The sequence below is a fragment of the Vitis vinifera genome, chromosome 14, assembly GCF_030704535.1.
Source record: "Vitis vinifera cultivar Pinot Noir 40024 chromosome 14, ASM3070453v1".
Taxonomy (NCBI): Eukaryota; Viridiplantae; Streptophyta; class Magnoliopsida; order Vitales; family Vitaceae; genus Vitis; species Vitis vinifera.
Genome location: NC_081818.1, coordinates 5,718,827 through 5,821,331, shown reverse-complemented (window position 1 = coordinate 5,821,331; position 102,505 = coordinate 5,718,827). Strand labels below are relative to the sequence as shown.

General features: G+C 36.1%; 6 protein-coding genes across 14 annotated transcripts; 5 read left to right on the top strand and 1 right to left on the bottom strand.

The window, feature by feature from the left end:
• Nucleotides 1-1,074: 1,074 nt before the first annotated feature.
• LOC100245249 (double-stranded RNA-binding protein 2) lies at nucleotides 1,075-11,147 on the top strand. 2 transcript variants are annotated; one of them, XM_010661657.3, is made up of 4 exons: nucleotides 1,075-1,222; nucleotides 2,525-2,772; nucleotides 8,069-8,288; nucleotides 9,616-11,147. In XM_010661657.3, exons 2-4 carry the CDS (start codon nucleotides 2,527-2,529, stop codon nucleotides 10,779-10,781), a joined length of 1,632 nt encoding a protein of 543 aa, XP_010659959.1. In that variant the 5' UTR covers nucleotides 1,075-1,222; nucleotides 2,525-2,526; the 3' UTR covers nucleotides 10,782-11,147. The 2 variants fall into 2 exon arrangements, with proteins under 2 accessions (XP_010659959.1, XP_010659960.1); XM_010661658.3 differs by having other exon boundaries at nucleotides 1,075-1,701.
• Nucleotides 11,148-11,244: 97 nt separating this feature from the next.
• LOC100255557 (pentatricopeptide repeat-containing protein At3g12770-like) lies at nucleotides 11,245-16,427 on the top strand. 2 transcript variants are annotated; one of them, XM_059742523.1, is made up of 2 exons: nucleotides 11,245-15,700; nucleotides 16,156-16,427. In XM_059742523.1, exon 1 carries the CDS (start codon nucleotides 13,099-13,101, stop codon nucleotides 15,514-15,516), a length of 2,418 nt encoding a protein of 805 aa, XP_059598506.1. In that variant the 5' UTR covers nucleotides 11,245-13,098; the 3' UTR covers nucleotides 15,517-15,700; nucleotides 16,156-16,427. The 2 variants fall into 2 exon arrangements, with proteins under 2 accessions (XP_059598506.1, XP_059598505.1); XM_059742522.1 differs by having other exon boundaries at nucleotides 16,013-16,427.
• Nucleotides 16,428-20,766: 4,339 nt separating this feature from the next.
• Nucleotides 20,767-26,856, top strand: LOC100248675 (probable nucleolar protein 5-2). Of its 2 annotated transcripts, none has more exons than XM_010661659.3 (9): nucleotides 20,767-20,979; nucleotides 21,102-21,197; nucleotides 21,467-21,508; nucleotides 22,433-22,612; nucleotides 22,729-22,893; nucleotides 24,526-24,726; nucleotides 25,304-25,801; nucleotides 25,890-26,024; nucleotides 26,115-26,856. In XM_010661659.3, exons 2-9 carry the CDS (start codon nucleotides 21,120-21,122, stop codon nucleotides 26,535-26,537), a joined length of 1,722 nt encoding a protein of 573 aa, XP_010659961.1. In that variant the 5' UTR covers nucleotides 20,767-20,979; nucleotides 21,102-21,119; the 3' UTR covers nucleotides 26,538-26,856. The 2 variants fall into 2 exon arrangements, with proteins under 2 accessions (XP_010659961.1, XP_002273273.2); XM_002273237.5 differs by having other exon boundaries at nucleotides 20,771-20,914.
• Nucleotides 26,857-29,707: 2,851 nt separating this feature from the next.
• Nucleotides 29,708-36,997, top strand: LOC100253772 (probable serine/threonine-protein kinase At1g54610). 2 transcript variants are annotated; one of them, XM_059742525.1, is made up of 10 exons: nucleotides 29,708-29,973; nucleotides 30,087-30,120; nucleotides 30,226-30,270; nucleotides 30,431-30,879; nucleotides 31,188-31,472; nucleotides 31,586-31,903; nucleotides 33,404-33,631; nucleotides 34,760-34,860; nucleotides 35,956-36,064; nucleotides 36,327-36,997. In XM_059742525.1, exons 4-10 carry the CDS (start codon nucleotides 30,499-30,501, stop codon nucleotides 36,651-36,653), a joined length of 1,749 nt encoding a protein of 582 aa, XP_059598508.1. In that variant the 5' UTR covers nucleotides 29,708-29,973; nucleotides 30,087-30,120; nucleotides 30,226-30,270; nucleotides 30,431-30,498; the 3' UTR covers nucleotides 36,654-36,997. The 2 variants fall into 2 exon arrangements, with proteins under 2 accessions (XP_059598508.1, XP_019080821.1); XM_019225276.2 differs by having other exon boundaries at nucleotides 29,708-30,120.
• A 5,392-nt stretch (nucleotides 36,998-42,389) lies between these two features.
• On the top strand, nucleotides 42,390-77,275 carry LOC100258918 (protein HASTY 1). 3 transcript variants are annotated; one of them, XR_787469.3, is made up of 23 exons: nucleotides 42,390-42,771; nucleotides 44,148-44,249; nucleotides 51,871-52,014; nucleotides 52,119-52,199; nucleotides 52,288-52,357; nucleotides 52,562-52,632; nucleotides 52,705-52,868; nucleotides 52,969-53,040; nucleotides 53,147-53,384; nucleotides 58,125-58,187; nucleotides 58,283-58,573; nucleotides 59,257-59,370; nucleotides 59,527-59,653; nucleotides 59,744-59,913; nucleotides 60,002-60,103; nucleotides 70,236-70,339; nucleotides 70,437-70,731; nucleotides 70,894-71,135; nucleotides 71,987-72,490; nucleotides 72,614-72,908; nucleotides 73,033-73,216; nucleotides 74,232-74,419; nucleotides 76,953-77,275. XR_787469.3 is itself a non-coding variant. In XM_002272891.4 (22 exons), the coding sequence occupies exons 1-22, from the start codon at nucleotides 42,664-42,666 to the stop codon at nucleotides 74,309-74,311; spliced, it is 3,621 nt and encodes a 1,206-aa protein (XP_002272927.1). In that variant the 5' UTR covers nucleotides 42,390-42,663; the 3' UTR covers nucleotides 74,312-74,655. The 3 variants fall into 3 exon arrangements, 1 of the variants encoding a protein (XP_002272927.1); XR_787468.3 differs by having other exon boundaries at nucleotides 74,232-74,494; XM_002272891.4 differs by lacking the exon at nucleotides 76,953-77,275 and having other exon boundaries at nucleotides 74,232-74,655.
• A 3,022-nt stretch (nucleotides 77,276-80,297) lies between these two features.
• Nucleotides 80,298-85,949, bottom strand: LOC100264085 (protein TRANSPORT INHIBITOR RESPONSE 1). Of its 3 annotated transcripts, none has more exons than XR_009467576.1 (4): nucleotides 84,772-85,737; nucleotides 83,012-83,504; nucleotides 82,019-82,874; nucleotides 80,298-80,574 (listed from the first exon to the last, which is right to left on the bottom strand). XR_009467576.1 is itself a non-coding variant. In XM_002272814.5 (3 exons), the coding sequence occupies exons 1-3, from the start codon at nucleotides 85,224-85,226 to the stop codon at nucleotides 82,077-82,079; spliced, it is 1,746 nt and encodes a 581-aa protein (XP_002272850.1). In that variant the 5' UTR covers nucleotides 85,227-85,949; the 3' UTR covers nucleotides 81,814-82,076. The 3 variants fall into 3 exon arrangements, 1 of the variants encoding a protein (XP_002272850.1); XR_787470.3 differs by having other exon boundaries at nucleotides 80,372-81,248; XM_002272814.5 differs by lacking the exon at nucleotides 80,298-80,574 and having other exon boundaries at nucleotides 81,814-82,874; nucleotides 84,772-85,949.
• Nucleotides 85,950-102,505: the final 16,556 nt, after the last annotated feature.

The window sequence follows — 102,505 nt, the reverse complement described above, 5'->3', positions numbered from 1 at the left end:
TTGTTTCCAAGTATTAGAAAATCCAAAAATATTTCCTAAAATTACCACCAAATGTATTCTTGGCCAGTGAATGCATGTACACATCTCACACTACTTTCATAATATCTCAGTCACTTCAATATGCCTTGAGGTTAAATACCAATGTTAGGGTGTTAATTGGTTTAATAAGCTAGTGATTTGTGTGCCTTGTATTGGGCCACATAGGCTAGAAGAACCTCTTCATTGTGTTCTAGGATTGGATTTAATATCGGGTACAATTAAGTTAGTGACTAATTCTACATATTACGAGATAATTGAAAGGAAAGAAGACCTTTTACGATCTATTTTCTTTACCTTTATCATTTCAACATCTTTTAAATTAAAACGTTATACTAATTTATTAAATTAATTTTGAAATTAATATCATGCTTATTTACTAATTTTCTATAAAATAAAGTACTTAACACTAAATTTTTAAAAACATTATTCACTTCATATCTTTTGTATTAATATTTATGTTATTATGTTTTAAATTCTTTTTACCTATATACTTTCAAACAAGGAAAGTTCACTAAATATGTCTTTACTCGGGTTTCATAGATAGTCTCGGTTATTAATAATATTTTTAAATTTACTATTTTAAAAATATTCTACCAAATGGGTCAAAGATACAATTATTTATTTTATGTATAATTTTAGATTATTATCTAAATTTATTATAAGATCTTTTATGATATTTATTTCAATAAGATCATATTTCATGGCTCTTGTCATTATTATTTAACAAATTAATAATCATTGATTAATAATTAATAAATAGTAATTTCCATTTATATATTTTTAATACCTTTTGCAAATTAAACTATAATTATTTATTTTGTGTGCCTAATAATTAACATCTTTACAAATAAAATAATATATTCATTAAAATAATAATAATATTAATATTAATATTAATATTTTAAAATTAAAAAAAAATAAAAAATAAAAATAAAAAAAAAGACCCAAAATGATTGAAAAACACAATCATTTTCTTTTGGAAGTCTATAGTTTGGACACATGGTAAATATTAGATGTAAGTGGTTACATTACGTCGGCACTCAAATAAAGAGAGTTTGGAGTGGCGTGAAAATTTTTAGTTTGTTACTCAACTTCATTTTCTCAGCAAAACATTTTCCGTCTTTTTCCTGAGAAAATTTTTCTGACACTCCCTAATAATCACACAATTTCAAGGACCACAGAGGTCAGTCTCTTTCTCCAGAGTTTCAAACGCTTGTCACTTTTGTTATTGGGCTACTTTTTTCATTTTGTTAGGGTTTTCTTTTTTAGTGGGTTTGGGGTTGTGCTCTGTTTGGTTGCTGAGAAAAGGAAGTAAAGCTTTGGGAGTGACGTAATGCAATTATTTGACTTAGTTTGGAGTGTGCTATTCACTTTGAAAAATGGATAATGTGAGGATCGAGTTTTCTTCTCTTTTCCTTTATTTTCTCCGCGACCAACGGTGGGCGGCTTACGGTATATTCAGTCATTGTTGGATCTTAATGAGGTGGGGTTTAGAGGGTTCATGCGGATTGATTCTATCTTAAGCTCTGTTTGGTTGCTGAGAAAATGCGGAAAAGGAAAGAATGTAAATTTTTTTAGTCTTAGATTTTTCACTATTTGTGATCCGACAAGGCAAGATTCCACTGAATTGAGGGCAATTCAACTATTTGGTTAAGTTGGAAGGTGAATTTTTAAGCTTTTGGAAACCGAATCATTGAGATGAGATTTCAACTTCTGTGTTCGTCTTAGTTTTCCTTGGTAACCAAACAGGAAAAGGAATTATTTATCTGTCTATTGAATTCTTCTTTATGAATTGATGTTATGTTGATTTTCAATGTCTTTTTTATGATACTGTGTTTGTTTGCTGAGAAAATGCATGAAAAGAAAGACTTGAAATTATGGAGACGAGAAATTAGAATCTTCATCAGGCTGAGCCTCATACAATCATTTGGTTTGGTTTACTGAAATTTTCCTCTTTTTAATGGAAATTCGGAACAATGACTATGCAAGATTCAGAAATTCATTTTTCTTCTTTTCCCTGCTGTCTCAGGAACCAAATAGATGGTTACTGAATTTCTTTAAAGGGATAGAAGACAATTTCATATGATATTTTTCCCTCTTTGAACCACCTTTTGCAGAGAATTTTTATAAATTTAGTACTTATGCATGACTTCCTTCTAAGTCATTGTAGTTTTCCCATCAATTTTTTTTTTACCTTTTCTCCTCTTCTCGGTTTTCCCTTTTTCTTTTTGTGTAGCTGGTATGCTTCCTGTATGGCTGCTATACATTTGTAGCAGAAAACACAGTGGTGTAAGTTGGGATTGGGTTCTCCTTCCATTTTACATTGAATTTTAAGTTGCATTTTTGTCAACATAGTGTTGTTCAGTTGGAGGATTTTTGTCAACACACTGAGATTTGGGGATACTTGTGGTTGTTGTTATGTCTTCTTTTAAAAGTGGGAAAATCTAATTTCATTTGTTTTATATGTACATTGGCATGTATACAGGCATGTATAAAAACCAATTGCAAGAGTTGGCTCAGAGAAGTTGCTTCAATTTGCCATCTTATTCATGCATCCGGGAAGGACCAGATCATGCCCCAAGATTTAAAGCAACTGTTAACTTCAATGGAGAGACATTTGAAAGCCCTAGCTTTTGCTCTACTCTGAGACAGGCAGAACATGCTGCAGCTGAAGTTGCTCTGAACACACTTGCAAACAGAGGCCCTTCTAAAGCTCTGGCTGCCAGAGTTTTGGTAAGCATTCAGCTGAAATACTTTCCTTCTCTTGCTAGTCTCAGAGATCTTTTTCTAGCCTATTGTTGGATTATGTGTGTATTTCATGCTATCAGGCATACCAAAGGCCTAGTTAATTCAAGTTTGAGGGCCATTCTATCCTCAGAATGCTCTATTAGAGTCTCACATTAATATTTCTATAAAAAGAAATTGCAGATTTTGGATCTGATGGCTTTTTACATCCAATCAATGAGATATTTACCATGCATTACCCTCATGAAAGAGAAGAACTTTGCAAAGCATGAGCCCCTCCCACATGAAGTCATGAATGGTGTAATTTGTAAAGTATCACTGTGTTACACTAGGTGGAATTTGATTCCCTACATGTGTGTGTTTTCTCGCATTAAAACACTGAATGATTGATTATTGAGTTCAGATTTCTAATTTGAACGCAAAGTAAGTATTTATATCTCTCAGATAATGGCTCAAAAGCAGATCCATATTTGAATTTAAATCCTAGTAATCTTGCAATGAAACTAACAACTCTTTGTACTTCAGAGGCTTCAAGCCTTCTTCCTTCTCCAACAAATCTTGATCACGGCAGTTCAACTTCCATGGAAACCTTGTTAACCTATGGATTGAGAAGATATTGCTTCCTTTTTAGGATCCATTGAGAACATGGTGTTATCCCTATCTTCCTCAGTGAGAGATGTTCTATAGCCATATCAGGTTCTTTTTCTTTAAAATCTTTCTTTCTCTTCATCTCTAAGAAGAATATCTTGACTTGTTTTATCCAGACAAATTAGCTTGTAACTCTAAATTGCACCACTTCCAACCAAATCTCCTCCCCTCCCCCCCACCCTCTCGTCTTCTTGAAGTCTTCACATGGGCAATGTCACATGAAAGTGGATATTAACAATATTGTCCCATTGAGTAGAATTCAAAGGGCAATCACCCCTGACAAGTGTGTTCTCTGAAAACAAAGTGGCCAAATGGTTATAGTCTCATAAAGGTAGATATTAACAATATGCTTCAATTTGGGAGAACTCAAAGAGCTATTGACCTTGACAATTGCATTCTTTGTCAACAGAATGGGGAATCTATTAATTACATGTTCCTCCATTGACCATTTTCTGATAGCTTGCGGCAATGCATTTTCATTTTTGGAGGTAATTTATGAGCCATTCAAGAGCAACTCCAAACATGCTGGTCATTGCTTATCCAAAACCCAGGAGGGTGGTATGAGCATTCTTTAGCATTGTGCATTTCTTGCTATTATGTGGATGATTTAGACTAAGCGGGGGATTATGATTTTTTAGGACAGATAAAACATCTCTAGAAGAGTTGAAAAATCAAATTTAATTTTTGAGGTTTCTGTGAGCTTACCAAGGAATTTGAGACTATATGTCTTAATTTGATTCTGTCAGACTAGGGACCTGTCATTCTACCTTTTCAGGGAGTAGGTTTATTTTTGGTCTTGAGCTTTTTGCTTTTAGTTGGGTTCTACTCAGGGGTAGGATTTAGTTGCTTGTTGGGAAGGGTATCTCATGCTCTTTTGTGTCAAGATTTCCTTTGTGAATAACATTTCTCCACTTCTATATTTGGGGGAAAATTCTTCTAGAAAGAGTTGTTAAACAAATGGTGGATGAATTAGCTGTTTGGGTTCAAGATGAGGTTCCTTATAGGATGACAATCATAGGTGGCATTTTGATTGATGAGACTAAGAAAAGAAATGGTAAAGGAATGTCCTAAAATTAGGAGAATTTAGAATGGCTTGTTAGATAAATATAACTTTGATACAACTAAATTTATATACAAGGCATGGTCTACGATTGATTACAAGGAATGCTCCACAATGGGAATTTGGTATGCTGTTTCTGATTAAAGGAAAAAAAAATAGTGATGATTGATAATGATAAAATGGAGAAAAATGGAAATGTTGGCTAAAAATTTGCGAGATGATGGTTGGTGGTGGTGTTTTTCCATGGTGTTAGGTGGTTATTGAATTGCAATCAAATTGATAAATATTAAGTAGTCTGTAACTTGAGTTGCCGTGGTTTGAACTGATCTGATATCCTTCTCAACCCAAACCTGAACCAATATGTATATGTGCTGAATACAAGAAGTGGGGTTGAGATTTTATTGATCTGGAGGTTTCACCACCAATTCATTGTTATTTTTCCTTTTTAGTTTTAATTATAGTAAAATGACTTGAAATATGAAATTCAAATGGGGTTTGCATTATAAACATATAAAACCTATATTAAGTTGATGTTAATTTTAGACGTTTGACATTTGTGCCTGCCAAATATCATGTCAATCAGAAACTGTACCAAGCTTGAGCTAAATGTGCATATAAAATGAAACCAAACTGACTGAAGGTGGAGTTGGCAGTCAGTTCTCAGGTTGTACTGACACAAATTGCAGCCCAAGTGAAAGGTGCTAAAGCTGATAAATTGAAGTAAAAAAATAAAATTGTCTTGGGAAGTGGCTATTGAGATTTCCTAGGAAAGTGATGCTCTATGAAACAGATCTATTATGATCATTATGGTTTGAATTCGAACAGCTGAGATGCTAACCATAATTAGGTGGTTGCACCATTGTACTTGGAAAGCTATTACCCATATTTTCTCTTCGCATTTTTTATCCAGTTGGTGATGGATCAAGAAAACCTTTTCTGGGAAGATTTGTTGGGGGAACAAATCTCTTCAATCTCAATTGCCCCACCTTTATTCAATTTCAAGGCCTATGAAGTCCACCATTGGTTCTACCCTTGAACAGTTCTCCCCTTCATTGTCTTTGAATTTTAACTTCTGTTTAATTTACCCAATCATGAAATCATTGGGTTCTTTGTGCTTTTTTCATCTTTACGACATGTGTATATATTGTCTTCTTTCTCCTGAGGAGAGGTTATAGTTTTTTATTTCCTTGGGTTCCTTCTCAAGTTGGTCGTTCTATTGTTCCTGTGGAATCCAACATGCTCTAACCCAGCCAGTCTTACTCAGTTAGCCAAAGACCTATAGTCAAAGTCTTCCTTAGTCGATGACAGGTAAAAAGGTTAACACCATTGGCATGATGTAGTTTAAGGGACGAAGTAAGGCCCTCAACCCTGATTAACATGTTATGTGTTTGAGTTGGGGCAAAGTGGGTGATCATCTCTCTCTTTACTGTTAAGTGTTTAGGCTTTGGCACAGGGTTTTTAGATTTGTTAGGATTGATTGGATTACACCTAGGAGTGTGGTTGGCATGATCATAGTGTTTTGGAGCTTTGTGGTTGATCCATGGGCAGAGTTTTATGGCAAGTGGTGCAGCAAGTGATCTAGCTCACTACCATTTGGGTGATCTGGCTTTAGAGGAATGCCAAAATTTTGAAAAATAGTTTGAAGATTTTGGAAGCCATGTGCAATAAGTTCACTTTCTTTCTTCCTCTTTGCATATGCTTTGGATGCTTTCTTAGGTCAACCAATGAGTTTTGATCTTGCTACATTGAAGCCTTGGCTGCAACACCAAGAGAAGCTTTTGGAGGTTCAAGCTTAGTGGGGATCTCTGGTGGGCATCCTCCGGTTGAAATTTGATGGTTGCTCTATGTAAATACAGGACAACTGGGGATAAGGGTTGTATTTAGATATCACAGTGATAATAAGCTGAGATTCTTCTTTTATCCATTGGATGACACTTTTTCCCTTTTGGAAGGCTTCCTATAGGCAAAACCTTTATGAATGTTAAATTTCTGGTGGAGGATGATTCTGCTACTATCATCTCTTGGGTATCAAAGGAGAAAAAGGATTTGGGAGTTTGAAAATGTAGTTACACCCCGTAAACGATATTGATATGAGAATTGGGTTTTCTTTCTGTTGTGTCCCTTGTTCAGCAAACTATATAACGGATCTCCTGGCTAAATTGGTGGCCTTGCAGTTACTATCCTTTGAAGGGGATGGTATTTCTAATTGCTTAATCTATTCCTTTTTAGTGGAGTTGAGTTCTCAGATTTTTTTCCCTTCACTTCCCTTGTTGGTTAGATTGCATATTTAGGAAGAATATCTCATCCTTTTGTCTACTTTTCACTTCGACTCAATAAATTGATCGTTGAACAAAAATATAGAGTGGATCAGTAAAAGGGTTGAGAAAGCTCAGACTTCCAATGACGTTTACTGCAAGAATTTTCATGAAATTCATGTTACAGGAATGGCTATGAGAGGTAATCTTTGTTGGTTGATGAGGCTAAACCATGGAGGAATGCCTTCAAATAGTAGGGTTTTACACTAAGTTAAATTTATGTCAGCCACGTGGAAATTGCTAAAGAAACAAAAAATAGTAATCTAATTTCTTGGATCTTTAAATTCCCCAAAACTTTCTTTTCCAGTATTTGGTCATAACCTTTAGAAGATGTAGATTTCTCCTGAGCTTAAACTTTCCCTTTTATGACTCCATATTTTGACATCCATTTCTCAAACTCAGGCTTGAAGGAATGTGTTTGAGCTACATATTTTCAAAATATGATTGATTATGGTCCCATTTAGGCACAAAAGCCGATGGGTTGATGGCCATGGGTAGGGATTTCTATTTACCCTTGTTGGAAAAAGAGGAAATGTTTTCATCCTTCTCTTGTATCTCTTCCTTCTCTTGTATCTCATCCTTCTCTCCTATCTTTTCTTCTATTAATACATTCTCTTCATTTCTGATCAAAAAAAAAAGAAAAAGAAAAAGAGGAAATAATCCTACCTATGACTGGGAATGGTTGCTATTAGGAATGTAAAGAGATGTTTCTTGAATTTTTCATTTTAGATGTAAATGTTCCTTGTATTTGCTTCCTCGATTCTCCTTCTAGTATGTGATGGCATTAAAATCTCCATCTGAGGACCATATCAAGAACTAAGGCCCGATATTCCTGCTAGCAAACCCACAATCTTTGGTCATTCGAACCATAAACTATGGTGAGCCTTCATTTATGATTTCTGGACCCAGCTTGTACGTGGTTGAACCAGAAAAGATTCTCAACTTGATATTTGCCAACTTGTGTTTGTTTGATACTAGAAAGGATTCTCAACTTAATTTTCCACAGCTTGTATTTAGTTGAAACCAGAAAGGAATCTCAACTTAATTTTTCTTACAATAAGGCACTGGAGAAAGAAAAAGAGAAAGCATAGCGAAGATGATAACAATCTTTTTTCACCTCCCTGGTCATAATGGACATAAATTATCCTCTTTAAGATGGGCCCTTTCATGATGTGTTATTCTTTAATATGATGCACCAGATGAAATTGGAAAATGGATTTTACTTAGCAAATCAAATGTTTTGTATTTTTCTGCTGCATAGGATGAAACTGGAGTCTACAAGAATTTGCTTCAAGAGACTGCCCACAGAGCTGGGTTGAACCTTCCAGTTTATACCACTATTCGATCTGGACCAGGCCATGTTCCTGTCTTCTCATGCACGGTTGAGATAGCAGGAATGAGCTTTACGGGGGAAGCAGCTAAAACCAAGAAACAAGCTCAGAAGAATGCAGCCATGACTGCTTGGTCTGCCTTGAGAAAATGTATGCATCATCACTTTCTCTATAACTTTTCTTCAGAGTGTTCTGGTTTTATATAATAAAGCAGGCATTGCTTGGTCTGGGTGAAACAATGCATGCATTTTCTCCATAGTCAATGTGTCTTTATATGATCAGGGCACTCTTGCAGCTTTGAGTTTGATGTTGACTATTATTAGGTCAGTTAAAGAACAAGGAATAGGAGAAGAGAATGTGTTTTCTCCCTTCTTTCATTTTTGCTATTAATTAGAAAATAATAAACTGTAGTAGCAAATATATATATATATATATTGCACCATTATAATAACCCTAATATACACTCATAAATAATCTTTAACAAGGTAAATGGTGGATTTGCTTCTCAGTATGTCAAGGTATGTTGGATGTTTGAGGTCAACATTATTATGTTAGAAATTTGTAAGTATTTCATTTCTTTGCAATTAGTAATCATGAACTATATCTAGAATGTGAGCTTAACTGAACCTTAACCTAGCTATTTGGATTTGGCTACCTGAATTCCATATTCCATTCCACTTCTCTCCTAGATCATGTTTTCTGTTGTGCTAGTGCATCCTAATAATTTCCATTGTTTGTTTCCCATGATGTCCGACCAGATAGCTTCACCTTAGCAATCAGGGATGTCCCTCTGAGGCTTTCATACACAATCCCATAAAATTTAAGGTGTGAACTCGATTCAGATCAACTACTTAGAGTCTTGAAACTTGAATATTGATTCTGCACAAACCAATGAGGAACCAATTTTCTTGGTTCTCCAAATTCCCATTCATGTTAATGTAAATCCATAAGTAGCCTTTCTTTTGTTATCCTACGTTCAGAGCAACCTACCCTATTCTCTTGCTCTTCACTTGATTGAGTCACGGAGGACCACCCCAATGGATAGCATATCAACCCCTGTTTGATGAGGAGGCACCCCTACCCCCTGTCTGTAAACATGATACTAAACATGCACACACACACAGCAGAAAGTCATTCAAGTCACTGGACTGTCCTGTTCCTATGCCTCTGTAGACAGTCTAACTGGTGAGCCTGCTAATTTGAATTCCTAATTTTCTTTCCAGTAGACTATCGTATGTTCTCCTTATGTACTATATTTTTTATGTCCATGTCCTTTTATCAACTACTGTTATCAAATTTAACTCTAAAACTACCAACATGATGTATATTATTTATAGTTAATTGTTTCACTGTTTCTTATTTGAAATATTTTCACTATTCTAGATTTTCTTCTCCTAGATTTATTTCTTATGCATTGCGGGCCTTTTATACCTATATTCTTTCTTCCAGTTCTGAGTTATTTACATTTTTCAATTAGTGTCTCAACGGGGCTCACCTTCCTCTCCTTCAGTAGAGTCTGAATGCAATGAAGAACAGGAGCAGGTCATTATTGCTCGCGTTCTTGCAAGTTTAAGACCAAGTAAGTCGAACAACAAGCAAAATGATCGGCAACATGGACAGCAGAGGTCTGGTTCCATCTGCAGGGACTCAACTCCACAAACACCAATCTCATGTTCAATGCAGTACCAAAGTACGGTCGATCCTAGTTTCTTCCCTGAAATGGCCATGTACCAAATGTGGCAGCAAGAACAGTTAGCACAGCTGCAGAACCGTCTGTTGGCACTTCCCGTCCCACTGGCTCCTCAACCCAGTCCTCACTTTTTTCCATTTATGCAGTCTATGTTCCGGCCAGATCACTGTCTATACTTTCCAACAGAGGTGCAACAACCCATTACAATGGGACCCAGATTTTCAATTGCTGCTTCTGGATCATCATTCTATCTCTCAAACCATTTGGTTCCTGAACCAATGAGGGGCAGGTCCATGGTGACTATTCAAGAGATAGAGGAGAAAACTGAAGAACGATCCGAGTTTTCTCCATCTGAGGTTTCAGTTTCTCCTGCTCTTGGTGACAATAATACTGAAGCAATAAACCAGGAACCAATTCAGGAGGATAACAAACAGAATACTGAAGAGCTGGGAGGAAAGATTGCAACTTCTGTTCAACTCGAAAGGAACCAACCTGGACAATTTGGTTGGACCTCACGTAGGAGTGTGGATTCCAGATTAGGGCCCATTGAGTTCCAGTTGCAAAGGCCACATGGTTTTGACTCATCTCAATCTAACCCCAGACCCTATCATCCTCCAGGATTGAGTTCCTACAGAAGTTCTAGACCACCTTCAACTGTGGCAGCTCCTGTGATGACCAGAACTGGGGACCCTGTTTCTTCAGTAGGGCTTAGACCACAGAATTTGGCTAATCAGATGCCTGCCCCACCAAGAATGAGGACTGGAATTCCTCCATATTCATTCAGACCTAGGCCTGAAAGAATGGACTTTGGAAGAGGGCCTCCTAGAGCCATGGCGCCTGCAGTTCAAATCAGAACAGTAGTACCAGTTTGCTCTGCTCCACCTGCAAGAAAAATTCCAAGTTCCAGCCAGGAGGGACTGCCACCCTATAGGGAGAACAAAAATGCAGAATAAGAAGACATGCCAGCTAGTTCAGACCTTGGTAAGCTTCAAATATGATCCACAAGCAGCCTATGAAATACTAAATGCATCTTTGTTTCTTTTTAAGCTTTTGGTAGTATCCATGCTGAGGGACTATCGCTACTATGGCTGTGGCTCAGGAGCCGCCGGCGCTTCAAATAATTCCATATTCTATATATAATAAAATGAATGGTTCATCAATATATGTTTGAAAATCTGAGTTAGACCATTTCCGCCTAACTCAGATTGAATTGAGTTTCTACTTAAGATAAAGAGGCTCAAACCTGTTATGCCCTACTGTAAGAAAGTACATTTTTGTAAAATGTGTTAAATTTATAAAGGTGTTTATTATTAGTTTTATTTTTGTTCATGTTTTTAAGGGGACTGGCAACTTGCAGGCTTGTGCCCCATGATACGGTGCAAATGCAACACCATGTAGCTTCTGTTATTACATTTGCCATCAGAACCATGCTTTCCGTCAGTAGTACTAATGTTGCTTGGAATTTGTAAAGCTCTTCACTCATGGTCAGAGATGATGATCAATGAAGAATTATAGAAGAGCAAGCTTTTCTTATTTGGACATTGATCTCCTCAAGTGACACAGAATTACATAATCTTTTCAATTCTCTGGGACAAATGACACTGAGGATTCTCCAAGATCGAACAGGAACCTATGATTTGCCTGCTGAAATGACCCTAGAGGTTTGGCCCTGATTCATCCTTGGAGCTCATAACCATGCAGAAAGAATTGCCAAATACTTGAAAAAAGGGTCCGAAAATCCAGCACATGATCAGCTCCTTATCAGAACCATTATCTCCCAGCATGCACACCATAGCAAATTTCATATAGAGTTGGTACTTGATACTCCCCTCAGAGGAACCCAACCATACTTCCGTTGAAGATACTGTTCCATTGCTCCTTCCTGTCTCGATATATATCCACTGCCCGTCCAAAACCAAATAGGCCGGAAATGGGGTGTGCCAATGGCCAAGTTCACTACAATGACTACATAGAAGTCACCTGAAGGGCAATCTTGGTAGGACTTAACCTTGTTACTGGAGTTGATAGCTGCTACGGAAGAGATTGATCCGAGTCCATGAGCGTGCTTTACAGACAGTTTAGCAATTCTCTGGTGCCTTTCTTCTAGAGTGAGATTTTTCGATAGCTCAGGTGAGTATGTGGGGAGGAGCTTGAGGCTGAAGCCGGGGGTTTGGCTGCTGGGCATGGTGGTTGCAAGAATGAGAAGAGCTACCGTGGTCCAAGACAGGATGTGGACTTCATAACTGGCAATTGCAGCCAATTTTTAACTCCTGATTCGGTAGGTAATATGTATGAAAGGCCATTATGGGAGGCATTTTTTATACCAGTTGATAAACTGTTCTTCCAGTTTTCCCTTAACCCCAAAATCCACACTCATTTAATATAGTCGATGCAATAGCTTTAGTTAGAGCAAAGCCTAAAATGGTATAACCAACCGAGTGTTTAGCCAATGATGGATTTCACGCTATGGAATGGATCAAAGAACTAAATACGTTTCCAATACCAACTTCAGCTCCCGCTAAAGCAATTGTAGCAACTTCGGCACCATTGATTTTGCACCTTCTAACATCTCGAGTTCAGAATTCTCGTGACGCTATTTTTTCCTTGACAATTGTGGGGAACTTCAAATGATAATCCGTCTGTTGCATTGGAAAGAAGATATAAAAGAGCTTTTAAAAGGAATTTTTGGGAGAACAATCAGATTTAGGCTAAAACGGTATACATGGTTCCACTGTATGAAGAAAATAATATGGAAGTAATGCACAATAAGAAATGGAGGAAAGATCATTCGTGGCGACTTAAGCAAAATCTCCTATGATCGTGTGTAATCGTATGTGGTATCTTCCATCCTCAGAGTTATCAATCTTATGAATGTTGCCAAGATTGTTGCCAACGATTGCTCTGTCAGGGTGTGCTTCTGCTTTTGGAAAAACGGATAAATGTGGGGATCGAGGTCTCTTTTCCTTTGTGTTCTCACCAACCAAACGAAAGTTGGCTGTCGTATGTGCAGTGTTTGTTGGATCTAAATGAGGTGGGTTCTTGGAGAGTTCATGTGGGTGATTCAATGTTGAGCTCTGTTTGGTCGCGGACAATGTGCAGAAAAGAAAATAAATGAACTTTTTTAATCTTTAAGGCAAAATGCGACTCGATTGAGTAGAATTCAACTACTTGGGCTTAGTTGGGGGTGAGTTTTTAAGCTATGGAAACCAAACATTCGGCACAAGAAACTGCTTAAAATCGAATTTGCCTTCAATCTGATCTCATGTTTTCATGCCTTCTCCATTTCATTTTATAGCCAACAAACCCTTTTCGACCTGCAATCCTCTCAAAGATGGCCAATTCAACCAACTGCCAACCATTATCCACAACTTTCTATCACTATTGCGAGAATCATCGAAAAATCTTATATGGGTCAAGTCAACTCACGCCCAAATCATCACCAATTCTTTGTCCACTGATCAATTTGTGGCTACAAAACTTGTTAAGGCATACTCTGATTTGCGTAGTTTGGAAGCTGCACGATACGTGTTTGATCAATTTTTTCAACCAAAAGGTTTGCTATGCAATGCTATGCTTTGTGGGTATTTGCAGAGTGGGCGGTACAGGGAGACCCTTGAGTTGTTTGGGCTGATGAGATCTCGCAATTTAGAAGTTGATAGTTGCTCATGTACATTTGCACTCAAGGCGTGTGCGAGCTCATTGGATTATGAAATGGGTATGGAGATTATTAGTAGTGCAGTAGAAAAAGGGATGGAAAAGAACCGGTTCGTGGGGAGTTCAATGATTAGTTTTTTGGTGAAGTTTGGTAAAATTGGTGAAGCACAAAGGGTATTTGATGGAATGCCCAATAAAGATGTTGTTTGTTGGAATTCAATCATCGGTGGTTATGTGCAGGCAGGTTGTTTTGATGTGGCTTTTCAGCTGTTCTTTGAGATGCATGGTTCTGGAATTAAGCCAAGTCCTATAACAATGACCAGCTTGATTCAAGCTTGTGGAGGGATTGGGAATTTGAAACTAGGGAAATGTATGCATGGGTATGTGCTTGGATTAGGACTGGGCAATGACATTTTGGTGCTTACTTCATTTGTTGATATGTACAGCAAAATGGGAGACATCGAAAGTGCTCGTTGGGTATTTTATAAGATGCCTACTAGAAATTTGGTTTCATGGAATGCCATGATCTCAGGGTGTGTTCGAAATGGTCTGGTGGGGGAATCATTTGACCTATTTCATAGATTGGTAAGAAGCAGTGGAGGTTTTGACTTGACAACCATAGTTAGCCTCCTTCAGGGCTGCTCTCAAACAGCAAGCTTGGCAACTGGAAAGATCCTCCATGGTTGCGCTATTAGGAGTTTTGAATCCAACCTCATCTTGTCCACCGCAATAGTTGATTTGTATTCTAAGTGTGGTTCCCTCAAGCAGGCAACTTTTGTCTTCAACAGGATGAAAGACAGGAATGTCATTACATGGACTGCTATGCTGGTCGGGTTAGCACAAAATGGGCACGCAGAGGATGCTCTTAGACTATTCGCTCAGATGCAAGAAGAGGGGATTGCTGCCAATTCTGTTACTTTCGTTAGTTTAGTTCATTCTTGCGCCCACTTGGGCTCTCTGAAGAGAGGAAGAAGTATCCATGGTCATTTATTTCGGTTGGGCTTTGCTTTTGATATAGTGAACATGACAGCTCTGGTAGATATGTATGCTAAATGTGGAAAGATAAACTTAGCTGAGAGGATATTCAGCCATGGATCCATCTCTAAAGATGTTGTTTTATGGAATTCTATGATCACAGGTTATGGTATGCACGGTCATGGGTATCAAGCTGTTGGCATCTATCATAAAATGATTGAGGAGGGGCTCAAGCCAAATCAAACTACCTTTCTTTCTCTTTTATCTGCTTGTAGTCACTCGAGGCTAGTTGAACAAGGGATCAGTCTGTTCAATAGCATGGAGAGAGACCATAACATTAGACCTATAGAGAAGCACTATGCTTGCTTGGTGGATCTTCTTAGCCGAGCAGGCCGTTTCGAAGAAGCCCAGGCATTGATTGAAAAAATGCCTTTTCAACCAGGTACTGCTGTTCTCGAAGCATTGCTGAGTGGCTGCCGAACTCACAAAAACATCAATTTGGGGATACAAACTTCTGATAAGCTGCTTGCTTTAGACGCCATGAACCCAGGAATTTACATCATGTTATCAAACATATATGCTGAAGCAAGGAGATGGGACAAGGTGGACTACATCCGAGGCCTAATGAGGAATCGTGGGCTGAAGAAAACACCAGGGTATAGCCTGGTTGAAACAGGAAACTGGGTCCATACCTTTTTCGCTGGAGACAATTCACATCCAAATTGGGAAGAAATTTACCACTTCTTGGAGAGTTTAAGATCAGCAGTGGAGACTTCTGGGTATGTGCCTGATACCAGTTGTGTGCTCCGTGATGTGGATGAGGAAATGAAAGTGAGAATGCTGTGGGGGCACAGCGAAAGACTGGCAATTGCCTTCGGACTTTTAACTACACCAGCTGGAAGCTTGATTAGAATCACTAAGAATCTTCGTGTATGTGGAGACTGCCACACTGTGACCAAATACATATCGAAGATAGTTAAGAGAGAAATTATAGTGAGAGATGCTAATCGATTCCACCACTTCAGCAATGGGGAATGCTCCTGTGGTGATTATTGGTGACAAGGGCCTTCTTCAAAAGAAATGACTTCAATTAATTTTTATTCTCATGTTGTATTGGTTCTTGATAATATTTATCTCTAACTAAATTTCTCAGAGACATACTAACATGCTTGCACTCACAGACAGACAGGAAAGGCAAGTCAGTAGACTGTCTTGCTTCTGTCTTTGGAGGCCACCCTTATTGGTATGTTTACTAATTTGTTTTAGTCTCTTCTTTAACAGTAAATCAACAAAAATTCTGCCAATGAACTGTTCTTTTCATGTATAATTAAATCTGATTCTACGACGAATAACATGATTAGTTTTACTATTTTTATGGTTATAATCTTTCAAGTAATCCAGATTCTGTTTTTCTCGATTGATTTCATCTGAATTGTGGACTTCTTACATGAACACATTGTTTCTGCCATTCTAGTTTATTTCATATGTATGAACACCTCCTCTCCTCCATTAGAACTCTAAAGTAATGAAGAACAGGAACATGTCCTTATTGCAGGTGTTCTTGCTAGTTTAAGACCAACAAAGTCGATTAACTCCAAGCCAAATGATAACAAGGACGGACAGTAGAGATCTATCTGCTAGGTCTGCCTCCATCTTTAGGGGCTCAACCTCACTAACACCAATCTTGTGTCATTGCAGAACCAAAGCTCTATTGATCCAAGTTTCTGCCCTGAAATGGCTGTGTACCAGATGTGATGACAAGAACAGTTGACAGAGCTCCCCACCCACTAAGACACTTTGAAATCCGTCTCTCCAATTATTAAAAGGGGCTCATTTCAAGGAGGGCATCTTGTAATTTTGTAACTATCATTCTTCATATTTAAGAAAGGGTTTCTTTTTTTAAACTCATCAACCAGTTTGAGATAACCAACATATGCGTAGCCTAATAGTTATGATTGTGCTCCTTGGAATTAAATAAGCTCACATCAAAAGTTCCATGCAACATATATTTGGTACCATTCCAATATTTTTGAGAGTACGTAAAGTTATATCTTGCTAGCAAATTAATAGAGAATGCAATATCTAGTTTGTGTATAGTTTGCAAGAGACACGTTTACCTCAATTGTACTACGAAATGATAATTCAAAACCGCATAAATCTTTATTATTTTCACTAGAATGAAATAGGTTCCTCTTCTTTATTGGGGAGCTTAATAGATATGTTTTATCTATATAAAAGTGCTTCAAGATTTTCTTTATATATGTTGAGTGATGAACTAATACTCCATTTGGGAAGTGTTCAATATGCAGGTTGAAACAAAATTGTCTTTTCAAGATCATTGATTTCAAATTCCTTTTTTCACATTGTCAATTGTCTTTGTGAGTTCTCCAAAAGTTTCAACAAGATTCAAATTATCCATAAACCATACAATTGTAAATTCGATTGCATTGACAAATAGTAGTATTCATATATTCTTCCCTTAGTAGATATTCATTGAGGGAGTTCTACCATATGCGTCTAAACTGCTTTAATCCATACAAGGATTGTTATAGTTCAATTGTATTCATGCTATAAGGTCTTAAATTATTTGCTTCAAGTATTTCAAATTCTTCAAGAATTTCATACATATGAAATTTTAAATTGTTTACTTCAAACATATATATATATATATATATATATATATAACAATGTTTATGGATCAATATTAACAAGTCGTAGCTACAATTAAAAAGACTTGTATCAAGTCCTTCCTAGACTACTATATAATTGAGTTATTTATGGGAAATTTCATGTTATAAATAAGGCTTAATATCTCATGATTTTTTTTTGGGTATACAATGAGTACATCACCTGTCACATTCATATCAATCACCCTCATAATTCTAAGGAAGCTATAAAACTTTCTCCTATCGTTTCACTTTTAGTTATATTTCATGCCATTGACATGGATTTCAATATTAAGGGCTTATGATAGGTATGATTGATATAACTTAATACTTCTACCAATAAAATTTCTACATAATCCATCATATGAACATTGTATTTTGATTGTAAATTAAGGAATATATACAAGAACTTAATAGTTTTCTAAAGCTAATCCATGCTTTGAGAATAAATAAAATTATTTTTAGATTGTGACAATAAAATGGTTTTCACATAACTTTGAGCTATGAATATATTTTTCTTCTATAACTTTATTTTATTAATAAGATAAATGCTATAAAAAAAAAAAGAATAATATGTAATATTTATGATATACCTTTACACAAATACTCATAAACTCATAATAAAAATAATCAAGTAATGTTAGTAGGTTTTGTGTAACTTCTATGACAAAATGTTGAATAATACCTTTCATATGACTTTAGGTTGTTTTAGCTGATGGGGTGGTTTTTTAATTGGGTAATTTTCTTATAGTGTATCAGTTCTACATCTGTGGCATCAACTCTATCTTAGAGATATAGAGTATCCGCAACTACAAGCCCTCGAGTGGGAATGGGATCTACTGCTACTGATAGGTTGAAGAATCTGGATCTGTGAGATATGAATATGAAATAATATATGCTCTCTTTTAAGGTGTCCTTAGTGGACCTGACAGTTCATATGAAGTAGCTTTAAGGGAGCCCTTTGTTCAAAATATTATGTGTAAAATTTCTACATAATTTCTCCTCATATAAAGTATGCATAGCTTTGGTTATATTTTTATAGCTTCTAATTATAAGAAAAGTATAATATAATTTCTCGGATAACTTCAAGTTACAAGGATTTTACATATCTACAAAACTTCTAGTTATGAGAATTTGACATTAGTTATAAGTATAACAAGGTATGATGGTAACGACCTGCTCTTAACCATGTGGATATTGTCCACTCTGGAGCTAAAGAGGTTCTTACGGCTTTAAAACGCATCTATATGGTTAAAAGGGACTCATACTTATATGATGTGAGGAGCTTTCTCCTTTATCTGATGTGTGATATCACAAACACCCCCTCTCCTACTTCATGCAGACACAATGTCCTCATTATGTCTCATGAAATTATTAAGCCAAACAAATAAACACTCATCACAAAATTAAACAAACTCCCACACTGAAGTCGTAGATCAGCTTTGATACCATTTATAACAATTTGCTCACAACCATATAGATATTGTCTGCTCTAAACCTAAAGAGACCCTCACAATTTTAAAATGCGTCTACATGGTTGAGGACTAATACTTATGTAATATCAGGAATTTTTTCCCATATCACAATGACAATTTTACATAGTTTTTGAATATAAAATTCCACATAACTCTCATGGCTAAAAACTATATAAATATTCAAACCATAGATTTTAGCTACAAGAATATAAGAAAACAAAATTCTCACAATTTATGAAGTAATTGTTGGTGTTGTTCCCAACTGGAGTCAGGTCCATCCAGCTTCACTAGAGTCAAACAAACTTCTTCCCTTGTTCGTGCTTCTTAAGGAGTCCGCCCAGCTTCACTGGAGTCAAATGAACTTCTTCCCTACACAAAAGAATGTCCGGACGGGTGGTCCAGACACGCTCCTTCGAAACTTAAGTCAGATGAAGGATAACTCTAACTATTTTTTAGGAAAGAATGAGCATATATGTGTGCATACCTTGTTCGTGCTTTTTGAAGGGTTTATATAGAGTTGATGGTACCATCTTTGATCTTCTAGTGATGATTGCGTAGACTGTCAACGTCGTTATTACGGTGCGGACTGAGCAATCACATCAAGTAAGGCGCGCTGATAGGTGTCATTTGCTGACTATTGTGCCAAAATCTCGGACCATGTAACTCAGATGTCAAGCGACTAGTCCGACACTCAAATATCAAGCGTGGTTAACCACGCATGCCAAAAATCCTGAGGACTTGACTAGATGGATTTGCCCGTCTGATAGGTCTAGCCGACTCGGCTTGTCCATTCCATCTAACATTGTAGGCCCGTTTGAAAGGTCATCCGACTTAGTTTGTTAATTCCGTTTGACATTGTGGAAAAATGGAAGCTTCTCACTTTTGGTATCAGACAAAGGATGGAGTGATCCCAGACGGGTTATTTGTTTATCTTGGATGGCCAAAGGGTCTTGAATTTGGAAAAGACACATGGAGGGAAGCCCCCCACAGTAATGCACACATATGTTTTTATATTCAAATAAGATAAGTCAAATAAAAAATTTTAAAGTACAATTTTTCCTATACCTTTTATGTGAAAAAGAAGGTAGTTTTTGGAAACACTTTATATATTTATCTTTTCAATGTTTTGATACTTTAAAAAATAATAATAAGAGTATTCTTTTATAGAAAAGTGATGCTTATAATGTATTATGAAATAAGTGAATTATAATAGAATTGATATCCCATTTCATTAATGTAAATCTCCTTTTATATGGAAGTCTCAAGTGGAGATTTGCATAGATTATCATTCACAAGTTTTCATAATAAGATAATTCTCATTTTTTTAAATAATATTTATTTTTTATAAATTATATATTTTTAGACATAATTTAAAATTTTTGAAAAATAAAATTTGAAAAATAACTATAATACCTAAATCGGAAAGGTTAGGGTATGGGAAATTTCATTGTCACTTTGTTTAAATTTTTCTTTGGGAGGAAATACTTTTTTGCCGTTCTTGATTTTACTCGTAATAGTTGTTAAGAATCATTCTCCAAAACTTTTTTTTAAAGCTATTTTCAATGGCTTACCTAACAGGCCTTAAATTTGGAAAGTTTTTTATTGAGTAATTTTTTAATAAGTTTTTGTATTTGATTTAAACTTAAGATTATTTGATAGTGATTTAAAAAAATATTTTTAGCTTAAAAAATGTTTTTGAAAAAAAGTTAGACGTTTGGTAAAATTTAGGAAATAGTTTTAAAAATATAAAAAATCACTTAAAATGAATTTGGTAATAATTATAGGAAGTATTTATAATATTTTTAGTGTTTGATAAATAAAAATTTTTAAATATTAAAAAGATTAAAAATACTTTTTTAATATCTTAGAAAACCTAAAAATACTTTTTAAAAGCATTCTTATAATGTTGAAAAATTACTTTAATATTTAAAAAAAAAATATATTTTTTAAAAATACTTTGAAAGAAAACATTCGAGTAAGAACACTTCCCAGCACTCTGGATTTTTTTTTTTTTTTTCCCATTTAACTAAACATCCCTGATTTTGGGTTATTTGGTGGGCATCTCTTGATCCACCGTCAACACAACTCAATCAAATCTCAACCGTCCATACACCTAAAACCCTAGACATTTATTTTTATATATGTTACGTTCCCAACCCCCACTATTGTGCAACAGCTTAAATTCCCAAAATACCCCTCTATTTTAACACAATCGGCGAGTACAAACAAGTGACTACTCTCTCTCTCCTATAAAACCCTCGCTTTAAACCCTAAGCCCCTCTCTCATTCCTCTCTCTAAAACGGTGAAGAGAAGAGGTAACCAGCTAGGGTTTTGGCCTCTAAACCCTAGAACTGATCAGAAGTTTTCACTTCCTATTTATGTGTGTGGTTGTGTGTGATTTTTGTCATGAATCTCAGTTTTTCTTTTTATTTTTTATTTTTTATTTGACAGTTTTCGGATATTGGTGTGGTGAATAACGAGTTGTTTGCGTTTGATTATCAGGTAATTTAGGGTTTCAAAATGCTTGTGTTGTTTGAAACTCCGGCGGGTTTTGCCCTATTCAAGGTATTGGATGAAGGGAAGCTCTCCAAAGTCGAGGTAAAGCGCATTCTTTTTTAGGTTTTATGAATTTGTGGTGTGTACAGTGTTGCTTTGGGTTTCAAATAACGACAAGGATGTGGGATCAGTTAAGCCAAATAGTTTGTTTAGGCCGACTTCAGTAATGGCTTCTGATTCTGAAGAAACCCAAATAATGGGAAGTTCAAGATTCTAAATTTTTTAGTATATTTCTTCCTTGCATTTTCTCATTCTCAATGAGAGCACCTTTAAGAAGTTCTTTTCCTTATAATTTTGGGTTTATGTTTCAGGACTTGTGGAAGGAGTTCTCCAGTTCAGAATCGGCCAGACAGGTGATTTTTAACTTCTTTGCTCTCAATTTGTTGCAATTTGGGATGCATGATTTGCTTTGGCATATGGTTCATCAGATCAGCATGGTGAATGTGCATGTATATCCATTTGTTTATCTGGATTTTATAGACTGTCATGATGGATTCTAACTTTTAGGTTTTGAGGCACTTGCATTGCACTTTCAGCTTGTACAGTTGCCAGATTCTCAATGAAATGTTAAATGACAGCATAAAAAGTAAACAACTCAGGCCTCCCTATGAGTTTCATTTTATATATCAAGAGTTCCTAAATCAACTCAGTTTGATCTTTTTATTTATTTACTTTCTACCAAGAAAGAATTTTCTAATTGGATGTTGAAAACCTTTGAGAGTGTTTTGATTCAAAAAAACATAGACATTGGCTGTGATCTGAATTTTGAAACAACTTGATCTAATAAATCAGGGCCATCAATGGTGCTTCCAAATCTTCTTTTTATTTGATAGTGCTTCGTCTGAGTTGTAATAACTGCCCTCAACAATTGAGTTTGTTAATGATTCATGATTTATTTGATGGTACTGTGACAGTTGTTTTCTTATTTTGTTTCAAATGACATGACTGGCATGCCAAAATAACCTTTTACATGTTATATGGATTGTCACTATATGGATTAACATAACTTGTACTGTTCTCTTGCCTATCACATATTTGGTACTGTTCTCTTGCCTATAAAAAAAAAGGGCTTTGTGTTCTTTTATTTTGCTCTGAAACTCTGTGATTTGATACGTTAAAATTTTTTATATGTGATCACAGATGTTCTCATTATGGCTTAACAAAAACCCTTTGGGTAGACTAGTATAATTTTTTCGAGTCCTTGGCAATTATGTTTGCTTTAAATTATGACATTCAATTGCAAAGCTAACAATTTGTTGGTTTTATATCAACATTAGGTGGTGAAGCTGAAAGCTTTTTCAAAGTTTGAGAACACAACAGAGGCTCTATCAGCAGCTACCTTGCTGATTGATAGCAAACCCAGCAAAGGTCTGCGCAAGTTCTTGCGTGTTCATTGTGATGGAGAAACATTAGCTGTGGCTGATTCTAAACTTGGAAATGCGATTAAGGAGAAACTGGTCTGTTATAACCCTGATTTGTATAAGCCTTTTAGTGGCTACTCTTTTCTTAGCTGGCTGGCTTCTTCTTCTTCTTCTTCTTTTTTGCTTAAGTTGGATCCATTATTGTCTTGCAGCAAATTGAATGTGTTCACAACAATGCTGTTATGGAGCTAATGAGGGGAGTGAGAAGTCAGTTGACTGAACTCATATCTGGTCTTGCTGTTCAAGATTTGGCTCCAATGAGCCTAGGTTTATCTCACAGCCTATCTAGATACAAGCTAAAATTCAGTCCTGACAAGGTTAGTTCATCTGTTTGACTGTCTGTTCTCATTTATAATCTGGAAAAGTGGCAAATTTCCACAAGGCCCAAGGCAAGCACTTGCTGCTCTTACCTCAAAGTTCTTTTGGGCCTTGGAAGAAAGCTCCCTCTCAATGGATTAACCTGTAAAAGTCCCATCTAACTTTAAGAAAAAGGGTTTTGAAGTGTACAGTAATAATCTGATAAAATTATTTAAAAAATAAAAATAAAATAATTAAAAAACCTTAAAAATTGAAGTTTCTTGCAATGTTCCTTCAAAATAATATGTTACTTTTTAACTTGAAAATTTATTATTTTTCATCCTTTATTCCACTTTTGACTTTTATTTGTGGAAGAGATTTTTCATTTTTTACTTTTCTTTTTTATTATTTTTATACAAAAATTTCCAACATTCCTTACTTGATATGGTTGTTCTCTCTCTCTCTCTCTCTCTATATATATATATATATATATTTATGAGACACTATTTTGAATTCTCTTATCAAATATTTTCAATGAAATTATTGATTCTTTTAGTGATTGAATTTTTTCCATAAAAAATTATTGAAACTATTGAGATATTATTTGGTGAAATTTTTGAAAATTTTTAATTACTAAAGTTACTAAAACTCATATTGGTAACTTTTTATTATTTTTTCTTTGTTAAAATGGTTTCCTAGAAAAAAAAATTCCTCCTTTCCAAAATGTTTTGGCAATGTCTGCAAATTGTGTGTGACAATGGATACAAATTAACAACTTTTGACTTATTAAAAAAATACCCATTAATATTGAAGTTTTTACATTTATAACATAACTTAGAAGACTCTTATATCTTATTTGTTATTATTATAAAAAATTGCCCCCCTCATGCAAATTTCTGGCTCAGCCATCATTCTGGAACATCCAAACTTATGCTTTTCAGAAGTCCTTTTTGCATAACATCTCTTAGATTAATTCTTTTAACTCTGTACCTTCAGAGCCTTGTTTAGTGGCAATATTAAGTAACTATCTGTTTCATCCTCCATAAAAATGAAAAATCAATGGGATTATTTTCATGAATTAATTAGGGTCATTGCACAGGTGGTTTTTAAATTTATTGTACAATATGACAGCCTTATATTTTATCATATTATTTTTTTATGTTTTATATAACAGTGATTCACAGCAGATGATTCACTTTCTTTGCAATCAAATCTTTGGAACTAATATACACTATATATGTTAGTTGATGTGTCTGTTGTTTTTTTCAAGTGCATGTGGTTCTCTTTCTACAATTGATTACATGCATTTTTCCAATTAGCAATTGCAGTCCTGACTAATGGATTAAGGTTCATCTCATCCACTGCTGGAGAGGTTTATACTCTGGCCTTAGATGGGATATCAGGTTCATGGTTCTGTATGTACAAAAATTATAATTTTATTTTTTCATTAACTATTGCTAGATGATCCCTCCTCCTTCCTTGCCTATCAATGCCCACACTGAGTACTCTTGGGATTATGAACTGTGGCTGGTGGGAAATAGGAATTCTTTGATTGCATCAATCTTTATTACTGTTTTTGTATAATCTTTTGACTAACAGATAGATTTCTTTGGGAATGCTGTAACTCGGAATTGCAATTCTTCTGTTTTTAGGTTGACACCATGATCATCCAAGCTATTGGCTTGCTGGATGATCTTGATAAAGAACTTAACACATATGCTATGAGGGTTCGAGAATGGTACGGTTGGCATTTTCCGGAGCTTGCAAAGATTGTGCAAGATAACATCCTCTACGCCAAAGCAGTGAAGCTGATGGGTAACCGCACAAATGCTGCAAAACTTGATTTCTCTGAGGTAGAGATTTTGTCTCTTTACTTGTATTTTAAAAATACTCATGTAGTTCTGTTCTAGGTTGATGAGGAACACTGTCTGATGGTATGATATAGAGTTTCTAGTGTCAAAATCCAATGGATAATGTCATTGGTTATTCCATATGCACTCCTGAGCAAAATCAGTGGAGGTTGGTCACGGATCGGAGGGTGTAAGGTGACCACATGCCTAACTTCCCTAAATAGGGGCACTGTGGGTATCCCCAGAGCACAAGGTTGATGTTGATACGATATCCTAGTAGTACTTGATTGTTAGAAATTAGAAGTGCAAGTGTTTCAAAGGCCATGTACTGATAGGATAAGTTCTTGAGTCTGTCTTTGTCCAAATTATTGTAATAAGGCATCTAAAACTCTGGTGTACTGATAGGATAAGTTCTTGAGTCTGTCTTTGTCCAAATTATTGTAATAAGGCATCTAAAACTCTGGTTGAACCACTGGTTCAGTGAATCCTTTTATCTCATATTAGCAATTTAATTCATCCTATATGGATGATAGACGGCATCATAAATGTGCATCACATTTTATGTTTAAATTTTTTGCAGATATTGCCAGAAGAAGTTGAGACAGAATTGAAAGAGGCAGCCATGATATCAATGGGAACTGAAGTTAGTGACTTGGATTTGATGAATATCAAAGAGTTGTGCGACCAAGTTTTGTCTCTTTCCGAGTACAGGGCTCAACTGTATGATTATTTAAAAAGCAGGATGAACACCATTGCTCCAAATTTAACTGCTCTTGTTGGAGAGCTTGTTGGTGCTCGGCTTATTGCTCATGGGGGCAGCTTATTAAATCTTGCAAAACAGCCTGGAAGCACGGTCCAGATTCTTGGTGCAGAAAAGGCTCTGTTCAGAGCTCTGAAGACAAAGCACGCAACTCCCAAGTATGGGCTTATCTATCATGCATCCTTGATTGGCCAGGCAGCCCCGAAGCTCAAGGGAAAAATTTCTCGATCACTTGCTGCCAAAACTGCATTGGCAATTCGATATGATGCTCTTGGAGATGGTCAAGATAACTCTATGGGACTGGAGAATCGAGCCAAGGTACCTTGGTTTGTTTGGCACATTATTTTAATCCTTTCCCTGCCTTCAGGTTTTTTACAAGTCTTTGTAATGCTCAATTCTTGTGTAGCTTGAAGCACGGTTAAGGAATCTTGAAGGCAGAGAATTAGGTCACTCTGCTGGGTCAGCCAAAGGCAAACCAAAGATAGAAGTCTATGACAAGGATAGGAAGAAGGGCTCAGGGGCATTGATAACTGCTGCCAAGGTCTGCAGTTCATTTCATATTATTCACTATTTTTCATAAATTTATTTTCCATTTGGTACAAGTGGGTTTTAATTGCTTTGTTATATGCAGACTTACAATCCAGCGGCAGACTCTGTTCTTGGAAGGATAGAAGATTCAGCAGCCAGGGAAGAGGAAGAAATGATCCCAAAAAAGAGGAAGAAGGAAGTAGAGCCATCTCAACCCGAGGACACCCTTGTTGTGGTTGAAGAGAAGAAAGAAAAGAAAGAAAAGAAAAAAAAGAAAAAGGCCGATGTAGAGGATGCCAGCTTGCCAAATGATGTAGTTGGTGATGCAGAACCAGAAAGTGAAGAGGTGGTGAAAAAGGAAAAGAAGAAAAAGAAGAAGCACTCAGCCGAGAATGATGAATTGCAAAATGAAGGTGAAGCAGGAGAAAAAAAGAAGAAAAAGAGAAAGCATGCTGAACCCGAAGAGGAAACCAAAGAGCCTAGCAAGAAGAAAGAGAAAAAGAAGAAGAAGAAGAGTGAAGACTGAGGACTTTGATGGGCGTAGTCATCAATCCATGAGTTGCAAACCTAACAATTTTGAGCATCCTAGGCATCGTTCAGTACGTTGTAAAATTTGCTTGTAGTTGATTTCTTCTTCCTCTGGTAGTGTGGTTTCTTAAGTCAATTTCTCCAATTTCTTTGTCGTTGAGGGGAACATATGGTCTCAAACATCTGTATTACCATCTATTCAGGAGCCCCAAAAGCTTCTAAATACGGCCCATGTAGGGGTGATAAAGATGAGATATTGGCGTATGCACAGACAATTATGGTTGAAAGTGGATATATATTAAATGCTTTTTGTCCAATATATTGCTGTTATTGTCAAATTTGTGGACACCTTAAGGGTACCACCCTCTTTGTTTTTATTTCTAAGTGTGAAGAAGCTACTGTCCTTTTGGTTGAGAGAACTACAAAACCTGTGATGGGAGAGTTGGAAAGAGTCCTGTGATGAAAATGACAGCCTAGCCTCTTATCTCTTGGCCTTTTGTGTTTGGAATTATTTCCTGGATTGCATATCCCCAATCCTAGATGTGGTTCATGTTGTCAATATTCTCTATATCTTCTCTACAGACTACCTTGATTGCCCATTAATCTATCTTGAAAGCGATGTAGGAGTATGTGTTTCAGAAAGTTCTAAAATTTGGTTCATGTTTTGCTTTTACCCCAAGGTGTGATAGGACTTCTGAGACATGAATTTGTTATCATGATGGTATATTTTGGTGGGTAGGTAAATATCGATAAGTACTTTTTCGGTAGATATTGAAAAGACATCAGTAATCAATTTCATATCGTTGTGTGGTTTTGTACTCGAGTTTAATTCATTTAGAATAAGAAGAAAATTTTATCAGTAAAATAAGAAGAAAAATTTATGATATCGAAGATATAATATACTAAAGTTTTAATAATAATATTGAATTTTAATATATGAGATTTTATATTTGGACTATATTATTATGATCATATTTATAATAATTTTAATCACATATTTTAAATCATGGTCACATTATCATTTTTTATGTCATCAAGTGGGGTTGGACGATGGATTTGGTGGGATAATGAAAGGTTTTAATCAGACACTTAAAACAAAAGGTGTGCAACAAAAATTGGGTCTTCTTTCCTCTACACATTGTATTCCTTTGTGTTTGTCTCTCTCTTACCTATAATTTTTATTATTATTATTATCTTGACAACAATGGTTGATGATTTTATAGTTGTTTTTATTATAAAATAAATCGTGATGTGTTCGCCACAAGCCATAAAATACAACAACAAAGTGTGAAATTTTGTCATAAGAGCAAGAAGAATGATAATAATTTGCAACATGGAAAGGAAGTGTGGAATTGGAGCATGTTGGCCACTACTACAAATAATGATTATGGTATTAGGTTTGTGCTAGGATTTTTGTGCTTGTAATAGTTACTAGTAATTATGAATTAATTGATTGAAAATTTTCTTATAATTCAAGTGATGATACTGATAAGAGTCGGTAAAGTTTAATATGATTACCCAATACGTTTTTTTTGTAGATTCTGATAAAGTATAATCATGTTCAGATCAAATTTAAGTAAATAGCTTTTTTAGGTCCGTTTGTTTGATACAAATTTAACTTGAATTGATTTATTTAATAATCATGTTGATTAATATGATCATATCCATAACCCATTTAATCTATATTTGATTCATTTGAAATTTGATTTTGAATAAATAAGATGATTAAGGCATAAATATATCTTATAGGAAGGTATATCAAATTAACTCAAATAAAATCTAATTCAATCTGATTATTAAATGGGTTATATGACAAGTTATCTGTTTAATAATTAGATAGTATTTAAGTTTTTTCTTTTGACTTAATTGTTATTCATATTGTGTTTAAGTTAACCTATTTAGTTTAGTGGTTGAATGGAGACATAATTATTGTTGGTTATTTTAGATTCAAAAACAATCTTGAATTATAGATTTCACTTTTGATACAATTTATGAAGTTAGGTATTCGCAATTTGGTTATGTCTTATATTAGGTTAATCAATAATTGTTGCGCAATTTAAATTAATACCTAAGCGTGATAAAAATTTAATAATTATAATGGAATAAACCTGTTTGATAGAGTTTTTATTTTTTGTTTTTACAAAATAGAAAACAATTTTTTAAAATTCAAAACACCGTTTAGTTATTATTCTCTATTTCCTATTTTTAAAAATAAAATAAAATAGATAACAACTTTTAGAAAATAAGTAAAAGTAGTTTTCACCCATTTTTAAAAACAATGGAAAAACACTCTCTTAATTTTTGTTTTAGCTTCTCCAAAATTTTTTGCTCCAATTTGGCTATATGGTTAAATAATATTATAATTATTAATATTAAATTTTTAGGGAAAAGGGCAATTATAAGTAAGGAAAAAAAATTAAAATTTTACAAAAATTTTCAAATATTAATTATTGTTTATTCTACCACTAATTTCATCATCCTTTAAAAATACTGAAAATTCACAAATACAATTGTTAAAAATTTCACAACTTATTCAAAATTATTGTTTAAAATTTATTAAGATAATGTTTGTTTTTTTGGATAAATAAATAAAATTAAAATATTTGACTTTTTCTAGTAAAAATAAGTCGTTGATATCAACTAACATAACTAAATTTAACATATTAAATTTGCTTACTTTTAAGGTAATAGAAAAAATCAAATATTTTTTTATCTTTCATCCAATCAAAAAATAAACACTACCTAAAACTATGTTTGGTTCTCAAAAAAATTGAGAGAAAATATGAAGGAAAAAAAAAAATTAAGAGATGAAAAGTAGAAGAAAAATAAAAATAAGTGTCAACTTAATAAATTATTTTATATATTTTTAAAAATTTATTATACTTATTTTTTGTTACGTAAGGATTAAATAATTTAAAAATCTATAAATTTTTTTTTGTATATTTTAATTATATTTGATTCTTTTTTTTCTTTTTTTTTGTATTTTCTACAATGAAACTAAATAAGAAAAAAAAAAATCGTTTTTTTTAACAGTTTTTTTTTATACTTTCAGAAAATCAAACATACCCTGAAAACAATTTTTAAAAATAAAAAAATAAAAAATAAAAAATAAAAAATGGGCATCAAAAGATCCTCTTCAAGATACCCCATGTCCATAGCCCACCAAGAAAAAGAAAGGAAGAGAAACAATCTTCAATCAAATCAGCAATTAAGAGAGAAAAGGAAATGGCAATCTGTTTGACTTGAAGAAATTCGAACCCGATACTTTAATATAATTTTTTTTTCTGTTTTTATATATTTAATAATTTATTGTATGCTGATTCCTCCGTCATTGTCTGAAAGAGAGCTCAGACCAGAGAATATATAAATATTTAGAAAGAGAAGGTGGGGGAGAGATTTTGTTTCTCTCTCTAGAATTCCTCAGATTCAATCAAGTAGTAACTCTACTTTCTCTCTCTCTTTTTTTTTTCTCTCTCTCATATCTCACTTTCTCTCTCGGTTAACTTTTTTCTGTATCTTTCTGTGTCGATTTTGTTTTTGACTTCAGGGGAGCCTTGCCCGCTCAGAATCTTGAAGCTAGGGTTTGTGATTTTGCATCTGTTGTTTTTTCTTTGTTTGCTAAGATTCAGTGGAATTTACAGTTTTCTGTTTATATGCTGATGAATTTTGTTGATTTTTTTTTTAAGGTGCTTGTGCTGGGGAGTTGCTTGATTTGTAGTGGTTAATTGATGGTGAGGGTTTATTGAAGTGTTATTTTGGTTTCTGTTTCAGTAGAGTGGTTTTTCAGTTTTGTGAATTTAGGGTTTGTTTCTTTTGTTTTGTGGGTCAGGCGTTTGATCTATTTGTTGTTTCTATGCGGGTTTTTATTCTTGAAAATTTCTTGATTTGTAGTGATTAATTGATGATTGAAGAGCATGCATATTGAACATGGTGCTGAGAAATGAGGTTTAGGTTCAAGAATGGGGTGTGTACTTGGTCGTGAAGTGTTGTCGAACGTGGTGGTTTCGGAGGCTAATGGGGCGGAGAAGAGTATCAAGGAGAAGAGGAGTAATTCGAGTGTCAATTCGAATAGGAAGTTGGATGATGTGACGAAGAAAAGTGATAGTAAGGTTGAGGTTGGTAACGGAGAGACCCAAAAGGAGGAGAAGACTGATGGTAGTCAACGGCCCCGAGGTGATAAGAAAAAATTGAGGTCAAATCCGAGGTTGAGTAATCTGCCCAATCATGTGCGTGGAGAGCAAGTTGCAGCTGGGTGGCCGTCTTGGTTATCGGATGTTGCAGGGCCAGCACTTAATGGCTGGATACCTCGGCGAGCAGACACTTTCCAGAAACTTGATAAGGTGGGTCATTTTGTTGAATGGAAAATGATATTCTTTGCCTCTCGGATGATGTGATAATGTGGTATTTGAGACTAATGGTAGAACAATGGTTCATTTTTTCTAATTGAAAGAGAAAAGTGATGCATCGTATCATTTAAGATGGGAATGTCTACCTTGAATGATGTAGCTGACACTTTCGAAATTAGTGACATATTGATGGTTATTATGTTTTGCAATGAAATAAAAAGTGCTGGACTTGATGGTTTATGGAAGTGCTCTTGATCATGCATTTGGACTAATGTCTTTCCTTTCGTTTCTTGTATTGATAGATTGGACAAGGAACATATAGCAATGTGTATAAAGCTAGAGATATGTTAACGGGCAAAATTGTTGCACTAAAGAAAGTTCGATTTGATAATTTGGAACCTGAGAGTGTGAAATTTATGGCTAGAGAGATTGTCATTTTGCGGCGCTTGGATCATCCCAATGTTGTAAAATTGGAGGGTTTGGTGACTTCAAGGCTGTCCTGCAGTTTGTATCTTGTATTTGAGTATATGGAGCATGATTTGGCTGGACTTGCTGCAAGCCCGGGTATCAAATTCACTGAACCTCAGGTTAGACTGAATTGTCTTGGCATTTGAAACAAATATGCATTGGCAAACATTCTTTGCAAAATAATGATCGTGGATGTATGTTGCCTTTATTTAACATATGTTTCATATTATAGGTCAAATGTTACATGAAACAACTACTATCTGGCCTAGAGCATTGTCACAACCGCGGTGTGCTTCACCGTGACATCAAAGGATCAAATCTCCTTCTTGATAATGGAGGAGTACTTAAGATTGCTGATTTTGGCTTGGCTGCTATATTTGATCCTAATTACAAGCACCCAATGACGAGTCGGGTGGTAACCTTATGGTATCGACCTCCAGAGCTTCTGCTTGGGGCTAATGACTATGGCGTCGGTGTGGACTTGTGGAGTGCAGGCTGCATTTTAGCTGAGTTATTGGCTGGGAAGCCCATCATGCCTGGTCGTACAGAGGTAACCGTTGTACTTTCTTATCTTAATTTGTAAATTTTGTCTTTGCACCACATACGACTATCTGTAACAACTTTCCTTTATATCTGTTTTATTATTTTCTTGCTTATACTTAAGTTGGTACCTTAGTTTATTTTGTGGTCTCCAAAACTTGAAAATAGATTCTAATTTAGAAGTTGGCATAGGCAAAGGAATAATTGCTAGCTTTTCATTAAGTCATGCAAAAAATAGAATCTAGAGAGTGAGAGACAGCTATTTGCTTTCTTTGGCATATGTATTATCTGGGATTTTTAGTTGCTTATCTGGGATTTTAGTTCATTTGTTGGGTTCTCATCTAAACATAAGATGTGAGTTGAAAAAACTGACTGCGGCTTTTCTTGTTAAAAACATGTGACGCTAGCAAGTTTTAGTGGTTTATCTTTGATGGTGCTAATACAGTAATGCATCCTTTCCCTTTTTCTTAATAATAACTTGCATTTCTAAAATTATTTCATTTAAACTATGTAGATCGCTATTGTCTCTAGTGTATTTGTTTCCATTTGCTTGGATTTTTATCAAAGGTATGTATTCTGTCAATGTGATGTGTAGTAGCCCCTTTATATGTTTTTAACAATGATCTGATGGATTATTTTGGCAACATAGTGTTGGAAATTATAATGCCAATTTCATGCAGGAACATATTTTTGGTACCAATGCCACTGTTTCTGTATGTATTTTTCATTAATCTAAGATTTGTTTACTATTTTTGTTTCTTTGGATATCAATGCAACATATTTTTTCAATTTTATTTATTTTGTACATCTTGGCGATTTTTCAACTGCATTTTCTATATTGATACACCAACATCTTCTGGTACCATTGCTCAAACCCTAAAGTTGCCTAGATGATGATAAAGTTTCAAATTTTGTATTTTAACCTTTTCTTCCTGCAAGAGGCTGAGTAAGGTAAAAATGATATCAACTGTTGGGTCTTGGGCTTGATTGAGACGTGTCCTCTGGTTCATGTAGCCAACTTTCTTTATTTCAACAGCAGGAATGCATTTCTTTGTTGGATGTATTGTAGCCTCTTTTTTAGGCTTACATGCAGGCTTAATAAATAGGGGAAATAAACATATCATGGTGACGTTCGAAGACATGACCTCCCACTAAATGAGACTTGGGTATCATGTTGAACAACCAAATTTCCCAAAAGCTTAAACATGTAGAATTTGGGTTCACAATGTATATAATGCTCTCCAACAGGTTTCTCGTTGTTAATGTTGCATTATGAAATTAATTTGTTTTTTCATTTCATTTTTAGCTTTCTTGAAGCCTTCAAAGAGCATGTTTCTCATTTAGTTAACATCAAGTGTTTGAAACTTTGGAATATTAATACATAGCATATCTTCAGTCATGTCTGGTATTCTATGTCATTGCTGCTGCATTGGAAATATATGCAACTGTTTAATTTAGAGCACAACCTAATACTCTACTGCTATTAACAATAATCTTTTCTGTCACTTAGGTAGAGCAATTACATAAGATATACAAGCTATGTGGCTCACCTTCTGATGAATACTGGAAAAAATATAGATTGCCAAATGCAACCTTATTCAAGCCTCGAGAGCCTTACAAACGATGCATAGCAGAGACATTCAAAGACTTCCCACCATCTTCACTGCCACTTATTGAAACTCTTCTTGCAATTGATCCAGTGGAACGTCGGACAGCCACAGCTGCATTAAACTGTGAAGTGAGTTCTTATATTCCTATAAGCAACCTTTTTCACTTCATATGCCCATTTATATCTTAGACTATGTTGGTCCTTGACGTTAAGGTTGTTATGGCTTGTTTCTATTTTGACTTTTCCTGCCTAAGAACCAGACGAGTCTCTTCAGGTGATTCTTCAGTGATGCTAATAGCTAATACATTCTCAAATTGTGTATGAAATTAATTGCACTCCAATGAAAAATATTGTTTCATGTGATTGAAGGACAATTCTCCTAGAAAAGGAATCAGATTCAGAGTTTGGAAAGTAGATGTGATGCTGTGACTAAAAGATGGAAGATTTAAAGCAGTATGTTGGCTTAGGGAAGCATGAGGGAAACTGAAATTGAACTGTGAAACTCAATAGATGAGATTTTGCACAAAGTTTTAGGAAATCATTATACACTAGGTTGGGTATATATTGATAGAAGATAAATATCTATAAAGAGGAAATCATTTAAGGTTTGACAGAGATGAAAAATTGCTGCAAACAATATTTAATGTGGTTTAACAAAGCCATGACTATGCGGCTATGCCCATTAATGAGATGAGACGATTCTTCTTCAAAACATGGATGCATCATATTGATAAGTGTGGGGTCTACAATTGAGAGTTCTATTCAAACACCCTTAAAAGTTGCATTCAATCTCCAAATGCTGCATTTAGCATTTGAGAAGCTCTCCCAAACAAGGTTAAGTGTCCTTTTAATTTTGTATCCTGTTTCTGCCATATATCTGTGAATGTTACCAAGTTTTTCCATTTTGTTTGGTATGAAACTAAGGGGGTGTTTGGATGTTCCTTGGAAATTGAATAGTTCCATACTTTCATTCTCATGGCATTTGAAGGCTCAGATCCATCTTTGAAATTAGTCAGTTTAAGAGGGGAAAAAAACAAAAGAGGAGCCATTGCCTAAAATTGGAATGGTGAAAAAAGAAAAAGATAAACTATGTAGTTCATGTGATTTTTAGAAACCCTAAAACTAATCCTGAATGCACTATGGGTTACCCCTGTTATGGAGTTCTACTAGGCTGGCAATTCATTTAAATTTCTAGTTATAAGATACCCTTTTGAAATTTTAGCATATATACTCATTTTCTCCTTGTTTCTTGTGCAGTTCTTCACAACGAAACCTTATGCTTGTGAACCATCTAGCCTTCCGCAATATCCTCCAAGCAAGGAGATGGATGCCAAGAGGCGAGATGATGAAGCTCGAAGGTGTGGTTGACTTTTAACTTTGTATAAACTTTTGAATTCATGTTGTTTCTGAGAGTTTACTTTATAACTGCAACTATTACTTTACATAAATTGCATATAGTACTTAATGCTTATCTAGTTTTACTTTTGATTTTTCTATTAAAACTATTGTAACTTTCTCTTTCTCCCTTTGAATAATATATTTTATGTTTGGATTTATTTTGCAAAATGTGAATATTATACTTTCCAGATCTGGATCTCAAGCCTTGGTTTAATATTTTTGGAGTTTAGACATAAGGATAGTATTTTATATGGTTCATTAGAGAAGTTGATACCAAAAGTGAATTAATTTAATGGAGATAGGAAGAGCCTTAAATTGTATTTTGTTGTAAATTGGATATGTCATTGCTGTTTTTTGTTAAGCTACCAATTGACTAAGTTTAAGGTGTTAGATAATTGGTCGTCAATGTATCTCAAGCTTGTTTGGGCTATAGTCCTAATACTCTACCTTATGGGCAGCCTTTTTTAGGCTCAATAAATTGGGGGAATAAATATGCGGTGAGTTTCAAACTCATGACCTTCCATTCAACATGAATTTTGTACCAAATTAAGGTGCCAATTGACCTAAAAACTAAAGAAGTTAGGTAATAAGCCAACAATGTACGTCAACCTTATTTGGCCTTTATACCTGACACTGATCATTTTTAGATTTTTTGTTGTGTCTAATATGCTATACTTGTTGTTCTAAATGACATCAGTTTATCAAGTTGATGGGTGCCTTATTGAACCCATTGCCTTGCATGAGTCACTACGTAGGTTGAAACTCTGTGTCACCTCATGTTGTCTGACCATTTTGATGACATGGATTTTCTTTTTGTTTATGGGATACACCTTCCATCCTCATTGTTGATCATTGGTGCTTGTCTAAGAACTCTTAACAATGTTTGACCTGATTGTCATTATGTTTTCATTATTAGAGCTCTCACACACGTTATTCTCTTTGCTCAAAAGTTGTTTTACTAATTTGTTTTTGTTCAGTTTTCGTTTCTGGAGGGCTTCCTTTATTTTTTTATCTATATAATGAGCTGTAACCTTCAATTTTGTATGATTCTGTAGGCAAAAAACCGCTAGCAAAGCCCACGGTGATGGTGCGAAGAAAATGCGTCCACGCGCTAGGGCAATGCCTGGACCAGAAGCCAATGCTGAGCTTCAATCTAATCTTGATGTATGTCTCTCATTTTCTACTTCTATCTGCTAATAGTTTTTTCTTCTTTTTCTGGATTCAATGATTATAGTTTGCAGTTTTGCTGAATCTGTAGTCCTATAGCTTTCTTTTCAAAGAAAAAACAAATTTAAAATGATTAAGCAATCTGTACCAAGTATTATATTGAGAGCTTTTGTTTCTTTTTTATGTTTGCAATCACCCGAGTCCTTGCAACCAGAGTTCGATTGTTTGAATTTGTTTTCCGTGTTTCTTTCTGAAACAGCGAAGACGCCTAATCTCCCATGCAAATGCAAAGAGTAAGAGTGAAAAGTTTCCTCCACCTCACCAGGACGGAGCAGTTGGCTTCCCCTTGGGTGCTTCACAACACATTGATCCTGCTTTTGTCCCTGGTGATGTGCCATTCAGTTCTACATCATTTACATCTTCAAAAGATCATGCCCAGACCTGGTCCGGTCCAATAGGCGACCCTGCTGCCATTGGAGCTCTAAGGCGAAAGAAGAACACTTATGGTGATGCTCGAGAACCGAAAAAACCAGCAGCAGTTAACCCAAGGGACGGAAGTGCGAAGGTGAGGGTGGTTAAAGGATAGGAATTATTGCTTGAACTTCATGTCAAGTGAAATTAATCGTGGGGATGTGATGATAAACATTTCCACCAGAATCAATCTCTGTGCTTCACGAGTGAAGTGCTTTAAATCCCCCATGAATGCATTTCAAAAAATGTATTCAGAGGTCAAATCTGTTCTTTTTCCTTTCCCCCTTTCCCCAAAATATAATTTTTTTTAACCTGGTTCTATTGATTGTGTATATTTTGAATCTTTCCTTAAAAAAAAAAAAGGAAAAAAGGAAAAGAAAATGAATTCCTTGTGGTGAAAACTGAGTGCTGTTTAGTGAAATTCTAATAAATGTTTGAGAGTTAAATTCGTTAGTTCAATATTTCTTACCAGAATTGTAACATTTGGCTATGCTGATGAATGGTTTAGAAGCAGGAGTTTGCTACCACACTAGTGTGAGCATTTTCATGGGTTGGCTGACATGAGAGAGAGAGAGAGAGAGAGAGAGAGATTAAAGGCCATGTTTGTTCTAATATGGTTTTTTTAAGAATTTTTTGGAACCTAATGCACCCAAAGGAAGTTAAAAGAGTCTTTAAAAGATAGAGAGGGATTTAAGAATAGAGTTGGAGTCTTGTTTGAAATGGAGTTGTTGATTAATAGTGGTGGTTGGGAGAGTTTAGGTCAAAACTTTAGACAGGGTTGTAAGGTGAAGACAAGGTGGGGGTGCTCATAATGAGTTTTTTTTGTTTTTTTTTTTAATAACTTATGTTTAATGACATTAATGCACCATCTCAAAAAAGTACCCATTTTTGAAAGACTCTTGATTTTTGGAGGATATGCATTAAGGAGAAAATAATCCTCAAAACATGCATACAAATAATAAAAAGTCAAAATTACCCTCAAACCTTTCTCTCATCTTGCCATCAATTATTACAATTTTTTTTTCTTTGACATTACAAGTTAAAGAGCTCATCATTATTATTATTTATTTTTTAAAAAAAAAACTTTAACATGTGACAATTAATCATATCATATGATTTTTCTCTTTTCCTTTTTCTCTTCCTTCATAGTATCTCTATCTTCTTTTTGCTTTTTTAAAATGTGTTGGTTTTGTGAATTTTAGTTTTTTTATACTTCATCTTTTTATATTTATTGATTTTAATTATTATGGACAATTTAAACATAAAATAATAATATACAATAAATAATTAATATAAAAATAAATATATAATAAATAAATATAGAGATTTTTTATATTCCTATTAAATAAAATATTTATTTATTTATTTTTATAAATTTTACTATATTTTCATATTATTTTACTGTTTATATTTTTTAAATTTAAAATTTTTATGTGAAAACCATAATCCAAAATTATGGTTTAACTTTTTTTAAAGTTCATAAAAGGGTTGATATCCACTAAGCTAATTTTAAAAAAAAAAATATATATATATATATATATATATATATATATATATATAGTTTATCACTTAAAAAAACAGTTACTATAAAAAATTAAATAAATTAATAGGGATAGAATATAAATGCTGAGAGGAATGACAGTTGTAGCCTGAAAAGTAAAACAGATCTTATACCCATGACCATTTTTGTATTATAGGCTACATCCCCTCCTCTCTCTCTCTCTCTCTCTCTCTCTTAGTTGGTTGCCATTTGGCAATACCCATACTAGATGAAGCCTTTAATGCTTCCCCTAAAGGCACCCCACCTTCTATTCAAATAAATTTTTTTTATTAATTCATAAGATTAATGTCATTTTAATATCACAGTAACTCCATTCAACATTTTTGTGAAGTAGATTTTAAAACGCTTTAAATGTTGATATCGATTTTAAAATGTTTTATAGACGTAGTTAACAAGTGTTTTTGAAGAAAAATAAAAAGTTTGGTAAAATTTTAAAAAATTGAAAATTTACATGTAATATTTTTTCAAAAAACACTAACAAAGTTATTATCCTAAAATCATTTTGAGAAAAAAAATTTAATTTTTATATAAATTATTTTATGTTTAGAAACTTTTTTACAAATCACATAAATGCTTTTTGTTCTGAGTATAATGGGTTTTCAACTTTTTATGATTTTAAAAAATATTTATATAATGTTAAAAACCTTTTTCCCGATACAATGCAAGATATGACATACTATCAATATAAAATATGATATTGTAGACCCCCATTTGGGGCTCGTTTTTCAGCAGCTCAATTTTGCCAAGTGTCACTATCCCGGGTGGCCACATGTCGCCTCCTAGTTGGTTGCTGTGGAATCAGCTTAGTGGAGTTGATGGACGAATGAGAAAGCGACACCTATTGGCGGATATTCAGAAGAGCTTTTGGGGCTGTTAGAAGGAGGTTGGTTTTCTTTTGAAGTGTGAGGGGGACCCCCCTCTCTTACCATGAATCCCGGCCAGATGGGACGGGCGGTCAGGAAGTTGAGGGCTTGATGCCGGCGGCAGCAAACGTGCAGCAGCAGGGAGAGTGGTTGGGCACACCATGCTTGCTGACCAGTGAACAGGAGTGCAGAAGGGTGGCTTGAAGGGAGGAAGACACCAAAAGGAAAAAGGGACACGAAAGAAGAGAAAAAAGGAAGAAAAACGGAAGGAGAGAGGGGGGAAAGCATTTTTTGGGGGAAAGGTAGGAGAAGAATCAATCAGGTTTGATTATCTCTTATTTTATCTTATCTTTTTTTTTTTAGGATCACCTTAGGTTCCTTGCTGATATTGAGATGATTGCTTTGATTACCTAAGGAAGAAAACCTGTTTCGGACTTTTGTTTATTTGATCTTTGTTTTCTCCCGTATGAGCTGCATGTTGGATATATTCTGTGTTTGAGTGTTAAGTTCATGGAGATCCTCCCACCAGACTCTTTTGAAAGCTCTTTTGGTCTTCGTGATGCAGAGCTTGGTTTTAGTGGTGTTATCTCCCCTTATGCATTGCTCTGTTCCTCTTCTTAGTTTTTGTTTGTTCTTTTCCTTTTTCTTCGCTCTTCCCCTCTATTCTTGGCATTTTCTGGAAAGGAAATTCGTTAACTTGCAGGAATCAAGCATCCTCCACCACACCCATTTTCCTCTCATTCATTCTCCATCCCATTCCCTCACTTTCATGGAGTCTCACGGGTGCATGCCACCCTTCACTCCCTCACATACCCATTAAAACCACTCACCCAAGCTTCCATATCCATACAACCCATACCCATCCTTCATGCTACTCACGACCATGCTCTACCATACCCATGTGTACACCCCCTTAACCATACCACCAAACCCGTTTCTCTCTAAACCTTCACCTACCTGTGGGACCCTCCCTAAAGAATGCCACGAGGCTCTCTCTCTCTCTCCCTTGCACACGCAGACAGTCCCCCCTTGCGATGCGCAGCATAGCTCATTCCACCCGGGGGGGAATCCTGTCCAGCCACCATTCCCTTATCCGGATGACTCACATCCGGAATCCTGCCCCGCTATTCCCTTATCCGGATGTCTCATATCCAGAATCCTGTCCCGCCGCCATTCCGCCTTATCCGAATGTATCACATTCGAAAATCCTGCCCCCGCCGCCATTCCCTTCTCCGGATGTCTCACATCCGGAATCCTGTCCGGCCACCATTCCCTTATCCGGATGTATCCCATCTGGAATCCTGTCCGACCACCATTCCCTTATCCGGATGTATCACATCCGGAATCCTGTCTGGTCACCATTCCCTTATTTGGATGTATCATATCCGGAATTCTGTCCGGCCACCATTCCCTTATCCGGATGTATCACATCCGGAATCCTGCCCCCGCCGCCATTCCACCTTCTCCAGATGTATCACATCTGGAATTTTGTCTGCCGACATTCCACCTTCTCCTGATGCCTCACATCCAGAATTCTGTCCGCCGACATTCCACCTTCTCTGGATGTCTCACACCCGGAATCCTGCCCGCCCGAAACGCATGAATAATCTCTCATACTCCTATTTCTTACATTTTTTTTTCAAATTCAAGCTTTTGAATAGTTTTCCAATCTCTAAACCCTTTTAATAATTTTAGTTTTTTTTTTAAGCTCTCATCCTTAGGGTTTTAGGTCCTAACAATCACATTTTTAATAAAAATAAGTTGCCACTTTCTTTCCGGCAGGCCATTTTCACACCTCCTCTGTTTTAAAAATGTTTTGAAATAAGCAAAGAATCAAATTTTGTAATTCTGAATAATGGAATTTACGGATTTGGTCCATGCAAAAGTAATCGGGCTTTGGTGGGGGCCCCACATACATGATCTTATGATCAATTGATTGATTGATTGACTTAGTTGCCATGCATGATTGTTTCTTATTCTGCTCTATGACATGCTCGAAATTATTCCTTAGTTGTGCACTAACCTCACTTCTTGATAGCGCTTTATGGATCGCTGCCCAGGTATGCATCTATATCCGCTTGGATCATTTTCTGTATGCATGTTTAGATTCTCACATGTGCAGGATCACTCTGAGTATTCATTGATTCCCTCATCAATTACCATGATTGCTTCACTTTATTAGTAGAGACCCGATTTTAGGGACTTAGAAGGGTGCTACGGTCCTTACCGTACCTTCCCGATAAATAACCTAACCCCCGAACCCGATCCGGTTTCACAGACCACCTTTTCTAAAATAAGGAGTCACACTTAGGGTTTTTCTTTCTTATTTTGTTTACCCTTTAAAAATAAAACAAAAATAAGTGGCGACTCCAAGTCATTTTTCTTAATCAATAATAAGATCATTTTTCGAAATAAAAAATCGAGCTCGCCATCGAGTGGGAAACGCATTGAGCCGAAATGCGGGGTCCACAGATATATACAAAATAAGTTTTATTGTTCCATACCTTATTAATTATTCCATTGTTTTGTAGTTAAGGTTTATTATTAGAATTATTTGATTAAAAAAACAAAATAATCTTATATTTATAAATCTAACCCTTCACATTTTTTTAACCTAAAAATGACTTGTTATTGGCAAAATATCTTAATTTTTTCCTAAATTTGTAAATTTAACTCTCGACATTTTTCAACCTAAAAATGACCACCAAAATACCTTAATATTTTATTGTAAAAATAAGATTGTCTTCTAAAATTAATATGAAAATAACTTAAATATTAAAAGGTATTTACATATAAAATGAGTTTTTAAACATAAAAGAGTTAAATTTACAAATTTACTATGATTTCATCTTTTTCTTTTTAATCAAATAATTTTTACAATATGCTTAACAATATTTTTATTCAAATTGTTTTTAATAGAAATGTTTTTTTAAAAGTGTTTTTAGAAGAATCGTTTATGAAATATTTTTCTAAAAAACATTTTAAGTGATTTTTTAATATTATAAGTGATTTATAAAAACGTTTTTTTAGATTAAAAGTACGTTTGACAATAATTTTAGGAAATGTTTTTAATATTTTTAATACTTAAAAAGTAAAAATTTAAAATATTATAAATACTAGAAATGCTTTCAAGAATCACTGTGAAATGCAATTTAAATTGATTCCTAGAATCATCGTAAAACTAGTTCTAATTGTTATAATCATTTATGTGCTTTAATTCAACATACGCATGGACCATTGGTACCATACGTTGAATTCCAACCCATATTTCAACATGCATCGAAGAAAAATGATGGGATCATAAGTTGGTTATGGTATGGAATCAACATGGTGGAGGGGATTTTGAGTGGCTTTGGACCCAAGTTTCAAAATTGATTTTTTTATTAACACCTTGGCAATGCCACCTCTTGGGTTCTGGTGGTGGCAAGTAAGAAGGGATTCTAATCAACATATAGAAAGCCCCCATCTTTTTCTTTGCCTTCCTCTTTACTCTATTCCTCTTCTCCCCCCACGCCCCCACCTCTCCGCTCTCACTCTCCATCTCTCATCTCACCCCCTAACTGCCCTTTTTGTCTCTCTACATCTTTCTTTTCGCGGATTTTTATTGTCTATTTTGGGTTTTAAGCATATCTGCTGCATAAGCCTCTCAATCCTCTGTGTGCAACCCACAAGGGAAAAACCTTGGTAAAACCCAGACTGCGATGGAGGAGAATAGCACAGCAAGTAATGTGGCTCGAGCCATTGTGGCTGCCCTTGACTGGAGCTCCTCCCCCGATGCCAGAAAAGCCGCTGTTTCTTACTTAGAATCTGTACTCACCAACCTTCTCTCTGCTACTCTTTCTTCTCAATTTTATGTCAAAGATTTGAACTTCATTGCTTTTGTATATGTTGCTGTGTGTATCAGACTCCATCAATCTTGGTATCAATGTCACTTTCGTTTAGGAATTTTTACAAATAGATTGTTGAAATTTGATTGCAAAGTATGGGTGATATATCTCAATCTGAGGTTTTTTGTTATTCTTTATCTTAATGTTTGCCACTCTGGATTTCTGATTGATTGAAGGAATGTAGAAACTTGATCATAGGATTTGGGTCTTCTGTAGTAACAAGTGGGAAAAAAGGGCTGAAATTTATCGGTTGGGTTTTGGATTGGTGTAGGGTTTTTGATCTAAATGATGTGAAGTTTGAGGACAATGAATGATTCAATCAATTTCTGGAGATGGGTTTAGATCGAATTGGCTTCTGGAGTTGAAAATCATTGGCAGTTGTATCCATTAATGAATTTGTTTTTTTCATTTAGTATACGGAAGATCCATGGTGAAGAATTTGACCATTTTTTATACTTTGGGGCTGGTCATAATTATGTTCCGGGGATGCTGCCAAGCACTTGGCAATTAGGATTTCTTTCCACCCCTCATTTACAAGTTTGAAGTGTACTATCTGCTTTGGGCTTTATACTGAGTTGGAAAATAGTGAAACGTGTGATCTTCATGGAGTATGGCCCTTCTTGTTAGAAAAATGATTTATTTCCTGAATGGCTTCTCTGATTTGCTTCACCATGCCATATAATGTGCAAAAGCCGCAGCATTTACAAGATATGTTTGGAGAAGCAAATCAGAGAAGCTGTTATCATTGGTTGCATTTCTCTTTCAGTTATGTTTATGATGGTGCTATTGTGGGTCCACCCATTTGATCAACTGCCCAAAAAACAGCACGACTAAATGGTTAAGAGGAAATATATATAGGAAATATTTTTATTTTTTCGATGCCAATATTAGGCAGTAGGATTTGGTGATTTAAATGTGATATAACTTTGTAATGTCTTAGACCTGTTAGCTTCTAATCTTAAAATTTTCTTCGTTCAAGTTTTGGTCAACTTGAAGTTTTCGTGATAACTGTGACTATGACATCGTCATGTCAAAGAAAAGCACTATGAAACTTTTTTAATCTAATGTGATCAACCTTTTAAGATTATAATATTAGGTTAATATTTTTCTTTTTGCTTTTATTACTTCCTAAGGCACGAAAAAAGTAGGATATTTTTTTTGTCAGTAGTAAAATCCACTAAAAGATGTCAATATAGCATGACACCAATGTAAAGTTGAAGTACAAATAGAAAATTCCTACTTATCTGCTTTCACTTCTGATTTAGGTGACATTTACCTTCTGTTTTCTGTTTTTGCAGATAAAAGCAGGGGATATACGTGTCTTGGCAAGTACTTCCTTCCTTTTAGTCAAGAAGGATTGGTCTTCTGAGATTCGGTTACATGCATTCAAAATGTTACAGGTTCATGCCCGTATTCTTTTCTCCTTTCCTATTTGGGTTTCTTTTTTCTGGATATATCTGGCGACTGTTGGAGGTGGTTTATTATGAAGTTAAATTAGGTGAATGCTAGCTAGAGGAGGAAAATTCCATTGTTTAATGGGTCATTCCTGAAAGATCTGTGGGAAAAAAAAAAGATGCTTAGTCAATTTCAGGAAGGAAGTTTCTACCAATCCTTGTGGTTGCAAATTGATGTTGGTTTGATCCTAAGTTCAGCCATCTATGAAGTAACCTCATTTTTGGTTGCTTATATATATATATGTACACATATTTATATTACTGTGGATCATGATCTCAATACATGATTTAGTTCTTTAAAAGCATATCCAATCACCGAATCATTCATATGGCTGCAAAATGGAAACTGGCTGCAGATCCTTGCCGTGAATGCAAAATAAGAGTCATCTTTTAAGTAAAATAAACATGTTCCAGTAAACAGGCACTTGGATTTTCAATAGTTTATACTGACAAAACAATATAGCTGTATGTAATCCACATTCTTAACATGTTTGCATTTGGCAGGCAAATGTTTCTCTTCAAGCTTCAAAAAACCTAGACCTATTTTTGCTCCAGTGGCTTTCCGGTGAAGCAAGGACTGAATGGCAGCAACCTTGTCACCTTTGTGCATATGGTGGTTCTCCCAGCCACATTCTTCTCTAACTTTAGTTCATTTTTGAATATGTCTACATAAGCTTCAATGATCCTAACTGCAGCCAATTTGTTCTCCTTCATTCTTATTGTATTCCCATACAGATGCTGAAATGGGTGCCATGGCCCCTTGATGCAGGGGGAATCAAATTGGCAATCTAAGATTAGTGAGCTTATGGAGGGTTTTATTTTGTGGTGCAAGTCCTTTGAGTTCAGTGTCCAATCACTTCCTTCATTTGCTACCTAATAATTTAGGAGTTGAAAGGGGACTTGGGAAATAAAGAAACTAGTAAACTCAAGGTTAGGGCTGCAAAATGAAGGATTTAATTGGGTATGTGTGGGCATGCTGAGATATGATTAAGAAGAAACTAAAGGAGAGCAGTAAGGAACAAGAATGAAGAACATAAACCAACTAGAATCACGCTAGAATCTAGATATCACCATCTAGAGAAGGCATCACACCTTGTACTTCTGTGAACTGCTTACAAAAGTTAGAGGATTTGTATTCTCATTCATCTTCATTGGTTCCTTCTCAAATTCATGAAAAAGATATTTTATGTCTGAACTAAAATTCTTTAGAATTATCTTGGAAAATTAAAAATTTTGACAACTTTAATTCTTCTATATGTTTCATTAATTTACCCTTTAGACTGAAATTAAAGACTCTTCTAGATACTTTATTACTTTATTGATTGTCTCTTCTACATACTTTATTACTAATATTTTACTGATGGAAGACTAGTAAAGCAAATAGTATGACTCAAGATAAAACCAATTTTCCGGGTGCAATCTCCATGAGGTTTGTTCTTTCTCATCCCCTACATTACTTCTTTTTCCCCATTATAGACCCAAAAGTCTAATGCAATCTCAAACTTGATGTAATTTCCAATCGTGTCATAGTCTTTGGTTGGATCTCTCCTATGCTGTTTTTTGAAATATCTCTCATCCTTCATTCTGTATTTCCATTTTTTTAATTTTTAATTTTTAATTTTTTTAGGTGTATCTTTTATTCCTTAAGGAAAGTGGAAAAAGAAAAAATACCTCCCTCCCTCCTTCCCCCCTTCTATTAATTGACCTTTTAGTAGGTAATCACAATAACACAATTAAATAAATGCAATGCAACTTGTATTGTGCATTCTTTTAGCTTTATGCCATGGTAGGTTGTGCTATTATAGAATTTGAATCTTCAAGAGAATTAGGGATTTCTTTTTCTGGTCATCTAACATATATAGATATTAGATAGGCAATGCAACTTCATGAAATATGCATGATTTTTCATTATTATCTTTCCATTATTTGAAGAATATGAAAATGAAACAGATGTGGCCATGTAGTAATATTTTGAGGGTGTGTACTTTGTGCGCCTTTTCCAAGCGCTTTTATCATATATGCTTATTTTACCTATTAAAAAAGGTAATATTTGAGGGCCTTGTTTCTTATAGAAAAGGAAGATGAATATGAACATAGTATAAATAGGTTTATAAAAATACTTGGCACTTCTTTAAAGTGTTTTAATCTCCCAGCTACTTGAGGCTTGCTCAAGTGGCAATGGGTTGGGTGGTGTCAACTTGACTACGTTGATGTGGAACCAAGGCTCTGTGTGGTGGCACCTTGCAATTGCGAGTGTTTATGGCATGCTAGGCAAAGTGACAAACAAGGATGCTTGCGAAGTTGCGTAGCATGGCAGTACAAGGGGATGAGTATTATGGGTACTAGGTGGTGGCTTGGTGGTGACTTAGGGTGGTGGCACGTGGGCATGCACAAGTAAGGCACCATGTGGGTGACTCGACTCAACAAAAATTTGTGTAAGATTTCATTGGGCTGAAATTTTTCCTTAAAAGGACATGCTTTAAGAAAAAGTTTCCAAGTAGAGAAATATTTTTTCGGATTTTCTTTAATTATATTAAAATCCATTATGCTTTTAGAAGTACTTATGATGTCTTCTCCTGTCAAAATTTGAAAAGCTCCTTAAGAGAGAAAGCGAGGGGTTGAACCTCTCTAAGGATGGTGATAGAATGTGGGTGGCAACGACTATGCCACAACAAGGGCACGATATGAAGCCTTGAACATGAGTAAGGTGTGATGGTGAGCTTTGCTAGCATGCACACATGGGTACAATGCTATGAGTGTGGTGCAACCCATGGGCACAATGCTATGGGGTACAATTGTGGGACACGACATGAGCCATGCATGCCTCAGATGGAAGGAATCAACAAGGTTGGCACACATGAGCTAACAATACAATGAATGTAGGCTTTGGACTAAAAAGAGAGCTTAGCACACAATTGCAGCCTTGCAGCAGGCATGTAGGCCAAGTGGGGGCTTGCTATACATGGGGCTACTTATAAATACATCTGTGGGCTCAACATGATGCAACACTTGGCATTGGTGAGAGACTAAGGGTTGTGAGACACTAAGAGCATGACACTTGGATGCATATGGGTATGACACCTTGGCAATGGGGAAACCCGAGCAAGGGGCTATTAGTACATCAAGGAGATGGCACTTGGCAAGGGAGGCTACAAGGCACTTGACATGGGACACATGGTGGGCTGAGATGCTTGCTAAACATATGACACAAACCAAGTAAATCTCTGCAAGGATAGGGCAAGTGGCATGTAATGGTGCAATAGGACCTATAATGGTGACATGACCAAGAGAGTGGATTGTTAGGCATGGTATAAGTGGCATGAGTAGAAACAAGCAATGGTAACTGGTATGACAAGTGGCATGGGTAGAAGTAAGCAAGGCAACTACTGGACATATGGTAATGGCTGAAGCCATGAGAGGAAGCACTACTCAGGTGTGGGTGGGGTTTATAGATTGATTCCTAAAGCGTGGGTAGTGTTTGGTGATTATATATAGTGTGCCTTGTTGGACCTTCTTTGCATCAACTCACCTAGGACAAGTTGTGGGACTTCTGGTTAGAGAATGCCTTGGCCCTTTTTCTTGTACTTAAAAGTTAGTACAAGTTGGAGGTTTTTCCTTGTAAGTTGTGTCTTGTATGCTCTTAAATTTTGCATCTCGTGGGTTTTTGAAAAGGGTTGCTTTGAGGGCTTTTAAGCATCACATGACACAAAAAATTTGGGGGTAAGTTTCGTGCTTGTGATTGATGGGGATGTGGGAGTTTCAATGAAAAAATGGTTACTTAATAGGGAAAAAAAAAAAAAAAAGCTCCCATTAGGTCATTTATCCTATATAAAATTATTAGAGATACCTCATTGCTCAAACATGAAAAGATAATTACTAATTATAGTTTGTATCATGTCCAGTGCAATAAGAAATTGTGGAAAATATCTTTGATTGCCTTGTAAAACTTCTAGAACTGCTAGACTATTTTGCTTTTTAATAGTTGTCAACTTGGTCTTATTGCATGAAGTTTTGTTGTCCAATTTAAACATGGTATGCTGAAAATTTGCTTCTCTAGAAGGTAAAGTGCCTTTATAATTAAGGGCTATTACCATCAAAATCAATTAGGAAACATTTTGAAGTTTTTAAACAGTGGGTTTGAATGTGTGTGTGTGTGTTTTTTTGTATATCACATGTTCTCTTAATGTTAAAAATCCATTTTTGACATGGCCCCTTGGTGGGTAGCCACTGGTGTAACCTCTAGTAAAGACCCAAAGGCTCCAAGTTTTAGCCTCGTTGGGATTTAAGTGGTGCAAGGTAAATGGCCACATCCATATCACTAAGGGTTTGCATTTGGATAAATGTCTTGCTATAAGAGTGGATTCCTTGTTATTCGAGAAAAAAAATAAAAATAAAAAAATCAATTAATTTTATATTGTTAGGTTTATGTGCTAATCAAACTAAGATAATCACCCAAGAAGGGGGAAAAAAGGGGGTGGAGGGATAACCACTTCTTACACATTTTACAATTATGAGTGCAAGGAAAAATATAAATAATGAAAGAACAATTTGCTTATAAAGTGAATAAAGAAGGAATAGAGAGATGCAAACTCAATATTTTTTTTTAGTGTTTTGGCACAACCTGATCTACATCCACACTCCTTAAGCTTCAACTGCGTTGAGTGTTCCATTAATCCAAGGCTTTTAAAGCTAAAACCTTCAAACTCTTTACTCTTGGATTATGGTTTCAAGGGATCCTTACAACAATATTTTTAAAACAAAGTCTCCAAATTTTCACAATTAGATTATGGTTCCAATAGACCCTTTTAAGAGATCCCAACACTCTTGTGAAGTAGTTGACAATGTGCATGGAGAAGAGCAAAGGAGGGGGCTTTAAGTATTAGGCGTCTTTCTTTGTTGAATAAGACGCTCTTTTATGGAAATGGAATTAATGGTATGCTATTGAAAGAGGAGCCTTTTGGAATCAAGTCATTAGTGGAAAATATGGGGAGGAAGAGGGAGGATGGTGGTCCCGCGAAATCAAAGGTGGGTATGGCGTCGGGCTTTGAAAATATTTGAGGAAGGAGTGGAATAACTTCATTTGTGGTTCTTCTTTTGTGTTGGGTAATAGGAGAAGGGTGAAGTTTTGAAAGGATAAATGGTGCATGAATGAACTGTTTTGTGTTTCTTCCCTTCTTTATGGCTTAGCTGTTTCAAAAGAGGTATGAGTTGCAGATCTATGGGTTTAGATAGGGGAAAGAGGTCATTGAAACCTATTTCTCTAGACCTTTAAATGATTGGGACGTAGACAATGCAAAGGATTTATTTTTAAGATTGCAAGGAGAGTTGGTTGATAGTGTGGGGTAAGACAAAGTGGTGTTGATGAACTTGAGCAACAAGTTCTCTATTAAGTATTTATATGTCACATTGGAACCAAGGGTATTGATTTTCTTTTCAAAGAGTGTAATATGAAATTCTTGGGTGCCTTCTAAAGTTAATTTTTTTTTTGCATGGGACGCTCGTTTGGGAAAGGTTTTGACTATAGATCAACTTCAGAAAAGAGAGTTATCTTTGGTCAATAGATGCTTTTTTTGTATAGATGAGGAAGAATCCACAAATCACATCCTCCTCCATTGTTCCAAGGTCAAGGTCCTTTGGCAATTGTTATAAGCTCTTTTCAATATCTAATGGGTGCAAGTTGCTACCTTTAAGGAGGCTCTCCTAGGGTGGCATGGTCCCTTTGTGGGTAAAAGACATAAGAAGGTTTGGAAAACAACTCCTTTGTGTATTTTTTGTACTAGATGGAAGGAAATGAATCTGGGTCCTAGGTGTCTATAGATATGGGCCCTATTTTTCTTGTTAGCTTTATTGATTGGCTAGGTTCTAGGTGAGGGCAAATGATGTTTTTTGTTTTTTTCCCTCTCCCACTTGGGTGAGCCGTTGGGTGGCCGGTGTATACTTTCTGTATACTTTGGAATGCTATTTTGACATTGCCTTTTTTTATTTTTTATTTATATACTCTCTTACCTATCAAAACAAAAAGGAAAAATGAATCAAAGGTCGTTTGATAATGAGGAGCATTCAAATCAATATTTGAAGAACTCCTTTCTTAGAAATTTGTTTACATGGGTGAAGATGTATACAGAGATAGGTTCTCCGTCTTTATTCAATTTTATAGAGTGGTTGGGTTCTTGTTAAGAGAGGGTATTTTTTTTGTTCTCTCTCTTGTTCGTTATGCTTTTAAGTGTTATTTGTACGTGTTTTGTGTACTTTGGTATGTTCTTGTGGTGCATTTCAATAAATATGCATTCTTTGCTTATAAAAAAAGAAGGGGTCCCAACTCTTGAACTCCTTAAGCGATCCCACACTCTAGCAAGCCTCATGAGGATTACAAATGAAAAGGAAGAAGATCCTAGTTTACAATTTTGGCTTAAATGGATATAACAACTTGGATTGAAGTGCACTAAGATGAAAATGCAAGTTTAAAAACAAAATTGCATTCAAAAAATCTTTTTTTTAAGGCTTAAATAATTTCCAACATAGATTTGGAATTCTCTCACATATCATACATGAAGCATGAAGCCTTTAAAAACCAGTTGTTAAACACAGTTTGGGGTCGACTAGTTGACCTTTATATTGAATTGGCTACTAGAATTTTGGAATTAATGCACTGGTAGGTGACCATCAAGCCCTAAAAGCTCGTTCGGCGAAGCAACCGGTTCAATTGAGGTTCATTAGGCCCTAAAAGCTTGTCTTGTTAAGCAATCAATTTGAGTAGTTGGTATTTCCACTTCAACTGGTTGAAACATGCTTCTGCTAACCCTAACTGGTTCCCCTGGATACATTATGAAGTTTTGCAAATTTTAAGACCCATTTAAGAAAGGGGAGCGACGACTATTAACTCCTTAACCTTTGAAAAACCTTTTAGAATTGCTTTGACCAATTTCATCTTACGTTTTTCTTCAAGACAAATTTCATCAAATTCACGAAAATATCAAACCTATTTAGACGCTTGGATGAATTAAGGTGTTTTAAAATGCAATGTAGCATGAACCTAGTGTACCAACAATTTTACAAAGAGATCCTAATTATAAGCTTGATAAACTTTCTCTTTGAAAATTCTTCTTTTTTTGATTTCCTTTTTGTGTGATGACTTCTTCTTGATTGCCTCTTTGGAAATCTTTTTCTTAACATACTCAAATATAAAATGAAAGATCCAAACTTTATTTTGTAATCATCAAAACCAAGATAAATCAAACCTTGGCATATATAAGTTTCCTTTTAGGTTTCTCACTTATCCTCAAATTGTTTCCTCAGTCTAAAGTATTATGATGACTTAGCATATTATAGTTGAATTTTGGAGACAAGGAATATCTTGGTTTTATTTTAAGACTATATAGTTGATGTTAATAAATGTCCAATTTTAGAAATCTTCAGATCAGGATAGGTTTGTTCTTTTCCTTCTCCTTGTTAGCAGTCAAACAGAGAAGTTCCAATATTTGAACTCTATACGTGTGATAATCGTCATATATGAGTGTGTAAAGCTCGTGGTAATCAGAAGTCCCATCACTTTTATTTGCTTCTGCAGCATTTGGTTCGGTTGCGATTGGAGGAATTAAACTCCACTGAAAGAAGAAACTTTGCAAATCTTGCTGTTGATTTGATGTCAGAGATTGCAAATCCTTGTGAAGAGTGGGCTTTAAAAAGTCAGACAGCTGCTCTTGTTGCTGAGGTTTTCTCTATATTGCTCAACTGTTGTTCAAGTAATTGTTGTTGACTACTTGATTGATGACTCTTTTATGGTTGTACTAATCAATTGTTTTACTCACTCTACAGATAGTTAGGAGAGAAGGCCTTAGTCTTTGGCAAGAGCTGCTACCATCCCTAGTTTCCCTATCCAACAATGGTCCTATACAAGTATTTTCCATTTTTTATCTCTTGTTGCAGTTACATTTTTCTTCATTGTATTATTCAGATGGTTAGGTTGATTTTGCCATTATTGTAGGCTGAGTTGGTTGCAATGATGCTAAGGTGGCTTCCTGAAGATATCACAGTTCATAATGAAGATTTAGAAGGTATGTAATGTACTGCTTTGCTTGTTTGCACAGACACTGACACTTTAACTTAAAAAATTGGAAATCAGTTGCAACAATGGAATGCACTTAATATTCAGAATTCATACAAAATCTTAAAATCCAAAAGGATCAATGGGCTTTTGTTACTCCTGTTTCCATGTTGCTGCTTGTCTTTCTTACCCAGGTTTTGAATGTAATACTCAGGTGATAGGCGAAGGCTATTGTTGCGTGGGCTTACCCAGTCTTTGTCTGAAATTTTGCCAATGTTGTATACTGTAAGTTATGACTCTTACTTTTACAGGAAGTCATACTTTTGCAGTTTTTTGATGCCTTAGTTCATGGTACAGTTCCTAGAAAGACACTTTGGAGCGGCATTGAATGAAGTGGGTAGGCAACAATTGGATGCTGCAAAACAGCATGCTGCAACAGTCACAGCTACTTTAAATGCTGTTAATGCATATGCTGAATGGGCTCCTTTATCTGATCTTGCAAAATATGGCATTATTCATGGGTATGATTTTTCCTTTGCATTTTTATTGAGTTTAATGTGAGTTTGGGTATAGGAAGGTTTACTTATCTCTCTTTCTCTCTCTCTCTCTCTCTCTCTATAGGTGTGGTTTCTTACTTTCTTCTCCTGATTTCCGTCTTCATGCCTGTGAGTTTTTCAAACTTGTCTCTTCAAGGTATGCGGTATATTCTCTTGTTAATGACCTACCCTCTGTATCTTGGGAGTTGTCCTCATAATGTCCACTTATTGACTAATGCATCATTCTGAATTGTTACATGCAGGAAGAGACCTGTTGATTCCTCTTCTTCTGAATTTGATTCTGCAATGAGTAATATCTTTCAGATCCTGATGAATGTCTCTAGAGATTTCTTATATAAGTCTACTTCCAGTGGTGTGGTTATTGATGAAAGTGAATTTGAGTTTGCGGAATATATATGTGAGAGTATGGTGTCTCTAGGTTCTTCGAACTTGCAATGTATCACTGGGGACAGCACTATTCTTTCTCATTATCTTCAACAGGTAATACATCTATCTAGCTTGCATCCTTTTATTGTTGATGCTTTAATTGTGGAGTGGCACTATATGAGAGTTCCAAACAAAATTGAAGAGAAATGTTACATTATAAATTGGGTTGTTTCTGGCCAACCTTTTCTCTCCATCCTAATCTGAAGAGATATGTTATTTCTGTTGTTCCTAAGGAATTCTGTGATTTTGACAGGGGAGTTGTTGATATAATGCCTATACCTTTTTATATGGTTCATAAACCCAGTTTCTTAGATTAGAATTAGCAAAATTCTGGTCTGCGAGTATATGAAACATCCTATATGCACCAAATTCAGAATAAGTAAGCCATCTATAACCATATATGTGAAAAGTATGTAATTGTGACATCTTTCTCTCCCCACCCCTCCACCCCTCCCATTTCCCACACAGACAGATTTACTCTTTTGCTCTCACTCACTAACTCTTATTTTCTAGATGTTTGGTTGTTGTGCTAGCCTTTGTTCATGATCATGTTAATAAAATAATTTGGAAGATTTCTTCATTCACATAATATTCTCTCATCCACTAACGCTTATTTTCTAGATATTTGACTATCGTGCTAGAATTTGTTCATGATCATGTTAACCAAAGTAATCTGTAAGATTTCTCATTCGTATAGTACCACAAGCCTCTGCTCATGATCATGTTAACAAAAGGAATTTGGAAGATTTGTCATTCATATAAAGCACAAGCCTATTAAATTCTAAGTCAATCTTGTTTGTTTTGTATTCCTAGCTACTTCCTTTCTATGTTCAAGATTCCATCAACAATCGTGATTAAAATTGAAAAAATGCAAAGAGATTTTCTTTGGTTAGGGGTTAGGGAAGGAAAGAGAGATCATCTAATTATTTAGGACCTAGTATGTTGGCCCAAGATGGAAGGGGGTTTGGGGTTTGAGAAGATTTCATTGAGGAATAAGGCCCTTTTAGGAAAACTGGCTTTGATAGTTTCTTAGGGAAAGTGGTGTTCTTTGGCATTAGCTAATATTGAGTATCTATGAGACTCATTCCAATAGTTGCGATGACCAACATTTTAGTAAGATCGTAGCATTGGTGTCCTTGGAAAGCCCTTGCGCTCATTTCTCAGGACCTCTCAAGTCATCCTTGTTTTGTGGTGGGAGATGGAGCTAGGATTCGTTTTTAGGAAGACTTGTGTTGGGGATCAACCACTATGCTCTCACTTTCCAAATCTAATCAGAGTTGTGAGTCTTGTGACAACTAGAAATATGCCAATTTCATCTATTTTGGGATTTTTTTTTTTTTTTTTTTTTTTTTGTGGGGGGTGGTTAATTACACTTTACCTCCCCAACTTATACTGTGTTTTGCATATTGCTCCCTCGAGTTTAAAATCGAGCAATGTACCCATCATGCTATATAATTATATGCAATGTGCATTTTTTGACTTACGGTGTTAACTTTTTTGGACGGGAGGGCATGTGTTGTCCGTGTGACCGAGGGTAAAAAAGTTAATTTCTTAATAAACCCCCAACCTCCAACTCTTTTGGTCGATCGTTACTCCCCAAATTGCAGCCCCCCTCTTCCCCGTTCTTCCTTCCCCTTCGAAGCCCTAGAATCCCAATCCCATAAAGTTGCTATTGAAACCCTATATAATTTCTTCTTCTCGGTTGTTCCTTTTTGCCCGAGATATAGTTTCCCCAATATTCTCCAAAATTTCCCTAAAAATTTCCTCCAATTCTCTGAAACATCAAACCGCAACCCTAACCCTAAAATGGAAGCATAACATAAAAACCCTAACCCTCTATTTGGCCGAGTTTTATTTTCCTTAAAATTTCCCAAAAAATTTTGCTTAATTTTCCAAAACATCAAAATGAAACCCTAACCCTAACCCTTTTTCCCAACATGTTTCTACCCATTAAAGAAATTGCAAGAGAAAGAAATACCATTGAATTCCATGTCTTCTCTTCGATGTCAGCCTTGCATTAGCTTCTTTCGGATTCTAGGGTTTTGGCTTCAGGATCCAACACTAGTTACAGGGAGGAATGGTCGACAGGGGTCAAAAGGGTTGGAATTAGGGGTTTTAATATAACAATGATCCTTTTGCCCTCACTTAAAAAAAAATGACACTTCTGCCCTCGGTCACGCAGAAAGCACATGCGCCTTTCGTCCAAAAAAAATAATACTATGAGTAAAAAAATGTCCATTGCATGTAATTATATAGCTTGAAGGGTACATTGCTTGATTTTAAATTATAGAGGGCAGTGTGCAAAACACGGTATAGGTTGGGGGGTAAAGTGTAATAAACCTTTTTTTTTTTTTTCTTCTTGGAGCCTTAACTTTCTTGTAACCTCATTGATTTGGAGATAGAACTTGGAAAGACTTATGTCCTGTCTCTCTCAGGTGCACATGGCATAGTTTGCGCATGATGGGAAATCTTGGTCACTATCTTCTTTAGATTTCTTTTCCAGCATTGTCCAATCTAGTGACTCCTGCTCATTTCTTTCCAACAAAATTCATATGGCAATATAAAGCCCCATCTAAAGTTAAGGCCTTTGCATGACTAGTAGCCAACAAGAAGGTCAATTCCAATGACTTTCTACAAGCGAGAAGACCTTATAAAGCTTTAGTCTTGACTGTTGTACTGGGTATGAGAAATAGTAAACCAATTGATCATTCTTTTTTACACTTTCTGATGACTATGGTGTCTGTGCGCATATTATTTAGACTAGCCAGACTTGATTGGGTTTCTCCTAGGAGCATAAGTAACATGATGACTATTTCCTTCAATTTCCTTTAAAATTCTCTCAAATTCTTAATTTTTTCAATGATAAAAATTTTAATGATAATATAAATAAATAGGAATGGTGATAACAATTTAATGCGTCGAATAAATGGACGCATGTGGGACGACACAGATTGTGCATTGCAGAAAGGAAGACAAGATGGAAGAAAGGAAGGAAGGAAGCACATGCAACTAAAGGTTTTAATTTTGTACACATTTAAAAAAGAAAAAAAACACATGGACACCTATTATCACAGCTGTTTGTGGAGGCTGCTATCAATTTTTTTTGGGACCATCTTTTAACCACCACATGTCTCCATACGGTATTCATCTTCCTGCACTTTCCAATTCACATGGAAAGAACACACAAAAACCTCCATGAGCAAACGTCTTTCATGCCAAAACCTACCACAAACACCTCCTTTGATAACATCATTTAAGCATCTATGGAACTTCACCATTTTACCACCTCTAAACCTAATAGCCTTTCCCACTTCAAAAGGCTTTGATTTAACCTCAAAAACCCACCTGCTACACCAAGAACCCACACCAAACAGCCCATAGGAAATGCACAATAACCACCATCACCTTATCATCTCCGCACCATGGCACCTCGATCTTCAAACCAGCCACCACACAGCCATACTTCTGTCCATGTTCCTCTACACCCACAGCTGCAGCTAACTCAAAAAAGCACTGCTCCTAAAGGGTGGCAGGTTTGCTTTTGCTCTTTTCTTTTCCTGCTTGCCTTGTGGCCTAATTTGTATACTCCGTGTGTACTCTGTGCGCCATTTTGCGAGCACTTTTAATATATTCTCCTTATTTACCTATAAAAAAAATAAAAACCTTTGATGAAGTCACTATGCTGCCAACATGTGTCCCACCACTGGTGGAGCCAACATATGCCCAGAGGGGGCAAGTGCCTCCCCTGAAAAGCTAAATTCCCACTAAGTTAAAGGGGAAAAAAGGCTTAACAACTAAGCCAAATTTACTTCTTTATGTGACATTGCTCCCCCTGAAACCAATTTTTTCTATTTTGCCCCCCTTGCCCCACATCTCTGGCTCTGCCAGTGTGTTCCACCATCTCCATGGCCTGGTCACCTTCACCTACCTCTGCAGCATCTAAGCCTGCCATCCACCTCACCATCTCCACAACAACCGCCTTTACACTACAACTAGCACATCAACCCAGCCTGTAAGCTTCATCTCCTCATCACCACCACAACCGGCCAATGACACTTACAGCACTAAAAAAACTGACCTCTCGTGCAACTACCAACTCCTTGCACGTTGCTTCTCATATCAGCACCTATGGCAATCAAGCCTGGCTATTCAAAAATGTTTCTGCTCAGATTCAATGTTATCAGAATGCTTGCTGTTGTAATACAAGGCTTGTCTGGATGAAAGATGAATCAATGTATTAATAAATATAAAACTATAATATGAAATAATAATAATCATTGTTATGTTTTGACATTGAAGTCACCGCCATGCTTATCAAGATCAAGTTGTGCTGCATTAACTAACTCAAATAAAACTGCCTAGTTTGCCATGCCAACAGAAATTCATGCAAAATATCTCATTTTGTAGATTTTTAATAAAGATCTAAGGTTTCTTATCTTATTATTTTAATTGTTACAAACCTTGATAATGTCACCAGTTTTGAATTAATTCTTAGTGATTTGTTGGGTTTTCCTCTGCCTAATGCTCTGTATCCACATTGAATTTAGACTTCAAGAGCACATATCATTTATATTTTTGGATCCATGTAGCTTGGTCAGTCATAGCTGGGGTTTTTTAATGGATATCACAAACTTGGATTTGTGTTAATCTAGAATTCTTCCTGTTGTTGCTTCATGCAATCACGCGGTATATGCCAAACGGATGGGGTTTCCTTGAAAATTCATTTCTTCTGACCTTATAGTAAAGAAACTGATATATGGAATTGCAGTTTGATGGCTTTTGTACCTTTTTCAGATGCTGGGATACTTCCAACATGTTAAGCTGACACTTCATTACCAATCGCTGCCCTTTTGGCTGGTATTTCTTACAAATAATTTTATGAGATGTTCAATAACAATTGTTATCTATCACCTTGCTTTTTGAACCTAATTCCGGTTTGATTGATGTGGTAGGCATTAATGAGAGATTTAGTGTCCAAGCCAAAGATTGTTGCACCTGCAGCTGGAGATGGTTCAGTTGATAATAATCCAGGCTCTGGTTCTGGACAGGTTGATAATGAAAAGAGAAAGCTTCAAAGTTTTGTTAATGATGATATTTGCGGTACTATGTTGGATGTATGTTTCCAACGCCTGCTCAAAAGAGAGAAGGTTCTTCCTGGAACATCATTTTCTCTAGGGCCATTGGAGTTGTGGAGTGATGATTTTGAGGGCAAAGGAGAGTTCAGCCAGTATCGCTCTAGGCTGGTATGTTTTACATGGTTATCTTTCATGCTAATTATACAGTTAGCTGTCAAAAGCCCCTCAAAAGGTAGATAAGGCTGTATTACTTGTTGACTTGAGCTGTCAAATGTCCAAATCGGATGCTCTATATTTAGGAGATAGATATGTTAATGAATGAATTTGAGTAAGTGTGCATCACTCTAGGCTGGTACATTTTACATGGTTATATTTCATGCTACTTATACCATTAGCTATCAAAAGCCCCTCAAGGTGGTGGATAAGCTGTATTACTTGTTGACTTGAGCTGTCAAACATTCAAATTGAATGCGTTAATGCATGAATTTTAGCATGTGTTTTTATGCTTTCTAATGCTGTTTTATTTATTTATTTTTTATATCACATCTTACATTTTCTTTAAGAGTTACTATTTCCCATTCTATGAACCATATAATTGACAATTAATAGAAGCAATGTGAACTGTATTAATTTGTTTTCTAACATATTTTGATATGATAAATGTTAAGGAAACATAGGAAAGTAATAGGTAATTCTATGCACGAGTTGACATTTATAGTCAGAAAATCATCTCACATGTTTGCATTTAGTATTAGTTTAATAGGATGATGCATGGAGTTCATTATTTGTACTCACTGTTTTTCTTTCCTACCAATGCACTCCTTTCATTTATGCATGAGCTCTTATTGCAGTTGGAGCTGGCCCGCTTTGTTGCTTCAGATAAACCCCTTATAGCTGCTATAAAGGTTTCTGAGAGAATTGCCACAATCATTAAGAGTCTCTTGCTTTCACCGATGTCTGCTCAGGTTTGATGACAAACACCTTTTATTGGATTTGTTCATGTGGAGGTTTCAGTCACTACATCTGCGATCTCTGGGACTTCTAAGCATTCCTAATCTGCTTCATGCTTGTTTAGAAATAACATTTTTCTATTGTGCATACTTGTCATTTTAATATTTCAGGACATTGCTGTGATGGAAAGCATGCCAATGGCGTTAGAGAATATTGCAAGTGTGGTTTTTGATGGATCTAATGAATATCTTGGGGGTAGTTCTGAAACTCAACTTGCGCTTTGCAGAATATTTGAAGGTTGTCTGGTGACTTCTTCGTATATTATTAGAGATTTTATGGTTTTCATCTTAGGGCCTGCTCAAAAACTCTGGTTACTGTGAACTGAAGGTTTGCTTCAGCAACTTCTTTCTTTGAAATGGACTGAACCGGCACTTGTGGAAGTACTCGGGCACTATTTAGATGCATTGGGTCTCTTCCTGAAATATTTTCCAGAAGGAGTTGGAAGTGTCATCAATAAACTGTTCGAGCTTCTGACTTCACTTCCTTTTGTTGTTAAGGTTCTTTCTGATATTTTATTTATTGTGATTTTCATTATATGTAAAGAGAACATTCTAAGACATGCAATTTTCAACAATTGTTTTCCAGGATCCTAAAACAAGTAGTGCCCGTTATGCAAGGTTGCAGATCTGTACATCATTTGTTCGGCTTGCCAAATCGGCTGAAAAAAGTCTCCTGCCTCACATGAAGGTGGTTTTACATTTTCTACTAATTGATTTTGCAAATAATAGCACGGACTATTCAAGTAGCATACCCATAAATTGAATGTTATTATTACCAGTGAAAGGATTAGGTGTCTTGCAGGGTATTAGACTTGAGCAGGAGTTGCCTGAGGCCTGTTGGGTCAGGGTGGAACCATAGAATTTGTTGCATGCATACATGATCACATATGAGTTTCTTTTTTGGAAATTAATGTAGATAATTGAGGAATGCATTTAATAATAATCCCTTATTATGCATTTAATAATTGAGGAAGATGAAAGCTGAACCTCTGTGAGGTCTGGTTATTTTATTTTTAAGATTTCCACACTTCCCATTGAGAGCTTTTGCATTCAACCTGCAGGCTCAATTGGAATAAAAACTTATGTGAAAACGTTAATGGAATCATTTTGAAAAGGGCAACTGATTACCTAAGTTCTCCTAGTAAGCACATAATTAATGTTTTTATTATTATTTCTGCTCTCTTGGAATGAAAAACCATTGTGGAAATTTCAGGTAAATGATTTACGGGATCTTTTTGATTGCTTGAGATCCATCTCATGGAGAAGCCATGTGATTACTTGTTGCTATTACTTTTATTATTTTGTTTTTTTCTTTTTGATAGGCAAAAGAGCAATATAGATTAAAGAGCCAAAAAAAGGCTATGCCAAGTACACTGGAAGTATAAAAGTGGGACCAAAGAAAGAAACAAGAAATCCCTCCCCTTATTGGCAACCTAACCAATCGATAAAATTGATCATAGAGGACTCTTGCCCTAGACCCCCTTTAGACCATTCTAATAAGTTACACAAGAAAGAGAACTTTAGCTCTTGATCTAAAAGCTCAACATTTTGAAAAGCCCTTCTATTCCTCTCTTTCTGAATAGTCCAAAACAAACAAAGAGGAGCAACATACTTCTTTCTCCTCTTACCAACGGAGTGGTTGTGCCAACTAAGAAGTGTTACTCGGACTGAGGTTCAACACCTACACCACTCCAAAAAAGGAGATGACTAATTGCCATAACAAATTTGCCTTTGAAAAATGAAGAAAGATGTGATCGAAAGATTCCGCCTTGCCTTTGCATAGAAAACATCTGTTCACCAATGGAGTTTCTTGGTCATATTTATAGGTGGTTTGCCCGTTGGAACTGCTTGTAGTGAATTCATATACCACAATTCTTTTTCCCAATTTGTTTACTACCATATTATTTGTTGCTGAAAATGAGGAGAAAGGTGATATCAATGGAAGCTATCTGAGTGAGAAAAAACTTGGAGATGTCTGATAGAAGAGGAGGCAGATGTTGGTTTGCAGTGGATTCAAAGTCCTTTGAAATTTCTGTGGATGTGTCTGGGGAGAGACTTAAGGGAATCATTGTGGAAAGGAACAAAGGTTTTACTTTGTGGATCAAGTTTGAGAACTTCAGTTTGTGTTGTTTGTTGGAGGGAGTGAAGGCTTGTTGTAGGGGTAAGCTTGTTCAGAGATTTGTTAAAAGTTGGGAAGATGGAGGTAGGAAGTTTAAATTGGAAAGTCGTGCAAATGAGGTAGGCAGGTTCTTATTGTGCTATGTGGTTGACTTGGAAGCAAAGAGGTATTGTTTAGTGTTTCCAGAGGGGAAAGGTATTCTGGGAGGTTGGGTCTTGTTGGCTGAAAAACTTCGCTCTCTTGGAGTTTTGACTCGCGATGAGCCTAGGGGAGTTTTCGCTTACTATAGGACAGGGTGTAGAGATTGGGCTTTTGAGGGGAGGGCCAAAAACTCCTATGTTGATGCGGTGAAAACAAGAGAGAAAATTTTAGGGGAAGTAGTGTGGTTACAACTAGGGGAGAAAGATGTGCTAAGCGGAAGGGAGTTTTTGGACCGGTGCCTGGTTGGGAGATGGAGAAAGTCTCTCGTGTTGGCTCCAGATCTGTCCGCTTTGGGCAGCTGGGGAAGATCTCATTTGAATATTAAAGGAGGGGTGAAGTTTGTGAGGTTGGGGGGCCCTTTCATACCGATCGAGTTTGAGGATAAAGAAGAGGCAGACAAGGTGCTTTTAAGAGGACATTGATGGTTTAAGGAATGTTTGGGTGAGAGTAGTGGGGTTGCCGCTGCATTTTTGGAGTCGGGAAGTGTTTAGAAAGATTGGGGATTGTTGTGGGGGGTTTGTTGCGGTGGATGAAGACACTACTACTTTTAAGGAGCTCCAATGGGCCAAATTATTAGTGAAATTTGAAGGATTAGAGTGGCCAAGCTCCTTGCAGGTGGCAGTTGGATCTTCTTGTTATGCTATCCAGCTATGGTGGGAGGTGCAACCATGGGTGTCGGAAGTGGCTTCAGTGATCAGAAATGAGACGGGTAAGGAGCAGGAGGTTAGGGATGATGGAGGAGGTGATTCATGCGCTGATTTCAATGTGGAGAAGGCACAGACGCATGGGCAGCCTGCAAAGGTGGCTATGCCGTGCGAAGTTGGTGAAGGTGGTTGCAGAAAAGATAGGAAGGCTGAGCTCTCGGACCTTGTGTCGGCAGGAGGAGCAGAGGTTGATGTGACCAGAGGAAGCCTGTAGACTGTTTGGGAGGAGATTCCAAATATCGGGCCTGTAACCCAAGTTTCTAGTTCGCTGGGCCGGGTAAGGGAGATGGTTATGGAGAGAAGGCCCACCGAGGAGGGCCAAGTTAGTGGAGCTTTAAAAGAACATTTGGAAGTGGGCTGGCCCATGATGGTGCCTTTAAAAGGCCCAGTGGTGGTGGGACGACCCACTAATGAAGTGTTAAATGGGGTTAGGGCACGCAGGGGTCTTCATGACTACGGAGAACAAGATGGGGAAGTTTTTGGTTCTCAGTTGGGGTCATCTCCGCCGGTGCTAAATCTTACAGAGATCACCGACGAAGCTTTGATGGAGGAGGCTTCCAGGTACACAGATTGCTATACTTGCTCTTTGTTTTCTTTGGGGAAGCGGGATTTCTCTCCATCTTCTACTCCTTCTGGGCGGGATGGGGTAAGCGTTGCCAATGCTGGGGGATCCGATTAGGGCAGTGGTTCAGAAGCAGTTGGGGGAGCAATTTTGGGCCCTATAAGGGTGATTTTGGCGGATGGGAGGGAGGCGGAGATCTCTGATTTGGCGGGTAGGGCTAATGGGGCTTTTGAGGAGGCGATAGAGGGGGTTTCAAAAAGGGCTTTCCAAGAGGATGTAGAGGAGAGGGACAAAGAGGGTGAGCCGTGTTGGCATTCCAGTAGCTTGGCTAAGTTTAGCTGTTATCTTGGAATGCCGGAGTGTTTCGAAGAGGAGATTTTGTTTTTACTAAAAAGAATGAGAGAGAGGAAACTTCAAAAAAGGAAGTTGAATGGTAGAAAAAAGAAAAAATTGGAGTCGTCAAAATTCGAAAGAGAATTGAGAAAATTGGAATGGACAGTGAACTATCTTGGAGGAGGAGGAGGAGAAGGGGGGGTTAGTACTTGCAGGTCTAAATGAAGCTCCGACTGCTCTCCTGGAATGTAAGAGAGGCTAATAATTGTGATAAGAGGAAGGTGATCAAAGCTTTGATAAAGAAGAATAGGGTGGATTTGGTTTGCTTACAGGAAACCAAGATCCAGGAAGTGTCAAGGGGTATTATCCGTAGCTTAGGAGTGGGAAGATTTCTTGAATGGGGAGCTATGGATTCAAGGGGTGCTGCTGGTGGTATAGTGGTGTTTTGGGGTAATATGGTGTTGGATTTGGTTGACCTTCAAATAGAAATGTTCTCAATTTCTTGCATTTTTAAGAATTGTGAGGATGGTTTCATGTGGACTTTTACAAGGGTTTATGGCCCAACCACGAGGAGAGACAGAGAGTGTTTCTGGGAGGAGTTGGGGGCCATAAATGGGCTTTGGAATGGGCCGTGGTGTGTTGTTGGGGATTTTAATACCATTTTAAGTTCGAAAGAGCGCAGTAGAGGAGGGAGCCTGAATTCAAACATGAGAAGGTTCTCAGAAGTTATAGAAGATTTAGAGTTAAAGGATCTGCCTCTGGTTGAGGGTCCTTTTACTTGGAATGGAGGGGTGAATAACTAGTCATTTTCAAGGCTGGATCGGTTCTTGGTTAATGAGGGGTGGGACTGTTGTTTTGGTGATGCAAGGCAGTGTGTCCTACCAAGACCTGTGTCCGACCATTTTTCAATTCTTTTGGACGGAGGGGGTCTGAGAAGAGACCCTTTCCCTTTTAGATTTGAGAATATGTGGCTAAAAGTGGAGGGTTTTAAGGATCTCTTGAAGTCTTGGTGGGAGGGAGACAACTTTAGTGGCTTCTCAAGTTTTATTTTGGCGGAAAAACTAAAGGTTTTGAAGGCTAAGTTGAAGGAGTGGAACAGAGACATCTTTGGTAGGGTTGAATATAGGAAGGATTTGGCTTTGGAGCAGGTGGAGTTTTGGGATGTTAAGGAGAAGATTAGCAGACTGTCCTTGGAAGAGCTGGAAGCTAGAAAAGAAGCGAGGGAAGAATACAAAAAATGGGTTTTACTTGAAGAGATTACGTGGAGGCAAAAATCTAGGGAAGTGTGGCTGAAAGAGGGTGATAGAAATACAGGTTTCTTTCACAAGATGACCAATGCTCACAGAAGAAGGAACAATGTGGACAAAATTAGGATTAATGGTTTTTGACTTATGGAGGAGAATGGAATTAAGGAAGGGATAGTCAATGCTTTTAGGCCTTTGCTGTCCAATCCGGTGGACTGACGTCCTTCTGTTTCCGGGTTGCAATATGAGACTTTGGAGCATATGGATGCTTGTGCTTTGGAGATGCCTTTCACAGAAGAGGAGGTATTTGATGCACTGTTGGGTTGTAATGGGGATAAAGCTCCGGGGCTAGATGACTTCTCTATGGCTTTTTGATAGTTTGCTTGGGACTTTGTGAAGGTTGATGTGATGAGTTTCTTCAGGGAATTCTATGAAAACGACAAATTTGTTAAAAGCCTAAATGCAACTTTTATGGTTTTATTTCCAAAAAAATTTGGGGCTGAAGATTTAGGGGATTTTAGGCCTATAAGTTTGGTGGGAAGTTTATACAAGTGGCTGGCCAAGGTTTTAGCTAATAGGCTAAAAAAGGTGGTTGGAAATGTGGTCTCTAAGGCTCAAGGGGCTTTTGTGGAAGGTAGACAAATCTTAAATGCAGTGTTGATAGCTAATGAAGCCATTGATTCGACTCTCAAGAATAATGAGAATGACATTTTGTGCAAACTGGACATAGAGAAGGCGTACGGCAATGTGGATTGGTCTTTTCTTCTCACAGTTTTGCAGAAAATGGGTTTTGGGGAGAAATGGATCGGGTGGATCAAGTGGTGCATATCCATTGCAAGTTTCTCTGTGTTGGTTAATGGAACCCCTACGAGCTTCTTCCAAAGCTCAAGGGATTTGAGGCAGGGCGATCCTCTTTCACCTCATCTTTTTGTGATTGCTATGGAGGTCTTTAGTTCTCTTCTTAAAAGGGCTGTGGATGGAGGTTTTTTGTTGGGTTGTAGGGTGAAGGGTAGGAGTGAAGAAGGGGTTCTAATTTCCTATTTGTTGTTTGCTGATGATACTTTGGTGAACTACAAAGCTTCTCAAGACCATTTGACTTATCTCAGTTGGTTACTTATGTGGTTTGAGGTTGTGTCGGGATTGTGAATAAACTTGGAAAAAAGTGAACTTATTCCAGTAGGGAGGGTAGAGAATATTGATGATCTTGCTTGGGACTTTGGTTGTAGAGTGGGTAGTCTACCGTTCACTTATTTGGGCATGCCCTTGGGTGCTCCATTTAAGTCAGTAACAGTGTGGGATGGAGTGGAAGAGCGTTTCTGTAGAAGGTTGGCCATGTGGAAGAGACAATATTTATCCAAGGGAGGGAGGACAACTCCAATCCGAAGCACGTTATCGAATTTACTTATCTATCTTATGTCACTGTTGTGCTTACCAAGCTCAGTTAGACGCAGAAAAGAGAAAACTTAAAGGGACTTCCTTTGAGGTGGTGGTAATTTGGAGTGAGAGCATTTTTTTGTAAGATGGGAGTTGGTGTGCTTAAGTAAGAAGAAAGGGGGTTTGGGGGTCAAACGCCTTTCCATTCTCAATAAGGCTCTTCTTGCTAAATGGAATTGGCGTTTTGCAAATGAAAGAGAGGCTTTGTGGAATCAAGTGATTAAAGGGAAGTATGGGGAAGATAGAGGGAGTTGGTGCTCTCGGGACGTGAGAGAGGCACATGGAATGGAGCTGTGGAAAGGAATAAGGATGGATTGGGAGTTGGTGGGCGATAGGATGTTATTCATTATAGGTAATGGGCGGAGGGTGAGATTTTGGAGGGATAGATGGTGCGGGGAGTCCCCTTTGTGTGTGTCTTTCCCTTCCTTATTTTCTTTCACTGTTGATAAGGAAGCGTAGGTGGCAGATTTTTGGGACCTTTTGGCTGAGGGGAGTTGGAACCCCTGTTTTTCAAGAGCCTTCAATGATTGGGAGGTAGAAGAGGCGGAAAGATTTTTGGAGCGGCTAAATGGAAAGGGAGTAATTGAAGATGTGGATGATAATATGTCATGGTCTGAAACAAAGAGTGGAAAATTATCGGTCAAGTCTCTACTTTGCCCTAGAAGCGGGTTGTCCGTCTTTGTTTCCTTCTAGCTGCATTTGGAATGTGAATGTGCAGCCCAAGATTAGTTTCTTTACGTGGGAGGCTACATGGGGCAAAGCCTTAACCTAAGATATGGTCCAAAAAAGAGGACGGACATTGTCAAATAGATGCTTTATGTGTCTTGAGAAAGAGGAGACCATAGACCGACCATCTTCTCCTACATTGTTAAAAAACAAGGGTTTTATGAGATTTACTATTTACTTTATTTTGAGTGTCTTGGATGTTGCCTTCTTCAATTAGAGAGACTCTCCAAAGCTGGTATGGTTCTTTTGTGGGCAAAAAGCGCAAGAAGGTGTGGAGAGCCGCTCCTCTTCACATTTTTTGGACGGTTTGGAAGGCGAGAAATAGATTGACATTCAAGGATGATGTGTTGTCAATGCAGAGACTGAAATACTCTTTTGTTCTCTCTTTTTGATCTGAGGCTAAGTTGTTTATAGTTGACTGCCCTCTAACAATAGTTAATTTTATTGATTGGTTGGGCTCTAATTAAGGTTGTTTTTTGGGTCATCTAGGTTCTTTTTGGCCTTATTGGAGGTGGGTGTATAGGTATTGTATACCTTGAGTCGCCTTTTTGGCTTCTCTTTTTATATATGAAATTTTCTTTACCTATCAAAAAAAAAAGAAAAAAAAAAAAGAAAAGAAAAGAAAACATCTGTTCACCAAAGTCTACCCTTTCCTCTTCAAAATGTCTATAGTTAGAATCCCTTTACACATTACTTCCCAAATGAAAAAACTCACTTTTGTTGGAGCCTAAGAATTCCGAACAATCATTGATAAGAAAGGTTTTGAACCCCCTTTGAACCATCCCATCATAGAAAGATTTAACTGAAAACTTGCCACCCATCGTGGCCATCCACATTGCCTTATCATCTACCTCCCTATTTACCGAATGACCTTGTAAACGTAAAAGAAGTGCTTCAACACAATGTAACTCCCAGTCTTGGAAATTCCTTATGAAACGAGGGTTCCATAGCCCCCCATTATCAACCTACTCCTAGGCCTCATAGACCTAAACATCCTTTGAGGTGGCTATAGCGAACAAAGATGAGAAAGAAGTCCTCAAAGGGGTGTCCCCACATCAAATGTCTTTCCAAAATCTTATCCTTCTTCCATTGCCCATAAGATAAGAGATCTTTCTTTTAAAAGCATCCCAACCTTTTCTTATAGCCTTCCACAACCTTACACCATAACCCTCCCTCGCCTCCGAAGATCACTAACCCCCTTTATCTACCCCATACTTTTTAACGATTACTTTCTTCCACAAGGGCTCCTCTTTTGCCATGAACCTCCAACTCCACTTGCCTAAGAGAGCCTTGTTCAAAATAGAAAGATTGCGAATGCCCAACCCTCCTTCCACCTTTGGTTTACAAACTTTGAGCCAACTCACTATGTGGGGCTTATTTTCAAGAGATCCCCCTCCCCATAAAAAGTCCCTTTGAAGTTTTTCCAATCTACGACACACCCTTTTTGCAATGACAAAAATGAACATGAAATAAATAAGAAGGCTAGCCAAAGTGCTTTGATAAGAGTCAAACGTCCCCCCTTGGACAAGTATTGTCTCTTCCAAGTTGCAAGCTTTCTCTACATCCTCTCTTCCACCAAGTCCCAAGCTGTCGTCGATTTAAAGGTGGCACCCAAAGGAAGCCCAAGATATTTGGAAGGTAGCTACCCCACCTTACACCTAAGAATATTCACCAACTCCTCCATATTAAAACCCAATGAAGATGCAAAAGTTGGTCCTTAGAAGCTTCACAAAAAATCAATATGTTATCCGCAAACAAAAGGTTAGACACCTCTACTCCCTTGTCACCTCTACCTCCCACCTTGAAACCTGAAATAAAACACCCCTCCTTTGTTTTCTTAAGAAACAAGCTAAGAGCCTCCATAGCTAAAACAAATAAATAAGGAGATAGGGTATCCTTGCCTCAACCCTCTAGGGTTATGAAAGAATCCAGTTGGGTTCCCATTGATCAAAATAGAAAATTTGGGGGTAGAAATACACCAATTAATCCACCAAATCCACTTATGACCAAAACCCATCTTATCCAAAACTGCTAATAAGAAGTTCCAATTTACATGATTGTAGGCCTTTTGTATGTCTAGCTTACAAAGAATGCCATCAGAACCACTCTTTAACTTGGAGTCAATGACTTCATTGGCAATAAATAAGGACTGAATCAAAAATTTGTCTCCTTTGGACAAAAGCATTCTGAGAAGAAGAGATTACTTTTCCCACCACTTCTTTGAGTCTATTTGCTAGAACCTTGGCCAATAATTTGTACAAACTCCCAACTATGCTAATAGGCCTAAAATCCTTGAGGTCATCTGCCCCTTCTCCCCCTTTTTTGGGATTAAGACCAAGAAAGTAGCATTCAAGCTCCTTTCAAAATGCCCAAGATCATAAAATTCCTCAAAGAAGCCCAACACCTCACTCTAGACAAAGTCCCAACAACAATGCCAAATAACCATGGTAAACCCTCAGGACCAGGGCTTTGTCCCCTTTCAAAGCTGATAGGACTGAGAAGATTTCCTCCTCAGAGAAAGGAGACTCCAAACACCTAGCCTCCTCCCGAGTCAAGGATTCAAATGACAGCCCATTAATGCTAGGTTTCCAGTTGCCGTTTTCAGTGAATGGATGTTGATAAGCATTAGACACTCATTTTCAGTGAATAGTTGCTATTTTGTTATTTTAAGATTTCTGACTATTTGCAATAAACCTGTGATTTTTCCTACTGAAAGGGAAAAGGGTAAATGGACATTGGTAAACCTTTTTTTTTTTTAATCAGAAGACATTGGTTAACCATGATTGTGGATCATTTGATTTCACCATCATTAAAGAGGTTGAAGCTTTTTACTAAACACGATATTCTCCTTGATTAACATGTGTGATGGGCACATGCTTCTCAACCAAGTTTGATTCTTGAGAAAGCATATAGAGTATGGACTGAAGTTCCAGTCTATCAAAATTGAATTGCATTTCCTGCCAGGGCTTAAACTTTCGAGTGCCATCCTGTTTCATTGTGTTGTTGCTCTGTCCCTCTGCAAAACAAATTAGTTGGCCTCCTGATCAATGTTGCAGCTTCTTTGATGCCTTGGACCTTGTTCCACAGTGCAGTAACTTGCTTTAATTTTAATTTCATTATAACAAAAGGTCGGTCTGAATAGGCTTTTGGAGCTTGATAGGCTGTCAATAGTTCAGAACGAAGGTTAATGCACCTCTGGAAACTGCACAATGCTTGTGAATATTTGACTGCAAAATTTTTTTAGCGAATAATTAAATTTCCTCAGTTTATGGATGTTTGACTACAATTTGTCTTTACTGAATACTTAAAGTACCTCAAACACTGGACACTTAATTCTGAAAGTTACCATACACAATGCCCTATTGGAAAAAAGAAATTTGTCTATTTCTTCAAGATGGTATTTGTTTCTATACACAATGCCCCCTTGGAAAAATAAAATTGTTTGTTTCTTCAAGATGGTATTCTGTTTCTATACATTCTCAATAGTTGTTTTATAGGGGATAGCTGACACCATGGATTATCTGCAAAGAGAAGGCTGTTTGCTTCGTGCGGAGCATAATATTCTTGGTGAAGCGTTTCTTGTCATGGCTTCTGTTGCTGGGTATTTGCTTGCTTATTGCTGGCTGAATTTGGTTGTACATATGCTTGATGTATAATATCTTTAGCGCATTTTTGCAACTTCCTTGATAATTTTGCAGGGTTCAACAGCAGCAAGAAGTTTTGGCGTGGTTACTTGAACCTTTGAGCAAACAGTGGATACAGGTAGAATGGCAACAAACGTATTTATCTGACCCAACAGGTCTTATTCGCCTGTGTTCTGAGACATCATTTATGTGGTCAATTTTCCACACTGTGACATTCTTTGAGAGGGCACTTAAGAGGAGTGGGATTAGAAAAGGCAGTTTGAATTCACAGAACAGTTCAACAGCAAGTTTTACTCCTTTGCATCCGATGTCTTCTCATCTCTCATGGATGCTACCTCCTCTTCTGAAGGTAAGAATCTTGAGAACCTTGAACCTTCCATATTGAACTTCCTCATTCATATGGGTAAAAGTTTCACCCTGAAAAAGGTGCCTCAAGAGGAAGCATGTGAGGATGTTTTTTGTGCAAGTACGACATTGTAATTTAATGCAAATTGTCCTTGTTCATCTGCAGCTGCTTCGTGCTATACATTCTCTTTGGTCTCCTCCTGTAAGTCAATCATTACCTGGGGAGATAAAAGCTGCAATGATCATGAGTGAGGTTGAACGAACTAGTCTTCTTGGGGAAGTGAACCCTAAATTGTCAAAGAGTGTAGCAGGTTTTATTGATGGATCTCAGATTGACACGAATAAGGAGTATGCAGAATCACATGAAACTGACATACGAAATTGGTTGAAAGGCATCAGAGATAGTGGGTATGTATAAGTTATTTTTGATGCGGTGATTTGATGATTGAATCTTTTATATACTTTAATGATGTTTGTGCTGTTGTGAAACCTTTCAATGTTCAATTGACAATTGTTGAAGACTCTGAATATGCTATTAACAAGTATCCTTGAGGTTTTTATGAAGTATCTCTGAACTTTTGCAAAAGAGTTTGCATTACTTCTACACAATCAAGATCAATTTTGACTTCATTTATAAATTTTCTGTACTTAAAATCAGATTCTTCCTCTACAAATGTTATGTACTGTACAATTATACAGTGACAGTGTTTGAACGCCATTATGGTTAGAATGGTTTTAGTTATTGGTTTCAATTGTTTATTGTGGGAATACAAATGGATTCATCAGCAAGGAAACATTGTCTGTTCCACTGCTCAAGAATAATAAATAGTTTTCAAGGTTTGACAGATTAAGTCATTCAAGATGGGCTTTTTCCCTTTTTTCTTTCTTGCTTTATTTTTTTGGGTGGTGGGGGTGGAAGATGTGCTCGAATTTTTTTAATAATTGAGTTTCTTGTCAAAAGAATATAAGAGATTGACAAGCGGTTAATTTTTCCCATTATTTTTTTTTCCCTTTTTTGAGAAAACCATTATCTTTTGACCTTTTAACGTATATTATTCTAACTTTACAAAATATAGAAATGTTCTTCATTACCTTCACCAATAGGTGATTGAGGAATAATATAGGATGCTTAATTTATGAGGATGGAAAAATATAATGGCCTTTCTTCTATAACAATGGACCAGTCAAGCATGTTTTCTATTTGTATTATTTGTTATTCTGGTTCATTGAAGGGTGCTGATGCATCTCTGTGGCTCTAGGTATAATGTATTGGGCTTGTCAACGACAATTGGTGATTCCTTCTTCAAATGCTTGGATATTAGTTCTCTTGCTATAGCACTAATGGAGAATATACAATCAATGGAGTTCAGGCATATAAGGCAGCTCATCCATTCAGTTTTGATTCCTTTGGTTAAATTTTGCCCTTCAGATTTGTGGGAGGAGTGGCTGGAAAAGCTCCTTCATCCATTATTTATTCATTCTCAGCAAGCTCTTAGCTGCTCATGGTCTTGTCTTCTACGTGAAGGGAGAGCCAGGGTTCCAGATGTACATGCCATACTTGCTGGATCAGACTTAAAAGTGGAAGTAATGGAGGAAAAGCTACTTCGTGATTTAACTCGTGAGATATGTGCACTTCTCTCAGTTTTAGCTTCACCAGGACTGAATACTGGGCTTCCTTCTTTAGAACAGTCTGGGCATGTCAGCCGTGGGGACATGTCTTCCCTCAAGGATTTGGATGCATTTGCATCAACCTCTATGGTTGGGTATGTCTATAGCACATTTTTTCTTATGATTTACTGTTTACAGTGATTATGAGACTAGTTTGTGTCTGGTTTTTTCGTCATGCTGTAGATGTAAGTTTTCTTGAAATTGTGGTTCATTTGCAGTTTCCTTTTGAAGCATAAGGGTCTGGCTCTTCCACTATCGCAGATAAGTTTAGAAGCTTTTACATGGACGGATGGTGAAGCTGTGACTAAAGTTTCTTCCTTTTGTGGAGTTGTGGTTCTTCTAGCTATTTCAAGTTCCAATGTAGAACTTCGGGAATTTGTCGCTAAAGATTTATTTTATGCAATTATCCAAGGTTTGGCCCTTGAGTCAAATGCTTTTGTCAGTGCCGATTTGGTTGGTCTCTGTCGTGAGATCTTTGTGTATCTTTCAGATAGAGACCCATCTCCACGGCAGGTTAGTTGTAGTCCGTCAATGTTAAAATGTGTTTGCTTAAAGTGTTTTACAAGTGGAATGCACTTTGATTAGATGAACGTAACACAAAGTTATCAATGATTGATGTGTTGCTCAATGCTCACAGGTTTTGCTGTCTCTCCCTTGCATTACACCCTATGATTTGCTTGCTTTTGAAGAAGCTTTGGCAAAGACATCTAGCCCTAAGGAGCAAAAACAGCATATGAAAAGCTTGCTTCTATTAGCCACAGGAAACAAGTTAAAAGCACTTGCTGCTCAGAAAAGCATGAATGTGATTACAAATGTTTCAAGTAAGCTCACTTGGATATCTATAATTTTCTTTTTCATCATAATTTTAGGCTATGTTTGGCTCCTAGAAAGTATTAAGGAAAGGAAAAAAATGTTAAGAAAAATTATTTTCTTATATTTGAATATCATGAAAAAAGACAAGGAGAAAAGTATAAAGGAAAGAGGAGGAGAAATGCTAAAAGATTTTCCAGTTCATTTTTCTTAAAAAAGGGTAGAGAATGCTTGAGAGAACTGAATTCCTCATCAGTTTAATTTTCTATACTTCTACTTTTCCATGGACAATCAAATAGGAGAAAATTTTATAAATTTTTCTTATCTTTTCCTTTCCTCATATTTTTTCCTTTTTATATTCTTTTTCTTAAACTTTATGGGAATCAAACAAAGCCTAAAGCTGATCAAGTTTCTGCCTTTATATGGTCTTTCTTCCCCTTCTAGCAAGTGGGCTTTGGTTATCCAGTGGTGGCTGTGATGTTGTAGTTATTGTTGAATAGAATCTGCTGTTACTGTTGATTGATTATTTTGTTGGAAAAGAATTCATTAATCTTGACCTTAATTCTATGATTATTGGGCCTTTTTTCCCCCCATAAACTATAAGAAGAGCAAGAAAATTCCTCTTCCTTCAAATCTGAATTTTAATCTAAGGACAACTGGGTGCTGTTGAGTATTCGATTTCAGCACTGTCAGAAAAGTTTCAGCTTGTCTTGATTGAAGTTTTAAACCATGAGAACAAAGCATAGGGAAGGGTTTCTTCCTATTCAAAATAAGCAATCCTAATTGTGAATATACAGTAACTGAAATGGTCTGGAAGCATTTGAATTTATTTATTCAGCACTGATCCTTTTATCACGAATAGCTATTGTTCCCATTTCTTCTTTCCCTAATCTGGGTCAAAAACTATTGCTTAAAATTCATAAGCATTTAGCTGTTTTAGAATCATGCATGGTTTCTACAAGTTTAATTTTCAAATAGCCATTCAAATAAATGTGCTTACTAGTCTCTTGTCCTTGAAACTTTCAGCAAGGCCTCGCAGTATGGTTAATGCTTCAGAACCCAGGATTGAAGAAGGGGATTCTGTGGGATTAGCAGCCATTTTGTAAGATCTATAGTAGTGATCATCATAGAGTTCCTGTACAGAGTAAACTCAAAAGAAGAATCAAATCTTATCTCAGAAATACGGTGAAGGAGACCGCGTTTTACCCTGACCGGTGAGGACATAGAAGGTTGAATAGAAGTTACTCATCTAAAACTCCATTATTCCTTGCCTCTCCCTTGTAAATTAGGTTGGTTATATTTTTACAGTTTGGATTTTTATATTTATTTCATTCTGTTATGCAAATTAAAATAGACTCTTGATCCTGTTCTAAATTAACTAGTCGGTTCCAAAAACAGAAGCTGGCAACTGTTTTCCAGGAGTTGAAATAGATTTCTCTTATTTTAAATATTTCCCATATTTTATAGTAGTCCATTGGATGATGTTAGGCTATATATGCTCGAGGCAATGGCAGGCATTAAGCTCATTATTTGCTTTTACTTCAAAATCTAGTATGTTGTGATGAGATTTACCTTGGACTTGGGTTTATACCTTGTACTATTATGAATATTTTTAAATTCATAGTTCCATTTTTGGAATGACTAAAAGCTTGCCTAGGGCAAACCATGCCTACCCCCAAATAGGTAGCTTTCATGTGCACTTTAATATGAAGATTTGCATCCTTTTGACCCTAAAAAAGGTCTTTCTTTTTCAAGGAAAGTTAACATAGACATCTTAAGGTCCTCTTTGAGGTAACTTTCTGTTTTTAGCTTTAGCAGGGAGTATTTCATGTATAAGGTAAAATAAAATTTCTATTAGAAGTAATATTTTTATGATTTTTATATTAAATTATTTTTAAAATTATATATTTTTTTGATCAAAATTAGTCTAATAGACATAGACACTGTATTGGACTAATAAAAAAAGTTTTTAACTTTTCACAAGTTGATTCAAGCAGGGTTTTAGAAGTTTGTTGGAAAGCCTAGTTCTTGGTTATATCGACTCTTAGTACTGACCAATCTGTAATGAATTGTATGCTTAACATGTTGTTCAACAAACAACTTATGTTAATAATATAGTCAATATATGATGAGATTTATTGCACAAAGTAGATTAAATTCTCTGTTAGTATATGATGAATGGTATATTAATAGATTCATTCAAAGTTCGAAAGATAAATAAGCATAGTAATAAGTAGAAGCTTCAGCAACAAATTTTGAGGTCAACAACCTGGAACCTCTTAATGGATTCGGATTGTGCTAACTAGTTACTAGAGTTAGTTGTTAGAAAATAGTTAAGAGTTAACTCACCTCTGTACTTTGTATAAATGACCCTTCCCTGGATTCTGAAAATGTACTTCTAAATCTTTCATGGTGTCAGAGCCATTCTGGAAAGAAAATTTGCTTGAAATTTTCCTTTTCCCAAACACTATGGCAGCCCCTTCAACATCATCTTAAGCTTCACAAACCTCTGCTCTAGTGTCCTCTGAAAACTATACTCAATCTTCTCAAAATCTTCAGACTCTAAATCATGCATTATTTGTGAAATTAGACAGGAGAAATTATAATTTTTGGCATTCATAAATGGAAAATGTGGTGTTTGCCAATGGATTTGAAGAATAAATCAAATGATTGAGGCCATGCCCGCTGAAGATGACTGATTCCGATGAGGTTAATCTAGATTTTGTGGCTTGGAGAAGGTTTGATTGAAGGATCCTCAACTGGATCTATTCATCACTCTCTCCAAAAATAGCGGCACAACTTGTAGGGTGCATAGCCTTTCCATCTGCTTGGGTTGCATTGGAAAAGATTTTTTATGATTCCTCCAAAGCTCACATGTTACAATTGTGATTGCAATTTCGAACTTTGAAAAAGGGATCCTTGACCATGATGGAGTATATTCTCAAGATGAAAAGTATAACTGACAACCTAGCTGCAATTTCTGAACCCGTTTCTAATCAACACCATGTCATGCAACTTCTTGGAGGGTTAGGTCCTGATTATAACTCTCTTAGTTGCTTCAATTACTACTAGAGATGATTAGGTGAGTGTTAATTCAGGGCACAGTATGTTGTTGAAATATGAACAACAAAATTCAGTTGAAGAAAGTGTTGTTGCTTTAGCAACTGCTGCAACTACACAAAGCAGAAATTTTAATAGAAGATATCAGTAAATTGGACAAAGAGATCAAAGCTTCTACATATTTCAAGGCCAAAACCCAAATCATTATCCTGGTAAACAATTTTCTGTTGGTCTTAATCATGATGGAGGCCGTATTGGTTTTAATCCAAATACAGGTCATGGTGGAAGACAAGGTAGTTGAGGCAATAATTTCAGTAAGTCTCAATGCCAACTTTGTGGCAAGTTTGGCCACATGATTCAAATCTGCTACCATCGATTAGATATCAACTATCATGATCCAAATAACAATCAGATGTCGTCAATGGTTGCATCGCCTTCCACCTTTGGTGATCACACATATCATCTGTATCAGACTGCTAAAAATATCTTTAATGTTCAACTTTATCATGGATACGACAAGGTGACAGTTAGGAGCAGTAAGAAACTTCCTATATTGGAACTAAGGGTTTTCAATTTTCATCATGTTTATTTTCTCTCAAAAATGTCCTCCATGTTCCTCATCTAACTTCTAACCTGATTCACGTATCAAAATTTCGCTCAGATAACAATACTTTCATTGAATTTCAGCCTAATCACTTTGTTGTCAAGGATCAGATTATGAAGAAGGAACTTCGAGGCAAGCTTGAAAATGACTTGTACAAATTTCGAGTGTCAGATTCTCAAAATATTCCTGTGGTTTCTGCTGCTTATCCAATTGTTCTAGCTAATAATGTTGTTTCCTTCTTTTCTGTTAATAATGTCTTTGAGGTTTGACATTCTCGTTTAAGTCATCCTTCTATGGAGGTTGTGAAGAGAGTATTATCCCTTTGTAATATTCCTGTTAATTGTCATAAAAATACTGTTTGCTCTACTTGTCAATATGCTAAAGTCATGGTTTACCATTTTCTTTATCTCCATCTGGTGCTATAAATCCCTTTACTTTGCTCCATGCTGATTATGGGGATCTAGCACTAGTAGCTGCCACTACTGGTGCCCAATATTTCATTTTATTTGTAGCTGATTTTTCCTGATATTCTTGGTTGTACACCCTCTGGCACCCTCTGGATACTAAAGATAATGCTCTTTCAATTTTTATTTAGCACAAAACTCTGGTAGAAAATCAATTTAATACTAGAATCAAGTGTCTTGGAACTGATAGGGGAGGTGAGTTTTAAGCTTTTTCTTCTTTTTTAGCAAAAAATGGCATTGAACATCGCATCTCATGTCCTAGTACACCTCAACAAAATGGTAGAGTCGAGCAAAAAATTCGTCATGTTATAGAAAATGGTCTAGTCATATTGGCAACTTGGCACATGCTTTTATGCCTCTCAAATACTTGGCTATATGCCTTCCAAGCTGCTATATTTTTTTATCAATTAGCTGCCTTCTTCTGTCCTACACTCAGAGTTTCCTTTTCATGTTCTTTTTGTTAAGTGTCCTGCTTATTACTTGCTTAAGACTTTTGGATGTTTATGTTATCCTTATACTTGAAAGCACAAGTTAGCATATTGACTTATTATGTCTCTTTATCAGCTACGGTACCTCTCATAAGGGTTATCTATTTCTTGATTAACTCTTGTGATCAAGCTTATGTCACCCGCCATGTAGTATTTGATGAACACACATTTCCAGTTGCTTCATCTTTATTTTCTAATCCTTCTTTGTCATCCACTTCACTTGTTCTGATTTCTACACCTTTACTTGTGCCTATACTAAATCCAAGTATGGTGTCCTCTTCTAATATAGCTACTCCTCTGGTTCATCTCCTACCTCATATGCTTCACCTAGTTTATCCTGTAGTCCACCTTTAGTTCCAGCATCTGAGACTTCTTTGCCAACTCCAATGGTCAATATTCATCCTATGCTAACTCATGCAAAGCATGGTATATACAAAACCAAAATTACTCTTAGTTGATGTGGTATCTGAACCAGAAACATTTCAACAGGCTATGTAGGACCCTAACTAGCACAATGTAATGGATGTTGAAACATCAACCTTGTTATTAAGGTCACTCGTATTATCCATACTGTTGCTCTTATCTTTGGGTTGGACTATTCGTCAATTACATGTTCACAATTCCTTTTTAACTGGTGAATTGGATGAGGAGGTTTTCGTGAGTTAACCACTAGGGTTTGTTCATCCCCATTTTCCTCATCATGTTTGTAAGCTCACTGAAGTGGTTTATGGCCTCAAATAGGCGCCTTGAGCTTGGTTTACGAAGTTAAGTATGACCTTTTGCAATTGGGGGTTTCATTGTTGCAGAGTTGATAACTCAATGTTTGTCTAATGGACTGCTCAAGATATCATTGTTGTTCTTGTTTCTGTTGACGATATTCTGGTTCCTAGTAGTAGTCCTGCCTAGATTCCAAACTTATCACATCCTTGAATGCTTCCTTTGCTCTTTGGGATCTTGGCGTCCTCAATTATTTTCTGTGTGGAGATTTCTTCTTCTCAGGGAGCTCTTCATCTCAGCTAGCAAAAATATATTAGGGACTTACAGAGACTCGTATGCTTGACTCCAAATCTGCTGACACTCTTGGTAGCCTTGGTAAAACCTTATCTCAATTTGATGGTGATCCGTTTTTGGATGAGACCTTGTATCGAAGTACTATTGGTGCTCTTCAATATGCAACCATCTCTCGTCCCAATATATCTTTTGCTGTCAACATTGTATGTCAATTCATGTACAAACCCACGACTACTCATTGGATTGTTATCAACCATATTCTTCACCATATGATGGGCACTCTGAATTGTAGCCTTGGTCTCCAAGCTGCTGATTTATGTTTTTCTTGGTTCAAATTTGGTATCTTGGTCTTCTAGTAAGCAACTTATTATGGCTTGTAGTAGTGTTGAATCTGAATATCAAGGCTTAGCAGCGACTACAGCTGAAATTGCTTGGATTCAATCTATCCTACACGAGTTATGCATTCCTCAGGATATCCCTTTCATTTGGTGTAATAACCAAAGTGCTGCTCATCTGGCTGCCAACACAGTTTTCCATTGTCACTCGAAGCATATTGAACTTGATCTTTATCCCATACGTCTGTAAGGTTTTGCACAAAGAACTTCTTGTTCAGTACATTAAGTGCTCATTAGCTTGCAGATGCTCTCACTAAGCATCCTCTAAGCTCACAGTTTTTGGGATGACCAATTTTTCTCTTTCGATGAAAGTTGTCATTGATAGGTCTCATATGTCATTTAAAAGTTAAAACAAGGAAATTTTCAAAAACAAAGAGCGTGAAGAGATTTTTTTAAGAGTTGAAAAGTAATCATGTTTTCTTGTCCTTATTTTTAAATTTTGTTATAAGTTAAAAGAACTTAAAAATATTTTTTTTAATATTTTATAAAAATAAGAGTGTTTCATCAATTGTTTTTAAAAATATTTCAGAAAAATGAAAAATAAAAAAATTATTTGGATAAATTGTTTTTAAAAGGAATTTTTCTAATTTTGATTTTATAAAAACATTTTAGATTCAACCATATAATATAAATTAAATTTAATTCAAGTTTTATTAAAAATAAAAATAATTTTTTAATTACAAATAAATTTTAAAAACAATAGTTTTTAGTAAAATACGAATAAATATATCATAATAAAATCATAAATTATATATATATATCTATATATATATATATATATATATATAGATATATATATTAATTTCTCAATATTTTCCTTCTATTTTTAAAAATGAGTTCTTTAAAAGTTGTTTTTTATTTCAGACTGAAAAAAAAAAACAACCACCAAATTATATTATGAGTATTTTAAAAACACTTATTTATTTATTTTTAAAAAGAAAAAATATATTTTTTAATCACACATTAAATTTGAATTTGGTTCATATATTCCATATAAAGATATGTATATTCTATATAAAAACATGTACATTTTATTGGACTTCAGACCCAACATCAAACCTAGACCAAAATCACAAGAAAGAAAACATATATATAAAATATTTCCTCCAGACATGTCATTTCAATATCATATTTCCTTACAAAATAATAAAAATTATTAAAAATACTTTTATAAATATTTTATGTCATGTAAAACCCATACCGAATATGTAAAAATGTGAAGAACATAAAACATCCAATGCAACAAAGACTCAACTTCGGGATGCAAATGCAAAAAGCAAGAAAGCATGAAGATTTTTCAACGTTGAACAGTTGCTCTCTTTCATCTTCGGATGTACCTACACAACACTGGTAATAGCATAAGAACGAAATTCCTTTTTCTGATAAGAGGTAGAATTGCAAGAAGAAATAGTTATGGTATAACTGATCTCACTCTGCATAGTCTTCTCCTAACTAACTATACCATAAATCTGGTCCCAAACTTGTCTAAAGATCAGGAAATAGGTATCTGTCTCACATGATGCAGAACTTCTACTGTATGATTCATTCACATCAAAGCTTCAGAGTTTCAAACCAGAACAGGACTACATGGTTTTAATTCAATGGACAAAAAACATCGTAGTGATGAATCAATTTGAACATATTTAACACCAGAGTTTAGATGCCAGTAGACCAACACTAAATAGTTGACTTGGGAAATAATCTCCACCCTTAGCAAAGCATAAATTTGCCCATAAAGTTGTCGAGAAAATAAAGTTGAAAAGTTGAGTTGATAACAAGTACATCACACATTATATCACTATTTTCACATGAATCACTTAAGAAAACAAACGCAAACATGAGGATTAGTAAAAGGTCCCTTTCAGAGAGAGAGAGAGAGAGAGCAACATGTTTGTGAAGGTGCAGATGAAGAGAAAGAACCTATGGAGTTTCATTGTTGCTTGGGATTGGCTTTGGGCCTGTCCTCGACTGCTTAAGTGGAAAGCAGAGAAGACCTTCTTCCAGTGTAGTGACATACTGCCCTACATGAGATAGAATTCAAAACTTCAGGACCTAGGGGCCAAGTGAGAGTCCTAGATATATAGTTAAGCAAAAACAGGGTGACATACAAGAATTAGCTGGCTTGTGTGTTCTCTTCAAATCTAAGAATGCAAGCAAACTATACCATGAACTAGTATGGGTAAAAGCAAAGTGAAAGTTAAATTAGTGACCTAAGATCAACTAAGTCCATCCATTGGGCCTGTTTCTAGATCATAGTCAATCAGCAGGCTATGAACTGCTATCAAAACCCCAAACAAATCAAGCAGCAAACCTAGAAACTCTGTGAGAAACAAGCTGCTATAGCCAACAATAATTTCACCATTACATTCAGAAGTTAAGCCATCTCAAATAATCCTCCGTGAAATTCATCTTAAAGCAAATTTAAGAAGCAACTGGTTTGACCAAGTTGAGATGCAGCAGAATTAGAGGTTATTGAATTAACTCCAAAACATTCAAAACAGCTTGCAAGTTGAGAGTATCATCAAATGAAAACAAACATAAAAATAATATAGGGTGCCACAATTTTCTTTTACTGTCTAGCCAAAGTTAATCATGTGATAAAAAATCTTATTCATAAAAATGAATCTTTACGGTCTAGCCAATGTTAATCAACTGATAAAGGAACGATACAACTGTGGAGCCTTTTTACAAGTTATTCATTCTCTTCTCAACAACACAAAAACAGTACCTTGATTATTCTAAGCTCCCAAAGATAGAAGTTGTAATGAAGAGAAGAAAATTGAGCTTGTACCTGCTGTCTCCATTCAACATGGTATTCAAGAGAACTAATGATCATATTTTCTAGATTTTCAAGACGACCTTAAGGCTGAGTTCTTATCCATTGTCCAAACAAAAGATGGCATGTCTGATCGGGGTCCTGAAACAGTCCTATAAATATAAAGCTTCTCAACAGGGTATTCATCAGGGCTCGAATCAGGATGTCCTTGCTCAGCAATGACCTCAACATTCAACCTTGGCATCTTCTGGCCTAGCAGTTTACAAGCTCTGTAACTCACTTGACATGCAGACATCCAAAGGGATCGCATTGTCTCCAGCTTTGCTGCATTTGCCAAAAGTGCTTTGTCACCAAAAGGGCAATCTCTAATCTCCAGTTTACGGAGGCTCTTACATCCTGACAAAACATGGTGGAGACCCAAATCACTGTCCCCAGCAAAAGCTAGGGAAAGCATCTCAAGCTTTTTGCCATGGGACCCTATGTACTCAAATACACGATCAGTGAGGAGACCAGAAAGTGAAAGGCGCTTGAGATCCTTGCAGTGCTCAACAATGGCCCCAAAGCCCACATCCAGTGGTTCTTGGGTAATATAGTCGGGACGGAAGCGTTCAATGATGCATAGACGAAAGCGAGTAAGGTTGGGACGGTTCCTAGCAATAGTAGATAGGGCCACATTGGACATCCGACGACAAAAATATAGAACCGAGTGAAGCTTGGGGCAACCTGCAGAAACTGATACAAGGCCTTGTTCCGTTAAAGAGACATTTGGTTCCTGACCAAATGGATCAGAAGGAAATACCCTCAATTCTCGCAGGTCCTTGCAAGATTCTGCAAGGGCAATAAGACCAGTGTCTTCAATATAATCCAGTACCTGCCAAGGTTCAAGTTAAGGTGAAATGGAAAAAGGAAGAACAAGAAGCAGAAAAAATGGAAAAATATGCCATCTGAAGACAAATAGAAGCAGCTTTCAACAGATCAATGGACAGCACAGAATTAGATGTCACATACCCACAGGCGCTGCAGATTCTGGCACTGGCTCACCAGCTTGATGAGTTCTGGGCATTGGATGGGTGCATCACTTAAGTTCAGGGATGTAAGTCCAAAGCAAATAGGGTAGAGAGTTGGAAGGTAGGAAGGGACCACATCCCGTAAACCACATAGTCTCTTAAGCCCCTTGCAGCCTGAAAAAGCTCCTGCAAGCTTTGAATATAGATCAGGATGGACTTCCTTCGTGTGCAAGCCTGAACCCAGCTCAACTAGCTGAGGGGCCTTCTGGAGGAGGTTGGGTAGCAGGTCAAGGGGCACTGAATGGCTCAACTTGAGAGTTTTCAGATTTGGGCACCTACCAACCAGGCGCTCCAGGGCAGTGAATCTAATCTCCGAGCTTAGTGAAGTAATATTAAGCGACTCCAGGGATGTATAAGAATCAGGAAACTGGCTCAGCCAATTCCCACTCACATCATCTACTTCACTTTCTGACAAGTCCAGCTCTTTCAGGTTCCTGTATATTTTAACATTAAAGTCAACACAAAGCAGGTTAAAAATTCTAAAAATCAAAGCAAACTCTAATAGACAGCCAAAATAAGGGAAATAATAAAATAAAAAGACTGCATTTTTAACAAAATCTCTGCTACAACAGCAGCATTAATCCCTTATCATGTTGACAAATAAACCACCCAAAATCTAGTGCTAGTAGAGGATGAATTTCTAACAGTTCCCAATCAATTCTCATTTCTGGTTATACAGAACCTCCCACATTACTAATAGAAAAACCCCAGGAAAACAAGATTCCAGGAATTCCATGTTTCTTCCAAAAATGGGGCTTCTTCCTTAACTTATCAACTTCCAGATACTTAGGTCTACAGAACCTCATGACTACAATATAAAGCATCCACACTATTAAAAACAAACACAAAAATGTGTCAGCTCTGGCATTCCGACTGTGGTTGAAAATAATGGGTGCATGTTTAGCATTCTGTCTCGAAGGGGTAGAGAGGAGAAGTCACCCTGCAACAGGAGTCTACTGCCTCATTGGAATCAGGAGTTGGGTCTCATATCATCACTCAGTAAGCAACACTTATAAATAATTGTAGTAATATGTATTAACAGAAGAGAATATAGTTGAGGGATTCAAAAAGAACCCACATTATCCAAGGAGCAACCATCCAAAACCAAAAGCAACCCTACACTACAGTGGTCCTACGACAAACAAAAGAAGCCAAAGGAAAAGCAAAAACTGACAGTGACTAGATCTCCATTAACCAAAGCAAGAGACAGATATTCAGAATCATGGACCCTCATTGTACCAAAAAGTTTAATCCTATAGCAGGTTATGAAAACAAGGTTTTTAACAAATTACCAACAAAAATGCAAGCTAATCATAATAATGGGGTGGGATTGTATTAGATGAGGTGTAAAAACACATTAGCTTTGAAAAATAGGAAGAAAAGTAGCAAAATCCTTTATAAAATCTCAGTAATTATTAAACTTTGCAACAAGTAAAAGGTATCTTTTTCCAGTTTAACAACCAAATTCTAAAAACGGAATTCCCTTTGGTTGCCAAGGAAAGAGCATTTCCTTACCTGGGAAAACAAACACATCAACCCCCCATCCCCTAACATTTACTTGGCCTAGTAAAATTGAACTCTTTTTCCCCTATTTTTTGAAACCACAACAACAGAAGGCGTAAGCGTCATAATTTGATTTACTTTCTTCATTAGCATTTCCTCTGCAACTGAACTGAAATTTCTAATAAAACACAAACGAACCTGCAGTTAGCTGCAATCGTCGCCAACCCATCAGTGGAGAAGCCTTCACAGGAGTACATAACCAAAACCCTAAAATTCTTAAACTTCTTCGCAATCAACTCCAACGCCTCGTCACTCACCACCATCCTCTTCAGCCTCAGCTCCTCCAACCACGGGTACGCCTTCGCGAACGCAGCAATCCATGGGTACGCATAACCGCCCCACTCGTGCGGAACCAGATTGAAATCCGCGAAGTGGGGCTTACCTTTCAAGGACACAGATCGGAGCTCCGGAAAGCGACGGATCGCGATCGCAGGGCTCACGGCATAGCAGTTCCCAACAAATAGTCGCCGGCGGCACCACCTCTCGATGTCGTGCCATGATTTGCACACCAATGAGACCGAGTTCCGGTCCGAGTCCGAGTCTATAAACGAGAGCACATGCTCTAGAACCTCCTCAGGAAACGAATACCCCATTCAAGTCTGAATCTTCAAATCTTCTTCACTAGATATGGATCTAAAACCACATGCACTGACTAGTTTATAAAGAAAGAAATCAAAAGATTTCAGTCTAGCAAGGCAGAGACAGATCTGAGAAGCTATCAACGAATTCAAAGAGAGCAGAGCAAAACATATAGAAAAGCTAGAGAGAAAAAACTCAGAAACAGGAAGCCGCAACGTTGAGAGAGAGATTAAAGTGTTGTACAGCTTAAAGAGAGCTTCTCAGGCACAGTTGTTCAACAGATACAGATCTTAAACGCCATTAACGAGCTCAGAGAGAACATTCAGAGAAAGAGAAAAGGAGAAAACCTAGACAGAGCAGGGTCTTGTGAAACTGAAAAAGAGTCCCTCACGACAGAAACAGATACCAGACGCCACTGAGGAGCTCAGAGAGGGGTTTTAGAGAGAGAAAGTGGACGCTCTAGAGAGAGAAGTTTATAGAGAGAGAGAGAGGGGGGAGGACAAAGGGATAAGGATTTGTGCATGAAGTGTAGTGGTGCGGTCAAATTTTTTGACTAATCTAACTGAGGTCAATGATTGGATGCATGATCGACGGTTCTGAATGATTGCTTCTTTGACGACAGCCGTCCGATTAACGGCGTGAACCATGTTTGGCGTGGTTCGGTTCGGCCCCTTATCTTTCCGCCACGAAGCGCAGCCACATAAAGACTGCTGCTGACGTGGCTCTGATTTGACGCCATCCTATCCCTCCCATCAAAATCCCAATTTCTCTTTGTCAGTAAGATTTGGGCCGACCTGGTATTTGGGCCGGCTTTGCTTTTTAATCACCATATGATTTTGAGGTCTGGCCCAGAGAGCACGTGAAGTATAGATGGGAAAGGAATCTTATCTCCGGAACCAACCACTCATATGATGGCAATATTTGTATTATTTAAACGGCACGCCTCCGTTCCCTCCGATCATGGTTGATCAGTTGGCCCATTCCATTTGGACCCAAACTAATTCCGTAAGGGCCAATCCGAAGCCCCACCCGTAGGTCCAACCCGTTCAGTAAGACAAGCAGCGCTTAACAATTAACAGGCTAACAGCACAAAATTTTAGGGCGGCTGTCGGCTAAATCTCAATTAAGGTCAAGATTCTAACAACCCAATATCGTGGATCATATGGTCACGGCTTAGCCTAAATCATCTACTTTATAGTAAGTTGAGTTTCAAATGAACTCAATTTTTCAAAAGAAGCCTTTTCACTCTTCCTTTTTTGGTTCTATCTTATCCTTTATTGACTGTACCATTGTAGGAGGGTGCATTGGACACCACTCTGGCCGACTTCGTGGTTGCTAAGACTATTGAGCCCATCCTCTAACGTACACCGACGAAAATGATAATCATATAAAATGAGGTTATTTAAGTCATTTCAATAAATATGGTGAGTGGACACCAATTCACCTTCACACGTAGGATATTCATTTATATAATTATTCATTTATGTCATATTCAATTGTCATTATCTTATGTTTATCCAACAAAAGTCATTGTAATTTCTACGCCTAACATATGTATTTGTAAACATAAGTATGCCATAGCTTTCAAGCAATTTTATAGGTCAACTATCTTTTGATTTTCTAATATGACTAGGGTTCAAATTTTTAAGATTGGGTTTAATTTATTTTAGGTTAAATTTAAGTTAGCCTAGGCTAAGTTGGATTATTTTCTCATTAAATTTAGGATTTCTTTTTCTTTTACAATGATGTTACAGCGACAAAAGGGAATTCAAATTTTTAAGATTGGATTTAATTTATTTTAGGTTAAATTTAAGTTAGCCTAGGCTAAGTTGGATTATTTTTTCATTAAATTTAGGAATTTTTTTTTCTTTTACGATGCTATTGCAAGGACAATAGGGGGATATTGTGATGCATCATAAAGTAATTTATTATTTTTGGGAAGTAACTCGATTTAATTATAGAAACTTATTGCATTTGGAAGTAATTAGATCATATTTGAGAAGTAACTTAATTCAATTAGTTCTTAGTACAACCAATATGAATCTAATCCATATGATTTCATTTTTATCCAATCCAATAAGTGAAAAATGTAGTACTATATCTTGATGTCATGAAGCCAAGCTAAACGATTCTTGGTGAACACTATGAGGACAGGTGAATTGGATGTTGACCTCTTCTACAAATTTTAGTATAAATGATAAGAAATAATTCAATGTAAGTAAAATGAATAAAGATAGAGATAGAAAGACGCAAACAAAACTTTTATAGTGGTTTGACAAATGTTTTTGTCCAATTTCTCTTATTTCAACTCGAGTTTGAAGTTTCTTCAGTAATTTGAGGCTTTCTTTAACTGAAGCCTTCAAGTATTTTTACACTCAGATTCAATACTCTAATATGCTTTTATGAATCTTGTAATGATACCTTGCACTTGAACATAAACACTCAAATTTTACCTCACACTTTAAAGAAACACTCAAGTAACACATCACAATTGAAAAACTTTTCTAGCTTGGCAATCACATGATGAAATTCATTCCATATAATCTTTCTAGTTTGCAATCGAAGTTCAATACAATAGGTAAACAATGATTAAGATGCACTAAGACTAGATTAGCAAATAGAAGAGTGCACTCAACAAACACTTTTAAAACTTTTAAAAAATGATGTTACAGTAATTGCTTAAGGTTGGTATGTCCATAAATGTGAGTTTTTAGGTAAAATTGATTCTTAAGCATAGTTTTAAGTCAACTGATTAATAGGAAGGTTAACTAGGTGGTCAACCATGAAACTAATAGCTGTAGGTGATTATTAGATTATAGATACCTCGATAGTCGAGGTCTAACCTGATAAGGATATACAATCAAGTTGAGAAAGTCAAGGGAGAAAATCAAGGGATTTCCACGTTTGAATATATGTAGTTATACCATTTATTTGTATAATTACTCAATTTGTTTTGTTTCCTATTTCTTTGTAATCAGTTTCCTATTTTCGTGCTCATACAATCTGTATATATGCTAACCACATCAATGAGAATAAGAATGCAATAATTCTTCAATTTCTCTCTTCCAAAAATCCTTTATGGTATCAGAGCAAAGGTTTGTTCTTTAATTTTTTTTTTCCCAGCCACGTTCTTCAATCTTCAGCAAGCCTTTCATCCTCCTCATTCCAATGGCCACTGAGAATTCTCAAATCATCATTCCTAATGCCCAGGAACCCACAAAACCACTAACCATGATTACTATCCATAACTCCATTAAACTCACACCCACCAACTATCTTTCTTGGAAAACCCAAATGGAAGTCATTCTCATCGGCTATGATCTACAAAAATTCATTGATGGATCCCACCCTGCTCCTCCAACCACCATCACCACCAATAATGTTGTCTCTACTAACCCTGCATACCAAACATGGCTACGTCAAGACAAACTATTATTTGGAGCCCTTGTCGGCACTCTCTCACCTACTCTAGTTCCTCTCATCACCCAATAAAAAACCTCTTATGAAGCCTGGCAAATATTGGCCAACACCTATGCTCGCCCATCTCGTGGCCATATCAAGCAACTCAAAGACCATCTTAAAAACATCACCAAAGGTTCTCAGTCCATTACAGACTACATGCAGTCCATTAAAATCCGGGCCGATGAACTTGCTGCTCTTGGTAAGCCTCTTGACCAAGAAGATCTGATTGAAAAAGTACTTGAAGGCCTTGATGAAAATTATCAGTCCATCATTGATGCTGTCAACGGTCGTGATTCCACCATCTCTTTTGATGAACTCCATGAAAAACTCATCAACAAAGAATTGTCTCTCCGCAATAAGATAAGCCCCTCACCCCTACCGGCATCTGCTCATGCCACCAATGTTCGCTCCACTCCATGGTCTGTCACCAATCGCACTCCTCGGCTCCCTGGGTCCACATCCGCACCCACTCAAGGTATCATAAGAAATTCTCCCACCAACACCCGTGACAACCGTCCTCCTGCTCGTCCATTCCTTGGTCGCTGCCAATGGTACAGTACTCAAGGTCATGTAGTCTCCCGCTGTCCTCTTTTCCGACAACAGTTTCCGCAGGTGCAACCATCTCCTCGTCCCGACAATTCATCACAATCTCGACCACCAGCTCCTTGGCAAGCTCAAGCAAATGTTGCAACCACCATTCCTCCCAATACCACATGGCTACTTGATAGTGGAGCCTCACATCATGTCACCACTGACCTACACAATCTTGCTCTCCACAGTCCTTTTGATGGCACAGATGAAATTATGATCGGCGATGGCTCTGGTCTCCCCATATCTCACATTGGTTCCACCTCTCTTACCACTCCCTCTCACTCCTTTACTTTATCTAATGTTTTATGTGTTCCCACCATGAAACGTAATCTTATTTCTATTTCTCAATTTTGCAAGTCTAACAATACTTCCATTGAGTTCTTACCCTCTTCTTTTCATGTGAAGGATCTTCACACGGGGACAATCCTTTTGTAGGGTCGAACTAAGGATGGTGTGTATGAATGGCCACTCTCCACTACCCAGTCACGTCCTCTAATTGCGTTTTCTAGTGTCAAGACCACTTTGTCCAAGTGGCATCATAGGCTCGGTCATCCTTCTTTGTCAATCTTCAAAAATATTATGTCTTCGTTTCATTTAGATGTCTCTCATCCGTCCAATTTCAATTTTAATTGTAATTCGTGCCAATGCAATAAAAGTCATAAATTACCATTTTCTACTTCTACTCTCTCTACCTCTTCCTCTCTTGAAGTTATATTTACTGATATATGGACATCACCAGTCTACTCTACTGATAACTTTAAATACTATGTCATCTTTGTCGACCATTTTACAAAATATATCTGGCTTTATCCCCTCAAACGCAAATCCGACATGCATGATGTCTTTGTGCGCTTTAAGGCCCTAGTCGAAAAATTCTTTAACCGTCCAATTATAACTCTCTACTCTGACAATGGGGGGGAATATCAAGCTCTCTCCTCATTCTTAACAATCAACGGGGTCTCACACCTTACTTCTCCACCTCACACTCCTGAACACAATGGGTACTCTGAACGTCGTCATCGTCACATTGTCGAAACGGGTCTTTCTCTACTTACCCATGCATCCATGCCTCTATCATATTGGCCTTTTGCCTTTTCTACTGCCGTCTACCTCATCAATCGTCTTCCTACACCAACTCTAAACCACATCTCACCATATTTCAAACTCTTTGGCACATTCCCTAACTACTCCAAACTTCGAAGCTTTGGATGTCTCTGCTATCCTTGGCTTCGCCCATACACATCCCACAAACTCGAGTCTCGTTCCTCCCCTTGCGTCTTTGTCGGGTACTCTCCCACTCAAAGTGCCTATCTATGTCTTGACACATCCACCGCTCGTCTATACACTTCCTGTCATGTCTGCTTTGTTGAGTCAATCTTTCCCTTTGTCACTTCTCATACTTCTCTTCCTCGCGCCACTTCATCCACCATCTCTGAATGGTGCTCTATGACTTTACCAGTCGTGGCCACACCATCCGTGAATGTCGGCTCTGCTCCCCCATCAAGTCTGCTCACTCTTACCGCACCAAGCCAATCCCAAGACCCAAGCCAAAATAATACCACCTGTGCCACACCTACACCAGAGCCCGATAGCCATTCCAGTGCGCCCGTACCAGAAACCAAGTGCGACTGTGCCAATAACCCACCCCTCCCGCCTACTCAAAATGACCCTAATCAACCACCCGACCTCTCACCCTCACCTCATGTCATAGTCACTTGCTCCAAACACAACATCCATAAACCAATTCAAAAGCTTAACCTCACAGCCCAACTCCAACAACCTACCCTTGAACCCACCACTGTTACCAAAGCCCTCAAGGACCCTAAGTGGCGACAAGCTATGTCTGCAGAGTTTGATGCTTTACTACGTAATGGGACATGGGACCTAGTGCCATCTCATCCCACTCAAAATTTGGTTGGTTGTAAGTGGATCTTTCGCACTAAATATTTACCTAATGGCTCCATAGACAGGTACAAAGCTCGATTGGTTGCTAAAGGCTTCCACCAACGCCCTGGCGTTGACTACTCTGAAACCTTCAGTCCCATCATCAAACCTACCACTGTCCGCCTTATTCTCAGCCTTGCGGTCAGCCAGGGTTGGTCACTAAGACAACTTGATGTCAACAATGCCTTTCTTCAGGGCACTTTCACTAAGGATGTGTTTATGTCTCAACCACCGGGCTTCATTGATCGCGATCATCCTCATCATGTCTGCAAGCTACACAAGGCTATCTATGGCCTCAAACAAGCCCCACGTGCCTGGTATCATGAGTTGCGCCAATTTTTTCTCCAATTTGGCTTCATCAATTCCATTGCCGATACCTCCTTGTTCATCTTCAATAACCATGGCACCATTCTTTATCTTTTAGTCTATGTCGATGATATCATTATCACTGGGAATAATGTTGAAGCAGCGCAGACTTTCATTCAACAACTTTCTCAGCGTTTCTCTCTCAAGGACCTTGGCCCCCTGACATACTTCCTTGGAGTGGAAGTTACCTCCCACACCAATGGTCTTTTCCTCAGTCAACGCAAATACATTGCTGATCTACTTAACAGAACTCACATGACTGAAGCCAAGCCTACTCCTACACCACTAGCAACTAGTCCAATTCTCACTTTACAATCAGGAACCCCACTATCTGACCCGACCGAGTATCGAACAATGGTTGGTAGCCTCCAGTATCTCTCCCTCACTCGGCCGGACATTGCCTATACGGTGAACAAACTCTCTCAGTTTATGCATCAACCGACAAGTGACCACTGGAATGCAATCAAGCGTCTGCTGCGGTATCTCTGTGGCACCTTAGACCACGGCATCACACTTCGTCGGACCTCCCCACTAGCACTTCATGCCTTTTCTGACTCTGATTGGGCAGGTAACAAAGATGATTTCACCTCCACTAGTGCATACATAATCTATTTGGGTCACAATCCTATTTCTTGGAGCTCTAAGAAACAGCGAACTGTGGCTCGCTCTTCCACTGAGGCTGAATACCGATCGGTGGCCTCTACTGTTGCGGAAATTCGTTGGATTTGTTCTCTCCTCACCGAACTCGGTGTCACTCTTCCCCAACAACCAGTTATTTATTGTGATAATGTTGGTGCAACAAATCTCTGTTCCAATCCGGTCTTTCACTCGCGCATGAAACATGTTGCCCTCGACTATCACTTTATCCGAGAACAAGTTCAAAATGGTTTGCTACGAGTGTCCCACATCTCTGCCTCTGATCAACTCGCCGATGCTCTTACCAAACCTCTTGCTCGTCCTCAGTTTGACTCACTCAAGGCCAAGATTGGACTTGCTCCACGACCGTCCATCTTGCGGGGACATGATAAGGATATACAATCAAGTTGAGAAAGTCAAGGGAGAAAATCAAGGGATTTCCACGTTTGAATATATGTAGTTATACCATTTATTTGTATAGTTACTCAATTTGTTTTGTTTCCTATTTCTTTGTAATCAGTTTCCTATTTTCGTGCTCATACAATCTGTATATATGCTAACCACATCAATGAGAATAAGAATGCAATAATTCTTCAATTTATCTCTTCCAAAAACCCTTTATAACCAACCTATCCTTGATCAATTGAGGTAAAACCTCAATTGCCCTAAGTCCATGGGTCACTACCAATTTTACAACTCAAAGCACCTTAATCAATTGACTTGGCAATCAATTGATTCAACCCCTACCCTCAAGATCGATACATTCACTTGATTTTTTAAGATTTTATAAATTTATAATTTTAAAGCTTAATTAAGTTGGGGAAACTGGTTATAACTTACTCTTTAGTACTTTTGATAAGGATAAAAACATTGATTTTGCCCTAGTTTTCTCGTCAACTATTTTTTGAAGAGATGGGGTTAATTTAAAACCAATTAGATGAGTTTTTTACTGTTAGGTGCTTTTAAAAATATTTTCATGCATTCCTAGTTTGTGCTCTTCAACCTTATTTAAAAGGCCCTAAAAATAATTTTTAGGCTTGAAGAATTATCCATGGTGCATGATTATCAAAATAAATAAATTAATCTTTCTCTTGATTTCCTCTTTAGCTCCATAATATTAAATCTTTCTCGATCGATTTGGTCAACCATTGGTCAATTACATAAGAATAAGTGACCTTTAATAATTCAAGTTGATTTAAATTGAAAGCTTAAGATTGACATGATTTTTCTTTATTAAAAAGCATGTCATTCTCATTTTTAATAAAAATAATCGATAATGCATAAATGAGTCATTTTAAGAAGTTTTCTAAAAAGTTCATTCTTTTTGTTTAAATATGCTTAGTTTTAAATGTTAATGTTAAGACATATTTATCTTCATTTGATTATATGAGTACTGTAGCTTAACATGCCTAAGACCATTAATATCTAATCTCGGCCTTCAACAAGTCTTTCTTTATTTTCACTAAGATCTCTTAAGCTCCTTCTCATATAGTTTTTTCTTGATTGATTCATGAAAATCTTCTTGCCTATCACTTCTAAAAGCAAATGTTAAATTTAAGTCTTATTTTCTTATCATCAAAACTTAAGTTTAACTAAACCTTAGGCCAACATTAAATAATATTGAATTAACTACGGCAAAGTCAAGGATTTCTATTCTTGTATATACAAAGTTTTTTTTTTTTCACACTTCTTGCCATTAGATAGTGCCTATAAATCTCATGATTGGTACCTAAAGATTCATAGTAAACTTCGATGGGAGCTTCAAATGAGACTCAATTTTATCAAAAATCAAATAGCATAAAATTTAATATAAAAATAAATATATTTTAAAATTTTCAAAGTTGAAACTAAAAAATCAACCATTACGAAATTTATTTAATAAAATATTGGGTACAAAATTGCAAAAAATTTAATTTTATTTAAAAAAAATTCATAATAAATAAAAAAATTAAAATATGTAATGATGATGAAAAATATATTAAAATAATGATTACATAAAAAATGAAGATAAAATAACAAAATAAATGAATAAGCATAAACATTAAATAGATTTTGTAAACTATTTTATTTTATTTTTTAAATTTTATTAAAATCTTAATATAGATAGTAAATGTTATATTTTTCCGATAACCCTTAATTATAATTATTTCTCACTATGAGGGCAAAATTTTCATTTTTCCTTTCATTTTTTAAAAATCTTAATATATAAGGAATATGATTTGGGAATCTGAGGGGGCATGTGTCACCACTAATAACAAAGGAATTATATGGTCATCTTATGGTAGAAAACATAAATCTATTATACCATTGGATTACTTTCAATCAATTGACTTTGCAACTTTTGCAATTTGGGGCGATGTTTGAAAAAAGGGACAACGCAATTTTGTTGTTGGCATCTCTTCCTTCATCGTATGATAATTTGACAACAATATGAGAAGGAAACATTAGACTTTGATTAGATATCGAAGTCAATATTTTTAGAATCGAATCGATAATTGCACCAAAAAAAATTATTGGATCATGGTTCATTGGTCAAATTGGTTTAATCTTAGTTGAACCATGATGTCATAAATATATAATTTATAAATTACTAAAATTAAAAATAATTATAAGAAATTAAGAATATATACAAAATAATTCAAAATTTTCATAATATTCAAGTGTGAAAGATATATTATTCGGTATGGAAAGAAAGTTTAAATATATTTAATTTTATTTTTGTTATATATATCTTATTGTCTTATAATTTTAAAAATTATTATATTATTAATTCAATATTTATAATTATTTAAGGATTTTAAATAAAAGAAATTTGAGGAAAAAATAACATTGGTTTATATTTAATTTGGACCATTATAGGAGAGGTAGCTCCATTGTTAGACTCTCCTTTCTATTCCTTGGTCCTTGCATTGAGGCCTACCCACTACTCTATAGTGGTGTACTTTTTTTCTTTCATCTACATGGAAAATACATGAAGATGATGTGGTCTTTAAAAGTTTGCTACACATTACAAGCTAACATTTGCATAGTTGAGTGGTGCATTGTGACTAAGGGTTGGTTTATGGCCCAAGTTTGCATGGACTTGGGTTATAATCCAACAGGCGGATGCCACCAAGTCTTTAGAGAGGAAGCATGATTCAAAGTCGCGGTATCGGTCATTGACTTGGAAGGTCCCGAGGCGTATCGATCTCGGTGTATTGGTTTGGTATCGAATGATACATAAAATAAGCTAATTAGAAAATTCAAAAAAATATAAAAATATTATGTAAATCATTAGAAAAATATATACAATTAAATAAGCTCAAAAATTTAATAAAATAAAATTGTCTCACATTTAACATTATTTAAATAGTTATAAAAGTATCTGCTCAAAGTTATTTATGATAATATTAATAAAAGAAAGTTATTTTATTTCAATTATAATAACATTTTTACTAACAAACATACAATACAATAATCAATTCCATGTTGAATGACGAGGGGGTTCAAAATCATCATCATCATCAGTCCTACAACGAGTATACAAATTGGGATGACAATCCTTGTAGTGAGGATATGGTTGAAAGAGTTGTTCATAACTTGAATATGTTGGGTGAGATGATTGGCTTGATGATCCATAATCAGGAAAATATGGTTTCGAAGGCTGTCTAGGATCAACACCATATTGATAGTATCCAAAACCTCGATAAGCAATGCTATTGCTACTAGAAGATTGATCGTATCCATATGAGTCACTAGCTCGTGTTCCAGTATTTGAATATCTCCCTGGATGCATCATTAGAAATTGATCAAAATCATTTCTACTAAAAGTACTGGAAGAGCTATCACGGTCTCTAAAGTTGTGATATGATCTATCATCTACCCCTTTGAAATACAGCCTTGATCTTATACCCAAATTTTGTAAGTGCTCATCAATACGGTGATAATTTGATCTATGATAATCATGCCTACTAGAATAATCATCATCGTTGGGAAATGTAGTTAGTATTTCCAAATGCTTTCATTGTTCCCATATCCCTGGTCGATATCCATAATCTGTATCTTGTGTGGCATAGTAATTTTCACCTCCTTATGCCCGTGACATGTCAAGATCTACTTGACTAACATAATTGCCCCCGGTGCTACCATCTTCTCTAGTATCCTCACTAGTGCCACCAACTCCTCTATTGCCCCCACTAGTGCCACCATCTCGCCTACTGTCCCCATTGTCACTATCATCACTATTAGAATTTGAAGAAATCGTCCTAGAAACCTTACCTTTACGATAGGAATCAACATCTCTTTCTCTACCTTCTTCATTAGTGGGAAGACTTTTATCCAACCAATCCAAATTATCAGATGACAAAATAGGCTCCTCTCCTTCTTGTATCCACTCATCTAATATATCATCATCATTAAAGATATGATTCAGATCAATTGGATTGTATAAATCTTCATTACTTCGCTCTTGCATCAAATTCTTAACTCGAAGTCGCATATTGTAGTGCACATAAACTAACTCATGCAACTTTTTCATTACCAAACGGTTACGCAACTTTGTGTGAATCAATGACCATGTGTTCCAATTTCTTTCACAACCTGATGAAGAACAAGTTTGGCTTAAAATTTTAACATCAATCTTTTGTAGATGTGGACCTTCGTTGCCATAGTTGTTCTACCATTCAGCTATAATAAAGAAAATGCATACTTATTAATCACTATGATATATTTAACAAAAAATGATGATAATTTCTTATTTGTAATAGACGTAAATGTATTGAGTACCTGGAATAGATTGATTTATTGCTTTCTTTGTAAGTGCACTTCCAAATTCTCTTTGGTCGTCAACAAATAATTTCACCTATATCATTAACATTTTTTTTTTGTTAATGCACATTACATATACAAAATGCATTATATAAAGGTCACAAACTATTATTATACCTTGTTAATAGCTTTTGCTTATCTATCCAAATCTGGCTATAATATCTCGATAACCTCCTTTAATCCAACTTTAATTTCCGGATGGTTGGAGAAATGCTTTGAATATTGGAACATTGGATTTAAAAAATATGCTGCCATAAGTTAAATAATGATCAGTTTATAATAATTTGTACTTAAAAAAATAATAAAAAATATATAAAGAATTTTTTTTATTACCTGCAGCATGCAAATGTCTGTGCGATTTACCTTCCCACCTTCTATCAATGACTTCCCAATACTTTTCCTATTGCTTGACCGATGCCTTAATAGCCAATTTAGCTCTATCCATTGCTTTATACATGATTGATAGTGTGGACTTTTTATCTTGATCAACCAATTTCAATACTTTGACGAGAGGTTCCATGATGGTTTGAACTTCCCCTATTTTCTTCCAAAATCGATCAGTTAAGATAAGGTTGGATACCTTATCTCTTAGACTTTTTCTGCTCCTATCTTTATTGAATTCACGCTACTCATTTGTTGTGCACATTCTCTTCAAATCAGACTTATAACTTATAAGACTCTCAAGTGAAATGAATTCAATGGCAAAATGGGTTATTCTTGGCCTTAACAGATCTCTATCCTTAGTGAACACTTTCATCAAATTCACTACTTTCAAGTTATTATAAATAAATCCTGTGATCATCTTAGCATGATCTAATGTTTCCTTAATCTGCTTCATGCTTGCAATATCTTCAAGCATTAAATCAATACAGTGGGCTGCACAAGGAGACCAAAACAAATGCTTCCACTTTTCCATCAACAACATACCGACTGCTTTAAAACTTGCCTCATTATCAGTGACTACTTGAACAACATTTTCCTCCCCAACCTCCTCTACAACTTTATCCATAAGGGAAAAGATGTAGTCTGTTGTCTTAGGTATGTCGGTAGTGTCAACTGAAGAATGATATATCATACTTCTATCATAATAAATCATGAAATTGATGATAGGCTTTCTAGTCCTAGAATTCCAACCATCAAACATGATTGTGCACTCATATATAGGTCATTTAGCCTTCACTGTTGTTATGTATATCTTAAGCTCTTGCACCTCCTCTTCCAAATATGTATTTCCAATTTGGTATCCCATGAGACCCTTGATGCCTGGACCTGTTTCTGCTATGGTATCAATCATTGATTGATAGTAAGGCCCACTGTTAGCTGCATTAAAGGGTATTGCATTAAAGAGAAAGAATTTAGAAATAGCTTTACCCACTTTCTTCACGCCTTCAGTAGAAAACAAGCTTTTTATCGATTTATGCTTTGATGGGAACATGTAGGGATCAATTCCTTTTGGAGGTATGCTAGCTCCTTCTCTTACACTGAAACTACGTGTCAGTCCGCGCTTAATCCTAACATTAGAAGGTTGTGAGGAACTACCACTCTTCTGATGCTCTTGTCCACCTTCTTAAAAAATTCGACGACTTTTTTTCATTGCTTGTTTCATTTGTCTTCTTTCAAAATTAGCCATAGCAACTTCCTCAATTTCATCATCAAAATCACCCTCATCAATTTCATAGAAATTTTCTCTATTTAAGGAACTCAAAAGTCGTTTTTTTTTTTTTTTTTTTTTTTTTAACTGTGTTTTTTCTTTTGAAGTATCAAACATATGTTGTCTAATGCTATGTGACACTTCTACCGGTACACGTGGACATTCTTCCACTTGTTTGGATATATGTGCGATGTGTTGCTTTAATCTTGTTATACCACCATGTATAACTTTCCCACAATATTTACACTTTGTGGTTCTTCTACTACCACCAATAGGTTCTGCATTTTCCCAACCAATATCATGTTTTGAAGCTGTTAGGAAAATTAAGGCTAATCCAACCTATGGTAATCACCCTAGAGGGGGGGTGAATAGGGTGATGGTATCTTTTTGCAAATTTAAACTATGTGAATGTAAGAGACAATTATAAGCAAGTATATAATAAGCAATATAAAGACAATTGCATATAAATTAAAGAGTAGGGAAGAGAGAATGCAAACACAAGAGTTTATAGTGGTTCGGCGCAACCCGGCCTACATCCACTCTCCTCTAGCTTCAATCCCAAGCTTGAGGTTCCACTAATTCAAGGCTTCCAAACCAAGTCTTCAAGCAATACAATTGGATTATGGTTCCAATTCACCCTCTTGGACTTTTGGCTCCAAGCACCCTTTACACTTCTCAAGAGATACCAGATTCTTGAGAAACTTCCTCTCAAAGATTTACAAATAAAAGATCTCACAAAAATCCTAGCACAAGAACTTTAAACTCAAATGATACAAGAAAATTAGGATTAAAAGGTGCACTAAAGATATGCAAGTTTTAGAACAATAGTGCACTCAAAAACACTCTTCCAAGACTCAAATATATTCAAGAAAGGTTTGGGAAGGTTAAACTCTTTAAACAATAAGATTGAAGCATTTATAGAAGAGAAAAGCCAAACTAGACGTTTAGGGGTTCGATCGGTCGAGTTAGGGGTCGACCGGTTGACTAGCCGTTAGCATTTCATACTTGGTAGGTGACCACTGGGTCTCAATCGGATCTCAATTGGACCTCGACAGGGAAGAGAATTACCTCGACCGGGAAGAGAAGGCTAGTGGGAGAGAGAAAAACTTTTTGGCCTCCTTTGACCGGTGGTCGACCGGACGAGCACAACTGGTCGACCGGTTCCTTAACTGGTTGAGCCATTTTTGGCTCAATAACCAACTTTTTCAACTTAAAACTTGTTAAAACAAGTTTGAAAAACATTTAACACAAGGTTTTAGTTGAAATATGAAATCATTCAATTCTTAAGATATTTAAAACAAAATAACTATTGGATGATTTTGGTGCATAAGTAAAGAATGTAATGCATGAAAATCCTAATGCACCAACAACCTTACAAAGAGATCTTATGAAGCTTAGGTCTTGAAAAACACTTCTCTTTGAGGTGGTCTTCTTCTTTATGATTTTTCTTTGACTTGATTTGTCTTTGTGATTGCCACTTTGGAAATCATCTTGCCTAATCACACTTGAAATATAATCATTAATTCTAAACCTTATTTTGTTATCATCAAAATCAAGATTAACCAAACCTTGGTTTCACAGAAGCCATTTTGAAATTTTAACCTAACCATATATAAAAGGAAAACAACTTACTTTTCAAATTAAATATATATAAACACATTTATATAAGAATTATAATATTCAATTTTCCACTCACTTATATGTTTCATATTGTTACCATATAAAAATAAATTCTACTAAAAAAACAATAAAAAAATATATCACCTAAGTTCATCATATTTTGTTTTCCACTTATTTATATGTTTTTTTTAATTAAAATAAATAATATTTAAATAAATGAATATTTTTATAAAAAAATTCTTTTAAAAAAGTTTGTTTTGATAATTATTAATTTCCTATTGTAATTTAATTGTAGAATATTATAAAATAAAAAATCTACATGATATAATGAAGTAAAATTGATTCAAATATAAATTTAATTTACCATGTAAATGCATACTCTTCATTCCGTATTATTAAATCATTTATGATTATTTGAAAAAAAAATTAAAAAATTATTAATTTTCTAATGTAATTTAATTTTTCAATATTATAAGATAAAAACATAAATTAAAAATACAATATCTATGCCATATAAAGTTTACCATATAAATGTACTTTATATTTCTATACCATAAAAAAATAATTTAGTGAACCAATTTATTGTTTTGATAATTATTGATTTCCTATTATAATTTAATTGTAGAATATTATAAAATAAAAAATCTACATGATATAATGAAGTAAGATTGATTCAAATATAAATGTAATTTACCATGTAAATGCATACCCTTCATTCCGTATTATTAAATCATTTATGATTATTTGAATTTTTTTAAATAATTATTAATTTTCTAATGTAATTTAATTTTGCAATATAGTATTAATGTAATTGAGTAATAGGGAAATTTTTTGTCACTAATATAATGTAAATTTATTTGTACTAATAGAAAATTGAGTGATATTTTTAAAGTATTCAATACAATTTCTTGTACATTATATTTTGTAGCATTATTCAAAATTTTATATAAAATATAAAACATTTATTCAGTCAACCAATGTAATATTTCAGAGCTCATGATATCACTCAATAATAATATTATAAAATATTTTGATGATAATTTTACTCAATACTATTTGACTAATTATATGTCAAATGTCAATTTTTTTTCCATATTGATTTTTTAAAAAAAAAATATTATTAGCATAAAAAATAAAGTGGACAACTAGGAAAAGAAAATTAATTTATTTTAATATCTTGTATGATAAGACGCTTTGAAATTATGTTATAACATTGGTGATTATCGTTAGTGAGTAACTACTTGGCAATTCTAATTTAAATGAAAGATCGAGTATTCAAACTATCTTGAGATTTACTCCGTTTATTAAAACCTAATTAGTTAAAAATTATGAAAATAATCCTTATATTTGAAGGGTAACTCATTTTTTTTTATATATAAATACCCTTGATTACTTTAAGTATTTGCATGAATGTTTTAAAAGAAATAATCATTTTTATAAGAAAAAAATGAGAGTGTTTTTTTAAAATGATGCCAAAAAAAATAATGAAGGGTTAGATTTCCAAAATTGAGTTTTCAATAACCTTTTTAATTAAATAAGTCATTTACTAATGCTATATTTGGTTTATGAATATTAGAGGAAAAAAAAGCAAACTAAACAAATTTAAGGTTAATAAATTATTTTTGTATGACTCTTTTAATTCATTTTATTTATTTATTTTTCTATATAAAGATTATATAATTTAAAAATATATAAATGTTTAGCTAATTTTTAATTGCAGCTAATTCTCTTTTATATTTTTTATGATAAAAATAGTGAAAATAAATAAATAAATTTTCTTAATAATTTTTTGGGAATCAAATATAACCTAAACGAAGGTTTAGTATCTATTACAAACGAGTACTTGTAATTTTTTAATTATATATGGAAAATTTGATTATGCCATAGTTGAAGAATATAAAACAAAAATCAAAGACCATTCAACCAAAGACTAATAGATCACATCTCAAGGATGGTCAATCACCCAATTGGGCTAAAATGAATTTTAATTAATCACTTAATAAATAAATTAGTATTTAATGTCACTTGTCATTGTATAAAATAAAAAATAATGGCTGGTTTTATTAAGAGTATTGAGAAATTGATAAAATGTATAATTTAATGGTGATAATAATTTTAAAATATTAAAGATATTCATTAATGTTTTCTCATTTATGTGATGGATGAAAGTCAATCAAATTAATTGGCACCTAAAAACAAAAATGTTATAACCATCCA

Coding starts and splice junctions, on each gene's coding strand:
- LOC100248675 (XM_010661659.3), top strand. CDS start 21,120: ATGCTTGTGTTGTTTGAAACTCCGGCGGGTTTTGCCCTATTCAAGGTA. Junction 25,802..25,889: donor GACTGGAGAATCGAGCCAAG/GTACCTTGGTTT, acceptor ATTCTTGTGTAG/CTTGAAGCACGGTTAAGGAA. Junction 26,025..26,114: donor CATTGATAACTGCTGCCAAG/GTCTGCAGTTCA, acceptor TGTTATATGCAG/ACTTACAATCCAGCGGCAGA.
- LOC100253772 (XM_059742525.1), top strand. CDS start 30,499: ATGGGGTGTGTACTTGGTCGTGAAGTGTTGTCGAACGTGGTGGTTTCG. Junction 31,904..33,403: donor TCATGCCTGGTCGTACAGAG/GTAACCGTTGTA, acceptor TCTGTCACTTAG/GTAGAGCAATTACATAAGAT. Junction 33,632..34,759: donor CAGCTGCATTAAACTGTGAA/GTGAGTTCTTAT, acceptor TTTCTTGTGCAG/TTCTTCACAACGAAACCTTA.
- LOC100255557 (XM_059742523.1), top strand. CDS start 13,099: ATGCCTTCTCCATTTCATTTTATAGCCAACAAACCCTTTTCGACCTGC.
- LOC100245249 (XM_010661657.3), top strand. CDS start 2,527: ATGTATAAAAACCAATTGCAAGAGTTGGCTCAGAGAAGTTGCTTCAAT. Junction 2,773..8,068: donor CTCTGGCTGCCAGAGTTTTG/GTAAGCATTCAG, acceptor TCTGCTGCATAG/GATGAAACTGGAGTCTACAA. Junction 8,289..9,615: donor TTGGTCTGCCTTGAGAAAAT/GTATGCATCATC, acceptor TTTTTCAATTAG/TGTCTCAACGGGGCTCACCT.
- LOC100264085 (XM_002272814.5), bottom strand. CDS start 85,226: ATGGGGTATTCGTTTCCTGAGGAGGTTCTAGAGCATGTGCTCTCGTTT. Junction 83,505..84,771: donor ACGATTGCAGCTAACTGCAG/GTTCGTTTGTGT, acceptor TAAAATATACAG/GAACCTGAAAGAGCTGGACT. Junction 82,875..83,011: donor AGAATCTGCAGCGCCTGTGG/GTATGTGACATC, acceptor GAACCTTGGCAG/GTACTGGATTATATTGAAGA.
- LOC100258918 (XM_002272891.4), top strand. CDS start 42,664: ATGGAGGAGAATAGCACAGCAAGTAATGTGGCTCGAGCCATTGTGGCT. Junction 42,772..44,147: donor CTGTTTCTTACTTAGAATCT/GTACTCACCAAC, acceptor CTGTTTTTGCAG/ATAAAAGCAGGGGATATACG. Junction 52,015..52,118: donor CAGCTGCTCTTGTTGCTGAG/GTTTTCTCTATA, acceptor CTCACTCTACAG/ATAGTTAGGAGAGAAGGCCT.